The 138,376-nt window shown below is 47.8% G+C and overlaps 8 protein-coding genes and 1 long non-coding RNA gene across 28 annotated transcripts; 6 read left to right on the top strand and 3 right to left on the bottom strand.

The window, feature by feature from the left end:
• Positions 1-19,470: 19,470 nt before the first annotated feature.
• On the top strand, positions 19,471-44,266 carry SEMA4B (semaphorin 4B). Of its 3 annotated transcripts, none has more exons than XM_027089136.1 (15): positions 25,059-27,412; positions 27,542-27,603; positions 34,039-34,202; positions 34,365-34,427; positions 36,016-36,114; positions 36,757-36,868; positions 37,150-37,263; positions 37,404-37,555; positions 38,443-38,624; positions 38,748-38,898; positions 39,960-40,170; positions 40,271-40,386; positions 40,610-40,776; positions 42,228-42,313; positions 42,584-44,266. In XM_027089136.1, exons 6-15 carry the CDS (start codon positions 36,760-36,762, stop codon positions 43,324-43,326), a joined length of 2,031 nt encoding a protein of 676 aa, XP_026944937.1. In that variant the 5' UTR covers positions 25,059-27,412; positions 27,542-27,603; positions 34,039-34,202; positions 34,365-34,427; positions 36,016-36,114; positions 36,757-36,759; the 3' UTR covers positions 43,327-44,266. The 3 variants fall into 3 exon arrangements, with proteins under 3 accessions (XP_026944935.1, XP_026944937.1, XP_026944936.1); XM_027089135.1 differs by having other exon boundaries at positions 27,539-27,603; XM_027089134.1 differs by lacking the exons at positions 25,059-27,412; positions 27,542-27,603 and adding an exon at positions 19,471-19,823.
• Positions 44,267-44,851: 585 nt separating this feature from the next.
• CIB1 (calcium and integrin binding 1) lies at positions 44,852-48,108 on the bottom strand. The gene is made up of 7 exons (XM_027089151.1): positions 47,900-48,108; positions 47,721-47,755; positions 46,557-46,665; positions 45,790-45,940; positions 45,535-45,653; positions 45,359-45,447; positions 44,852-45,114 (listed from the first exon to the last, which is right to left on the bottom strand). Exons 1-7 carry the CDS (start codon positions 47,948-47,950, stop codon positions 45,093-45,095), a joined length of 576 nt encoding a protein of 191 aa, XP_026944952.1. The 5' UTR covers positions 47,951-48,108; the 3' UTR covers positions 44,852-45,092.
• An 89-nt stretch (positions 48,109-48,197) lies between these two features.
• GDPGP1 (GDP-D-glucose phosphorylase 1) lies at positions 48,198-64,219 on the top strand. 11 transcript variants are annotated; one of them, XM_027089139.1, is made up of 5 exons: positions 48,198-48,653; positions 48,893-49,007; positions 50,229-50,377; positions 61,716-61,772; positions 62,865-64,219. In XM_027089139.1, the coding sequence occupies exon 5, from the start codon at positions 62,874-62,876 to the stop codon at positions 64,029-64,031; it is 1,158 nt and encodes a 385-aa protein (XP_026944940.1). In that variant the 5' UTR covers positions 48,198-48,653; positions 48,893-49,007; positions 50,229-50,377; positions 61,716-61,772; positions 62,865-62,873; the 3' UTR covers positions 64,032-64,219. The 11 variants fall into 11 exon arrangements, with proteins under 11 accessions (XP_026944940.1, XP_026944948.1, XP_026944942.1 ...); XM_027089147.1 differs by lacking the exon at positions 50,229-50,377 and having other exon boundaries at positions 48,893-48,971; positions 62,927-64,219; XM_027089141.1 differs by lacking the exon at positions 50,229-50,377 and having other exon boundaries at positions 48,893-48,971.
• Positions 50,178-58,271, bottom strand: LOC113610784 (inhibitor of growth protein 1-like). Its single transcript, XM_027089184.1, is given in 2 exon segments — positions 50,178-50,744; positions 58,250-58,271. Coding segments are annotated over 2 exon segments (330 nt in total). The 3' UTR covers positions 50,178-50,436.
• Positions 64,220-67,447: 3,228 nt separating the features above from the next.
• On the top strand, positions 67,448-73,612 carry TTLL13 (tubulin tyrosine ligase like 13). Of its 3 annotated transcripts, none has more exons than XM_027089154.1 (5): positions 67,448-67,684; positions 68,801-68,919; positions 72,283-72,368; positions 72,781-72,889; positions 73,380-73,612. In XM_027089154.1, exons 2-5 carry the CDS (start codon positions 68,818-68,820, stop codon positions 73,590-73,592), a joined length of 510 nt encoding a protein of 169 aa, XP_026944955.1. In that variant the 5' UTR covers positions 67,448-67,684; positions 68,801-68,817; the 3' UTR covers positions 73,593-73,612. The 3 variants fall into 3 exon arrangements, with proteins under 3 accessions (XP_026944955.1, XP_026944953.1, XP_026944956.1); XM_027089152.1 differs by lacking the exon at positions 67,448-67,684 and adding an exon at positions 67,771-68,660; XM_027089155.1 differs by lacking the exon at positions 67,448-67,684 and having other exon boundaries at positions 67,771-68,919; positions 73,476-73,612.
• On the bottom strand, positions 67,628-71,743 carry LOC113610762 (uncharacterized). Its single transcript, XR_003429207.1, has 2 exons — positions 71,695-71,743; positions 67,628-67,779 (listed from the first exon to the last, which is right to left on the bottom strand). It is a non-coding gene; the product is annotated as an uncharacterized LOC113610762 (long non-coding RNA).
• Positions 73,613-73,640: 28 nt separating the features above from the next.
• On the top strand, positions 73,641-81,458 carry NGRN (neugrin, neurite outgrowth associated). 2 transcript variants are annotated; one of them, XM_027089149.1, is made up of 3 exons: positions 73,641-75,176; positions 75,572-75,682; positions 80,364-81,458. In XM_027089149.1, the coding sequence occupies exons 1-3, from the start codon at positions 75,013-75,015 to the stop codon at positions 80,974-80,976; spliced, it is 888 nt and encodes a 295-aa protein (XP_026944950.1). In that variant the 5' UTR covers positions 73,641-75,012; the 3' UTR covers positions 80,977-81,458. The 2 variants fall into 2 exon arrangements, with proteins under 2 accessions (XP_026944950.1, XP_026944951.1); XM_027089150.1 differs by lacking the exon at positions 75,572-75,682 and having other exon boundaries at positions 74,902-75,176.
• Positions 81,459-85,754: 4,296 nt separating this feature from the next.
• On the top strand, positions 85,755-105,154 carry VPS33B (VPS33B late endosome and lysosome associated). The gene is made up of 23 exons (XM_027089107.1): positions 85,755-86,218; positions 89,674-89,754; positions 90,137-90,198; positions 91,656-91,705; positions 91,901-91,968; positions 96,823-96,868; positions 97,942-98,036; positions 98,334-98,438; positions 98,839-98,935; positions 99,160-99,237; positions 99,582-99,655; positions 99,957-100,043; positions 100,203-100,293; positions 100,507-100,581; positions 100,830-100,894; positions 101,015-101,069; positions 101,984-102,030; positions 102,620-102,752; positions 103,374-103,447; positions 103,939-104,040; positions 104,195-104,270; positions 104,373-104,489; positions 104,784-105,154. Exons 1-23 carry the CDS (start codon positions 86,123-86,125, stop codon positions 104,861-104,863), a joined length of 1,854 nt encoding a protein of 617 aa, XP_026944908.1. The 5' UTR covers positions 85,755-86,122; the 3' UTR covers positions 104,864-105,154.
• A 3,357-nt stretch (positions 105,155-108,511) lies between these two features.
• PRC1 (protein regulator of cytokinesis 1) lies at positions 108,512-137,773 on the top strand. Of its 5 annotated transcripts, XM_027089308.1 has the most exons (15): positions 108,569-108,722; positions 120,631-120,763; positions 121,121-121,243; positions 122,697-122,930; positions 123,009-123,179; positions 124,397-124,546; positions 124,852-124,999; positions 125,803-125,939; positions 128,238-128,333; positions 129,405-129,551; positions 129,771-129,881; positions 132,953-133,063; positions 134,511-134,687; positions 135,016-135,063; positions 136,599-137,771. In XM_027089308.1, the coding sequence occupies exons 1-15, from the start codon at positions 108,712-108,714 to the stop codon at positions 136,668-136,670; spliced, it is 1,869 nt and encodes a 622-aa protein (XP_026945109.1). In that variant the 5' UTR covers positions 108,569-108,711; the 3' UTR covers positions 136,671-137,771. The 5 variants fall into 5 exon arrangements, with proteins under 5 accessions (XP_026945110.1, XP_026945111.1, XP_026945108.1 ...); XM_027089309.1 differs by lacking the exon at positions 135,016-135,063 and having other exon boundaries at positions 108,512-108,722; positions 136,599-137,773; XM_027089307.1 differs by lacking the exon at positions 136,599-137,771 and having other exon boundaries at positions 108,567-108,722; positions 135,016-136,569.
• The last annotated feature ends 603 nt before the right edge of the window (positions 137,774-138,376 follow it).

The raw sequence follows: 138,376 nt of genomic DNA, 5'->3' as shown, positions 1-138,376 counted from the left end.
TTTTGGACGGCTCGGGTGGGTACCCCCAACCCCCATGTTGTTCAAGGGTAATATTTTTTTTAAGTGGGAGAGACTTGGGCATGTTTAAAAGCTTTTAGGAGTAAACCAGTGGAGAGGGAGGGAGTGGGGAGGAAGTACAGTGAGGGGATAGACAGAGGAGGAGCAGTTCCTACAGTGTAGGTTTCTCAGCTTCGAATGCAAGCTGGCATCACCTGGGGAGCTTAGAAAATGCTGACGTCTGGGCCCTCCCCTAGAGGCTCTGATTCAAATGATCTGCAGGTGCAGCCAGCTTCCCCAAGTGACTCCAATGTGCAGCCATGGGTGGGGAGGGGGGGCGGGGAACCTCTACTGTGCTGGAAAAAAGTCTAGGAAGTGGAGGGCGATGAGCAGGGTCTGTTGGTGCCCAGGAGGGTCCCACATTCTGGAAGGTCCTCACATTTAGACATATGATGTTATTACCAAATGTATTTGTACCTATAGCCATTGTATTTGTGTGGGTATGTTAAAAAGCACTAATTTGTTGTGTTGAAACATTTAAAATAACTGCATTGGTTGTAACCTGGTTTTGGCATGTTCTCTACCTAGCACAAGACTACCACCCTTTTCCTGAAAGTTGCCTGGGTCTCTCTCAATGCAATTAGGAAAAAGATAAGGGAGACCCCATCCGATGACTTCTATTCTGTTATGTGAAGTAAAGGGAGGGTGTTGGAAGCTTGGGGAGAAGGTTGAAGAGGGTTGCTACAGAGAATGGTACACAGAGGTGACCACAGAAATGAGTAGGACAGCCAGGTGGTGGTGAGGGTCCATCTGGTGACCTGGACTTTGCAGTGGAACCTTCTGCCCTGAGTGGCGCTCCCCAGCCACTGCTCAGGAAGAAGCACTGAGAAGGTGGATCACAGAGCTCATCCATGGCTTTTGCCAGACAGTGAATATATAGCAGCAACAGAGTTTAGGGAACTGAGACAATAACGCTGTTGGAATGGTGAATCGTGGAATCTAAGTTGGGTAAGGAGGGAATGAAGGAAGGGGAAGGAGAAGTGGGATGGATCAGGAGAAGGTAGAGTTGCTGGTGAGGTCCAAGAAGGGTCAGAGGGAGTCTGTTAAACCAGAAAGCTGGAAGGAAAAGAGACTGTGCCAGAGAGAGGGATGCCTGAACTGAGGACCTTGGAAATGGAGCCAATTACTGGCAGTAAATGGGAGTGGTGGCTGAGGTGAGTGGGGGAGGGCACTGGAGATCTGAGAAACCAGATTTAGGACGTGTCTTCCACGTGGATGCTGAAGTCATTAAGGACAATGACAGGACTTTAGGTGAAGAGAAGGATGGGGAGCCACATGCCAAAGTCTCCAGTGACTACAGGGGAGTGGCCAGGAGGTGGGTGGACAACCTCAGGGCATTTACCAGAGGATGGAAGAGTGTGGTTCAGGAGAGGCATGGGGATATGATCATGAAATGTGTGGATGGAGCCTCACGTCCCAGGAGACCTGGGAGAGGTAGGGGAGGGGTGCAGGGTGGAGGACAGCCAAGAAGTGCAGGGTATTATGGGAGATGCCAGTGAGGTAGAGAAAAAACTCAATGAGGTAAAGTTTTTAAGAATATGGCAGTTGTGCTCAAAGTTAGCTTTCTCCACCTGCAGCAGTGGCATCATCTCATCACTTGGGAACTTATTAGATATGTAAATTTTGGGGTCCCACCTGAATCAGCTGGGTGGGGCCCAGAAATCTGTGCTTTAAAAAAAAATTTTATTGAAGTATAGTTGATTTACAATGTTGTGTTAATTTCTTCTGTACAGCAAAGTGACTCGGTTATACACATATATACACTCTTTTTTTATATTCTTTTGCATTATGGTTTATCATAGGATACTGAATATAGTTCCCTGTGCTATACAGTAGGACCTTGTTGTTTATCCATCATATACATAATAGTTTGCATCTGCTAATCCCAAACTCCCAATCCTTCCCTCCCCCACCCCCCTTCCCCCTTAGCAACCACAAGTCTGTTTTCTATGTCTGTGAGTCTGCTTCTGTTTCATAGATATGTTCATTTGTGTCGTATTTTAGATTCCATATATAAGTGACATCATATGGTATTTGTCTTTCTCTTTCTGACTTCATTTAGTATGATAATCTCTAGGTCCATCCATGTTGCTTCAAATAGCATTATTTCATTCTTCATATCTTCATATCTTCATTCTTCAAATAGCATTATTTCATTCTTTTTTATGGTTGAGCAATATTCATATATATATATTATATATATATATATCCACATCTTTTTTATCCATCTGTCAATGGACATTTAGGTTATTTCTATGTCTTGACTCTTGTAAATAGTGCTGCTATGAACATAAGGGTGCATGTGTCTCTTCAAATATAGCTTTGTCTGAGTATATGCCCAAGAGTGGGAAGCAATCTGTGCTTTTAACAAGCTTTTTGGTGATTTTTATACATGCTCAAGTTTGAGACCCACAGGAATATGGTATTGGGAAAAGTAATTCACTTTATGGCAAAAAAACACCTGAATCTCATGAAATCTATCATCACATGAAAAAGTGGACTCCATATGGATTAAAGACCTAAATGTGTCCAAAAAACTATGAAGTTAATAATGTAGGGCTTCCCTGGTGGCGCAGTGGATGAGAATCTGCCTGCCAATGCAGGGGACATGGGTTCGATCCCTGGTCTGGGAGGATCCCACATGCCGCGGAGGAACTAAGCCCGTGAGCCACAACTACTGAGCCCACATGCCTAGAGCCTGTGCTCTGCAACAAGAGAAGCCACCGCAAGGAGAAGCCCGCGAACCGAAATGAGGAGTAGCCCCCGCTTACTGCAACTAGAGAAACCCCGCGTACAGCAACGAATACCCAACACAGCCAAAAATAAATAAATAAATATTTTTTAAATTTAAAAAAAATAATGTAAAATGTTAAAGAATATCTTTGTGACCTTGGGGCAGGAATTAACTTTTTTTTTTTTTAAATAAATTTATTTATTTATTTTTGGCTGTGTTGGGTCTTTGTTGCTGCTTGCAGGCTTTCTCTAGTTGTGGTGAGCCGGGGCTACTCTTCGTTGTGGTGTGCGGGCTTGCAGTGGCTTCTCTTGTTGCAGAGCACGAGCTCTAGGCATGTGGGCTTCAGTAGTTGTGGTGCACAGGCTTAGTTGCTCTGCGGCATGTGGGATCTTCCCGGACCAGGGCTCGAACCCGCGTCCCCTGACATTGGCAGGCGGATTCTTAACCACTGCGCCACCAGGGAAGCCCCACAATACATCTTGCAAGAAGGCATATGAACAAAAGCATATATTAAACACCTTAAAATGGTAGCCCGTGCGGGGAGGGGTGGAAGGAAGTGGAAAGATAAAAGGAAATGAACAGCCACATTAATCAGGGACCCTGTGCAGACCATGGTGATAACATGCTGTGAACTGAGAAGGTGATTAACTCAAGCCTCTCTGCACCTGAGGTCCCACAGCCAGGAAAGGAGGTGGGTGGAGGGGGATCAATAATGTTAAAGATAAGGCCTTTTTTCAGTACATTAAAGATGTTTCTCTTTTTTTCAATAAAAGGCTGGAAAAAGGTTGGAGGAGGAGGACAGGCAGGAAAAGGAGGTGGGCAGAAAGGGCAGAAAAAAGAGGAGAGAGAAGAAAGAAAAGATGATGGAGAGAGAGAAGGGGGGGCAGGTCGTGGACGTGGACGGCATTCTTTCCTGGGGTCTCTGGGCTGGACTGGAGACGGAAAGGGTCAGGGTTGCCTAAAGCCCTCTGGAGCTCTGAGGCCCCACGGCGGGGCCTATATTTCAGAAGCTCCTCTGAACAACCCGGGCTCAGCAGGACACAACGCGCTCCGTGTGCAGGAAACTGAGCAGTGCTGATTTTTGCATATCTTCCTGTCTCCCCCACCAATCCAGTAGTGTGTGGAAGGCAGAGTTAATAAAGTGATTGGACTATTTTTAAAGCCATTTGCACAAATAAAGTGCACCACCTTAGGTGTAAACACAGCGACCACTAATTGGAGACTGTGAGTAGGAAGGAAGAATACAAAGAACAAAAGGTAATGAAGAAGTATGTAAAGGCTTATTGATAAGGATGCTCGTCTGGACATTATTTATGATAATGAAAAATTAGTAAAATAAGTTAAATGTCCAATAGTAGAGACTTGGTTAAAAATGTATGCCACATTCATACAATAGAATACACTAAAAATGAAGGTATGAGAGAATTTTTGATGTTAAGGAAAAATGTCTGTGATATATTGCTGTCCTAGGGAAAAGTCACAAAGAGTATGCACTGAATACTCTTTTTTTCTAAAAAATGTAAATGTTTAACTGCGTAGAAAGGAGACAGGAGTATCTTCACCAAAATATTAACAGCAGTAGACTTAAGATCATGCACTTTACAGGCATGTAAATTGTATCTCAAAAAAAAGTTTTAGAAAATATTAACACTAGTGGTCTCTGGGTAGGGTGATATTTTTCATTGTGTTTATGAAAAAACTTTATGGTAGTAAATATGTGTTCACTTTTGTAGACAGACAACAGAATAGCCACTTCTTTCTATGTGTGGGAGAGCATTCTGTGGGGAGTCTGGCAGTCCCTTACCCCACTCTGTCTAGAGGAGAGGCAGCAGAGAAATGGCGGGCACTTAAGCCTAGCCTGGCCTGGGAAAAAAGGCACTTGGCCTCTGTTTTCACCAGCCCCTTGACCAGCCAGCTCTGGCCAGCTCAGCCACTTACACGGCCAGAGCTGGTTGTTTCAGGAACTGCCCTAAGAGCTGCTGTTGCTTTCCTGGAAGATAGGAGAGCCAGGAGGCAAGGGCTGGAGAGGGATGAGCCAAGGTCACTTGATAAACGCTAGACACTATTTACAACCATATCTCTCACCCCTCCCGCACATCTCCTCGTCTCGTTTCACTCCCACAGCGCGGCCCGTGGCAGGTTAAGGGATGCGGTGGGCAGCATTCCCTGTGGGCAGAGACATGGGTGGTTTCGTGGCGGGTGGCTCTGCGGTTCGCCTCTCCCTTGCCTCTTACTGTAAACAATGCTACCATTATTGAGAGCTGACCATGTGCCAGGTGTGTGCCTACATAATTGCAATTTCTCACAACCCTGTGAGGTCCCTACTGTTCTGAGGCGTACTTTCCAGATGAAGAACTCGAGGCTCAGAGAGGTTAAGAAACTCACCCTAGGTAACACAGCCAGGCGGGTGGTAGTAGATTGGTGTCAGTAAATTGGCTTTACTATGCATGCGCAGGTAAGGGGAACCAAGTTTGGTTAAGCAATAGATCTAGTGTAACAACCCGGCCCTCCGGATTCCAGCTAGCGAGATTGCCCCCTGCGGGGCCTAAGTCAGGCCAGGCAGAGGCTCCCAAGGTCAGGGAGGGGGCGGCCCCATAGGCCCCACGGCCTAAGGGAGCCGCCGAGCCGTCGCGGGGACAAGTCCCGACTGGGACTAGTAGCGAGCCTAGTGTCGCCATCAACGCCCGGGGGCAGAGGCGGGGGACTGCTGGACAGCGGGCGAGGCCCGGAGGGCGCCTCTGGACAATTCCATCAACACGGGCGGGGCGGGGCTTGGCGGCAGCCCTGCATTTCCGGGGACGCAGCGCCGGACCGAGGGTATTCGCGGGGACATCCCGGGTCCCCAGGGAGTCGGGCCGGCCTGGAAGCAGGGACGAGTCTGGGGACACCCCGAGAAGAAGGGCTGCGCCGCCGCGCAGAGGTGACCCTGTCGTGGGCGGTGGTTGCGCGCGGGCCGTGACACTCAGGTAGGCGCAGGGAACAGGAAGGTCGGGAGCCGCGGCCCCGGGAGGAGGCGGAGGGAGCGGAGGCAACCCCGAGGCAGCCGCCGCCCCTGCCCCTCACTTCCCGCCTGGCCCCTCTCCCAAGAGGGCGCCACCTGCACGCTCTGTTGGGCACCGGCGCCCGCCACTGAGGGAGCCTGTTGTCATGGCAGCGCAGAAGGCCGGGCCCACGTTCCCATGGCCACCCGGGGCCTCTGAGCCAAACCTGCAGCTGAGAGGCAGTAATCCTGGCCCTGGAGGGAGATCATTTGGAATTTGGGAAAGGCCTTGGCCCCTCCTCGGAATGGTCTGGGTTTGACCTCTGAGTTAGGCTCTTTGTCATAGCTTCTACTCTCTGAGCGACAAAGTGGACATAGGGGTTAGGAGGGAAAGGAAGTTGGGGTCCTGGAAATGAGGCTGCTCTAGTGGCCTCCCTGGAGCCATTCTGGTCTGGCAAAAAGACTCAGGGGCCCTGGGTCACCTGGGTAAGGTCGTCAACCTCTGCTCACATCTCCTCACCTGTAATGTGAGTATGCCATTTGGTTTATGAGTCACAGGTTTCTTGTAAGGGTCGAATGCCGTAAGGACAGGGAAGCACACAATCAAAAAAAATTTTTTTTCCCCTGTAGATGGTTTAGCACTGGAAGAGATATAGAAATCCAGCCGGACCCACCCCTTATTACCATAGGAGAAAATGGATCCAGAGAAGTTAAATTACTTCCCAAGATGACAGTGAGTTGGGAAGGTCAGGATTTGAACCTAGTCTCCTGACTTCCAGGCTGTGACTCTTTCCTCCGGTGGTTATTATTACTGAAGCTCAGGGAAATCTGTGGTATTTCTCCTTGCAACCCGGGGCTCAAACTTTTGGTGACAGGTGATCTAAAGATATGGACACTGGCAGCAGGTGAACCAAAGATGGGAAATGGAGGCTGGCACCTTGAGGAGAGCCGAAAGAGCCTCTCTCCCTGGTGCATAGGTCCTATGCCTTGGGGCTCTTGCTTTTATCTGACAGGATTGCCCTAAATTAATCCCCAGGAGCCAAGCATTCAACAGCTTTCCTATATACCATCTCTTCTGAAGCCAACAAATCTGTTGAGACTGTGTGAGCAAGAAATCCTTTGGCTGCCCTAAAGCAGGGAAGTGGGACTTCCCACATCAGTGAGGTGCCTTTCCTTTGAAAAGGTTAAGAGCAATGTGGACAAAGAGATCCAGAAAGGAACACTTGAATGAATCATTTGGAAATGATTTGAGACAGTCAACTAGAACAGAAAACCCATTTATTCATTTAGTAAATATTTACTGGGTGCCTGCTATTCCCAAACGTTTACTGGGGCTGGAGATTAAAAACCTGAGTTAGGCAGGTCTGGTCCCTGCACTCAAGGAGCTTATGGAAGAGATGGGAAGAGAGGGATGTGATGTGTAAATGAGTATTTCACTACAGCATCATGAGTGACTTGATGGAAATCTGAGCAGAGTACCGAGGGAGCTCAGAGGAGCAACTCTGGAAATCAGTTGAAAACAGCACGATTCTAGCCTGTGAAGCCTGGGAGCACTTCTGGTGCTCTGCCAGGTTGGCCTTTTGTTGGAGACAAAGGAATAAGTGAGTGAAAGTGTCTAAAGAAATGTGGACAAGGGTGGGTATTCTCTGGAAAGAAGAGTTTGAGGAATCTTGATGAACTGGAAGCTCTGTGAAGGCAGAACCGTGTCAGTTTCCTTCAGCTTCAGTGATGCTTAGAAGGCAGCAAGTGCACAAGAACTATTTGTTGAGTGAGTGAAAGAAGGAAGGGAAGGAGGGGAGAGGGAGAGAGGGAGGAAAGAACAGCAGCTTATATTATCAAGAGGAGGATGGCTATAACTGGAGACAAAGCCCTGGTTGAAATTCTAACTATATGTAGAGCATCTACATGGTGTTCTGGATTCAGATCTAGTTTCTGGTCCTAGTCCTAACCTACCACTTATGTGACCGTAGCAAGTCCCTGGACCTCTCCATGCCCCACTTCTCATCTGTAAAGTGGGAGTATCATAATTCCTGTTTCATCCTGTTGTGAGAATTAAATAAATGACTGGTTGTAAAAAACTCAGCACAGTGGCTTGCTTATAGTAAGTGCGCAATCAATGTTAGCCTTATAAGTGTCAGCTTTGCTCTAGGTGGAATAGTTTGCCAAATAATTCATGTCAAGGTTATATAACTACTCCTAAGTGAGGTATAATTTCTTTTTACCTGATAAAGGCTAATTCTGAAAGTTCGCTTTGTCTTCAGACTAACACACCTCAAAGAAATTATTCTTTACTATTTTTTTTTCGCGGGGAGGAGGGCAACAATCTTTTTGAAATCAGTTGAAAGCTCAGATCCCTCTCATCAGAAGTGGCGTATCATTCTTGGGGTTCACAACTCACTGAAGCCGACCCTGGTGGTTAAGGGGCTCCCTGCTCAGTTCCACTGCTCACAGGCTGTAAGGAAAGAGCTAAGGCTCTTAGATAAAGAGTTTGAGAGGAGCAAGGCAGGTCTGCTCCCTTTCAGGGGGCTTGTGGGGTCCCTGTGGACTGGGTGGGTCAGGCCCCAGGTCCAGGCCCCTTAGAGCCCCCTCCTTTGCTAGAGCCAAGCTGGGCCCGCTCAGAGCCTCGTGGCATCCTCCAGCCTGACACTCAGCACGTAAATGGTGCTGTCAGGCGTCCCAGGAATCTCGGGCCTAGGTAGCTGGTATGTAAGATCCCTGTCCAAGCATGGATCTTTGGTGCCTCCCTCACATTGGCTTTCTGTGAGCGTTGTCTCCTGGTGCCATTGCTTTAGGGTGGCAAGTGGGCACATCACCAAGGTAATGCATTCCTCCCTCCATCCTATCAAAGCAGTCTTCGGAGCCACAGGGAATCAATGGAACCCACCTGTTCAGTCCCCCACCTGATGGCCTCACCTGTCTAGGCCCACTCTCCACAGGCAGTGCTGGAACCAAGAGCAAGGCGCTCTGTCTGGGAGAAAGAGTTGTAGCCACCAGGTAACCTAAGGTGACTGGGAAACTGCAGAAGTCAGAGAGCCCCTCTTCTTTGGGAGGGGAGAGCCTTGGTCCTCTGGAAAGGAAGCTTAGTTCCCTGGGGTGGAGGAAGGGCCTTGGCTGGGTCTTCTTTCCCTTCATGTAGCAATGGCCAGGGGTCTAGGGCTCAGAGTAGGATTTACGGAAGAAGAACTTGGGGGCAAACGGAGAGGTAGATTCCTGGTTTCTTGAGATGTTGGGAATGGAGGGGCCTCAGGTCTGATAAGCCAAACTAGAAACCAGACTGTGTCCTAGACCCTTATGCTTCTCGCTCCCCATCCTTACCTGGCCTAGAACATCTACCTCCCACCTGTGAGTGGCTGCAGTGGTTTCAGGGGAAAGAGAGTCTCTGAGCATTAATTGTGCCCCTGCGGGATGACAGTTGCCAAGCATCAGCCAGGCCAGTTACCCAGGGTCTCCAGGCCCCTTTGGGGAGCAGGCCTGCGGGCACAGGCAGACAGGCCCTCCTGAACTTGTCTTGGGAGCAGGGACATGACAGTGGCAACTTTGTGTTCTACCGTGTCGAGGCAGGGGCAGGCTGAACCCTGCTGGTTGCACCACAGCCCTGTGGGGTAGGGGGAATCCCCTCCCAGGGAGTGGCCAGCTCAGGCCCCGACAGGCCCCAGCAGGGGTGGCGCTGGGGAGAGCGGCAGGCTCTTCACCACAGCGGGCACACCCGGGGCCTGGGCTGGGCAGGCCGGTTCCTTCTCCCTGTAAGAGTTGCAGCCTCAGCTCTAGGTTTGTAGGAGGCGGCTGAACCTGAGCGGAGAGCCCAGAAGGGGGTCCTCTGGGTTGGGCATCTAAGATGGTCATGGCCACTTTTAGGTAATGAGGTGAACCGATAATATAATGTGCGTTCACCACAGGCCAGTGCTGCCAGTCACCTTATGTGCACTGTCTCATCAGCTCTCCTAACAGCCCAGGCAGTACTGTTAGCGTTCCCATCTTACAGATGAAGAAACTGAGGCTCGGAGAGATCGTGTGGCTTGCTCACAGTCCCCAGAATAATGGATGGTGCTGAGATTATCCTTATGGAAGAACTGGTGTGTTCTTCCCCTGGATTTTTTTTTTTTTTTTTAGTTTTTGGCCACACCCCACGGCATGTGGGATCTTAGTTCCCCCCCCGACCAGGGATCGAACCTGCACCTCCTGCATTGGAAGGCAGAGTCTTAACCACTGGACTGCCGGAGAGGTCCCCATCCCTGGATTCTAATCACTTGGAAGAGCAAGCAACAGAAGGGACCAGTGGAGGGGCGTGCGGTTTGGGGAACAGAGATGAGGCCATTTACATTTATTGCCAGACTCTGGTTAAAAGCCACCTGTGAGATTTGAAGGCAGTGTTCGTGCTGGCCCTGTGAATGCCCTCTGCTGCAGAGGGCACTGCCCCAGGGAAGCTCCCAGCACCCCCCACCCTGGGATCTGGAACTCATTGGCTGACTTAAAAGCACACACAGGGTGGGCCAGCTGGTGTCACTTCCTCATCAAAATGTATTGATGCTGCAGCCAAGCCCCGGAGGAGGAGACAGCAGCAGTGTGCCCAGCCAGTGCAGGTGGGGAGCTGCAGCTGCAGGTTGGCATGAGAGGAGGGCTCCGGGCTACGAGGGGACGGTGGCAGGGGGCCAAGGCCCTGGGAGCTGGGCCTTAGCCAGTGCGTGTCTTCAAGGCCTTACTGGGCAGCCTGCCAGCCAGAACCCGGGGATGGGAGGAGCTTGAGTGCTACTCCAGGAGGGGGCGGGTGGGACCCTGGGTTCAAGCTCCGCTGGGCTTGGCAGGAGGCCCCTCCTCCACGGCCAGCAAACAAAGCAAAGCCATGGCCTCCAGAGTAGAATTGTGGGGGTTGGAGAGCCAGGCTCCCCTGGGTGGGAATGAGAGCGGGCAGGCCCGGCTGGGGGCAGCCTGGCAGGAGCCATGCGTACCCAAGGACAGGGCTGGCCTTCACCTGGGCAGAGGCTGTACCTATAGATGATCAATGAGTATTGATGGCTTGAGAGGCTGACTGTGGTCTGGACTGACCATTCCACTGCCAGCACTTGCCCTGAGCCTCCGCTGCCTGTTTCCTTTGCGCTGAGCAGTTTAGTAGGGCAGTGGACTCGTGTGTTCATTTGCTTTATATTTTTAGCCGTGCTTCCCTTTATTTTCTTTCTCTTGTAGACTTTCATATTTCTCTTCACTTTCTCCCCCTTGTATAGCTAGTCTCACTTTCTTCTTTCACCTGATTCTACAGGTGAGGTGTTGTTTGTTTGCTTTTTTTACCTTTCAGTCTCTAGAGTCCCCCCCCCCGCCACCGGCATGATAACAGGTATAAGGTATACGTTTACACATAGGGAAATGGACAGATCTTAAGTGTACAGCTCGAGAAATTTTAATATTTGTATACACTTGGGAAACCAACATCCAGCTCAAGATATGGAGGGGCTTCCCTGGTAGCACAGTGGTTGAGCGTCTGCCTGCCGATGCAAGGGACACAGGTTCGTGCCCTGGTCCGGGAAGATCCCACATGCCACGGAGCAGCTGGGCCTGTGAGCCATGGCCGCTGAGCCTGCGCGTCCGGAGCCTGTGCTCCGCAACGGGAGAGGCCACAACAGTGAGAGGCCCGCGTACTGCTAAAAAAAAAAAAAAAAAAAAAAAAGATATGGAATATTCTTGTCATCCCTAAAGTTTCCTTGTCTGCCTGTGAGGCATGTGGCCCTGTTTTGTTTGGCTTCTTTGCATGTACTCCTATGTGCGTTTTACCTCTCATTCTTGCATTTTTATCTTTCTTATGTGTGTGTTTGTGTGTACATGAGAGACAGAACGTCAGAGAGAGAGAGAGAGAGAGAGAGAGAGAGAAGGAAGGAGGGTGAGGATGGATGGGCAAAGGCTGTGTAAGTGTAGACAGAGAAAGGGCCAGACTTGATGCCTGCATCTTGCTGGCTGGGGGCAGAGAGGAAGTGTTGCTTTTCTCTTCGTCTCTTTTTTTGAATTTTATTTTATTTATTTTTTATACAACAGGTTCTTATTAGTTATCTGTTTTATACATATTAGTGTATATATGTCAATCCCAATCTCCCAATTCATCCCACCACCACCACCCCCGGCACTTTCCCCCCTTGGTGTCCATACGTTTGTTCTCTACATCTGTGTCTCTATTTCTGCCCTGCAAACCGGTTCATCTGTACCATTTTTCTAGGTTCCATATATGTGCATTAATATATGATATTTGTTTTTCTCTTTCTGACTTACTTCACTCTGTATGACAGTCTTTAGATACATCCACGTCTCTACAAATGACCCAATTTCATTCCTTCTTATGGCTGAGTAATATTCCATTGTATATATGTACCACATCTTCTTTATCCATTCGTCTGTCGATGGGCATTTAGGTTGCTTCCATGACCTGGCTATTTTAAATAGTACTACAATGAACATTGGGGTGCATGTGTCTTTTTGAATTATGGTTTTCTCTGGGTATATGCCCAGTAGTGGGATTGCTGGGTCATATGGTAATTCTATTTTTAGTTTTTTAAGGAACCTCCATACTGTTCTCCATAGTGGCTGCATCAATTTACATTCCCACCAACAGTGCAAGAGGGTTCCCTTTTCTCCACACCCTCTCCAGCATTTGTTGTTTGTAGATTTTCTGATGATGCCTATTCTAACTGGTGTGAGGTGATACCTCATTGTAGTTTTGATTTGCATTTCTCTAATAATTAGTGATGTTGAGCAGCTTTTCATGTGCTTCTTGGCCATCTGTATGTCTTCTTTGGAGAAATGTCTATTTAGGTCTTCTGCCTATTTTTTGATTGGTTTGTTTGTTTTTTTTGATATTGAGCTGCATGAGCTGTTTATATATTTTGGAAATTAATCCTTTGTCCGTTGATTTGTTTGCAAATATTTTCTCCCATTCTGAGGGCTGTCTTTTCATCTTATTTGTAGTTTTCTTTGCTTTGCAAAAGATTTTAAGTTTCATTAGGTCCCATTTGTTTATTTTTGTTTTTATTTCCATTACTCTAGGAGGTGAATCAAAAAAGATCTTGCTGTGATTTATGTTAAAGAGTGCTCTTCCTATGTTTTCCTCTAAGAGTTTTATAGTGTCTGGTCTTAGATTTAGGTCTCTAGTCCATTTTGAGTTTATTTTTGTGTATCGTGTTAGGGAGTGTTCTAATTTCATTCTTTTACATGTAGCTGTCAGTTTTCCCAGCACCACTTACTGAAGAGACTGTCTTTTCTCCATTGTATATTCTTGCCTCCTTTGTCATAGATTAGTTGACCATAGGTGTGTGGGTTTATCTCTGGGCTTTCTATCCTGTTCCATTGATCTATATTTCTGTTTTTGTGCCAGTACCATATTGTCTTAATTACTGTAGCTTTGTAGTATAGTCTGAAGTCAGAGAGTCTGATTCCTCCAGCTCCGTTTTTTTCCCTCAAGACTGCTTTGGCTATTTGGGGTCTTTTGTGTCTCCATACAAATTTTAAGATTTTTTGTTCTAGCTCCATAAAAAATGCCACTGGTAATTTGATATGGATTGCATTGAATCTGTAGATTGCTTTGGGTAGTATAGTCATTTTCACAATATTGATTTTTCCAATCCAAGAACATGATATATCTCTCCATCTGCTTGTGTTATCTTTGATTTCTTTCATCAGTGTCTTATAGTTTTCTGAGTACAAGTCTTTTACCTCCTTAGGTAGGTTTATTCCTAGGTATTTTATTCTTTTTGTTGCAATGGTGAATGGGATTGTTTCCTTAATTTCCCTTTCTGATCTTTCATTGTTAGTGTATAGGAATGCAAGAGATTTCTGTGCATTAATTTTGTATCCTGCAACTTTACCAAATTCATTGATTAGCTCTAGTAGTTTTCTGGTGGCATCTTTAGGATTCTCTATGTATAGTATCATGTCATCTGCAAACAGTGACAGTTTTACTTCTTCTTTTCCAATTTGTATTCCTTTTATTTCTTTTTCTTCTCTGATTGCCATGGCTAGGACTTCCAAAACTATGTTGAATAATAGTGGTGAGAGTGGACATCCTTGTCTTGTTCCTGATCTTAGAGGTTTCAGTTTTTCACCATTGAGAATGATGTTGGCTGTAGGTTTGTCATATATGGCCTTTATTATGTTGAGGTAGGTTCCCTCTATGCCTAATTTCTGGAGAGTTTTTATCATAAATGGGTGTTGAATTTTGTCAAAAGCTTTTTCTGCATCTTTTTATACTCTTTCCAGGCCACCCCCTGAGCTCTTTATAAACACCGGCATTCTGGCTGAGAAAGACTTGCCTACAACCCAGAGTGGCACAGAGGAGCAGGAGACACAGTGTTGGCTTGGGAACCACTCTTTAGCCCACGGGAAGTCAGCTCAAATGAGGTTTTTCTCTGTCGTCCTCCTGTTTTTTCCGCTCTGGGGAGAACAAATTAGCACACTGACGGAAGACAGTGGAGCCCACAAGGCCTGAGGCCACCATGCTGGGGGCATGGGATAGAGGGCTCATCTCCAGGCCAACAGTTGGGTCCCTCATTTTGTCTGCCCTGTGGAGATCCTGCTTGAGTGCCATGCTAGGCAGTGGGGTTTCCAAAGACAAGATCCATTACTGTCCTCAAGGGGCCTGCCACTGAGTTGGCATAAGACACACTTGAAGCATCTGAGCAGCCATGAGCAGGATATAATTAACCACCAGGCGAGTCTACATCAGCCCCTGCCTCCTCTCCTCAGAGAGGAGCATAGCAGTCAGACAACCCATGTGTTGCCAAGACACTAGGGCAAACCAGGCTTGCTGTGGCTTGAGAAGCTACCTGACATGGAGATTCAGGCACTCAACAAATTCTAATTGACCACATGCCACTATCAGGCCCTGTTCTAGGTAAGAGCTGTAAGCAGAAGATAGAAGGAAATGCTATGGGTAGTACCCTGATTTCAATAAGATTTCTTGCAATTTTTTTCATATTATTGTTATTTTTTTTTTTTTGGCTGTGCTATGCGGCTTGTGGGATTTTAGTTCCCCAACCAGGGATTGAACCCGGGCCCTCAGCAGTGAGAGCATGGAGTCCTAACCACTGGACCACCAGGGGATTCCCTCGTATTATTATTATGGATAATATGAAGAAATGTGGGCCGAATGGTACAGTAAGGAGGATACATAGCTAATTGTTCAACCTACAAAGGGTATTGATCAGTTTCAGCCCGGATGGAGGTTTCCAGCGTGCTCTGTTTTTGGCCCTGTCTCACTCAGTTCCCCCCCGCCCCGCAAATTTACAAAACACTGATATAAAAACACCCATAACTTTCTATATTAACCAACTGTTAAAACTTTGCCATAGTAGCACTCACACTCTTTTTTTTTTTTAATTTTTATTTATTTATTTTGGCTGTGTTGGATCTTCGTTGCTGTGCGCGGGCTTTCTCTAGTTGCAGCGAGCGGGGTCTACTCTTCGTTGTGGTGCGCGGGCTTCTCATTGCAGTGGCTTCTCTTGTTATGGAGCACGGGCTCTAGGCAGGCGGGCTTCAGTAGTTGCAGCACGCAGGCTCAGTAGTTGTGGCTTGTGGGCTCTAGAGCGCAGGCTCAGTAGTTGTGGCACACGGGCTTAGTTGCTCCGTGGCATGTGGGATCTTCCCGGACCAGGGCTTGAACCCGTGTCCCCTGCATTGGCAGGTGGATTCTTAACCACTGCACCACCAGGGAAGTCCCCACACTCTTTCTTTCTAATACACACAAAGAACATGCTTGTTTTGGCTGAATCATTTGAAAGTAACTTGTAGACATTGTGATATTGCACGTCTACAGACCTCAGCAGGCATCTCCAAAGAACAATGACATTCTCCTAAGAACACAATACCATTATTATAACTTAAGAAAATGAACAATAATGCCATAATATCATCAAATACACAGTGTGTGTTAAAATTTTCCCAATTGCTCTATGGCTTTTTTTTTTCTTCAGAATTCAAACAAGGTTCACATATTGCATTTGATTATCATGTCTTTTTAGTTTCCTAACCTAAAACAGTTCCCCTGTCCTTTTTGTCTTTTCATCAGTTTGATCTTTTTGAAGAGTCCAGGTTATTTGTCTTGTAGAATGCTGGATGTATCTGATTGTGTCCTCATTATTAGATCTGGGTTAGACACTTTTGCTACAATGGTTGATGAGTTGTATATTTCTTATTGCTTCCTATCAGGAGGTAAATGATATCAGGTAGTCCCACTACCAGTGATATTACTTTTGGCCACTTGATTAAGATGGTGTCCGCTGGGGGGAAAAAAAAGAAAAAGATGGTGGCCACCAGAGTGCTCCCTTAGAGAAACATTTTCTCACTGGTAATTAGTAAAAGTCATCTGTGGGACAGATTTTGAGACCTTGTTAATATAGTTTCCTAAAAATCTGCCACCCAAACGTTTAGCATCCACTGATTATCCCTGTTCGAATCTCGATTTTCTAAGTCTACCATTTCTTCTACATTTATCCGGCAGCACTCTTCTACAGAGAAAAGCATCCTTTCTAGACCTTCTCTTTCTCTGTCTGTGCTTCGCCGAGTTTTACTGTGGACTAATGGATTGTTTTATTTTGATGCATTAGAATCCATTACTTCCTTATGCTTTCTGCTGCTCAAATTGTCCCAAGTTTGGTCATCCAGCTGGCCCTATATCCTTTGGACATGACCCCATTAGTCTTTAGTCACTTCCTTGTTTCCCGGCCCAACACAACATCCCAGACTCACCTTGTACTTTCCCTTTCATTTCTCCAGGGAGTCCTGGAACCTTTTATTGGAGAGTAATATTTAGAAACCAAGAAGTGGGTGCTAGGTCTGCTCACCTAATATTTTTATCAATGATTTTAATACAAGGTCAAGAATGCTTATCAGATTTATAGATGACTCAAAACTGGGAGAGGAAGCCTAATGTATAATAGAATCAATATTCAAAATGACCTCACTAGGATGAAATCTGGGCCAGAACCAATAGATTTAACGGAGATCAATACAAAGTCTTGTGCTTAGGTTGAAAAAGTTAATTGCATAATTTCCGGTTTGGGGGAATCCTAGACCAAAGTCGATATCAAAAAGCAGCTCTGGGGCTTCCCTAGTGGCGCAGTGGTTGGGAGTCCGCCTGCCGATGCAGGGGACACGGGTTCGTGCCCCAGTCCGGGAAGATCCCGCATGCCGCGGAGCGGCTGGGCCTGTGAGCCATGGCCGCTGGGCCTGCACGTCCGGAGCCTGTGCTCCGCGGCGGGAGAGGCCACAACAGTGAGAGGCCCGCATACCGCAAAAAAAAAAAAAAAAAAAAAGTAGCTCTGGTTGTTTGTTGACATGTACCAGCAGTATTCCATGACTCTCAGGCTGCATTCATTCATTCATTTGTTCAGCCAATACTTACTGGGGGCCTACCATATGCCAGGCACTGTTCTAGAGGCTAGGGATGTGTTAGTTCCCTTCTCAGTCAACATTCTTGGGGGTGAGAAGGTGGGTAGGCAGTTCAGACAATAAAGAAAAACCACAACAAATAAATCATATAGTGTTTTAGATGATGAGCGCTTTGAAGAAACATCTCAGGGCAAGGGGAATATTGGGGGAAGTTCTGATTCTTCAAGGTTGTCTTTGAGGAAAGATTTGACAGAAACAAGGGACTCAGTCAGTTTCTGGGAAGAGTGCTCCAGGCAGAGAGAGTAGCCAGGGCAAAGGTCCTAATACAAGAGTGTTCACAAGTGTGCCTGGGGTAGAGTGAATGGGGGAAGAGCAGTGGATGATGCAATGGTGGTAGGGGTGAGGTAGCCTAGGGCCTTGCAGACCACTGTAAGGAACCACTGGAGGGTTTTGAGCAGAGGAGTGCCATGACTTGACTTTGGTTTTGAAAAACTCCCTCTGGCTGCAGAGTTGAGAAAAGATTGTAAGGGGCGCAAGGGTGGAAGAAAGGAGACCAGTTAGGCCGCCCTTGCAGCACCCAGGAGAGGGCAGTAACTGGGCCCCCAGGAGGTGGTAAGTGATCAGACTGTAGATTTGCTAGTGGACTGGATGTGAGGAGCAAGTGAGAAGAAAGGAATTAAGGTTTTTAACCTGAGCAATTTAAAGATGGACTTGCCATTAAATGAGATGGGAAAGGCTCACACAGATGGAGCATGTTTTGGGGAGGGAGAAGGGAGAGATCAGGAGCTTGGTTTGAGACCATGTTGAATTTAAGATACCTGTCAGAAAAGAGAGCCTGGTAGAAATGTTGAGGCCAGTTGGAGTTTAGGACAGAGGTCCTAGCTACAGACAGAAACATGGACATCACTGGCTAAAGATGGATTGACACCATTAATAGCAGCAAAGTGTCCCAGGCCTGGGCAATGCTGGAACTACAAGTAGCTGGTGCTGCCCACGTCCCATGTGGAATTCTGTGTCCAGGGCTGGGAGCCCCTGTAAAAGGGGTACTGCTGGCCTGGACCATAGCCATAGAAGGGTATTGGGATGGTGGAGGTACAGAAATCATGGAAGCTTGCTGTGCATGAGGAGACCTGGGACCACGTGAGCACTGTGCCCACCCCCTGAGGGCCACCCTGTGGGAGGCCCTGGGAATAGGGTGAGAGCAAAAGGTGCCAGCTCTGAGAAGGCTAATTTTGGCTGGGGGTGAAGAGCCATTGCGGCTAATTCCTGGAGGAACTGTCCCCACTGCCATGGAAATGACTGGCAGAGGTTTTCAAAGTCCTTTTGACTTGAACTACAGGAAGAATTACACTTTACTGTGATCCTGTGCACACTTAGGAAAAGTTGAAACAAGTTTCCTAAAGCTTACTTATCGATAATTTCTATGGTCATTGCACTTTGGTATTTTCCATTCTATTTCTTTTTTAATGCTGATAGGGATCCACTAAATTGACTTCAGGATCCACTAAGGGATCCAGTCTGCAGTTTGAAACCCCTGGTCTCAGCACGACTGAACTCCACCCCTGGGTATTCACACTGCAGGAGGATTGAGGGTGGGTGCCTCTGGAATTCCAGCCTTAGGGAGTACTTTCCCCTGCCAGGCTACGTGCAGGTTGTGGAGAAGGTCCACCTCCTTGGCAGTACATTAAGTCCTATTATCCCACTTAAGCTAATCTTGCCCGGATCCCCCATCCGAGGTTTGGCTTCGTGCGGACAGAATTCCAAGCGTGGATGACCCCGCAGGGTACCTAGATTAAGTGTTAAGCCTCTAAGTGAACACTCAAGACCTAAGGTGGAATGACCCCTGCAGAAATTAGGTGCAGAAGCAACTAGCCCCGGAGTCTACCAGCTCGGCGGAGTTCATTTGGTTACGGACAGTGGGTGCCAGGAGCATTACGGGGGGACGTGGGGGGGGGCGGCAGGGATAAAGGGAGAAGACACGGGAGCGCAGTGTAGAGACCCAAACGTTTTCCCAAACGAACGCGCTGAGGGTCCTAGAGGAGCCGGAAGGGGCCGGGGCGGCTGTGGGAGGGTCTGAGAGGTGGGGGCGGGGAACTAGGGGTCTGCTTTCCTCCGTGCCCCCGCGCTCCCGCGGACTCGGCTGGTACTGATCCCCGGGCTTGGCCCCCTCCGGACGCGCACCAAGCTAGGTGCACCCAGCTGGCGCCCCTTGAGCCTCCAGCGCCCAGGAAGGAGGAAGGGGGAAGGGGTGGGTCGGGCACGAGCTGAGCAGGGAGAGGCTGGACTAACCGCCCAACTTCCTCCTTCAGCCCCTCCCTCCCGCACTCGCGGGCGAGCTTCGACCGAACGGAGCTAGTGGAAGACCGCGGAGCAGCTGGGGGCGGAGGGGCCAGGGTTCGCAGCAGCCCACGTGACCCCATTTCCCACCCGGTTCCAGCCCCCAGGTCCGGAGGCGGGGGCCCGGCGACCGACTCCCGGCCGGACTTCGCGGTGGGGCCGCCGCCCGCGAGTCCTATAGAGCCACCTGAGCCGGAGCCCGGAGGACGCAGTCGCTCCTCGCTGTCCGAGTCCCGCGCGCCGCGATGGGCCGGGGGAGCCGGCCGCCGCCGCCTTTGCTGCTGCTGATGCTACTGCTACTGCTACCGCCGTCTCCGATTCGGGCGCTCGCCCCTCGGATCAGTCTGCCTCTGGGTGAGTGCTGGGGCGACCCCGCGGGGGACGCGGGCTGGGGTCTGGGGGAGGGGAGGCGGCCGGAGAGGTGCCTCGCGCGGAGGTTGTGGTGACAAAGGAGGGAGGGAGGGAGGGGGTCTGTCGGAGGCTTGGGGTCCATTAGGACCCCTCCTCCTTTCAGAACGCTCCTGGGAAGGAGGGAGAGGAGAGGGGAGCTGTGGGGCCGCGGGCCCCTTTCTTCCATTCTTTTTAATGGACAGGGAGGGGATCTCTCGCCCGCTCTGTCGCCCCGGCTCGCCCCTTGGTAGGGCGCCCTTTCGGCGGTGGCGCCCCCCCTCGTTCCCCACCCCCGGTGCTGGCTGCCCGCTGGTCCGCCTGCCCATCTGCTTGTCTTTGATGCTGACCAGAGCCAGCCGCGGTGCCCCCACCCCCGCCCCCGAGGGCGGCGCGGAGTGGAGGGGGCCTTGGTTGCCGTCCCATAAACACTGGGGTCTGGTATTACAGCAAGTCGCAGCAGGACTCGGGAACCGCGGCGGGGCGGGTGCCCCATTCTCCCTCCGCCTCTTCATCCTGGTGGGCCAGCGCAGCCCGCCCCCACCGCGCAGGCTTGGTGGGATCCCCCCAGGGCCTGGGAGCGACCATACTAGGGATGGGGGCAGCTCTGGGCTCCGAGACTTCCAGGCCCTGGGAAGGACTGCTTCTCAGAGTCACCCTGGAGTACCATCCTCATTGGCCACGTCCCTCGCCTGGTGCTCACGTCTGCTTCTCTGGCCCCCTCCCTTCCAGCCCTCCACTCTCCCCTCTCCTTACCAACCCCCCCACCCCCGCCACTTTCATCTCGTTGCTTTTCCAAGTCTTTGAAATCAGAGGGACCTGGATTCCAGTCCCATTTCTGCTACTGGGCAAGTGAGCCCCTTTTCCCTGTGCCCTAGTTTCCTCATCTGTAAAATGGGCACTGTCATAGGTATTTTGCAAGGCTATCTTAGAGATTTCATGAAACCAGGTGTATTACTAGGCAACATATATAGATGCCCAATAATGTTTCTCCAAGCCCTTTAACTTGGTTGTCACACTGAATGAATTAGAATAAAGGATGTATAAATTAGTGTTTACAGACTAAAATTGTACCAGCCTTCCTTCTCTTTACAGCATCCCACTTCTAAAAGCATTTCATTTACAAAAGGAAGGAGTAGCAGAATCAGTACTTAAATTAAGTCAGGGCCACTAGGGAAATCCCTACCTGAAATATTGCAGGATAATACTGAGAAGATGGCCTGGGTTCAAATCCTGCCTCAGCCACTAGGTAACCCTGTGACCTTGAGCAAGCTACTTAACCTCTCTGGGCCTTGATTTCCTCATCTGTAAAATAGGGATAATGATGGCACCCACCTCAAAGTTGTGAAGGTTAAATCATTTTCTGTTTGAAAAGTGCTTAGGGCAGGGCTTGATACGTAGAACCCGCTTAATAAGTGTTAACTATCATCATTGCTATGTGTTAAGCACAGGCTTCATTTTGGCATATCCTGCCCAGAGCTGGGGTTTGTTAGTTTGACCACAGCCCCTTGGGTGCTCCAGCTGGGTAAGTGAAGATAACAGGTGTATCCAGACCCAGGCCTGCTGCCTCGCTACTCTTTCTGTTGTGGCCACCACTCCCTTTGCCCTTAGACCCTCTCAGCTCTGCAAGAAGGTGAGGTGAGGGAGGAACAAAGGCTCTGATGGACTCTACTTCTGGCCCTGGGAAAGCTGGACTGGTTCACGGGGCCATGTCAACTGTAGCAGGTATTGTGTCCAACTCTGAAGCTGGCTGGGGACCACTCATAGTATGAATGAAAGACAGAAGGGGGAGCTGTGCGGAGGAACTGAGAGGACCTGCTTCCTGAGAGCAGCTAGAACACTTGGTCATTACTACCCACTGCCCTGAAACCTGGCCCACTTCCACGTATTCAGCACCATGGCCTGGCCGTAGTACAGGCTACTGTCACACACTAGCACCCCTTGCACAGGTCAGGTGGTGCTATGGTCTGGATGTCTGTGTACCCCCAAAATTCATATGTTAAAATCCTAACCCCCCAAAAGACTAAGACACTCAGGCTCACCTGTGAGAACCCACAGATGCACACATTTAGTTTATGGCACAGAGGTGCCCAGTTGAGGGGTGGAGGGCCTGAAATGCAGTTTATACTCTGCTTTCCAAGCTGTGGAGCCTAGAGAAAAAGACCTTCCGCTCTCTTCTTGAGGCTGGGACTACCCAGAGGGGACTTCTTTTTCTAGTTCCACCAAAGCCCTGGCATCGTTTAGCAGCACCCCAGCCCCTGAACTCGTGAGCATGTATCCACACTTTGCTGAGCTGCACTGCGCTGCACCCAGAGTGCTCGCCTCCCTGGCCTCCCTCCAGGACCTTGATCCCCGCTGCCCCCATCCCATCTACATGCAGGTCCTCCCAGCCGGCTGGGAGCCGCAGAGGGGGATCCCCGGTGACTGAGCAGGCACACCCTCTGAGCATGGCCTGAGGCGGTTTCCTACCTCATCCCTGGGGGCTCATCAGATGTTCCTGGCAGTGTGCCCATACCGGGCAAGCCCATGGTGACCATGGGATGCTGGGCTTGAAGCCCCAGGCCTCTCCCTCACAGAACAGGGAGAGAGGCATGGAACGGAGAACACACCCCGCTTCCTGCCACCTGCCCTCCTGTACTGAATTCCCACCCAGGCTCTCCAGGGGCCCGGATGCCTAGGGAGAATGGCCTGTGTCTGTGGTTTAAAACAAAATCCTTGGAAGTAGAGCATCCGGTTTGCATCTGAGGTCCTTCGTGTGGAACCCTCATTACTGTTGATCAGCAGCAGATTCCTGGGGCCATGAGGAGGGGGTGCCCCACTTGTGGTCTCACCCAGTGGACAGGAGTGGGAGGAGGACTGGGGGCTCCAGGGTCAGCTAGGCAAGCAGTGGCCTTAAGAGGAGGTTTCTTGTCTCTGTGAAAGGGGCGCTTCAAAGAAGCATGTGGAATTTTGGTTCTGTTGCATCGGAGACTGTGCAGTGAGGACAGAGGCCTTGCAGTGGTCAGGAGCAGGAGAGACGCGGAGTGGAAGCAGTGGGCCTGGGCATGCCGTGCCTTCCAGCCTGGCCGTGCGGGCGGAAACCAGACAGCCTGCTGCTGTGCTCATGATAGTCATGTCGGATCCCCTTATTTGGGCAATTAAAAGGAGTTACTAATTACCCCCTGCCCCAGAAGTGCCTGGCTGGAAGACTCTGTACACAGTGTTTCCAAACTAGACTGAATATAAATCCCTGGGCCTGCAAACCGCAGTCAACAAAACCCCATTGAGCAGAGAGAAGAGCGCCTTGGCCTGAATCAGCTGCTTGTCCTCTGACCTGGAGCGGGCACCCAGGGTCATGGCTGCCCTGAGAAGCCCCATGCAAGCCAATTTCGAAGTCTTTTCCTGGCTGGTTACCGGCCTCCCTCCTTGATGTGGCCTCAGCTTGACATGAGCATTTGTCTTCAGCTCTGTCCCGTGGGCTGGCATCTTCATGGCCCTTCAGCGCAGAGCTGTAACCGTGGTGCTAACAGACGGCTCACCGCACAACCTGGGGCAAGTGCCCACCTCCTCCAAGCCCATTTTCACATTGGGAGTAATAGCAGGATCCATCTCTTGGTCCTGAGAGGATTACGTGAAATAATGTGTGTAAAGTGTTTGGCCCGGGTGCTACGTCCCCAGTAAAAGGTAGTGGCTACTCTTCTTTGTGGTGGAAATTCCCTGCCCGCCTTGCTGGGTGAGGTTATTTGCATCAATTGGGTAGATACTGGTGAGTGCTGGCTGTATACAGGCCCTCTGCTAGGTGCTAAGACCTTCTGGCCAGGGAATGAAGTGGTGCAGACCCCACCCCCTAACCTGGGGTAGGAGACCAAGCAAGTCGCCCGAGGGCTGACTGGAGGCCATCGTCAGGGGTCCTGCTTAATTTAGTCCACTTTTCAGGTGCTCCTGGTTCAGCTCTTTCAAAGTCCTCCTCTGCCCCGAGAACCTCCTCTGCCTGGGGCTGGACCGCACCTCTGCCTCCTCCATGTCCCTGGTTGCCTCCACTCTGCCCTCTTCATAACCCACATGTCGCTGGGTGTTGAAATGCCTGTGTGCCAGCCCAGCAAAGCTCTGAGCTTGCACAACTTTTGGGGCATAGCTGGATACACCTGCACGTTCCTCTCCTAGACAGGGGAGACAGAGAGGATGGCACGGGGCCTGGAGAAAAAGCTGGACTCAGGTCATGTCCATCACGCCTTCCTTTGTCCCCTTTCTTAGGGCCTGTGGCCCCACTCCCCCATCCCTGGGTGCTCAGGATCGGAGGCCTCTGATGTGGTCCTCCGTGTGGGTCGAGGGGGAAGAGGAGTGAGAGTATGTGAGACTCTCATGGTCTGGGCTGGCCTGACCTCAGGAGCTCCTGCTGCTGCTTTTTCCTAGCCAGCACCCCCGCCCCTCCCCCTGCCTCTCCTCTTCCTTGCATTCTAACCTCCCTGTCCTGGCAGTGCTCCCCCGAGTCCAGGATGGAAAGTAGAGCCCTGTGCGGTCCCCCTGGTCACTCTTCAGCCACCCACCACTCTTGTGTGACCGTCTCCACTATGGGGCAGGAACCAGCCCTTAGGTGGCACAGCTGGCGTCCTTATGTTTGTGTTCCACCATCCAGCACCTAGAAGAAGGTAGAAGGTAAGGTAGCAGGTATAGGGCTACTGTGGGCACCAGGCTTTTAGTATATTATTTCCACTTACATAGTAGATGGAATTATCCCCATTTTACAGTTAAGGTAGCTGAGGTTCAGAGAAGAGAAGTATCTTGTCCACGTCACACAGTTCTGCCTTGCAAGCCTGCGACCTGACCTGTTCTCCGTGGGACTTGTTTGGTCTGCACTCATGGGTCCATCTGAGAAGCCCATCCTGACAGCTTAGTGGAGTTCAGAGAGGTGGGGGGCCTGAGGTGAGGGGGTTTCAGTGGGGATAATAGACAGTAGACAGAAACCTCTCATTTTATCTTCAATTCTTTTTTAAATTTTATTTATTTATTTATTTTTGGCTGTGTTGGGTCTTCATTGCTGTGCGCAGGCTTTCTCTAGTTGTAGTGAGCAGGCACTACTCTTTCGTTGTGGTGCGCGGGTTTCTCATTGCGGTGGCTTCTCTTGTTGCAGAGCATGGGCTCTAGGGGTACGGGCTTCAGTAGTTGTGGCACGTGGGCTTAGCAGTTGTGGCTCATGGGCTTAGTTGCTCTGCGGCATGTGGGATCTTCCCGGACCAGGGCTCAAACCCGTGTCCCCTGCATTGGCAGGTGGATTCCCAACTGCTGCACCACCAGGGAAGCCCCGTATCTTTAATTCTAAAGAGGGGCCAAGTGAACTGACTTGCTGCCTCCCTCTTAGCCTCCCCTTGCCCATCCTCTGAGAGAGGTGTTAACTGGAAGAGGGAAGAAAACCACCCGGGAAGGAGCACCCAATGTGTGCTGGGTGCTGGCCTGGGGTATGGAGGTGCTATTGTTTCATCTCGTACAGATGAGGGACCCGAGGCTCTGAGAAGAGAACTCATATTGTCAGGGCCGTGCAGCTAGAAGTTTCGGGGCAAAGCCTTAGACCACAAGCTCTCTGCCTCAAGAATCACGTTCTTTCCATGAGAACATCTGGCTCCTGCTTCACCTGTGAAATGTACAAAAGCAGTGAAATGACCCAGCTCAGCCTTTGAATAATTGATAGGTTATGTATTTCCATCTGGTAAAGAAATCTATTGAGGTCACTCCTTGGATGGGACAAGGGATCCAGCTAAGGCCCTGATGGCACAGCCATGGTCGGAAATAGGGCAGACCCGGCAGACTTGGCCAGGAGCGCGGTGCACCAGAGACTGGGGCAGACAGACGTTTGCAAACGGGGGAGCAACAGGCCAGAGCCAGCATGGAGATATATTTTGTTTGGCATCCAAGTGTTTTAGAAAATTTTTAATTAGTAACCAATGTTTAAAACTCAGGAAATTTTCTATAAAAATCCAGGTTTCCAGTTCTTCTGAAGACCTGATGAGGCTTAGCCCTCATTGCATTGAGTAGCAATGGTCTGCGAGGAAGCAGCAGCTACCCCTTCAGAGGGGCTCCTGCCTGTAGGAGGCTCCACCCCCACCTGCCCTTGTCCCCTTCCCTGTACAAGTGGGCTTCCGAGGTGGTCAGGGGCTGGGGGTTTACTCAGAGCAAGGATGAGGAGTGGGGGTGGGGTGGGCGGCATGGGTAGGACCAATCCTAATTGTTGGTGGCCCCCTAACCCTGGAAGCTTGGCATTTCCACATGCTGTGTTTATTTGGTCTTCCCAGCAACCCTGCGAGGGCTCCCTCCCAGAAATGGCAGGTATCTTGTCTAACTGGTCAGTGATAATACTCAGGACTCACACACAGACCTTGTGACTCTCCTTTCCGGTCCCTGTGGCCTCTCCCGTCTCCCTGCAGCACTTTCAGCTGTCACACTTCCATCTAGACCCTGGGATTCCGGGACTGAGCTCTGGGGAGGGGACAGGGCAGGGGCCATGCTTCTCAGACACACTCTCGCGATCGTGAGGCTTCAGGACCTCTGGACTGCCCCCTTTGAATCTGGTGTCAGTCCCTGGACCAGAGCACCCTGAATTGGGACTTGGGACACTCTTAGTCATTCATTCAATCAACAAATGTTTATTGAACAACTCCTTGGAACTCCCCTGGCCAGATGATACAAATATGGGCTGCAAATAATAAGACAGTTTTGATCCTCAAGGATCAAAACTTGGTGAGGGAGACAGGCATCTGAGGCCCATCATTGTCAAATAATGTGGCCAGTGCACTGCGAGAGGTGTGAGCAGGAGATGATGGGTGCACAGGGAAGGGGCTCTCGCCCAGCTGGGGATTCAGGAAGGCCTCCTGGAGGAGGTGATACCGAGCTGAGTCTCAAAGGATGAGTAGGAGTTAGTCAAAAGGAAGAGCATTCTGGGCAGGGAGACTGCCTGGGCAAAGACTGGCAAGGAGAAATAGGACCTTGAGTCAAAGTTCACTCCTTTAAAATGGGAGGGGGATGTGGCAAGGGCTGGCGAGTCAGGGGCTGGGACATAGGGACACGGGACCGTGACAGTCCCCAGAAAGCCCTCTGACCTCTGTAGCACCTGGGCTGGGGGCAGGGGCCAGATGGGAGGCTGCTGCAGTGGCTCGGGTGAGAGAGGGCAGTGGCCCGGTTCAGGCCCAAGGTAGCGGGGATGGTGAGGGGAATAGATTTGAACAGTATTGAGGAGGGAGTCTTGGCAGGTTTTGAGCATGGATTAGATGTCCACGGTGAGGGAGAGGGAGATAGAAAGTGCGACTCACAGGTTCCCAGCCCGCTGAGCTGTGCCACCCAAAGATGCAAGATCCCAAGCCGAGGAGTGGTCTGGAAGTGGGCAGTGGAGGCGGTGCCCGTGGAGGGCCTCCTGCATAGTGGGGTCTGGCATACTGGAGGACGACCTGCATACTGGAGGATGAAGAGGTTTGGGGGTTGCCAGCATCCAGGACATTGAAGCGATGGGCATGGATGTGTGGCCCGAGGGCCAAGGGCCGACCCCAGTGAACAAGAACATTCAAGAGCGAGGCCTGGAGAGGCTGAAGGTGATTAATAATACAGACTCTGGAGCTGGTGACCCAGGTTCAAATCCCAGCTTCACCGCTCTTCCTAACTGGGTAACTGAGGGCAAGTCATTTCACGTGTGCCTCGGTTCTCTCGCCCGAAAAAAGCAGATGGTAATTCCTACCTGACAACCTGGCCAGAAGTACGTGCACCAGCCCAGTTAAAGTGCTGAGTAAGTGCTACAGCGCATCAGCTCCTGGAGGGATGGAGGCCTGGGGGGAGTGTGAAGGAGACCAGTGTGGCAGACCCCCAGAGGAGAGGGGACCCCCGCCAGGCCGTGCCCCTCGGCGTCTGGGGTTTGGCAGCGAGGCGATGCCTGGGCCCTGGCGAGTATGGGCCTGGTTCAGGCCTGATCCCCAGGCAGGGAGTGAGTGGGAGGTAAGGGACGGAGATGGCGCTGGGTGGCTCTTCTCCTCAGGAGTTTGGCTGAGAAGGGAGGAGGGAGGCACACACATTTCTAGGATAGATATCGAGGGAAAATAAAATACTTTGAGAGGCAGAGGTTGATGACACAGGATTCAGTTTCTGAGGAGATGGAGGATGGGAAGTTGAGGTTGTTTATGCCTGATGGCCCCAGTTTCCTTGGAAAAGGGGGGCCTCTGAGAGGAGGAAGATGGGGGTAGAGGCTTCAGGAGAGAGGGGATGGCCAGCCCCGGGGCAGAGGGCCGGAGGAGCTGACCTTAGTCCTTGGGGGGCGGGTGGGGGTCAGGCTTCCAAGGTGATGGCGGCTCATGACAGGTCCTGGGTTAAGACTCTGTTGTCCAGATGGACACAAGGGGAGTGTCTGTGAGGGGTGGGGGCCACCGGGTGATTCTGGCAGGAGCACTTGGCCAGCTCACCTGGGGTGGTAGCAGCAGCCAGCTGGGAAGCGGGCTTTCCCGAGCGTGCATGCCCCAGGAACACAGGACGTTTCTAGGCTGGGTTCCCTTGATTTCTTGCCTCTTTCTTGGTTACCTCAGTCCATGGGGAGCACTTGTGGCACACAGTCCCCTTCCCCTATCAAGAGTGACCCTTGCCTGGCTGGGGTCTCTACCCTGGCATTGGCCTGTTGACAGCAGTTTGGCGTGCCGCTTCCAGCCCGTCTGGCCGCCCTGCCCTGACACTGGGCGGTGGGGAAGGAGGACGCGCAAACAGGTCGGCGGCATCCAGGTGGATGGCTGCCTTGCCCTAGTTTGCTGCTGAGTCAGCGCTTCTGTCCTGGAGGTGGTGCTTCTGCTGGCGCAAGTGGGTCCAAGGGTCCTGTGTGACTCCCTGGGGAAGAGGTGCTCCAACAGAGCCTTGGGAGGCTCTCAGGGATTTGTCCAGGGCCCAGACCCCTCTCTGGGGACCTTGTGATTCAAGCCGAGGGGCAGCTAGCTGCCCACCATGCCCCACCCCCGTTCCCACTGGGGGCACCTTCCAGGCCCTGACCCCGCAGGGAAGCTGGTGTCTTCTGGCCTAGTCCTGCTGGGGCCTGTGGGCGGCGGGCTGTTAAGGCCAGGTCAGCGTCAGCTGGGGTGCCCCCGGAGCCACAGTGGAGGGAAAGGTGGGGCGGGGCTCTGAGTCACGGCCCTGCTGCAGCGCCTGGTTGGCAGGGTGGGGACCGCCCGGGGCGGGGATGGTGCTGAGCCGTGTTTGCATCTCACCCCAGAGAGCTCCACGCTTCCGGCTGAGTCACAGGCCAGGGGAGAATCTCTAGATGAGGCTGGGGGCTGAGTTGTTCCCGCATCACTTCCTGCTGAGAGCCCAGGCCCTGAGGGTGTGGGAGTGGGGCTCTGCAGGTAGCTCTGACCCTCTCCGAGGGTGAGGGCGGGCGAGGCCCAGGGTGGAGAGGGCTCAAGGCCTTGAGGTGGGACAGCCCCAGGCCTGCCGCCATCCTGCCTTCTTGGAGCCCTGGAGAAGCCACTGGCTCGGGCCTGCCCAGGCTAGATGGGACGGCTTCATCCCACCTGGGAGAACTGGCCACAGCTTCAGACAGCCCGGCTTTCTCTGCACTGGACTAGCCTGCTGGGTAGAGGGTGTGGAGGATGTCTGAGCAGCACAGGTAGCCCAGGAGACCGCACAAGATACTCTCTTTCCACACAGAGAGCAGGGTGGACACTAAGACTGACCCCGAGGTGGGCCAGCACTCACCGAGCTGAGTGCACAAACACCTCCTTTTAGTCGCCTCTGCAGATAGTACCCCAGAGCGAACACACAAGCATGGACAAGCCCTGTGGTAGGGTGTACACGCACACAAACACACACACGGGCAAGCTGAGGCAGGAACCCCACTCAGAACACCGCCAAGCAGGGACCACCTCTCACACACCACATGGGCCCATGACACCGGCCCGTGTCTGAGCTGTTGCTCTCTGCTTGGCTGTGAGCCCCTCATGTGACCAGACGCAGGCCTAGGTTAGAATGGCCCAGGACGAGTTTGTTAGCCATGAGGAACAGGGAGGCCCAGCTCTTCAAAGCAACCCTGTTTCTCTGGCAGCTCTCGCTGGGCTGGATTTTCCTGCAGGGCTTTTTGGTTTTGTTTTTGATCCACTCAAGTGTTGATCGTGTGCCAGATACTGTGCCAACACTGGGGTAACGTGTGCGAAGTTGTTTTGAGTAAAGCTCCCAGTAAATGTGGGTTCTTATTATGCATGTTATTATTTACATATATAATCTCATTTCTTTTTGTAACAATCCTCTGAGGCGAGGTGGTATTATCCTCATTTTACAGATAAGGAAATTGAGGCTCCAAGATGTTAAGTGGCTTGTCCTGGTAGCAAACGGACAGTAAGTGACAGAGGCAGGATTTGAACCCAGGTCTCTGTGCTTCTAATCTCTGTCGCACTGAGACTCCCAGGTGGTAAGCCATCCCCACTGACCGGCCCTGGTGAAGTCCACAGGGCAAGAGGGATTGTGGAGGGCCAGGCCTTCAGGACACCATGGCTTTGAGTCTGAGAGACTCAGGGCAGAGGGGTGAAGAGGCAGCATCCCCAGGATGGGAGTGCGTGGTGTGAGGGGCCCCTCGCCCGTTCCTCCCAGGCGTTTTCTGTCCCTTGGCTGTTTCATTGACTGGACTCCCAGCGTGACAGGAGGAGGTGTGGGGGCCTCTTGAGCAGCTGGCTTCTTCGGAGAGCTGGGCTGGACCAGGGCTGGGCAGCTGGCGCCCTGGCTGGCCCTCCAACCTGGCTGTGCTCTGTCTGCATGACCCTTGGCAAGTCTCCCCACCCCCCCAGGCCTGAGTGAGTCTGAGCTGCCACCTGGACTGAAGCTTATCTCTGACCTTTGGCATTTCTGTATCTGGACAGATTCCAAGAGCAGCCTCCTGCCCAGACTTACGAGACCTGCCTGGGTAGAAATGCCCCTCCTCCGTAGGCAGATAAGCATGGGCATATGTGAGCCAGCCTTGCTGTCAGGAGCCTGGAGGGCTGCAAAAGATGAGGAGGGACTGCGGTAGCCATTTGCCCTGGTCTAACTGACTCCTTGTGAGCCTGCTGGGGGTTTTATTTTCATTATCCCCATGATGCATATGAGAAAACTACAGTTCGGTGAGATGACGTCCACACTGCTCTACAAAGGACCTACCTACACGGTGCTTCTCAAAGTGTGCTCCTTGGGCCTCCAACTTCAGAATCCCCAGGGAGCTCATAAAATTGCATGTTCTCAGGCTCCATCCCAAGCCAGCAGCGTCAGAGTCTCCAGGGGCAGGTTGTGGATCTGGAGTTTAGATCTTCCAGGTGCTTTTGCTGCATCTTGCAGTTTGCGGACCAGGAGTCCAGGGAGGAGACCTCCTGAGCCGGCCTTTGTGTACGTTGCTTAATGACTCTGAGCTTCAGTTTCTTCATTTGTAACCTGGAGATAGCAGCAGTTCCTACCTCACAGGATCATCGTGGGCACCCAGGGAGTTAATATCTGCAACATGTTTACCCAACACCTTCCTGTGGTGGCCAACGGGAGGGGTCTCTTTCGGGGGGGGGCGGTTCTTCCCGGACCAGAATGCAAAATGGTCAGGTTGCTCGTTCCAGAAGGCTGACCAGCTCATCAGCACAAAGTACAAGCAACGTAACTGGGCCCCAATTACGTGTTGGGAAACTTTCTGGTTGGGAAAAGTAGGGGGTTAGTGCTGGAAACTTTCCTTGGGCCTCCCAGTATATAGAGCGCTGATAGGAAGTGGTGAGGAGTTGGGAATTTGAGGCTAAAGACCTGGAGTCTAGTGTGATTCTGGACTTAAGTGTTCAAAGAGAGGCCTTAACTTCTCCAGACCACAGCTGCCCTATGTGGTTTCAGTAACAGAGTTCAGGTTCCGGACATTAGGCTGGACTTTGCCCTGTGAACTCCCAGTGCAGTCCCTGTTTCGGCTCTGGTTCTAGAGTGACAAGCCACCTAGCTTCAGGTTCCCTGTAGGTTCCTGCACTGGTACCTTGTGATACTACCCTCCCTCATCAGGAAGGGAACAGCTTTGGAAACTCCGTCATTCCTGTTTGCTGGTGGGATGTCCCAGTATATGTGCTAGGAAGTCCTACCGAAGGGCTTCCTTCACCATTAGCAACCAGGTAAAAAGCTTGGCTTCTCCAGAAAGGCTGGTATGTGTTCTTCCTCTTGAATAATGAGGACAAGTTAACCTGATTTCCGTTTTCTCTTTGACCACTGGGAGGCTCAGCACTAAATGTGGAGCCCATCTCTGGTAGCTGTGTGAGGACCTTATGACCTGCTTATGTGAAATCTGTCCTTCGTTTCTGGATTAGATGTTTTCTTCAGATGTGTTTTTTCCTCCACTCCTGATTTTAGTGTTTATATTTTACTACCTTCTTTTCTTTGTGTTTCCTTGCCCTTTGTGGAACCAGGCTGGGGGTATGTAAAAACACTCACCATGTAAACACACAGGAAGCTGTCTTCTCAGCTGCTTTGTTGGCATGTTGCATTTTTTGCTTCCTCAGCTTCGTGAAGCTGTTTGTCTGCGTGGTTGCAATCCACTGGTCAGTTAGGAGATGCCTGGGGTTGGGTAGGGTGGCTGCTTTTTGCTTGTTTTTCTTTTCTTATCAGCTGCTTTGAATTTTTAAAATAATTTCTCTCCAAATCCATTAGTCACTGAAAGCACAGATAGTATCGTGGTGGATAGATGTGTGTGTTTATTTTTGTCTTCTTCTTCCTTTTCTTCTAATTTATTTCTTTAGCATTGCACAAGTATAACCTGTAGAATCCAAAAATGATAACAAGTGCAAAGCGAAAAAAATTACCTATAATTCCACCAGGGATACCACTTTCCAGCATTTTGTGATTCACCCTTCTGGATTTTTTTCTATGTTTATATTTTTCCCACAAACAAATAGACTCTAACTATGCATACTCTTTTATAACCTTCATTTTCATTTAATGAAAGATACTTGAAATTTATATTAAAGATAGATGCACATAATTTTTTTTTTTAAGCACAGAAGGACTTATTGTGAAAAGCAGTAACTGCCTCAGTCTTCCCCAGCCCCAGGCCTGGGTAAAAGGGGCAATTTTAATCATTTAGACTTCTTGTTATACAGTGGTTTCCTCCACTTAAGTAAAATGCTTATCCCACGATTTCTTGGCTTATCTGATTTACTGACTTGCTGCTGAGAAAAATAAAGCTTTCCATCAGTTCCATCACCCTTCCCCACTTCCTGCAAACATTTTCTGCCACTGTATTTGGCTACCTTTGCAATTTAAAATAAGATACTTAAGGACTTCCCTGGTGGTCCAGTGGTTGAGACTCCCATCTTCCACTGCAGGGGGCGCAGGTTCGATCCCTGGTCAGGGAACTAAGATCCCACATGCGGCGGGCGGGGGGGGGGGGGGGGGGGGGGGGGAGGGTGGTGGTGGAAAAATAAAATTAAATAATATACTTAAGCCTCAGTGTCTTGTTCCACTAACCACGGACAGTCTCTTGTGGCCCTCATTGCTCTCAGAGGAAGATATGGAGCCTCGACTTTTTCCTTGACTCCCCTGGCCCCCAGCATCACAATGCCTGTCTGTTGTACATTCAATGTAACATTTACATTCTGTTTAATAACCATAAATCTTCCATGAGTGACTGCGAGGCAGTATAGTTGAAGACCAGCGCCCCATGTTTGCATTCCTCTGTAAATCAGCCCACAGGAGTGGGCTGTACTTACAAGTCCTTCTCTTTGGGTCTAACGCCACTCAAAGGAGAATGTTAAATATACTTTCCTTATATTCCGTCAGGTGCTCAAAATCCATTACTTCATATTTTAGTTCGCTTCATATTTTGACCATGCTTTTTTACATAACTCTGTTTGCTTGTTGGTCTGGAGTCTCTAATACAATAGCATTTTACCAGCTGCGTAGTATTCCAGCAAAGGAAGTATTTGGGTTTATTTTCACCCAGTCCCCTGTGGTTGGACATTTAGGTTGTTTCAATTTTTCATTAACGTGAATGGTGCTATAATTGATGTTCTTTTACGTTCATCATTGTGCCTTTGTCTCGTACATAATGTTTGAGGGTTCGGGAATGCTGCTCCCCTTAAATCCGATCGCCTTGTCCCCAGCCCCATGCCACCCACTGCTTTGCTGATCTACCTTCAATCAGATCGGCGCATTCTAGAGGTTGGTATGGGAGGGGGGGCCCCCAGGTAATGTCCATCGATCGTCCTCTCCCCAGGCTCTGAAAAGCGGTCACTGCTCAGATTTGAAGTGGATCACATCTCCAACTATACAGCCCTCCTGCTGAGCAGGGATGGCAGGACTCTATACGTGGGTGCTCGAGAGGCCCTCTTTGCACTCAACAGCAGCGTCAGCTTCCTGCCAGGCGGGGGGTACCAGGAGGTGAGATGATGCCCGGGGATGGCTAGCCTGGGTGGAGGATGCCAGTGGGGAAGATGGAACTCCTGGGTCCGAGGATGATGCAAACGGGAAAGGAGGAAGGAAAAGAGGGGCATATCCTTCGTTCCCGCTTGCACACTTGCCTTCCCCTTTGTAATTCCCCAGCTGCCGTGGAGCGCAGATGCAGAGAGGAAACAGCAGTGCAGCTTCAAGGGCAAGGACCCACAGGTGAGCTAGCACCTGGAGGTGACCTGGGCTGAAGGAGGGATGGAGGGTGGTAGATCTGGGCCCGGGATGGAGGCAGGAGGTGGGAGCAGATGCAGCGAGCTGTGGTAGAAAGGGCATAGGCTTCTGAGATGGCCAGACCTGGGTTTGAGTCTCAGCTTACACTTACTGTGTCTGTGACATTGGACAAGTAAGTAGATTTGCCTCTCTGAGCCTTGGTAAAATGGGGATAATGATGCCTGTCTCACTGGACTTACCGTGAGGATTCAATGAGCTAATAGGTATAAGGCACCTGGCACATAATAAGTGCCAAATAAACATCAGCTTCCAGCATGAGCAGTGATTGGGTGGGGGTGGGAGTCTCCTTCTGAGGGTGGTGCCTAATGTAGCAGGTCTGACATAATCCTGGCTTGGTTTTGGCCAGACCACTGGGTAGGAGCCAGGCCAGCCTGGGGTTCTCTGGGAGGACTCCCCACCATTCCCAGAGGCCTTCCTGGTCCTGAGTGCAGCAGATGGCAGTTAAGGTGAAGGCAGAAGAGCACCGGACTTGGGGTCAACACACAGGTTCAAGTCCAGACCACCCCTGATTTCTTTTATTCAGCAGAAATGTATTAAGCACTTGCTCTGTGCCCAGGTGCTTTTAGACACTGGTTATTATATCATTGTGAAAAAGAAGGTCAGGTTTAAGAGGTGGTCAGGTTACACTTCATTTAAAAAGTGATATTTGAGCCGAGATTACTTGGCTCAAATGAGGTGAGGGAGTTGACATGGGGGAGGAACAGGACTGTAGATTTCACTCTGAGTGAGGTATGTGGGGAACCACTGGCTGGCTGAGCAGGGCAGTGACATGGTCTGGCGTGCGTTTGCAAAAGGTCACTCTGGCCGCGGCGGTGGAGAGCGGCCTCGTTGGGGCGAGGACAGAGGGAGGGAGACCAGTGAGGGGCAAGAGGCGATGGTGCCCGGACCAGGGTTGGACCAATAAAGGGAGTGAGGAACGGTCGGATCCCGGAAGTATTTTGAAGATGGGGCCACCAGGATTTCCTGATGGAAGGACCGGGGTGGTGGGTATCAGAGAGTCGAAGCTGGCCATGAGGCTCTGGGCCTGAGGAGCTGAGAAGGCGGAGTAGCCGTCAGTGCAAGGGGGCAGGTCCCAGAGGAGAGAGTTTTGTGGGGAACAATCAGAAGCTCAGTAGACACACTGTTAGAGCTGTTAGACACGCTCGCGGAGGCGATCCACAAGTCTGGGGCCCAGGATTCAGGGCTGCGTGTTTCCTCCTGTTCTGGGCGTAGCTGCCTCACCAGGTGGGGCCGAGACAGCTCAAAAGGGAGGGATTCTGTGCCTTCACCCCAAACTGAAGAGAAGTTTCCCAATCACGGAACTACGTGAGGCCCAAGGTCCCCTCCTGTGCACACGCTCCGTGGTCCTCCATCTGCTTTGCCCCACGAGGCTCCTGGAGTCTCGTTTACTCCAGGATTTGAGTACTGGGGAGCAGAGGCCTCACCCCCAGGCCTGGCCTTGCGTCCCGTGGGGAGGGCTCGGCGGTGCCCCCTGGTGGCTTGCTTGGGCCTGACATCCTCCTCCCTCCTCCAGCGGGACTGTCAAAACTACATCAAGATCCTCCTGCCACTCAACAGCAGCCACCTGTTCACCTGTGGCACCGCGGCCTTCAGCCCCGTGTGCACCTACGTTGTGAGTGCCCCTCCTCACCCCGGGCTCGCCTGCGGCTGGCCTGGGAACTGCCTGTCTTTGTGCCCCAGGGAGCTGGTCTCTAGCACTGACCCCTGCTAAAGGGCAGGGCCCAGGGGGAGGCTTCTTGACAGCAGTGGGCCCCGAGAGCCCTGAGGCCCAGCCCCAGCCCTGATGGCCAGGTTGCCCTGCAGGGGGCGGCGGGGGGTGGGATTCCCCAGGCACAAAAGTGCTGGCTGACCCACAGTCACGCCCTCTTGCTTCCTCCAGCTCTTTCCCCTGCTCTCACTCAGTTCCCGCCAGGCCACCTTGTCTACCCTCCTCAACACACGCATACCCTTTACGCACACCTTCGTAAAGGGTGGCATTTTGAGGCTTTGGAGCAACCAGCTTTGGAGTCAGACATACCTGAGTTTAAATCGTCGCTGCCCTTTCCTGGCTCACATTGCGTTTCTAAGCCTCCTCTCCTCTCTGTTACGTGGGGCAACAGTGCCCACCACGTCAGGTCCTGGTGAGACGGTGCTGGGACTGTGCCCGGGGTGCCCGTCAGACCCCTCCCTTCTCTCCAGCACACCTCCCTATTCTCCCGCCGAGCCCGCTCACTCCCTGGCGTGCCCCTGAGCTCTCCCATCTGCTCCCCTGCAGAACATGGAGAACTTTACCCTGGCACAGGACGTGGTGGGGAACATCCTCCTGGAAGATGGCAAGGGCCGTTGTCCCTTTGACCCCAATTTCAAGTCCACGGCCCTGGTGGTGGGTGAGTGTTGGGGGTCAGGGGGGCAGGATGGGCTCATTGAGGCTCCACGTGAGGGTGGGCAGGGGAGCAGGGTGGGCCCCAGGTCTGAGCTGGTGGGTCCATGCCACACCGATTCCCAGCGGGTGCGGCGACCCTGGGCTGCCCTCGGGTTGGCTTTTCTTAGTTCCTACTCCCTCCTCTGTCCTCCTCAAACAAGAAGGGCAGCACTCGTGTCACTCCGGGCCTTGAGCGGGAAGGGGCTGTGCTGAGGGCTCATTCCCATGGGCATGTCCTCTTGGCAGATGGCGAGCTGTACACTGGAACAGTCAGCAGCTTCCAGGGGAATGACCCAGCCATCTCACGGAGCCAAAGCCTCCGCCCCACCAAGACTGAGAGCTCCCTCAACTGGCTACAAGGTGAAGTCCTCTTGCCCCACCCAGTGGGCTGTCACGGGGCCTCAGGGAGGGGGCCCTGTCCACCCAGCAGGGCCTGAGAACAGAGTCTCGCCTGTCTGGGATCCCTGGGCTGACTCTGTGCTCCCCACTGGCCCCCACAGACCCAGCGTTTGTGGCCTCAGCCTACATTCCCGAGAGCCTGGGCAGCCTGCAAGGGGACGATGACAAGATCTACTTCTTCTTCAGCGAGACTGGTCAGGAGTTTGAGTTCTTTGAGAACACCATTGTGTCCCGCATTGCCCGTGTCTGCAAGGTGAGCAGGCCGGGCCATCCCAGAGACCCCGAAGGCTCCTCGGGTATAGAACCAGAAGGCCCCGCACCTGTGGCCTTCTCCTGTCCTCCAGGAGGAACGGCTTGGCTACTGGCTTTTCTCTCTCTCCTTTTCAGTTAAAATGTCTCTGTTTTTCCTTATTTATTTTAAAAAACATGAAAACGTAGAAAAGTACACACGAAAATCACTTACAAGATAAGAGGCACCGTGGTATCGTGATTAAGAGCAAAGACTCTAGAGCCAGGCTGCCTGGGTTCAAACCCTGCAGGCCGTGTGATCTTGGGCAGTTTCCTTACTGAGAAATCAGTTCGTTTCCTTCTCTGTTCAGTGGAAATCATAACAAAACTCCCTCAGGGTTGTTAACGATCTGTGTAGGGCTTTTAGAGATGTGGTGAGCAACCACTTGTTGTCGACTATTGGTGTTATAATCCCACCATCCTACCACAAGAAGTTAGAGTGTTCCTTGCTATTTTTTTTTTTGGCACATGTGTAAGTACATACATATTTATATTATTTAAAACCATGTACAAACAAGAGTTACACTGTAATGTGATTCTTTAGCTCCCCTTTTTGCTCAGTGGTGAATCGTGACATCTTTCCACGTTTGTAGATAGACTCCCCTTCGTCCTTTTCCCTGGTGTCCCACAGTAAGGAAAGCGCTGTCATTTACTTAGCTAGCCTCCCGGTGAGGGGACCTGACGGCTGCCACCTCAAGTCTTCTTGATGTGAAATGGACTCAGGCCTGGCTTTGGGTCTGTCTGGCTCTTCCTGGCGTCTGTCTCAGCCACCGTTGGGGAGGGGGCAGCGAGGAGCACCAAGTGTCCCACCCCTGCTCGTGCCTAAGCCCTGACCCTCTCTCCCTCTCCCAGGGTGATGAGGGGGGCGAGCGGGTCCTGCAGCAGCGCTGGACGTCCTTCCTGAAGGCCCAGCTGCTGTGCTTGCGGCCTGACGATGGCTTCCCGTTCAACGTACTGCAAGACGTCTTCACGCTGAGCCCCAGCCCCCAGGAATGGGGTGACACCCTCTTCTACGGGGTCTTCACATCCCAGTGGTAGGGCCCCCAGGACCTAGCTGGGAACGGGGTTGGGGGGATGAGTTGGGGGCGGGATTGGGCCCCGCTGGCCTCATTGTGAGCCCCAGGGCTGCTGGGCTAATCTGGCCACTTCCTTGGTAGGCACAGGGGGACCACAGAAGGTTCTGCCATCTGTGTCTTCACCATGAAGGACGTGCAGAGGGCCTTCAATGGCCTCTACAAGGAGGTGAACCGCGAGACGCAGCAGTGGTACACCGTGACCCACCTGGTGCCTTCGCCCCGGCCCGGTGCGGTGAGTGCTGCCCCTGTGCTGGGAGGATGGGTCCCCAACTGTGCTGGGATCACTTGCTTTCTCTGAGTTTGTTTTCTCACCTTGAAAGTGGGGACGAAGCCCAGGCCTGCTTGTCTTTCTGAGTTAGATGTGACCATGAATGTCGGGGTGGCTTCAAACCTGCTTTAGGCCAGGCAGGGGTGTCCCCCATCAGGACACTGACTGCACGTGCCTCTCCCCAGCTCTGCCATGAGCTCCTTATTTATTTATTGAGTGACAGGCCATGGGGAAATAGTCCTTTCTTCTTTCCTTCCAGCCTCATGGGCTCCCCACAAAGCAGACCTTGAGACAAGGATGTGAGTGCCAGCAGTTTTTAGGGGAGGTAATCCCAGGAAGAAGCAGGAGGGGACAGGATTGTGGGAGGAGGGGGCGGAGCTAAGAAAGTGTGTGTCACTGAGCTGCTACTGCTGTGGGCACCTGGAGCTCGTTCCCTGGGGCCCTGGGAGGCTGCGTGGAGCACATCTCAGCATTGTCCCACTGGGGTGTTTGTCACCAACTCCTGTGCAGTTGAGGGTCACTCCAGGGTATTAATTCCTGGGGCTTTTACAGAGAATGACCTGGGGCAGAGAGAATCAGGAAGTGCCCCTGGCAATATGGGAAACTAATTGCAGGCACCCTCATGCCCCTATACTAGGAAGCCTTGGTCAGCCAGGGCGTCCTGAGAGAGCACTGCCAAAAGGATGCTACAGGAGCAGGAAGTGTGGTCATGCTTCTTGAGGCTTGCGGAAGGGGGTGGGGGAAGGGTGGGCAGGAAGGAGAGATGGTTGGTGGGCAGAGAGGGGGAGACCCTGGCAGCTGGGGCCCTTGGGCACCCCACACCCTGGGCTTTGCCCTTAGGCCTGTAGATCAGTGCGCTGGCTTCGCAGAACTGGAGTGCTGTGCTGTGGCTTCCAAGGGCGGGGCAGGTACCCCTGCTGTTCACTGGGGAGATAGGGCCGGCAGTCCCAGTGGGATTTGCAGGACCCACATCCTGCTTGCTGCCCTGAGTGCCACTCGCCTCAAGCCACCGCCTTCTCCTTCAGTGCATCACCAACAGCACCCGGGAAAGGAAGATCAGCTCGTCCCTGCAGCTCCCCGACCGTGTGCTGAACTTCCTCAAGGACCACTTCCTGATGGATGGGCAGGTCCGCAGCCGCCTGTTACTCCTGCAGCCCCAGGCCCGCTACCAGCGTGTGGCTGTCCACCGCGTCCCTGGCCTGCAGCGCACCTACGACGTCCTCTTCCTAGGCACTAGTGAGTGCCCACAGTAGGGCAGGCTCAGAGTCAACGGGGCTAGCTTTTGGGACATGGGCCTCAGGCTCTGTGCAGGGCCTGAGTGCTGTCCATGTTGCAGGTGACGGCTGGCTGCACAAGGCGGTGAGCGTGGGCCCCGGGGTGCATATCATCGAGGAGCTCCAGATCTTCTCATCAGGACAGCCTGTGCAGAACCTGCTCCTGGATGCCGACAGGGTGAGCAGAGGAGGAGTCCGGGCAGCGTGCTTGGGGTACCCGACCCCTGCCCCAGCCAGATGGAGAGATCCAGGCTTCTGGCATAAGCTCTCAGAATGTGGGGGCCCGGGAGCATGAGAGGAGGCCCCCTGTCGGTGGCTTTTGTGTGCACTCCAGCCGGGTGCAGCTCTGGGTGGTGGCCCTGGCTGCCTGTGCCTGCTTCTCATCCCCCGTGCCTGTGCAGGGACTGCTGTATGGTGCCTCACACTCGGGTGTGGTCCAGGTGCCCGTGGCCAACTGCAGCCTGTACCAGAGCTGCGGGGACTGCCTCCTGGCCCGGGACCCCTACTGCGCTTGGAGCGGCTCCAGCTGCAAGCACGTCAGCCTTTACCGGCCTGCGATGGCCTCCAGGTGAGAGCTCCTGAAGGCCCCACCCACTTGTCCAACCCTATGCACTAGGCCTCCGAGTGCCTTCCCTAGGCCCTCTGTGGAATCACCACACAGCCTCATTTGTGTCCACTGTCTGGGAATAATTATTAATCAGCTCCCCTTCTGACTCTCATCAAGTGTTGTAGTTCAAACGATAAATTATGTTTGCCTTACCCATCTGTAAAGCAGAGACAAGATTTGGTAAAGTATGAAATATCAGAGCTATGAAAAGCTTTGCAGGAGAATGTCGATTGGCATGTGAATATAGTTAAGGAACAAAAAAATAAGGGCTACATTACAGTCCCATTAAGGGAATTCCCTGGCGGTCCAGTAGTTAGGACTCTGCGCTTCCACTGCAGTGGTCACAGGTTCGATCCCTGATTGGGGAACTCAGGTCCTGCAAGTGGTGCGGCCAAAAACCAACCAACCCATTAAAAACTGTTTTCAAAATCACTTATTTAGATTTAAAATTTTCATATAGAAAAAAATAGAGATAAATAAAATTAAAACTACCCTAATCCTACCACCTAGAGAGACTTACAGTGAGATTTTAATATATATCCCCCCAGATTTTTCTACATATGTGTAAAATAAACAAAAATACACATATTTTAAGTAAACATGGGATCTGTCCTATTTGTAGTGTACATACTTCACTCAAGGGGATACCCGGTTCCAGTTTTATATTTCAAAACACCGTGTATGCGTATACATATGTACACCTGAAGGCACGCTCAAAAAAATGCTGCCTGCCATTCTCGCTGGATGGTTGATTGTGACTTTTATAATGTTTTTAGCCTTTGTGCTTTTTTTCCAGTTTTCTAAAAACAAATCAATGCATGTGCATTGCTTTAAAAGAGACAGGTATATACATACAGATAGAGCTGTCCTTCCAGACTTTTTCTAAGAGCTCAACTCAACTGCTTTTGTAATTCAGGGAAGTATTACAGTACCTTTTTTTTTTTTTTAAATATTTATTTACTTGGCTGCACCGGGTCTCAGTTGCAGTACACAGGATCTTTCGTTGCGGCACAGGGGCTTTTCTCTAGTTGTGGCACACAGGCTCTAGAGCACGTGGGCTTAGTTGCCGCGCGGCTGTGGAATCTTAGTTCCCCGACAGGGATCGAACTCACATCCCCTGTGTTGGAAAGTGGATTCTTTACCACTGGCCCACCAGGGAAGTCCCTACAGTAACTTTTAACTGAAGTAAATACTGTGTAGACAGAGGAGATGCCGGCACAAACCCTGCGGGGTGGGGAATCCACCCAGGGAAGCCGCCTGCCTTTCACCCCCGCTTTGGGCCTGGTGGTCCCTGAGCCCTTCCCCAGGCCCACACCTGCAGGGCTGCGTGAGGGCATGTGCTGCACAGAGGGTGGGCAGATGCGATCTTGTGGGGGTTCCTGGCCCATCCCAGACTCTTCTTTGGTCCTCAGGCCATGGATCCAGGACATCGAGGGGGCCAATGCCAGGGAACTCTGCAACACTTCCTCGTCCAAGGCCCGGAGTTTTGTACCAAGAGGTAAGGTGCCCCATCAGGGTGGAGGAGATGTGGGGGGTCTAGAAGGTTAGAAGGCTCCTGCAGCCACTGCTGTGTGTTAATGCCTTTCCTCACTTCCTCACCCCTTTGGCCCTGCAAGCAGGACCCTGGAAAGTGAGACCCCCAGTCCCCGAAGTCCCCAGAGTTGTTGTTACAGCAGGAGGACCATAGCGCAGAGGGAGGTGGGTGAGCCTGGGGCTACCGTGGACATCAGCCCCCCTTTACCCGGGACTGTGCCTCCTTTGCCTGCAGGTGAGAAGCATTGTGAGCCAGTCCAGTTCCAGCCCCACACAGTGAACACTTTGGCCTGCCCCCTCCTCTCCAACTTGGCAACCCGGCTCTGGCTGCACAACGGGGTCCCCATTAATGCCTCGGCCTCCTGCCGCGTGCTGTCCACCGGGGACCTGCTGCTGGTGGGCAGGCAGCAGGAGCTGGGGGAGTTCCAGTGCTGGTCACTGGAGGAGGGCTTCCGGCAGCTGGAGGCCAGCTACTGCCCAAAGGTGGTGGAGGACGCAGTGGCAGACCGAGCAGACCAGAGTGGCAGCGTGCCCGTCATCATCAGCACGTCTCGGGTGAGCGCGCCGGCCGGGGGCAGGGCCAGCTGGGGTGCAGAGAAGTCCTACTGGACCGAGTTCCTAGTGATGTGCGCGCTGTTCGTGTTCGCCATGGTGCTCTTCATTTTATTCTTCCTCTACCGGCACCGGGGTGGCATGAAAGTCTTCCTGAAGCAGGGGGAGTGTGCCAGCGTACACCCCAAGATGCACCCAGTGGTACTGCCACCTGAGACCCGGCCGCTCAATGGCGTGGGCCCCCCTAATACCCCACTCGACCACCGAGGCTACCAGGCTCTGTCGGACAGCTCCCCAGGGCCCCGGGTCTTCACAGAGTCAGAGAAGAGGCCGCTCAGTATCCAGGACAGCTTCGTGGAGGTGTCCCCGGTGTGTCCCCGGCCCCGGGTCCGCCTGGGCTCTGAAATCCGGGACTCTGTGGTGTGAGAGCAAACTTCTAGAGGCAGCCTCCCTCTAGGGGCCAGGAGTGCTCAGAGAGGATCGGCTGGACCCCTGCTCCTCGTGGAACACAGCCGCGGTGCCCAGCCCTCGGGAGCGATGGAGCCAGCTTGCCTGGTGTCAAGCAACAAGGCCCCTCCACCCCAGATGGCCACAGCCCCACAGGGCCTGGCTGAAGATCGGGGCCTGCCCGGGTGGGCAGAACAGTGCTCCTTATGAAACTGAGCCCTTTGTTTCAAAACAGTTGAAAATGTGAAACAAGAGAAAACAGTGAGAGAACACAGAATGCCATGCACACGGCCGGCCCAGTCTCCAGACTGGGAGGGCTCATCCAAAGTGGTTGTTGGAGACAGAGTTGGACATCCCACACCAACTGGCCTCTTCCACCTTCCGCCTTATCCTACTGCCACAGGCTGCCCCTTCTCACGGCAGAGCCAGGGGCCAGCTCGGGCTCCAGTGGGTCCAGCCTCGCCGGCTGGCCAAGTTGTTGCAGCCATCATCCTGTCACCTCAGGGACCGGAGGGCCACACTGGCACCAGAGCCCTCACGACGCCCTGGGCTCAGACCCACCTCCTGGACCTTTCCGGCCTGTATCAGGCTGCGGCCACATGAGAGAGACAGAGGGCAGTGTGAGCCCAGGAGAGAGTATATGACAATGTACACCTTCCCTCGGAATTCCAGGAAGACTGTTGCCTGCCTTCCTCCATCCCAGCCTGCAAACCTGTGTCCCTTTTCCCCACACCTGCCCTGGCCTCCTCTTCAAAACCAGTCCCCAGTTCACCCCTACACCTTGCAGCCTCCACTCTAAGGGATGTTGATACTGCCCAGCACAGGGGCCCTGAGTTTATGTGGGTTTTGTATTCTTTTTAATAAAATGCACTTTACTTTTTTTTTTTAATAAAATCTAAAGAATTGAAATTGAATCATGCCCCTTCCAAAAAGCAAAGGACTGTTGCATTTTGAGGCTGGTATAGTTCTTTGAGTTCTGGGAGGTTCTAGGCCTCCTCTTTCAGGTGCTAGTGGGCCAGACCCAGCCCAGCCTGGCCAACCACACCTCCCAGCAGAGCCAGGTTCTTAAAGTGGGGAGTTCAACCAACACACTGATGGGCGGGGGAGGGGATTTGTTCACTTTACTTCAGTCCCTTTACTTTGCATCCCCAGTTCAGTTCAGGGATGGGGCACAGGGGACAAGGTCTTGAGTTTTCTTGTTTTAACTTGAAAAGAATTTTTATCTTTAAAATGATCATACAGTAAAACTAACTTTTTTCTTTTAGTACACAGTTCTGCAAGTTTTAACACATGTATAAAATCATGTAACCACCACCACAAATCAGGATACAGAAGAGTTCCACCCCTCATGTTACCCTTCATACTCACACCCTCACGAGGGGTGGGAAGCGCGGGGTACAGCCTGACTTCCTGCTGTCCGCTTTAGATCCTTATTCCCAGTGTGACCAAAGGCTCCTAGAAGTCCACTCCTTCCTCATGCCAGCGTTTCTAGTGTCACACAAAGGCCCAAAACTTCTAAACCTTTATTATTGACTAGCAGAAACACAAACAGCGATGACAGTGACAGTGAGAAGGGGAGAAGCCTTGACATGGAGGACCCTCCCCTGTCCCAAGCAAGACTGCGCAGTGCCACCTCCAGGCTGGGCCAGCTTGGCCGGCCCTGGCAACACAGGGGTAACCTTGGCCGTGGCTCAGCAGTGGAAAGTTTCTTCGACAGGGTGCTGGGACACACGCTGTGGCTCCTGTCACAGGACAATCTTAAAGGAGCTGAACAAAAGAAGAATGCATTGGGTTTTCTGCTGGCAGAGGAAGGTAGGGACTAAACCCAAACTTCCCTACCTCTCCCCTAAGACCCTTTGGAATGGGCTGTGTCCCATATCTGTGAGTCCCCTCTAGAAGAAGAGCTACTCTACTACATTCAGAGGAAGCAGGAGGCTTTCTCTAACCCCAGGTACCGCCTCCCATAATAACGTCGCAGACTCAGTGCAACAAATGAGCACCACAGTCATACCTGGCAAAGTCTGGTGAGCGGGAGATGACATGCTGGAATTCAGAAAGATTGATGGTCCCATCCCTATCAATGTCAGACTCTTCTAGGATCTGGGAAAGGGAAAGCTTCAGGCCAAAGCCCAACCCTTCCCTCCTGCTCCCCGGCCCGGCCCAGCCGAGCCCGGCCCCGTTGCTCACATTGTCGATGAGCTGCTTCATCTCTGAGGCACTGAGCCGTGTGTCCTCCCCCTCTCCCGTGAGGCAGTTCACGAGCTGGCTCAGGTCTTCTCTGTTCAAGGTTCCGTCATCATCAAAATCTAGAAAGCAGACGCAGGAAGCCAGAAAGGACGTGGTCAGGATGAGCTCCAAGCTCCTGACCCCCAGCTCCCAAGCAGTACCCCCACGAAGACCATGTTGGAAGGGGTGGTGTTCCACCCGGCCCCTGGTTCTTACCGAAGATGCGGAAGGCATAGTGGGACTTGATGTCTGGGGTGGCTGTGTCACTGAATACACTGAGGAGGTCCAAGAAGTCCTCAAAGCTCAGGCTGTCTCTGGTTGGGGAAGTGGAGAAGACCCTGCAGATTCGCTCCTTGAAGGGGTTGGCCTAGGCAAGAAAGCCCTCTATGAATGCCACAGGATGCAGCCCAAGTCACACACTCAAACCCCACTGGGAAACTGGAGGGAACAGTTCAGGCTCTCGAGGGGAGAACGATCAGTGCTTTGGGGCCAGCATGGAGCTCAGGAGGACCAATGACCCAGCTGGGGATGGCTTCCCAGGAGTCAGAGCTTAACCCAAAGGCAGGCCTGGGAGGACAGAAGGAAGAGGAAGGCATCCTAAGCAAAGAGGACAAGATGGGCTGGTTATTTTAAAACACAAAACATTTCACTGAGCACTTACCGTGTTACAGGCACTAGGCCAGGCACTTTGCATAGCAATTTTCACAGCAGCCCTATGGAGAGCAATCAGCCTCTGGAACAGGGTTTCTCAAGCTTTAATAAGGTAATTCAACTCCTCTTAAAGGATAAAACTTGTTTGAACCTCCAAGAATATGTCTGAGAATCCCAGGTTGCACAACACCCTTCTATATAATTCCCTTGGATGATTTTGGTAAAGCCCTAGCCCCCAGGAAATCAGGGCTAAAAAGGGAAAAGACTAGAATGGGGACCAGTGACCACATGATCTCAAAAGGAGTAGCAGAGGGAGGCTGGGGGGCTGGCACCTTGAGCTCTGGAAGGCTGAGGATCTGCTCCAAGGACACTCGTGCCTGCAGTGACTCCTCCACACTCCGGTGCTCCTGGGGAAGAAGCTCACAAAACCGCCTGTGGGCTCTGGCAGAAGGAGGGGAACCTGTTGTTGTCCCTTCCTGAGTGTATTACATCCCCACTCCTTGCCTTGCTACCCATTATAAACCAGGTGAGGAGCTAAGCCACACACACAGTATGTCTGAGTCTCAGGCATAAGCCAAGAGGAGATGTATCACAAGACAATATAGGCTGGGAGTCCATTCTTGCAATGGGTATTGACTGTGGGCCCACTGTGTCCCAGGCACTGGGCCCTGGTTCTAGACCTCCTGAGGGACAGAGAGGTCTGGGAAGGAGCCAGAAGTTGGCCCTGAAGAACAAATGAAAAGAGCTGAACTGAAATCTCATTCTCATTTCATTTCAGGAATCTCCTGCTGCTCCTCAAAGCAGCTACCCTGAACTATCTCCTCCTTAGGCACCATCTCATTCCCACTGGGATTACTTTTGCCCAGAGAAGCTCAGTAATCTTCTCACTCAAGTGCCCTGGCCACATAAAGCTTGCCCACGGCTAGGAAGGGGGTTCCAGTCCCAGTTCAAATTCTCCTACTCAGTCTTAGGCAAATTATCAAACTGTTTCATTGTCCCCATACCTCCGTCGTGAGGGTTAAATTAGGTAATGTAGACAACCTCGTAGCACAGCCTGGCACATGGCAAGTGCTCAATAAGCGTTAACGGTTACTGTATTATTCAGGTAAAGGAGGAGCCAGGCTCCCCAAGTAGGTAAAGCAGCCCAGAACTACAGCAGCCCCTGCCGGACTGGAGCAGGAACTTCGGTTATGCAGAAGCCAGTAGGCGAGGTCAAAGAGCGCCCAACTTTGGCTGGAAGCTGCGAGGTGACTCCACGGTGCACAGCTGCGGCCGCCGGCGCCAGCGGGGAGGTCGTGCCGGGAAGAGGGCACAGCCTAGCGCCCAGGGCCCTGCACTCCAGTTCCAGGGCTCAGCTCCTGACCTCGGGCAGGCCCCTGCCGCTCCCTCTGGCGGGGCCTCAGTTTGCCCACCTGTAAGACAGAGCCTCCCCCCGCCCCCCACCCCCGAAATCGTCCCTAGAAGATCCCGGAGGTGAGGTTCGAGACAGCACTTACAGGAGGATCTCCTGTTTGGTCAGGAACGTCAAGTCCTGGAAGGCAAAACAAGACAGGGGGTCAGCGGGCGGCCCGGGGCCAGAGGCCGCGGCCGCTGCCCTGCCGCCGCTCGGGGACGCCCCCAACCGCCCGAGCGCAGGGCCGCGCGCAAACTCCCTGGGAACTGGCGTCTCACGCACCTGGTACTCGACCAGCAGCTCCTTGGACAGGCGACTGCCCGAGCCCCCCATTGCCGCGCCGCGCGTACTGCTCCGCCAACTCCTCTCGGGACGCCGGTAACTTTCTCACTTCCGCCCTCGGGCCGCGTCACTGCCCAGTCCCCGCGGCAACCGCTCCTGCGGCTACCGCCCCCAGGCCCGCCCCCTCCTTTAAAGTTCCCAGGCGCTCCCCGCCCGGTTCAGCCAGCTGGATCCCGGCTCTAGGCAGTTCCCGGCGAGCTGGAGGCGGGGCCCGCGGCGGGGCCGGACGTTCCAGGGCGGAGCCCAGGCCGCACGACCCCGCCTCCTGGATGGGCGGGACGGGCCGCGCCGCGTGCCTGCGTGCAGCTTGCGCAGGCGTTAAGGGTGCCACGACCTCGCTATGGCCCCGGCAGGATTTCGGGGGAAGGCGAGCGTGTTCGCCTCACCTGCATTGCGTGGCGGCGGGGACGGGGCGGCTTTGTGTGGAGACCGGTAAGGGGCATTAGGGAAGTGTTTGGAGCAAGGGTAACCGAGAAACCTTGTGACTCGCTGAGTGGCCCGAGGCGGTCGGCTGCCCCTCTGCCCAACGAGGACTCTTCCACTCAGACGTTACCACCGAGCACCTGCCGTACGTGTTGCAACCCTCATACCACCTCTCCAGAAATAACCATAACCTTTCTGCCTACTGAGGCCGTTTACTGAGGGCCCACTGAAGCGCTCTGCATAGCTTCAGTTCTTACAACAGTTCTGCAAGGTAAGTTACCGTTTTACAAATTTGGAAATGCAGAGGCTCAGGGGAGTTCAGTGACTTGTCTAGACTCGGTCATTTACAAAGCCGTCTCTCCAGTCTAAGGCTCTTTTCAAGAATCCGCCCTGCTGTACTCATTCCAGCCTACATGCTGTCCTCTGACCCCACCCTGCGTCCAGACTGCATGCTGGGGGAGGCAGGGATCGAAGCTGACCTGTTTGCTCTTGTCCCCTCTCAACTCCTAGGACAATGCTTGACACATGGTAGGCTCTCAATATTTATTGGATGCATGCATGAATGAATTAACCTACACTGTTCCAAAAGGTGAGGATCACAAGCTACTGCGTGGAGGAGGTGGAGGTGCGGTTAATTTTTTTTCCCACATCTTTAATGGAGTATAATTGCTTTACATTGTTGTGTTAGTTGCTGCTGTATAACAAAGTGAATCAGCTATACGTATACATATATCCCCATATCCCCTCCCTCTTGCGTCTCCCTCCCACCCTCCCTATCCCACTCCTCTAGGTGGTCACAAAACACCGAGCTGATCTCCCTGTGCGATGCGGCTGCTTCCCACTAGCTATCTGTTTTACATTTGGTAGTGCATATATGTCCATGCCACTCTCTCACTTCGTCCCATCTTACCCTTCCCCCTCCCCGTGTCCTCAAGTCCATTCTTTACGTTTATGTCTTTATTCCTGTCCTGCCCCTAGGTTCTTCAGAACCATTTTTTTTTAAGATTCTATATATATGTATCAGCATATGGTATTTGTTTTTCTCTTTCTGACTTACTTCACTCTGATAAAAGACTCTTAAGTCCACCCACCTCACTACAAATAACTCAATTTCGTTTCTTTTTATGGGTGAGTAATATTCCATTGTGTATATGTGCCCATCTTTTTTTTTAATTTATTGATTTTTTTATTTTTGGCTGCATTGGCTCCTTTGTTGCTGTGCACGGGCTTTCTCTAGTGGTGGCGAGCGGGGGCTACTCTTCGTTGTGGTGCGCGGGCTTCTCACTGTGGTGGCTTCTCTTGTTGCGGAGCACGGGCTCTAGGTGCACGGGCTTCAGTAGTTGTGCCACGTGGGCTCAGTAGCTGTGGCTCGTGGGCTCTAGAGCGCAGGCTCAGTAGTTGTGACGCACAAGCTTAGTTGCTCTGTGGCATGTGGGATCTTCCCAGACCAGGGCATGAACCCATGTCCCCTGCATTGGCAGGCGGACTCCTAACCACTGTGCCACCAGGGAAGCCCATGCCACATCTTCTTTATCCATTCATCCATCAATGGACACTTAGGTTGCTTTCCATGTCGTGGCTATTGTAAATAGTGCTGCAGTGAACATTGTGGTACATGACTCCTTTTGAATTATGGTTCTCTCAGTATTTGCCCAGTAGTGGGATTGCTGGGTCATATGGTAGTTCTATTTAGTTTTTTAAGGAACCTCCATACTGTTCTCCATAGTGGCTGTATCAATTTACATTCCCACCAGCAGTGCAAGAGGGTTCCCTTTTCTCCACACCCTCTCCAGCATTTATTGTTTGTTTGTTTGTTTGTTTTTTTAATTCAAAACTATATTTGCAGTTTCTAAAATGCTGATCCATAGACCACTCTCTCGTTACACACGTGCACCAATGGAGAAGCAAAGAGAACCCTGGTCATCCCACGAGAGGAACAGCTCCTCATCCAACAGTCTTCAGAAGGCTACACGTGCAGTCCCTGCGCCCGTCCAGGTGGCGATGCAGTAAATACACAGCTCGCCCTGCTCGCCTCGGTCCAGCCAGGCCCGCCACTAGCTGTTGTAGGCCCACTCCTTTTTGGACTTCTCCAGGACCTTGTCCATGGTCTTCTCGTTCTCCCCTCAATATTTGGGGCAGTACCACTTGCCCTTGGGTTTATGGTTCAGCCCCACGCAGGAGAAGTGGAACCACTCGATGGGGCACTCGTCATTGTCACAGCCGATCATCTCTCCATAGGAGACCTGATTGCACAGACAGTACGTGGGCTCGTTCAGGTCAATGGGAAGGTCCGCAGGGGATGCTTCCCTCTCGGCTTTGGCCTTGGAGCGTTTCTTCTTCTTGGAGGCCTTCGCCGCCTTCTCTGTAGATTTTTTGATGATGGCCATTCTGACCCGTGTGAGGTGATACCTCATTGTAGTTAGATTTGCATTTCTCTAATGATTAGTGATATTGAGCATCCTTTCATGTGTTTGTTGGCAATCTGTATATCTTCTTTGGAGAAATGTCTGTTTAGGTCTTCTGCCCATTTTTGCATTGGGTTGTTTGTTTTTTTGATACTGAGCTGCATGAGCTGCTTGTATATTTTGGAGATTAATCCTTTGTCAGTTGCTTCACTTGCAAATATTTTCTCCCATTCGGAGGGCTGTCTTTTTGTCTTGTTTAAGGTTTCCCTTGCTGTGCATAAGCTTTTAAGTTTCATTAGGTTTCATATGTTTATTTTTGTTTTTACTTCCATTTCTCTAGGGGATGGGTCAAAAAGGATCTTGCTATGATTTATGTCATAGAGTGTTCTGCCTGTATTTTCCCCTAAGAGTTTGATAGTGTCTGGCCTTATAGTTAGGTCTTTAATCTACTTGAGGTTATTTTTGTGTATGGTGTTAGGAAGTGTTCTAATTTCATTCTTTTACATGTAGTTGTCCAGTGTTCCCAGGACCACTTATTGAAGAGACTGTCTTTTCTCCATTGTATATTCTTGCCTCCTTTATCAAAGATAAGGTGACCATATGTGCATGAGTTTATCTCTGGGCTTTCTATCCTGTTCCATTCTGTCCTTTCTATCCTGTTCCTGTTCTATCCTGTTCCATTGATCTATATTTTTGTTTTTGTGCCAGTACCATACTGTCTTGATTACTGTAGCTTTGTAGTATAATCTGAAGTCAGGGACCCTGATTCCTCCAGCTCCATTTTTCTTTCTCAAGATTGCTTTGGCTTTTCAGGGTCTTTTGTGTTTCCATACAAATTGTGAAATTTTTTGTTCTAGTTCTGTGAAAAATGCCATTGATAGTTTGATAGGGATTGCATTGAATCTGTAGATTGCTTTGGGTAGTAGAGCCATTTTCACAGTGTTGATTTGTCCAATCCAAGAACATGGTATATCTCTCCATCTGTTTGTGTCATCTTTAATTTCTCTCATCAGTGTCTTATAATTTTCTGCATACAGGTCTTTTGTCTCCTTAGGTAGGTTTATTCCTAGGTATTTTATTCTTTTTGTTGCAGTGGTAAATGGGAGTGTTTACTTAATTTCTCTTTCTATCTTTTGTTGTTAATGTATAGGAATGCAAGAGATTTCTGTGCATTAATTTTGTATCCTGCCACTTTACCAAATTCATTGATTAGCTCTAGTAGTTTTCTGGTAGCATCTTAAGGATTCTCTATGTAGAGTATCATGTCATCTGCAAACAGTGACAGTTTTACTTTTTCTTTTCCAATTTGTATTCCTTTTATTTCTTTTTCTTCTCTGATTGCTGTGGCTAAAACTTCCAAAACTATGTTGAATACTAGTAGTGAGAGTGGGCAACCTTGTCTTGTTCCTGATCTTAGTGAAAATGGTTTCAGTTTTTCACCATTGAGAACAATGTTGGCTGTGCGTTTGTCATATATGGCCTTTATTATGTTGAGGTAAGTTCCCTCTGTGCCTACTTTCTGGAGAGTTTTTATCATAAATGGGTATTGAATTTTGTCAATAGCTTTTTCTGCATCTGTTGAGATTATCATATGATTTTTATCCTTCAGTTTATTAATATGGTGTATCACATTGATTGATTTGCGTATATTGAAGAATCCTTGCATTCCTGGGATAAACCCCACTTGATCATGGTGTATGATCCTTTTAATGTACTGCTGGATTCTGTTTGCTAGTATTTTGTTGAGGATTTTTGCATCTGTGTTCACCAGTGATATTGACCTGTAGTTTTCTTTTTTTGTGACATCTTTGTCTGGTTTTGGTACTAGGGTGATGGTGGCCTCGTAGAATGAGTTTGGGAGTGTTCCTCCCTTTGCTATACTTTGGAAGAGTTTTAGAAGGATAAGTGTTAGCTCTTCTCTATATGTTTGATAGAATTCACCTGTGAATCCATCCGGTCCTGCACTTTTGTTTGTTGGAAAATTTTTAATCACAGTCTCAATTTCAGTGCTTGTGATCGGTCTGTTTATATTTTCTATTTCTTCCTGGTTCACTCTTGGAAGGTTGTGCTTTTCTAAGAATTTGTCCATTTCTTCCAGGTTGTCCATTTTATTGGCATATATAGTTGCTTGTAGTGATCTCTCATGATCCTTTGTATTTCTGCAGTGTCAGTTGTTACTTCTCCTTTTTCATTTCTAATTCTGTTGATTTGAGTCTTCTCCCTTTTTTTCTTGATGAGTCTGGCTAATGGTTTATCATTTTTGTTTATCTTCTCAAAGAACCAGCTTTTACTTTCATTGATCTTTGCTGTCATTTCCTTTATTTCTTTTTCCTTTATTTCTGATCTGATCTTTATGATTTCTTTCCTTTTGCTAACTTTGGTGGGTTTTTTGTTCTTCTTTCTCTAATTGCTTTAGGTGTAAGGTTAGGTTGTTTATTTGAGATTTTTCTTGTTTCTTGAGGTAGGATTGTATTGCTGTAAACTTCCCTCTTAAAACTGCTTTTGCTGCATCCCATAGGTTTTGGGTTGTCATGTTTCCATTGTCATTTGTTTCTAGGTATTTTTTTATTTCCTCTGATTTCTTCAGTGATTTCTTGGTTATTTAGTATTGTTTAGCCTCCATGTGTTTGTATTTTTTACAGATCTTTTCCTGTAATTGATATCTAGTCTCATAGCGTTGTGGTCAGAAAAGATACTTGATACAATTTCAATTTTCTTAAATTTACCAAGGCTTCATTTGTGACCCAAAATATGGTCTATCCTGGAGAATGTTCCATGAGCACTTGAGAAAAATGTGTATTCTGTTGTTTTTGGATGGAATGTCCTATAAATATCAATTAAGTCCATCTTGTTTAATGTATCATTTAAAGCTTGTGTTTCCTTATTTATTTTCATTTTGACTGATGTGTCCATTGGTGAAAGTGGGGTGTTAAAGTCCCCTACTATTTTTGTGTTACTGTCAATTTCCCCTTTTATGGCTGTTAGATTTGCCTTATGTATTGAGGTGCTCCTATGTTGGGTGCGTAAATATTTACAATTGTTATATCTTCTTCTTGGATTGATCCCTTGATCATTATGTAGTGTCCTTCTTTGTCTCTTGTAATAGTCTTTATTTTAAAGTCTGTTTTGTCTAATATGAGAATTGCTACTCCAGCTTTCTTTTGATTTCCATTTGCATGGAATATCTTTTTCCATTCCCTCACTTTCAGTCTGTATGTGTCCCTGGGTCTGAAGTGGGTCTCTTGTAGACAGCATATGTACGGGTCTTATTTTTGTATCCATTCAGCCAGTCTGTGTCTTTTGGTTGGAGCATTTAATCCATTTACATTTAAGGTAATTATCTATATGTATGTTCCTATTACCATTTTCTCAATTGTTTTGGGTTTGTTATTGTAGGTCTTTTCCTTCTCTTGTGTTTCCTGCCTAGAGAAGTTCCTTTAGCATTTGTTGTAAAGCTGGTTTGGTGGTGCTGAATTCTCTTACCTTTTGCTTGTCTGTAAAGGTTTTTTTTTGGGTTCGCGGGCCTGTCACCGTTGTGGCCTCTCCCGTTGTGGAGCACAGGCTCCGAACGCGCAGGCTCAGCGGCCATGGCTCACGGGTCCAGCTGCTCCGCGGCATGTGGGATCTTCCCAGACCGGGGCACGAACCCACGTCCCCACGTCCCCTGCATCAGCAGGTGGACTCTCAACCACTGCGCCACCAGGGAAGCCCAGTGTAAAGGTTTTAATTTCTCTGTCGAATCTGAATGAGATCCTTGCTGGGTAGAGTAATCTTGGTTGTAGGTTTTTCCCTTTCATCACTTTAAATATGTCCTGCCACTCCCTTCTGGCTTGCAGAGTTTCTGCTAAAAGATCAGCTGTTAACTTTATGGAGATTCCCTTCTGTTAGTTGTTGCTTTTCCCTTGCTGCTTTTAATATTTTTTCTTTGTGTTTAATTTTTGATAGTTTGATTTATATGTGTCTTGGAATGTTTCTCCTTGGATTTATCCTGTATGGGACTCTCTGCGCTTCCTGGACTTGATTGACTCTTTCCTTTCCCATATTAGGGACGTTTTCAACTATAATCTCTTCAGATATTTTCTCAGACCCTTTCTTTTTCTCTTCTTCTTCTGGGACCCCTATAATTCTAACGTTGGTGCGTTTAATGTTGTCCCAGAGGTCTCTGAGACTGTCCTCAATTCTTTTCATTCTTTTTTCTTTATTCTGCTCTGTGGTAGTTATTTCCACTATTTTATCTTCCAGGTCACTTATCCGTTCTTCTGCCTCAGTTATTCTGCTATTGATTCCTTGTAGAGAATTTTTTATTTCATTTTTTGTGGTGTTCATCATTGTTTGTGTGCTCTTTAGTTCTTCTAGATCCTTGTTAAATGTTTCTTGTATTATCTCCATTCTGTTTCCAAGATTTTGGATCATCTTTACTATCATGACTCTGAATTCTTTTTCAGGTAAATTGCCTGTTTCCTCTTCATTTGTTTGGTCTGGTGGGTTTTTGCCTTGCTCCTTCATCTGCTGCGTATTTCTCTGTCTTTTCATTTTGCTTAACTTACTGTGTTTAGGTCTCCTTTTCGCAGGTTGCATGTTCGTAGTTCCTGTTGTTTTTGGTGTCTGCCCGCAGTGGGTAAGGTTGGTTCAGTGGGTTGTGTAGGCTTCCTTGTGGGGGGGACTGGTGGATGAGGTTGGATCTCGTCCTTCTGGTGAGCAGGACCATGTCCAGTGTTGTGTTTTGGGGTGTCTGTGAACTTAGTATGATTTTAGGTAGCCTCTCTGCTAATGGGTGGGGTTGTGTTCCTGTCTAGTTGTTTGGCATGGGGTGTCCAGCACTGGAACTTGCTAGTCGTTCAGTGGATCTGGGTGTTAGTGTTGAGATGAAGTTCTCTGGGAGAGCTCTCACCGATTGATATTACATGGGGCCAGGAGGTCTCTGGTGGTCTAGTGTCCCGAACTCGGCTCTCCCACCTCAGAGGCTCCGGCCTGGTAGCCGGCCGGAGCACCAAGACCCTTTCCACCACATGGCCAGGTACGTGGGGAGTTTTTTGCCTTTTGGGAAGTCTGAGGTCTTCTGGCAGCATTCAGTAGGTGTTCTGTAGGAGTTGTTCCACATGTAGATGTACTTTTTTTTTTTTTTTCGGTATGCGGGCCTCTCACTGTTGTGGCCTCTCCCATTGCGGAGCACAGGCTCCGGACGCGCAGGCTCAGTGGCCATGGCTCACGGGCCCAGCCGCTCTGCGGCATGTGGGATCTTCCCGGACCGGGGCACGAACCCGTATCCCCTGCATCGGCAGGCAGACTCTCAACCACCGCGCCACCAGGGAAGCCCTAGATGTACTTTTGATGTATTTGTGGGGATGAAGGTGATCTCCATGTCTTACTCCTCCACCTTCTTGAAGGTACTCTCTGATCCATGTCTGAAGCTTCCAGTTCTGAAGCTTTGACAGCATTTCCTTCCCTCCATTCACAGCCACGTTTCTCTGCTAGCCTATTGTTGGCAGGAGCCATTTCCTCACAAGCTAGTGGACTGAGCAGGTCACTTCCTCACTGCTTGTTGGCTGGAAGTCTCAATCAATTCTTTGCCATTTGAGTCTTTCCATAAGGTACCTTACACGGCAGGTGGCTTCCATGTATATATGTCTCTGCAGATTCTCTCCCTGGTAGGCTGGTCTCACACCAGCGTTCGCTGCCAGTCATGGAACTTCCAGAAGCTGAGGAGGCATGCTCCGAGGTTAATTATTTTTTATTGTTGTTTGTTTTCAGCTTTAATGAGGTATAATTTTTTTAATACAAATTTATTTATTTATTTATTTTTGGTTGCCTTGGGTCTTCATTGCAGTGCACGGGCTTCTCATTGTGGTGGCTTCTCTTGTTGCAGAGCTCGGGCTCTAGGCATGTGGGCCTCAGTAATTGTGGCTCATGGGCTCTAGAGCGCAGGCTCAGTAGTTGTGGCGCACAGGCTTCGTTGCTCCACGGCATGTGGGATGTTCCCGGACCAGGGCTCGAACCCGTGTCCCCTGCATTGGCAGGTGGATTCTTAACCACTGCGCCACCAGGGAAGTCCATAAATTATTAAATAGTTATTCTGAGTCATCCAGCAGTCCCTGGTAAGTCTGGTTAGCATATTGTCCTTCCTGTGCCCGATCAACCCTTGACACAGTGATAAAACTGAGTGGCTGATTTAAAAATAACTCGTAGTGCTATTTTTAAACAAAACAATTATTTTGTTTCTTGGTTGGATCTTTCAAAGGTTTGTTCATTGATCATTTTTTTATTAAAATACCCTCCCTTGGATTTGTGAATTCTAACTTTTTTTTGTTTTCCAAGACATTTCATTCCCTGCTTGTAATATTATTTCCCTCTTCCTCTTTTCCTTGAGACATTACATAGGATGGCCACACAGGGTTTGTCTGACGCGGTGATATTTGTTGTTTGATGTTTGAGACCTAAATGAGCCAGGCATGTGAAGAATACCTGGGAGGAGGGTATTTTAGGCTGAGAGAACATAAATCACCAAGGCCCTGAGCAGGAGCAAGTTTAGGAAGAGTGAGCAGCAGAGTAGGCCAAGGGAAGAGTGGTCTGGGAGGAGGTGAGAGGGGGAGGCACCGCTAAGCCTTGAGAGCCCGGAGGCCATGGTGAGGAAATGGACTTTGTTCTAGGGGCTCAAGGTCACATCCCTAGTGAATGGAAGAGCCAGAATTCAAACACCTTGTCAGCCTCCAAAACCACATCTCTCACCTTCCTGCCAGGATGATACTGACTACACAGGCTTGTTGTGAGGGTCACCTGAGTGCACTTGGAAAGCCCCCAACCCATGCCTCGCACAACATAGACATGCGAACAGTGTGCCCTTTCTCCTGGTTTTCCTATGTAGGTTCAGTCCTGTTGTGTGGTCACTATGATTTGTCACTTTCAAGTATTCCTCTTTATTCCTAGGTATTGTTTTTGCCTCCTAGTTCACTTGAATATAAATACAACCATACCCACTTTCTTTTTTTTTTTTTTCTTTTTGCGGTACGCGGGCCTCTCACTGCTGTGGCCTCTCCTGCTGCGGAGCACAGACTCCTGACGCACAGGCTCAGCGGCCATGGCTCACGGGCCTAGCCGCTCCGCGGCATGTGGGATCTTCCCGGACCGGGGCACGAACCCACGTCCCCTGCATCGGCAGGCGGACTCTCAACCACTGCACCATCAGGGAAGCCCCATACCCACCTTCTATTGATTCTATTGACTGATATGTCTTTACTCATATTTTTAGCCTTTTGGTATCATCTTGGCCCTAGGTCCTTGGTCCTAGCCCCTGGCTTTTAATGTTACTCCAAATTTGTATCTAGCCCAGACCTTACCCTTAACCTCCAGGTTTGACTGTCCTACTGCCTACACCACTTTTCTTAGATGCCCAGGCTGCATCTCAGAGTCAATAATCAAAACTGAACTCTTGGTCTCTCCCTTCCTCTGGTCAACCTATTCTCACCGCACCTCCCCAGCATCTCCATCTCTGTAAATGCCACTGCAGTGCCTAGTTCCTGATGCCGAGTCACTCCCAGCTCTTCCTTTTCTGTCAGTCCCCATAGTCAGCCTGTCAGCAGGCCCTGTTGGTTCAGCCTTCAAAACATGATCCATATCCCCAGCTCCTTTGTCTCTGTTGCCATCTGTGTTGTCCAGTCGCCCTCACTGCTCACCTGGCCACCAGAGTGGCCTCCAAAGTGATCTCTGCTTCCCCTTTGCTCCCCTACAATCTATTTTCCACAAAACAGTTAGAAAAAAGTTTATAAAATACCAGACGATCCTTATGCTTAGAACCTGCCAGTGATTTCTTACTCTGTTTAGAATAAAATCCAAGTTCCTGACCATGATGCATAAGGCCCTGCAGCTAATCTGGCCCCTGCCTTCCTCTCCAGCCTCATGGCGGGGGTCCCGTCCCTTGGTCGGCCATACCTCAGTAACACTACCTCCTTTCTGTTCCTTGAACAGGCCACCCACCTGCCCTGCGAGACTTATGGCCTTGGACTTACAATTCCCTTTGCTTAGGGTACACACAGTTTCCTTTGCTTAGAGTACACTTTCCTCAGCTCTTCATTGTAGGCCTCTTCTCATCCTTCCTGTCTTAGTTCAGCTGTCATTTCAGAGGGCCCTGCCCCGCCCTCTTGTAGAAGTGGGATGCCCTGATCCCACCCCTTAGTCACCCTCTGTTGTATCACTTGTTTATTTCCCACAAAATGCTATCACCACGGGTAGTTAATATTTTCCTTTTGCTTATCATCTGACTCCACCCCGGGATGTAAGCTCCGTAAGGATATGTGTGGACTTTGTTCTCTTTATTTGCTACAATTTCCCCATTGCCTCATACACAGCAGTTACTTCATAACTACTTGGGTTTTGTGGCTCAGCTGAACGTGGAGCAGGGTGCACAGAAGAGGTGGCCCCAGAGTATCAACAGTGGGGATGACGTAGGCATTGATTCTGAATGAATGAACGAGTGAATGAGAGAGTAAGTGAATACTTAGGTTTAGCTCATCAAATGGTTGGATTTCTTAAATCTATTTTGAGACCCACTTAAATTTTTTCAAGTTGTGGTAAAATATATATAACATGGGGCTTCCCTGGTGGCGCAGTGGTTGAGAGTCCGCCTGCCGATGCAGGGGACACAGGTTCGTGCCCCGGTCCGGGAGGATCCCACATGCTGCGGGGCGGCTGAGCCCATGAGCCATGGCCGCTGAGCCTGTGCGTCTGGAGCCTGTGCTCCGCAATGGGAGAGGCCACAACAGTGAGAGACCTGCGTACCACACACACACAAAAAATACATAACATGAAATTTACCATCTTGATATTTTAAAAGTTGTAATTAAAAAACATGTAGCAGGGGCTTCCCTGGTGGCACAGTGGTTGAGAGTCCGCCTGCCGATGCAGGGGACACGGGTTCGTGCCCCGGTCCGGGAGGATCCCACATTCCGCGGAGCGGCTGGGCCCATGAGCCATGGCCGCTGAGCCTGCGCGTCCAGAGCCTGTGCTCCGCAACGGGAGAGGCCACAACAGTGAGAGGCCCACGTACCGCAGAAAAAAAAAAAGAAAAAAACAAACACGTATCAGGGCTTCCCTGGTGGCGCAGTGGTTTAGAATCTGACTGCCAATGCAGGGGACACAGGTTCGAGCCCTGGTGTGGGAAGGTCCCACATGCCGCAGAGCAAGTAGGCCCATGAGCCACAACTACTGAGCCTGCGCGTCTGGAGCCTGTGCTCTGCAACAAGAGAGGCCACAACAGTGAGGCCCGCGCACCGCAATGAAGAGTGGCCCCCACTGGCCGCAACTAGAGAAAGCCCTCACACAGAAAACGAAGACCCAACACAGCCAAAAATAAATTAATTAATTAATTTTAAAAAATTCCTCCGTAAAAATACCACTAAGCTTTAAAAAAATAAAAATAAAATAAATAAAAAACACGTAGCATAGGGACTTCCCTGGTGGCGCAGTGGTTAAGAATCTGCCTGCCAATGCAGGGGACACGGGTTTGAGCCCTGGTCTGGGAAGATCCCACATGCCGCGGAGCAACTAAGCCCATGCGCCACAACTACTGAGCCTGTGATCTAGAGCCCGTGAGCCACAACTACTGAAGCCCGTGTGCCACAACTACTGAAGCCCGCTCACCTAGAGTCCATGCTCGTCAACAAGAGAAGCCATTGCAGTGAGAAGCCCGTGCACCACAATGAAGAGTAGCCCCCGCCCACCGCAACTAGAGAAAGCCCGTGCGCACCAACAAAGACCCAACGCAGCCAAATATAAATAAATAAATTTATTTATTTATTTAAAAAAATATGGCAGTCTTCAAAAGTTAAAAAAAAAAACACATAGCATAAAATTTAACACCTTAACCATTTCTGAGTGTATAGTTCAGTAGTGTTAAATATATTCACATTGTTTGGTAGCCAATCTCCAGACCTCTTTCCTTCTTGCAAAACTGAAACTCTATGCCCATTAAACAACAAACAATTCCTCATTTTCTCCTCCCGCCAGCCCTTGGGAACCACCATTCTACTTTCTGTCTCTATGAATTTGAGCACTTTAGGTCTCTTATATAAGTGGACTCACAATATTTGTCCTTTGGTGACTGGCTTATTTCACTTAGCATAATGTCCTGAAGGTCCATCCGTGTTGTAACATATGTCAGCATTTCGTGCTTTTTAAGGCTGAGTAACATTCCATTGTCTGTATATACTGCATCTTGTTTATCCATTTATCTATCGATGGATACTTAAGTTGCTTCCACCTTTTGGCTATTGTGAATAATGCTGCTATGAAAGTGGGTGTACAGATATCTCTTTTTGAGACCCTGCTTTTGGTTCTTTTGGATATATACCCAGAAGTGGGATTGCTGGATCATATAGTAGTTCTATTTTTAATTTTTTGAGGAGCTGCTGTACTGTTTTCCATAGCAGCTGCATCACTTTACATTCCCACCAGCAGTGCACAAGGGTTCCAATTTCTCCATATCCTTGCCAACACATGTTATTTTCTGTTTTTGATAGTAGCCATCCTAAAGGATGTAAAGTGGTATCTTACTGTGATTTTGATTTGCATTTCCCTAATTAGTGATGTTGAGCAGCTTTTCATGTGCTTGTTGGACATTTGTGTATCTTTGGAGAAATGTCTTGGGCTCACTTTCAATAGAATAATTAAAGATTTTATGTTTTATTGTCAATATTATGCTTCGCTCGAGTTTAAAAAAATTTTTTTTATTGTGGTAAAAAACGCATAAGATTTACCACCTTAACCATTTCTAAGTGTGCAATTCAGTAGTGTTAAGTATATTCCCATCGTTGTGCCGCCAGTCTCTAGAACTTTTTCATCTTACAAAACTGAAACTCTATACTCATTAAACTCAGCTTGACTTTTAATATGTTGTTTTGTATGTTCTTTGTTTTTTCTGTTTTACTAATATGAAGTTTCTGGACCAGCAGAGCTGAGGGTACCCAAACTTGTACTGAGGCAACTCTACTGAGGTAAGCTTCATTCTGAAGTCCCATCTGGGCCAACAGCAGGTCATCTCCCTGACACTTCTGGGTCCACAGGGCTCCAGGGGCCCAGTGGGAGATGAAGACAGGCACCTATACTTCTGCCTTAAAGGATTGGCCTAGGGCACTTATGATGGGCCATCCTCACCCAAATGGTTCTATGTATGGCCATTTGGAATCACTACACAACAGTGGAAAAGCTGTTGCCACGGAGTGGTCAGCTTTGAAACCTTGGCCATTCTCATGCACTGGAACACTGGTGCAGTTTTCTGGAGGGCAGTTTGACACACTGTCAAAAGCCTGAGCCATGAGCCCCCTCTGACCAGTGGTCTACTAAGATTTTATTTTAAAGGAAAATAAAAACATCTGCAAAGATAGATACACAGGATGTTCATCACAACATTGTATATAATAGTATGAAATTGGCAGCAACCTAAATATACAGCAGTTAAAGATTTGTTAAAAAATTAAGATCCGGGACTTCCCTGTGGTCCAGTGGTTAAGACTCCGCACTCCCAATGCAGGGGGCACAGGTTTGATCCCTGGTTGGGGAACTAAGATCCTAGATGCCACATGGCACAGGCAAAAAAAAAAAAGTCAAGGTCCACCTGCATATGAAAATGAGGCTAAATGTAAATTGTGATTTTTTCCCTGGGCACTGGAATAAGGGTTGTAATTTATCTTTATTTTTTTAATCCATTAAGAAAGTTTACTCAATATATATAATTTTTAGAAAGAGAATTTGATTTATATTTTTAATTCAGTAAAAATGTATGCTAATCTGCAGGTGATAATTATGAGTGATTTCTGTGTTTTCAGAATATTTTACCAGAGGCATATATTACTTTTGTAATCAGAGCAAAAAGTAAAGGTTATTTGAAAATAAAAATAGGAGAGTTCCCTGGTGGCCTAGTGGTTAGAATTTGGGGCTTTCACTGCCATGGCCCAGGTTCAGCCCCTGGTCAGGGAACTGATATCCCGCCAGCTGCGTGGCACGGCCAAATAAATAAATAAATAATAAAAATAAAATCTTTGGAAATGGGATAGCATCATGTATTTTTCACCTTATGATTGTTTCAGGTCAGCCCCATGGCTATTCCACATGGTTCAAATGAAACTTCCTATTTGCTACCTCCAAACAGTGAGGACTGGGGAGGGCACGGCATTCCTGACTTTGTCTATGGGCAGAAGGAACTCGTGCCAGAAGGGATTCAGTGGCCAAGGAGCGGACCCAGCCTTCTGGACACACTGCCACTGTCTCGCTTTGACTCTGCCCTCTGCTTGGCCTGGAGGCAGCGGATGGAGCTGGGGCTGTTCCGCTACTGTCTGGGGGAGCTGCAGACCCAAACCCTTCCTGGTGCCGTGGGTTTTGTTGCTCAGCTGAATGTGGAGCGAGGTGTGCAAAGAAGGAGCCCCCAGAACATCAGGAGCGTGAGGCAGGCGTTTGACCCTGAACAGTTTAACTTCAACCAGATCCGGCCAGGAGAAGTCCTCTTCCGCTTGCACCGGGAGGCCGATCTCCCCAGTGCTCTCCAGCAAGACGACATCCTCGTGGTGATCAATGTCAGCCCCTTGGAGTGGGGCCACGTGCTGCTGGTGCCCGAGCCCACCCGAGGGCTCCCCCAGCGCCTGCTGCCAGGGGCACTGCAGGCCGGGGTTGAAGCTGTGCTGCTGAGCTCACACCCAGGCTTCCGAGTCGGCTTCAACAGCCTGGGTGGCCTGGCCTCAGTGAACCACCTCCACCTGCATGGCTATTACTTGGCCCACAGACTGCCCGTGGAGGGGGCCCCAAGCAAACCCCTGGATCCTGGGGGCCGTCTGCATCTGCTCCAGGACCTCCCAGCTCCTGGCTTCCTCTTTCACACAAGCGGGCCAGGGCCCGACTTTGAAGCCTTGATAAGCAGGGTATGTCGGGCCACTGACTATCTGGCTGACCACGAGATTGCACATAACTTGTTTGTGACCCGGGGGGCTCCACCTGGAAAGACATCATCTTCCTCAGCCCTCACGGGGGTCCGAGTAATTCTTTGGGCCCGGAAGTCCAGCTTTGGGATAAAGGAAGGCGAGGCCTTCAATGTTGCCCTCTGTGAGCTGGCCGGGCACCTCCCTGTCAAAACGTCCCAGGACTTCAGCAGCCTGACAGAGGCGGCGGCTCTGGCCATCATCCGAGACTGTCTGCTGCCCCCAGCCCAGGCGGGAGAGGTGCAGGCAGCACTGGTGGCCTTGATAGCCAAGGAGGAGCAGTAATCCTTCCAGAAGTATTTATTTTGTAACCGATCTAAGTCTCTTTCCGGAAAGCTGTTCATCATGATCATGTGGGCACTTTCATGAATGCCTTCTCACCTGTCGCAGCCTAAGGGGAGGGATAAAGAATTGGTAAGTGGTCTCTTTAAGGAGGAGGATACCTTGGAATAAATCGAATGAATGAGCCCTCATGGATGTATCTGCTGCTTTTCACCTTTCTTCTTAGATAAGCCCCAGGGATGTCAAGCCTATTGTTAAGAAGGGAGTGTATGCAAGAGTTAACACACTCCTGACTCCTATATGCCAACTTTTCTCTTCCTTTCTTATCAAATCTTAGCAAAGTGATAGTTTATCACTTCCTCTGTTCTTGCCTCTCTGCCTGTTCTCCCTTTGCCCACCACTGAGTTGTATTTCTTCATCCTGCCCCTACATATGTCCCCTCCATCCATATGCCCTATTTATAGCACATTCTTCGCCTACCTGGCCACCTTGAATTTTCCTTCAGCCCCAAAGCTGAGTTGAGTGTTCTTCACATACATCATTTCATGTGAAAACAAGGTGTCCTCACAACTTGAAAGTTGCAGGTCCTCTTAATACCCCCATTTAACAGACGAAGATATGGAGGCTGACAGAGGTTTAGTAATTTGTCCAAGGTCAGATGGCTCAAAAGTAGTGGAGTCAGGACTGCAACGCAGGCAATCAGACACCTGAAGCTGAGCTGGGGCTGTGCCTGTGTGACTGCCATGTTAATAAAGTCTCATTGAGATGAAGCAGAATATGCATCACAACCCATTTCATAAGAAAATCAGTTTGACATTTAAATTCCTATAAACAGTTTTTGGTCACCCTCATGTTTTGGGCACATTGCAGTAATTTCAGCTTAATGCCTCTTTGTGCAAGCCTTTGCAAATATGGGCTCCAATAACATCACTTTATTTTGCTCGCTCACTCTCTGAAGGGAGTGCAGATGACCATTAGAGTAAAGTGGACTTTGTGTGTCGAAGGTGATGAGTCCAAATACCAGGATTTCCCCAGTTTTTCCTTAGGATTAATGTTCAGAGGAAAGCCTTCTCTGGCCCCAAATAAGTTTTTCCACAAAAAGTAAAAGTCAAATAGGTTTTCTTTGTGGTGGTACTTCTTAGCCATGAATACTTTGTGAATCGTCCAGAAGGGGATTTATGGAAGCTTTTTCTGAGCTTGAATATGGAACACTTAGGAGACCCTTTGTATCCAGAGCCCTGGGCTTTGAGCACAGTAGGTAAGTAAGAAGGGACAATCCAGCTCAGGGCCTCTCCACCGCTTTGCTTGCTTTTTGTTTGTTTTATTTTTTGATGGAAGGTCTTTTGTACTAAGGGGTTTTGGACTTGATCTAATGGGAAACCTTGAAGAGTTTTAAATTGGGGAGTAACAAATATGCATTTTAGGGCGAATACTTAAGCTGCAGTGGATGGATGGATGGATGAAGGAAGGAAGGAAAAATAGAATAAGGGAATCCAATTAAGAGGCTGCTTAATGGTGGCAATTCAGGCAAGAAATGATGGTTCAGGTACTAGAACAGTGCCTGGAACGTTAAATATCTGTTAAATATGTGCCTGGAACGTTAAATATTTCCATTGGTGCAGAAGCCCCATGGCCAGGGGCTTCTGCACCAATGGAAATATTCTCCTCTTGGGTCTCTGGAGCTTCTGTTATCTGAAGGAAGTGTTTGCTGGCCACATCCTATCTCAATATATGCTGCTTGCCTGGAAGCAAGCTCAGCTGGTCCCTCCAGGGCACGTGAACCTATCTTAGGGGGAAGACTGGGAGCTTCAGAGCCAACAGTAGAGCCAGCTGAATGATCCAGCCTTCTAAGCAGCTTAGCCTAGCGCTCCACATCCATTAAGAGTCAGTGTGGGGTGAGAAGTGGAGTCAGAAAGAGTGAGAAAATTGTGCGTCCTGAAAGGCAAGGGACTCCAAAGCATTTCAAGGAGGGGGTAATAGAGTATCATACACTGAAGGGAGGTCAAGAAATCTATGAATCGGAAAATGTACATGTCTTTTTAGAGGAGCGAAATTTTTTAAGTGTCCTTTAGATTTAAGCACATGGGATAATCTTAAAGTGACAAATTGGGCGGAGTTTGGTGGAGGTGGCAATCAGAGGTAAAGCGGTTGGACATCAGGAAAAGATGGCGAGAGTAAAGGAGCAGTCTGATGAGCACCTCCAGGGCACGTGTGATAATCACGGCCGTCCCTCCCAAGTGCTGGGACTGCTCGAGACATGGTTACTAATGGTTACTAATTACTTGGATAATTGGGGCTTCTCGTCCCGAACACTGCGTTGGCCAAATTCCGGGAGCTTGGCCCGCGGATTCAGGAAAGGGTCAGGAAAGGGGGTGGGGCTCGTGCGAACTGGCGTGAAAGCGGAAGGACTAGAAGTCCTATCACGCATCGGGTCAGTTGCCGCAAGAGTCCGCCCTCCAGTGCCAGGCGCTCGATTGCGCTTCCTACGGCAGCCCAGGGGCAAACGTCTCAGGCACCCGCCCGATATGGCCTCTGCTGGCGCCAAAGTGGGTGTGGTTCTCGGAAAGGCCCCGCCCCCAGAACGCTTCTCCAATGGGGGCCGCCCTCGTGTCCATGGCGACGGCGGCGGCGGCAGCCTGCTTGCTTAAGGCGGCGCAGCCGGGATCTCCAAGATAGGTGTGAACCCCGGGTGCAGGGGGGAGCGGGCCCCCCTCGCGATCGCCGGGGATAGCCATTCCCGTGGAACAAGGAGGCGGTCCCGGAGGCCCAGCAACGCCCGGGAAGGAGCGAGAGCCGGCCGAAGGGCGGTCGTGAGCGACCAGCTGAGTCCAGCACCAGGCCGATAGGGGCGGACCCGGCAGCCCCTCCGCTCTCGGAACCTGCGGTGGGCATTGTCCGCCGGGGGCTTCCCCTCCGCTGTCAGAGCCCAGGGGGTCTTGGCCATTGGGTGCCTGGCCCCAGTGTGTCTGTATGGAGAAACTGAATCATGGGACAGGGAAAAGGCTGGCCTAGGCGACCTTTGGTCTTCAGCTCTATTTTTCAAAGTGAAGGCCCCCCCAGCACCTCCAGCTATCCCCCATTACATTCAAGAACAAAAAAGCTATGGTCATGGTCCCTGCCAGCTCAGTTCAGCTCCTGCATGCACCCCAGAGTATTGTATGGAGTGATCTTGGATAATTGGGGCTTGTCAGCGAATCTAACATCTCATAGGCATTCCACGGACCCCATTACCTATTTGGAAACATCCCATGCTGTAGTGGGACTGCTCTGTTCTGAAGGAGCAGCAACATTCCCTTATAACACCATGAAGGTCCTTGGGTGGATTCCTGCCGTCCTTCCTGGGCCTGGAGGGAGGTCATATACATTTCACTCCCACCCCTCTCTCCTCAGAATCTAAGAGGATGGAGCCAAGTACCTGTAAGACCAGCGAATCAGAGGAAAACTATGGTGAAGAAGAGGAATCCGAGGAGTGTGTTAAAGGGGAAACTACCATCCCTTCTAACCCTTCTCAGCAGGCACTCTCAAAGGCTGACTAATGCATTTAGGAATGGAGTTCCTTTATCCATTGTAGCCAAGAAAATACCAAAGAAAATCATAACCCCAGCTGACCCAGATGAATTAGAAGTTGGGAGGAGAAAGAGAAGGTGGAAACACAGGTAACCGTTCCCTGGACCCCCTCACTTGCCCAGCTCCAGAGAGTAACCCTCTGCCCTTCAGCAGTCGGGCTGGGATCCAAAGTCTTCCCTTTAGCCTAGGAAAGAGAACAGGAAATACAGGAGGTCATTAGCCTTTTTGTACAACAAAAACAAAATTCAGAATCACTTTGGCTGGCTTAGTTTAGAATTTCAGCACGTTTATATCATCCTGGTCTTTCCTTTAAGTGGCTTCTAAAGAAAATGAATTGCACTGTTAATCTGTTGGGTGTCTCTTCTTCTGGATGCCTGCCAGCCCAGGGTCCTTCTCTCCTTCTGCCTGATTTCTGCTATTCCTCCATTCCAGACCCCTGGCCATCAATCTGACCAACTGCAAGTATGAGAGTGGTAAGCACCCAGCTCGTCACTCACACCACTGGGCATGAGAGGACATTTAGGGCTGCGGCTTTCACTCTGGAGGTGGTCCCCTCAATCTGCTCCCAGCCCCTGGATCTTGTTAGGCTGGCCTATAACCTGTACTGAGCCTCCTGGCTCAGCTACCAGTAGCTGACACATCACTGTTCCAGTTAGTCTCAGCAGTAGAGTAGGAATCTCCAGTTAGCTAACAAGAGAAAAAATGACAAAAATCACCATCCCTCCCCCGACCCTGCCCCAGATTTTACCAGAGATGAGATGAGACCAGGTTAAAACTGTTTTTTCAAGGTAACTTTTGAGGTGGCTTCAGCAATTAAGAAAAAAGAAAAATCGCCAGCTAGGTTAGTCATTTCTTCCTCCCCTCATCCCCACTGGCATCTACGGGTGCCCCAAAGTGTGAGGCGCCAGTGTGACCCCTTCCGAGGGTCAGCTCTGCAGGCCAGAAACCATCCTAATTGAGAGGACTGACAGGAACAGAGATCCAGTCTATAGTTTTCTGTCAAATTTTGGAAGGACCCTGACAGCCTCATGAACTTGGAATTGTCGCAATGGTAACTAAACTGAGGTAAGCAGAGCTGAGGTAGGAACTACCTCCTTCTTCATTCCCACTCTCTGGTCAGGTCTGTTCCTTACCCAACCCAGCTGCAGTCCCAAGGTTTGCTGCCAGTGCCCAGGCTGGCTCCACTGACCTCCCTCTCTCCACAGTGCGTCGGGCAGCCCAAATGTGTGGCCTGAAGGAGGTGGGGGAGGACAAAGAGTGGACTGTGTACTGGACAGACTGCTCTGTCTCACTGGAACGCATCATGGACATGAAGAGGTTTCAGGTACAACCTCCAGACCCAAGATCCTAAAGGAACTATGCCCCAGAATGACTACTCCTACCCTTGCACCCAGGCACCCGAGGCTGCCACTCTTGGTGGCTATACCCCTATGCAGAGCAGGAAAGGCCATGGCCAGGGGCTTCTGCACCAATGGGAATATTCTCCTCTTGGGTCTCTGGAGCTTCTATTATCTGAAGGAAGTGTCTGCTGGCCACATCCTATCTCCATATATGCTGCTTGCCTGGAAGCAAGCTCAGCTGGTCCCTCCAGGGCAGGTGAGCCTATCTTAGGGGGAAGACTGGGAGCTTCAGAGTTAACAGTAGAGCCAGCTGAATGATCCAGCCTTCTAAGCAGCTTAGCCTAGCACTCCACATCCATTAAGAGTCAGTGTGGGGTCCTGCATGGCAGCAAGAAAGTCAGGAAAGATAGACCAGGGTCCACAAGAAGATATTATTTCTTTTTCTTTTCTAAATTAATTTATTAATTTATTTTTGGCTGCACTGGGTCTCTGTTTCTTTGCCCCTTGGAGGGAGGGGGGCTGGGGGGACTACTTTACATTGCGGTTGCGTGGGCTTCTCATTGCGGTGGCTTCTCTTGCAGCAGAGCATGGGCTCTAGAGCGCAGGCTCAGTAGTTGTGGCGCACGGGCTTAGTTGCTCCGCCACATGTGGGATCTTCCCCGACCAGGGCTTGAACCCGTGTCCCCTGCACTGGCAGGCGGATTCTTAACCACTGCGCCACCAGGGAAGCCCCAGATATTACTTCTTCATGGTATTTTTGTTATCCTCTAATTGGGTCTTTGTGGCGGTTAGCAAACAAAAGTGTCTGTAGGCTTATTTTGAGAGAAGGCAAGCAGGGAGCTGAGACTATCACCTATCCCATGAATTATGGGAGAAGAGGGAGAGCAGGAGTGAGAGCGAGAGTGAGAGACTGCTAGAAGCGCTCAAAAAGCCCCTAAGAAGGGGCATGCAGAGAGCAGTTGTGAGATGAGGGTAACGATAACAGCATTTACTGAGGTCGGACACTGTTAAGTGCTTTTACATTCTCACCTCATTAAATCCTTAAAAAGATACCCTTATGTGTTTTTTTGTTTTGTTTTGTTTTCTTGGCTTCGGCCACAGCTTGTGGGATCTTAGTTGCCCGACCAGGGATCGAACCCGTGCCCCCTGCAGTGAAAGCACCAAGTCCTAACCACTGGACCGCCAGGCAATTCCCAAAAGATACCCTTATATTAAGGACACTGAGGCTCAGAAATACTCAGTTCACACAGCTCATGGGGGGGAAAAGCAGAGAGCACTGAACCTTCCAGCCCTGAGGGCCAGAGCAGCGGGGCGGGGGCTTCCAGCAGGCCACCCTGGCAATGCCTTGCCCTCTGAGAGTGCCACTGCTGTGCATTCCCTGGGGCTGCTCCTTAGTTTCCTTTCTCTTTGGGGAAATGTTTTCTCATTTGCTTTGTGTTATTCCGCACCAGTTATTCCTATAGGGCTAGTCCCCGGTAGTCTGAGGGATGTTATAAGGTGGCTAGAAGGCCCAAAGTCCTGGCTAGCCCTTCTCACCGACCCTCATTTGCTAACCTTGCTGTGTATGTGTGTTTTGCGGAGAGGCCAAGCAGCAGTTTCCCACCTGCCTTAGGGAGCCTTCCTTTTCTCCCTTGGGGACTAGGTGCAGTGTTTACCTCCACTGTGACTTCTCCCTTGACCTCCCCAGTCCTTTTCCACTGCTATCTGGAATGTTCAGGCCCCAGGAACTGCCCCTTACTCTGGGCGATAGTATAACCAACTGGCTCTGTTTCAGAAAGTCAACCACTTCCCTGGCATGACAGAAATCTGCCACAAAGATCTGCTGGCTCAGAACCTCAGCCGCATGCAGAAACTCTATCCTACTGAGTGTAACATCTTCCCGTGCATCTGGTGCCTCCCTGCAGAGTGAGTGAGCCTGGCTCCCCAGGTTGAGATTCTGGGGGAGGAAAGGGTTCGCCATCTCAGTTCCCACCAGACTCTGGCTCTGGGACCTAGAATGTCTCAGGGGGATGGAAGTAAAAGGGAAGTTTTAACTGAAAAGAGAAGGTTAGGGCTTCCCTGGTGGCGCAGTGGTTGAGAGTCCGCCTACCGATGCAGGGGACACGGCTTCGTGCCCCGGTCCGGGAAGATCCCAAATGCCGCAGAGCAGCTGGGCCCGTGAGCCATGGCCGCTGAGCCTGCGCGTCTGGAGCCTGTGCGTCCAGAGCCTGTGCTCCGCAAAGGGAGAGGCCACAACAGTGAGAGGCCCGCGTACCGCAAAAAAAAAACAACAGTAACTACCTTATATGGTTACTGTGAAAAAAAAATTTTTTTTGGTTACTGTGAAAATTAAATGAGTTATTATGTATTTGAAGTGCTTACAACAATTTATGGTACATAGTAAGTACTTCAAAAGTACAGTCGGCCCTCCCTCCATATCTGCAGATGTGGAACCCGTGGATATGGAGGGCTGACACCATTTTATACAATGGACTTGAGCATCTGTGGAGTTTGGTATCCATGGGGGGTGGGGGTCCTGGATCCAATCTCCTGCAGATACTGAGTGAACACTGTATTATTACTTTTCCCTGGTGGGTTTGCATGCTCTCAGCCCTTCCTCATTGATGGCTTCAAGTTTGACATGCGAATGTATGTCCTGATCACATCCTGTGAGCCTCTTCGGATCTCCATGTATGAGGAGGGCCTGGCCGCCTTTACCACCATGCCCTACGTGGAGCCCAGCCACAGCAACCTGATAAGAGGCCAGCTGGGGAACTTACCTGGCAGTCCAGTGTTTAAGACTTCACCTTCCAATGCAGGGGGTATGGATTCGATCCCTGGTTGGGGAGCTAAGATCCCACATGCCTCCTGGCCAGAAAACCAAAATATAAAACAGAAGCAATATTGTAACAAATTCAATAGAGACTTTAAAAGATGGTCCACATAAAAAAAAAATTCTTTAGAAAAAAAAAACCTTAAAAAAAAAAAAAAAAAAAAAGGCCAGCCAGCAGCACTAGGGTGCAGGGCAGCACCCTCTTCTCTTCCACTGACACGAGTGCTGAGGTTCTGTGGAGAAACCAGGTAGAGGGGCTTGTCACACAGCTAGCTCGTCACACATGAACAAGGAGTGAAGCCTGGAGCACCTTGGCACTTGGCTGGAAGGACAGCATTTAGGGGGTGCTGACTGCAGAAAAGCCATGCCTGCAGGAAGGGCACACCCCTTCCCCAGGAGCTTACAGGACAGTCCTCTGTGAAGAGGGACAGGAGATGAGCCATCCAGGGGTGGGGTAGGTAATCAGAAGGCAACGAATGGCTGGAGAGAAGAACTGCATGGAAGTAGCCTGATCACAGGGCCACTCTCTTCCCAGGATGATATCTGCATGCACCTGACCAACTATGCCGTCAACAGACACAATGAGAATTTTGTCCGGGATGATGCTGTGGGCAGTAAGAGGTATGCCCTACTCTGTTTTCTCCTCTTTTTCTGCCCTTTAGCCCCACAGTCTCAGCAGAGCTGAGTTGGCCCTTGGGAGGTTGAGCTGGCTCAACCCTTATAGACCCCTGTCTTGTGCCTGACCACCAAGTGCAGTCCCAAACCCCACCCTATAATTAAACCCTGCTCCAAGCTGGCGGCAACCCCTCAAAGCACAAGGAACCTAGGCATGGAATTAGGATTAGTGTTAGGGAGCTTCCTGTCTGCAGCCTGGCCCCACTGATCTTCCTCTGAGCACTGGGCCTCACAGGAAGCTGTCAACACTCAACGCCTGGCTATGAGAGCACAGCTACGACCCCCGAGAGCTGTGGGGAGATATTGAGGACATCATCATCAAAGCCATCATCTCAGCACATTCTGTTCTTTGCCACAGCTACCGAACCTGTTTTCCCCAGTATCTGAGTGGAGGTACATGTGCCTGTTTTGAGATCCTTGGTTTTGACATCTTGCTGGACCACAAGCGGAAGCCCTGGCTGCTGGAGGTGAGGATTATCTCCTGGGCTTTGCAAAACCATGGTCCACCCCTGAACAGGACACCTGGGATAGGAGTGTACTCAAGTGGTGGAACACAGAATGGGGGATGCAGAGGCACTGGGGTAGATAGGATCTAGCAGAAGGTGTAAGACATTTGCACTTTTGACCTGCTAAATCCAGTCTTGGTGGTCTCTGGTCTCCACCGTAGGAACTCAGGTTTTGGATCCCAAAAGTTCCTCATGTAAGCCTTGCCTTTAAGGACACTATCGCTATAGAGTCAGGCTGTCTGATTTGCTCTCACCAGCCTATACACTGGAGGGATCTCTGTGGCAGAGTCCTGTGGTCTTGGAAGTCAGAACATCCAGCTTCCTTGGCTGAGGCCACAAAGGGGGGGCACTGGAGGCGGATGTCTCTCCTAGAACCTCCAGCTGGGCCTGCAAGAATCATGACCTGCTCAGGTGGTCTAGGAAGGGGATGGATAATGACTCCTCCCGGCAGGTAAACCACTCTCCAAGCTTCACCACCGACTCACAACTTGATCGAGAAGTGAAGGATGCACTTCTCTGTGATACCATGACCCTTGTCAACCTCCAGGGCTGTGACAAAAGAAAGGTGACAGAAGAGGATAAGTGGCGAGTCAAGGAGCGGCTTTTCCAGTGCCACCAACAGCCAAGAGAAGCCAGGGGCCTCAGGTGTTTGACGTGTGTTTAGTTGTGTAGCTTACCTTATTACTTTCCTGAGAGTAAAAGTCCTTCTCTAGATGGAGAAGGCAGTCTGGGGTTGATTAGCTATTAAAAACATTTTTTTTTGCATCGATAATACACCACATATCATAGATAAGTGATGCATTATCTATGCAAATTCCAAAGACACAGTGAATAGTCTCTCTCCTACCCTCCTCCTCCAGCTACTCAGTTTTCCTCCCTGGAGCCAATCAATGTTCCCTGGGTCATGTGTATACTTTCACAAACATTTAATGCACATATATACATGTATTTATATAAATTGTTTTCTCCCTTTACCCAGACAATAGCATAACTTTCACACTGTCTGTATCCTACTTACCAATGCATTTTACAGCTATTTATGCATTTTATAGCTATTTCCTATTAGCATGTAAGGAACTTTATGGGGTTTGTTCTTTTTTTTTTTTTTTTATTTTCAACAAAGCTCCTCTAGAAACCATTACCTAAGAAGGCTTATAATTATGAAACAGAGAAAACAGTTTAGTCATTCAATAATAGGTTATTGTTTAAATCAGTATTGTTTACCCACTGTTGTTTTAATTGTAAGATGGGTTACAAACATGGTAATGTGTTGCTGATACTCAATTATAATTTGTTAATAATAAAAATGACTTGAGTAGAGTGAGTATTATTCCTGTAATAGTATCACTCTTCACCACTTGCATTGTGATATGCAGGCCAGTGTGTATCTGATTTGCCATGATATCCTGAGGACCTGGCACACAGTAGGCACTCAAATGTCTGTGTGAATGAAGGTGAAGTATAACTGTAAATACCCTAGGTATTCCCATGAGACTGGACTGTGCACATGTCTTTCAATGAGGAAAAAAGGTTGAAAACTACTGGACTTAAAAAACAACAGTACAATCATAGAATCAGAATACTAGGCAGCCATTTAAAAATGTTATATGATCCCATTTTCATCTAAAACAAAGAAGGAAGGAAAGGAAGGAATAAAGAAAGAACAAGGTAATGAGTGGCAAAGCCAGCGTTCAAACTCAGTAAGTCCTGCCCTAGAGTCCATGCTCATAGCCAATATGCTTATTTCACAGTAAGATTAGAGGTTTTTATCTTCTTTTTGCTCTTCTAAATTTTCTGTAATTAACAGATACTACTCTATAATCAGAAACCTAAAAGACTATGATAACTTGGAGTGCTAGTTTACAAGTGTACACCATTGCACTTAAGATGAAAACCAGAAGCCTGCTCTGTAATTACAACGGGTGAGGGCGGGTGGCAAAGCAGTTCAAGCCCAGAAGTCACGCCCTCAGACGGAAGCGGAAAAAACGCACCAGCCCCTCAGCTTCCCGCCCAATTCCGGTCCCGCCCCCTGGCTTCAGGAGCTACCCTGTGGCGGGGGTGGTGGAGGGCTTTTTCTCGTCGACATGGCGGTTTCTCTGAACTGCTTGCTAGGCGGGGGTGTCCGTGCCGCGGTCGCTCGCTGTGGGTTTGCTACCCGGGGCGTGGCGATCCCGGGATCTGTCGGCCGTGAGCCGGACCCCGATTCCGACTGGGAGCCGGAGGAGCGGGAGCTGCAGGAGGTGGAGAGGTACCGGCTCCTTCCCGGGCCCTCAGCCTGAAGCAGGGCCTCGGGCCTGGGCGCCCCAGGCCGCGCCCCCTTGGCGCCGGGCGTCCTGCGGCGGTACTTATTTCTCACCCGTTGTCAGGGGCACAGGGGCAGCTGTTAGCTCCTTTGGGACCACGAGTCCCTTCACCAAGGACGTATTTCATCACCCGTTTAAAGAATTCGGCAACAGCTTATGGGCTGTTGTTGTTCTTGGTGTTAGATTTCTGGGGCGGTGTTCAGAGCAGGTCTAGGCTGACAGACATGGCCAGGTTGTCCTTGCAAAGAGAAGCGGGCTGGGCGCTCTGACTTAGCCCAGGGCTCTCAAACCACCCATCTGGCTTCCACGCATGGCTTCTGCCATTGGTTCTCTCTCCCAGCGCCCTGAAACGACAGAGAAAAGCTATCCGGTTCCAGAAAATTCGGAAGCAAATGGAGGCGCCAGGTTCCCCGCCCAGGACCCTGACGTGGGAAGCCATGGAGCAGATCCGGTAAGACTGTTGGCAGTTAGGATCTGCTGTGATGAGAAGTGAAGGATACTGGGGCTTAGAACTTAGAACGTTGTTTTTGTATTTTTTGCTTTTTATCTTCCAAGATTTCTAACAGAAAAGTCAAGTAATAAGATAAACGTCGATGAGCTCGCCATCTAGATGTAATAGTTTTTAACGTTATGACACGGTTCGTTTTTTGCCGAAATTTTAAAATAGTAAGTTACAGGCGTCGCAACATTTAACCCGTATATAGTAAGTAGATCATGACGTTCTTGATCTAGGACCAGGGATGGAGCTTCCATGGTTACGTTGCTCTGAAGAGAGGAACCGTATCTTAGAAAAGAGATCCTTTTTTAAATTTTAAGGTTTTTGTTTTGAATAGATAATACATATGGCTCAAAATGAGAACAGTATAACAGGGCATACGCATTGAGAGGTGTTAATCCCCCCTAGTCTCCTATGGATACTATTTTTAATAGGTTTTTGGGTCATTTTCTAGGTTTCTTTATGCAAATAGAAGCAAGCACGTATGAATACAGAATTTTTTTTTCACTTCTATAATCACAAACAGTAGAATACTAGAAATGCTGTTCTGTACTTTGCTTTGTTCGCTTAATATATTCTGAAGCTCTTTTCACTTCCCAAGAGAGAGCTCCTCATTCTTTTCTGTAGATGCTTAGTAAACTGTAGTTTATTTTACCAGTCTTTTATGCTGGGCACTTGAATTGTTTCCACTCACTTGCTGTAACAAATAGTGCTCCAGTGCATAACTTTGTATACTCTAAATATCTGCCAGAAATATTTACACTTACATAAATGTATGTGTTACATACCTTCCTAGAAGTAGGGTTGCTACTGAACCGAAGGGCAAATGGACTTGCATTTTGATAAATATTGCTAAATAGTCCTTTGTAGGTCATGTTCCTTTTTCCATTCCCATCAGAATAACTCTGGAATTGAGACTTAGAATAAAGGGGGTTTTATAGAGCTGATCAAGATTTTATGAGCCTGTAGCAGCTTTCTCCTGTCAGCTTCCTCTCCTATCTTGAACACCAGCCTTTTCAACCCTTCCATCTTCCCACCTGTCACCTCCCCTTTTGTGATCAATAAATATCCTTCTATTTCAGAGAAAAAACAGGCTATTAGGTAAGAACTGTTTAAAGCTTCTTGGTCTCCTCCTTACCTTCCACTCTCAATCTTGTACTCTGTTCACACCTCTGGGGAAGTGGTAGTCCTTCACTTGTCTAGGACCAGTCCTCTGGGTGCTCTAGGTCAAATCCCTACCTAATTTCTCAGGGACCTACACCTGTCAACTTAAGGTTGTCCATGTTGTGTGCCGATCTCAGTCTGTCAATAACCAGTGTTGTGGCTGAGCCAGCCCTTGTGGTTCTTAAGACTGCAAGATGCCCTTCAGCAATAACCATCAGAAAACTGCCGGGTGGGGGGGGGGGGGGGGAGGGTTATTATTTACAGGACCTGGAAATTATATGGCACACCTGAGGCCACACAGCAAGGTCATGGGTAGAGAGAGGTGCAAGGGCCTGGGGTTCTTTTATTGGGGTTGAGGGTGGGGGCCTAGGGTTTTGAGGGCTCACTCTTTATTGGTGAATTTAACAGGAATTTAAAAATTTTTTTAAAATTTCATTTTAAATTATTTATTTATTTTGGCTGTGCCAGGTCTTTGTTGCGGCATGCGGGATCTTTAGTTGCAGCATGCAGGGTCTTTTTTTTTTAAGTTGCGGCACACGGGATCTTTAGTTGCCTCATGCAAACTCTTAGTTGCAGCATGTGGGATCTAGTTCCTGACCAGGGATCAAACCCGGGCCCCCTGCATTGGGAGCATGGAGTCTTAGCCACTGGACCACCAGGGAAGTTCCTTAAGAGGAATTTAAAGCGCAAGAAGAAAAAAAGCAAGTGGCCCAAGTGGTTAGTTATTGAAGCCAACCATAATCTCTAAAACAAACGCGCCTCAATGGAGGGGTGGGGGGAAGCCTGGCTTTTTATCTAGTTGTGTGGCTGGCAGTGTGTTTATTGGAGATAGCCATCTTCGAAGTGCATACCTTGGCAAGCAAAGCTTAAGTCAGTCACTTGGGTTACAAAGAAAAGGAAACCCAACTGTCAAGGCTATACTACACTCCCTCCTCCTTTAGTTCCCTGCTGGCTCCCTGGCTCCCTACCCTCATTTTTGTTTGTTTCATCACAACAATGAAACTATTATCCACAAATCTACCAGTGACTTCCTCAGTGCTAGGCATAACTGACACTCAAGGCTTTAGTGTGACTAACATTTCTGCAGCATTTGACCTTGTCTGCATTCTTGAAATTCTCCCTTGACCCAGGCTACCACTCACTTCTATTTCTAGGACTGGTTTCGGTTTCCTCTGTGGGCTCCCCGTCTTCCTCCTGTATCTTAATTATTGTAGTTTTTAGAGTTGTGTCCTTGGTCATTTATCTCACTCTGAATATTTCCCTGCCTAATGCCAGCCACTTGCATGGCTTCAGCCACTCCTGCTATTGGCTTATGACTTCCAGATCTATCATGTCCAGTCCATGTTTTTCTTCTGAACCCTATATAGTCAGCTGTGCACTAGATATCGCTGTTTGGCTGTCACACAGGTTCCTTAAACTCAACATGTACAAAATAGAATTCATCATTATTCCCTGACAATTTCATTCTGCTCCTATTTTTGCTATAACCCCGAATGGTTCCATCAATCACCCACTCTAAAGATACTGAATCTTGGGACTTCCCTGGTGGCACAGTGGTTGGGAGTCCACCTGCCAATGCAGGGGACGCAGGTTCAAGCCCTGGTCCAGGAGGATCCCACATGCCGCAGAGCAACAAAGCCTGTGTGCCACAAATGTCGAGCCTGCGCTCTAGAGCCTGTGAGCCACAACTGCTGAGCCCGCATGCCACAGCTACTGAAGCTCCACGTTCCTGGAGCCTGTGCTCTGCAACAAGAGGGGCCACCACAATGAGAGGCCCGCGCACTGCAATAAGGAGTGGCCTCGCTCGCCGCAACTAAAGAAAGCCTGTGCAGCAACAAAGACCCAGCACAGCCAAAAATAAATAAATAAATAAATTAACTAAAAAAAAAAAAAAAGATGCTGAATCTCAGCCTATTTATTCGCCCAGTATTTAGTTCCTTACCAAGTGTAACCACTTGGCCTTCCTAAAATATTCCTCAAGTCTCTTTCCTCCTCTGCTCTCATTGCCACTGTCTCGGTTCAGACTGCCTGGATTACTGTGACAGCCTCTTGCCTGATCTTTCCATCTCTAGTCTTGCACTGAGAAACTACTGTTACTGAACTAGATTCATTTGTCTGATGTACAGCAAGCCATTGCTGAGACCCTGAGGTTTGCAGCAGAGAAAGGGTTTATTCATAGGCAGCCAAGCAAGGAGATGGGAGAACAAGTGTCAAATCTGCCTCCTTGAAGAAAGAGTTTTAGGATATTTATGGGGTAAAGAAGCAGGGTGGTCTGAGGCTTTGGGAAAGGTGATTAAATGTTAGAAAAAGGTGAAGTAATTGGTGCTCTGAGTTACCTGGTTCTTCATGGGATGCATGTTCAGAAAATGGTGGGCAGCATTAGCATGATCTGAGGATGGAGTTTTTGGCCCTTGACATTGAAAGGTCACCCATTGGACACTTGTACAGGCCCAGCTGAATGGTCAGTGGTCTCAACTAGTTTGAACTGGGCAAAACTAGCCCCATGTTCCTGAACAACAACTTAAGCAACTGTTACCAGAGTGACCCATGGTCAGAGGTTTTATCTATAGGGGGCAGTTAAAGGAGTCTTGTGATACATTGTCTAGGCTATGTGAAGCTTGGAGGCTATGCAGTTTGCCTGAACAATTAAAGCAAGCTTGGTCAGTAAAGGCAGGTTACAGGTTATTATTCATTAAGCAGGTTATAGTTCAGGGAATCTAATTGACGACTGCCCTCTTTCACTACCACTGGATTGAGCTTCAAACTGAAAATTTGCTCATGGCATTCTGCTCCTTAAACGCCGTCCTTGGTTCACTGTTGCGTTGGAATGGGCTCCGGAATCCCTGAGCGTGACATGACCCTGCTCCTGCCGCCCCGTCACACAGACTGAGCTGTTACCAGCAAAGGTGATGTGCTTCTTCGTGTTCCACCTGCTGCTCACTCTACCATCAGTACCTTTGACCTTTTCTTCCTCTCCTCCCCTCTGCCAGCTTATGACAACTTCTCATCTTTTCAGACCAGCTCTAGCATGGACTTCCTGAAGCCATTCCTGGGCCACCCCGCAAATGTGGTGATAGCCTGTCCCTGCCTCTCCCTCCTCGGTGCTCTCACAGCATCCTCTGCTGGGATATTTCTCATAGTGTTTTTGTATGTTACTGTATCTGTCTCCACCACCAGACTGTATGTTCTTTGAAGGGAAAGACAGTCATCATGCATCCCCAGGATCTAACTGGGGCCTGCCGTGCAGTGAGAGAGGAATTCAGTTGATATGAAATGAAATGACTAAGAGTAGTTGGGTGTCGCTGTTAGCACACAGGAATGGACCGCAGCCATTTAGTAGCAGAAGATAAACACTGCGTTTGCAGTTTTTCCAAGCCCTCTTCTTGTCATGTATTTATCACTAGTATTATCAGTTAACTGTTCTGATAGGAGACTTCTTCACAGATTGAAAACCTGCTTCTTTTTTTCATAGGTATTTACACAGGGAATTTGCAGAGTCCTGGTCAGTTCCCAGATTGGCTGAAGGCTTTGATGTCAGCACTGATGTGATCCGAAGGGTTTTAAAAAGCAAGTTTGTGCCCACATTGGAGCAGAAACTGAAGCAGGATCAAAAAGTCCTTAAGAAAATTGGGCTTGCCCGCTCACTCCAGCAGCTCCCAGGCTCTGGGGATACCTCAGCACCGCTTTCTGCAAGCCATTCTGTATCAGGCTCTTTGCCGATGCCAGGGGATGAAGCCTCATCCAAAGGCCATGGTCACAGCACAGCTTTGAAAGTGACAGAATTGAACACTCACAGAACAAATACACCAAGGAGACAGAAGGAAAGGAATAAAGGAATCCAGGGCCTGGAGGAGGAGAAGAGCTTTGTGCCTGTTGCTGCAGCCCCAGGTCATCCGAGAGAGCTGCAGAAGTTCACCAGTGACTGTGGAGGCACCAGAGGAACTGACAGTGATGGATTGCCAAGTGACAAGAAGCTGGCAGAGTTGAAGGCAGGGGAGCCAGGTGACCAGAACTTTAGCAACAAAGTCGTGCAGAGGGGACGAGAGTTCTTTGACAGCAATGGGAACTTCCTGTACAGAATTTGAGCTGGAGCCTGGCTTGTGGAAATGCCACATGAAACACAGCTGGGCAAGTATATTTGGTTCTGCCTGGATTTCTGTGTGTGGATTAACCACCTTGGAATGGAGGGTAGTGATGAGCCTGGAATGTGGGATGAAAGAGCTTCTTGGATTTGAACCTGACAAAGGGCAGAGAACCTCACAGGGTAGTTCTTTGTGGGAGCAGGGTGAGTGACTGGGTAGATTCCAGCCTCCTGGAGCACTGCTCCTCCTGTGACCCACGTGGATCTTCAGGACTCAGCCTTCTTGCTTGGGCTCTCTGTATGTTGAAACCAGCCTGTATTGCATGTGTTGTTACAAGTTTCTGTGATACTTCCAGTATGTTTGGGAGGAAATTAAAAGTTTGTCTTCTCACCTCATTTACTTCTTGATTAATGAATACTAACAGTTCTGGAACTGCTTAGTCAGTTATCTTCATTATGTGCAAAATAAAGTAAAATGTAGCAGTCTGTGTTGATTGATGCTGTCTGGGATTGGGAGGGTTTACCTGTGAGGGGAAGGGAAGAGGCAAAGGGTCCCTTGTCTAAATATTGGGAGAGAGATGGGGCCAGAGGAATCCCTAATAAAGGGCTCTGTGCCTGTCAGCCCTGCTCAGTGATGGACTTTGACAGCCAAAAACTGGACATTAGGCCTTCCCTAAACACCCAGTCTAAAGCAGCTCCTCTTTTAGTTGCTAGGGCTCTAAAACAAAATGGGGCTGTGGGGATTTGACCAAACAAAAAATGCAAAGCAGGCAAAGCCTTTCAGGCTCTCAACGTAACCTCCAGCCACTTCCAAAAGCTTAAGTAGTATCTTATTTTACAGCTTTAATCAGATTTTTACAAGGGTGTTATGATTTAGGCAAGAATAGATAATAGATCCCTTTTACAAATATGGCCTTGGGACTTCCCTGGTGGCGCAGTGGTTAAGACTCCGCGCTCCCAATGCAGGGGGCCAGGGGTTCCATCCCTGGTCAGGGAACTAGATCCCACATGCATGCCACAACTAAGGAGCCGGCGAGCCACAACTAAGACCCGGTGCAAACCAAATAAATAAATGAAAGTAAATAAATACATGAAAAAAAACCCAAATATGGTCTCAAAGGTTTTTGGATATGCCCAAGGTCACATAGCTGCAAGTGAGTGACAGCAGTGGGACTTGAACCCAGGTCTGATTCCTAATTCAAGGTTTCTAAAATTCCAGGAATCTATCACTGCCTGGCATAATTTCTGTTAATTCACTGATTCTTTTAGAATACTTTATTAATATCAGAAAGTGATTATCAAAAGACAAATGGAGACATATTCAAGCAACATAGAGTCCAATGACAGTTCTCAACAATGTCTCATTTTAACAATTTACCAGCAAAAATTGGCTACTCAGAATTTAAATACATGCAGGATGTTTTTCTAATGAAAACATTGATATTCCAACCGTCACTGACAGCCTGGTCATGTGTCTTGTTGCTATTGCAAATGTCATTCATGGCATTTATATCACTGATTACTGTTAACTTGAGCATCTGTTCAGTAGAAATGGGCAAGGCCCTATCACATGCCAGTCAAAGTTAGGGAATCCAGCTTCTGGTAATAGAGCAGTGGACAGATAAGGCCCTTGTTCTCACTGCTTTGTCACTATTATGTAACTTATAATAAAAACGTCAATATAATTATGATTTTTAAAAGGGTAATTTGCCATTAGAACCTTAGAGGAGGGACTTCCCTGGTGGTGCAGTGGTTAAGAATCTGCCTGCCAATGCAGGGGCCACGGGATCGATCCCTGGTCCTGGAAGATCCCACACAAGCCGCAGAGCAACTAAGCCCATGCAGCACAACGACTGAGCCCACGCATCGCAACTACTGAGCCCGCGTGCCTAGAGCCCGTGCTCCGCAACGAGAGAACCCACTGCAATGAGAAGCCTGCGCACCGCAATGCAGAGTAGCCCGCGCTCACTGCAACTAAAGAAAGCCTGCGTGCAGCAACGAAGACCCAATGCAGCCAAAAATAAATAAATTTATTTAAAAAAAAATAACTTAGAGGAGCAAGATGCTATTTGACTGCTTAAATATGCATTTCTAACTCCTGCAAATCATTTGTGTCCTTTCCCCAGGGGACTATGAAATATTAGAAGCTTTTATTGCTAGCTTGGATATGTTTTCCATTTACCTCATCCACCACCATCCTAATGCTCGCTAGCTTAAATCTTTTGTTTCCATTCTTGTAAATGCTAATCTAAGGCTTTTGCACTTACTAGTTCTTTGTCCCCAGATTTTCACTTGGCTGGGTCCTTGCCATTCAGGCCTCAGGTCAAATGTTACTTTCACAGGCCTTTTCACCCTAGTCTAAAACAGCTCTCTTCATGTTCTATCACCACACCCTGTTTAATTTTCCCTAGTATTTGAAATGTATTACTAATGCATTATTTGTCATCACCCACCTTGCCCCATTAGAAGGTAGATCCCATAAGGGTAGGAGACGTGTATGTGTTCATTGCTGTAGTTCCACTCCCAACATAGATTTCTTTCTTCCTCCCTTTTCTTTTTCGTCTGTGCCATGCAGCAGGCGGGATCTTAGTTCCCCGACCAGGGATCGAACCTGTGTCCCCTGTAGTGGAAGTGCAGACTCTTAACCACCGTACCGTCAGGGAATTCCCCCAACATAGATTTCAATATTGGTTGAGTGAATGAAGAAATGGCTGGGAAACCTTACACCAATCAGCCAATCCACAATGGCAGAAAGCCCGGCCTTTTACCTTTGCCAGCCTGTGCATCCAGATCTCAGCCAAGAAGGCCTAAACTTCCTGCAGGTTGACCTGTTCCTGCTCTACGCTGACTGTGTGTCTCAGATCCTAACCCACTGTCATTGAGGTGTTTGGGGAAATTGTCCCTTCTCCCCGGCCCCCCACTGCCCCATCCCAAGCAGGGAGGCTGGACAGGCGAATGGGGACTCACTCAGCCTGTGTTCCATTGGGTGGGGGTCATAGGACTCCATGGTGCCCTATCCCCAGGCAGTCCTGTTTCATGACACAACGAAGGACTTTGACATCACACTGGATGAGGTGGAGATTTGGGGGTGCAGGTGTAGCATCTGGTGGAGGAGGCAACAGATAACAAGACTGCTCAAGCTGGAATAAAAGCAACTGTGGGTGAAATGGGCACCTCACAGCAACTTGGGGCCAAACTCAAGAAGCTGGCAAACTGTACGACAGAAGGGACTTAAATCCCTGCAAACTGGAGGGTGTATATGTCACTCATCTGTGAAGGGCAGCTTCTACCTTTCTGTGCAGCTGAGATTTGATCTAAGGGGAGGGGGTGAGAGGAAGCTCAGTAAAAAATACTAAACAAGCTCTTGAAGCCCAGTGTGAGCATAAAAGTTTTGGGTTTTTTTTTTTTTGCTTAATCTTCTATTATAGAAGTTTTCAAACATTCGAAAGTAGAATATTGTAGTGCAATGAACCCCTGTGTACCCATCACCCAGCTTCAACATTTAACAAATGGCCAATCTTTCTTCATTGCCCCACAGCTCCCTTTGGCTTATTTTAAAGCAAATCCCAGACATCATATTATTTCATCTGTAAGTACTTCAGTCTGTGTCTCAAAGAGATAGGGGCTCCTTTTTAACATAGACATATAAGCCATTACTATACCTTGAAAGTTTTAGGAATTCCTTATTATCAGCTAATATCCTAATAATATTCTGGTTGATTTCTTTGAATTAGGATCCAAACAAAGTCCACACATTGCAATATTGCATTGTGTTGTTATGTCCCAGAAGTCTTTTATTCTAAAGTAGTTTCCCCTTCCACTTTCTTCTCATTGTCATTTGACAGTTATTTGACCCATATAATTTTCTGCTTTTTAGACATGGTTGATTTTATCCTTGTGATGTCTTTTATCGTGTTTCCACTACCCTCTGTATTTCCTATGAACTGGTAATTAGATCCTGAGGCTTGATCAGGTTTAACATGTGCTTCCCATGCATCTCACCAGGAGATGATGATGTGATGTCACGATTGATTAGTGAGTTCAGGTATTGTCAGCCGGATCTGTCCATTATAATGTCTCTCATAAGCTTTTTTTTTTAACAAGGTAAATATAGATCTTTACCATCACCCCTGAAAATTCTCTAATTTTCTTCCCAATTTTCATCCCCAAAGTCAATCACTTTTCTGAAATTTTTCACTATAGTTTTTCCTGTTCGAGAACCTGATATAAATGGCATACAGATGCCACTCTCGTGCCTGGCTTCTTTCATTTATTCAGTTATTTTTATTGTATGAATATGCCACAGTTTATTTCCCCATTTTCCCACGAAGTGCATTAATGAGCCAAAACTCCGTATTGAAAGGTCACAGCTGGCGAGACTTGGCTTCCATTGGCTACTAACGCGTTCCTCTTCTCTCCCCTCACACCCGCCCCGCATCTCCACGCGTCTGGCCTCCCGCAGTTCGGAAGCGAGAGAGCTCCCAGCCTGCAGCTAAATTTGTGGAGTAGATTTGATTGACAGCCCACATCCTCAGTGATCAATGCCCTCCGGATTCCGAGTTGGTTTCGCCGATTTCACCAAGTTCTGAAAATCGAGCAAGTGCCCATCGCTTGCTTGGGTGAGCTAGGAGAATTGGGTGTACCCTTCAAAGTTAGTTTAAGGTATAATTCTTTTATCACAGGAACACTCGCCTCTGGTCAGGAATGAAACTGAACCTTGACGCATTGCCGCTCGTTTTCAAATGTCCCTTCCAGGACGCCGTCCTTTTCCGGATACGCTGAGCGTGGGTAGAGTGCACGGGACTTCCGGGAGGTCTAGGAAGTCGTCCCTCTCTTTGGCAGGAGGCGGGTACCTCTGCAGGTGTAGACCCAGGTCCTGCGGACCGGCAGAGTGGACCGGGAGGGGTGGGGTGGGACAAAGTGGCTGCAAGCCTGAGGCGAGGTCCCCCGAGGCTGCGGCTGTCCGGCCAGGAGGTGGCCATTCATTCCTCCATTGTGGCTGAGGAGCGAGGGCCCCTTCGGGGGCTCTTTCGAAGTCCGTGCCCTTACCTGAAGGAGAGCCATCCTGCGCTTACCCTGGGGTGCTGCCGGCCTTCTCAGAGCGGAGGGCGTCCCCCTTCTTCCACCCTGCGGCCCAGGTGACCGCTGCCATGGCTTTTCCCCATCGTCCGGATGCCCCAGAGCTGCCTGACTTCTCCATGCTCAAGAGGCTGGCCCGAGACCAGCTCATCTATCTGCTGGAGCAGGTCAGTGCCTGCCACGCTGGGGGCCTTACTGTATCAGCAGCACTCACTGGATGCATAGTTCTTTCTTACTGAGCTCCCTTGGTCTTGCTCTTGGCCCTTGGTATTGTCCTTGGAGCTTCAGTGGCAGGTCCAAAATGAAGCACTCAGGGAGGGAAACTTGGGACGATCTGGCCAGAGAGTTAATCGAAATCCCCCCTCCCCCCCCTTTTTTTCATACAGACAAGGGAGACACCACTAGTGCCAAGCATCACTGGGGATGGAAAGATGGTTAAGACAACTTTGTCCTTAGGGTTCTTACGTTCCAGTGGGAGCAGTATGAAACACAAATTACCACACACAGGGTATCATGTGGTGAACGAGTGATAGCTAGGGTGCCTGAAACAATCATTTGTAGCTGGAGTGATCTAGGAGTTTCAAAGGGCTGGAGTGTGAAGATGAGCGTATTTTCCTTGGAGATGGGAGAGGATGTTCCGTGCAGATGGACTGGTAGGAGCAAAGTTGAGGAACCAGGGAAGGACAGGCACGTAATACAGAGAAGAGAGGGATGAGAAGTTACACAATAGGCATTAGGCAGCTACTGAAAAATTTTCCCCAATATGTGACATGAAACAATACTTGAAGATGATTCTAATAGCCATTGTGAAGTTGGATAAATGGGCAAAACAAGAAGGCCAGTGAGGAGACCATAGATCAGACTGAAGTAATAAAGGCCCACACAAAATTAGTGGCAGTGGAAATGAAAGGAATTGATGGGTTTTTTTTGAGTCAAAGACTCAAAGGCATTGATTGGTCGTAAAGGTTAAGGGAGAAGCAAAGCTGAGTTTGACATTTTTAACTTGAGCTAATAAAGTAATGCTATTACTGTAATTTTAATGGATTACATATATAGGCTTTTGTTTAATGTTCATATTCCCCACTAGATTTGATGGTCCTTGAGGACAGGGACATACCTATTTTGTTCCACATGTATACCTAGTGAGTACCTAGCTTAGAGTCAGGCACTTAGCATGTGCTTAATAAATATTTGTTGCATGAACATTGAATAGAAATGAGAAAAAGAATTAGAAAGAGGAACAGTTTTGGTGGGGGAAGTTGATTAGTTTGGGTTTGGATAGGATGAAGTTAAGATGCTAGGAGGAAATACTGCTTGTAACATCAGAAGATAGAAAGGTAGAATTGCAGCTAGGGTAAAGATGGAGACTTGGGAGAACCTCAGGGGATGTGGGACCATATTTTATTTCTCTGTAATATGTCCTGTAGTGGTAGCACAATGATTGGCACATGAAAGACACCCAACAGATGTCTGAGGAATTGAAAAGAGATGCTAGTTAGAACCACTAGTTCTGGTGAGATCCCCATGAAAGAGAGTAAATGAGACCAAGGATAGAAACTTGTAAATAGAATGACCTGAGGAAGAGCTGCCCACAAGGATGACTTAACGTGGCCAGAGTGGATTTCTGTGCAGTAATGTCCTCTTCAAACTAACTTCCTCTGACTTAATTCTTATTAATGGGCACTGCTATTCAGGCTTGAAACCTCAGAATCATCTTTGACTCTTCTTCCCTCCTCACACTTAACTAAACCAGTTGCTGAGTCCTGTGGATATTTATTTCCTTACACCTGACTTTTTTTTTTGCGGTACGCGGGCCTCTCACTGTTGTGGCCTCTCCCGTTGCGGAGCACAGGCTCCAGATGCGCAGGCTCAGCGGCCATGGCTCACGGGCCCAGCCGCTCCACGGCATGTGGGATCTTCCCAGACCGGGCACGAACCCGTGTCCCCTGCATCGGCAGGCGGACTCTCAACCACTGCGCCACCAGGGAAGCCCTATACCTGACTTTTTAAATGGTGATTATAAAATAACACTAACAAATTCTAGAAAATGCAGAAGATAAAGTGTAAAGAAAAAAAAAATCACTTACAACCCTACTATCAGATACAAGCACTGTTAACACTGTTAATTTTTTTCCAGTATTTTTAAAAATTCGATTACACGTTCCAGTATCTCTTCATAAACCTATTTTTGTTCACATCACCACCAGCCTAAATCCGGTCCTCATTCATTACCACAGGCTTGGGCTGCTTGTTTGTCTTTTGTTTTCTTGCCAAACCCCGCGGCATGCCGCGCATCCCCGACCAGGGATCGAACCCTCACCCCCTGCAGTGGAAGCGCAGAGTCTTAACCACTGGACCGCCAGGGAAGTCCTTGGGCTGCTTGGACTGTTGCATTAACCACATAAATGTAGTCCTTATCTCTAGTTTCTCATGTCTCCAATCCATTTTACCCACAGTTCCCAGATTTACCTAATGAAAATTCCCAGCTGATTGGATGCTTCAGTGTACAAAAGCTTTCTATTTTTCCTTGTTCCATAGAGGATCAACACCAAACTCCCTAACTTGGCATTTGGGACCCTTCATGCTCTAATTCCTGTCAAAGATTTCTGTCTTGTTTCACACCATTCCCCTACATCAAGATTTCTCGACCTTGGTGCCATGGACATTTTGGGCTGCTTAATTCTTTGTGGTGGGACTGTCCTGTGCATTGTAGGATATTTAGCAGCATCCCTAACCTCTACCCACTAGATGCCCGTAACACCCCCTGCCCCAAGGTGGACAATCCAAAATGTCTCCAGACTTTACCAAATGTCCCCTGGGGGGCAAAATCAGCCCTGGTTGAGGACCACTGCCTTACCTATCAGGCAAACTGAATCGCTTGTTCTGCCCTTACCATTCAGCCTGTTCTCTTTCCCTGGCCTTTGCTAGATTGCCATCTCAATCTATCACTGCCAACATCCTACCCATTTGTCAAAGCCTAGTTGAGAGGAAGCTTTCAACGACTTCCCCCTCTCTTCTGCTCAGTGTGACCTCTCCTTCCTCTGGACAGATGAAAGGGCAGCATCAGGAGTGATGAAGCGGGAACCAGAAGACAGGGATTTGGCGTGAGAGAGTGGGTGTGAGGGTGAGGACTGTCCTGGGTTAAGTTTTCCGCCTTGAACATAGGTTATTTTTGTAATTAGAAGAAAAATGCCATTTAAAGAGATATTTGGCAGTTAGTTGAGGGGCTGGAGGATACACGGTGTGGTTTTGTTTTGTTTGGCTTCGTTCAGCAGGAAATCGATTGGGTTATCAGGAGACAGTGGAAGAGGTGGTGGAGTAGAGGAGCAATGATGTAGAACAAGGTCACAGGCGAGCCGGAGGGTTGAGTGACAAGGACTTAACCTTAGAAAGAACGTGAAATATCTTTCCACTGGTACAGAAAATGAGAAGACAAAATAGGTGAATATGTAGAGAAATGTCAGCTGTGGATATAGGCAATAAATAAGGTGCTGGGGTAGATGAGGTCTAGTGCCCTTCCAACTCAGAGACTGTGCTTCTATTAAATGGATGGCTGGATGAGCTGTCAGCCAAGGGAGCTCGTGTGACCTGAGAGTAACCCAAGATACTGTGTCTCCTTCAGCTTCCAGGAAAAAAGGACTTGTTCATTGAGGCAGATCTCATGAGCCCGTTGGATCGAATCGCCAATGTCTCCATCCTAAAGGTACCTGCCCCTTTCCCCACGTGGATCAGGCCCTTCTTTCCTATTAAGCAGTTTTTCTTTTGATGAACAGTATATATTACTGAAGAGTGACTACCCTTATAGGGTAAATAGGGGATGGCAGAGTTACAGTAAATAGGGGATGGCAGAGTTACGGTGACAAGGGGGGATTGATACTCTTTGTATTGTTTTTGAATTGTTTTATTTTGGGGTTTTCTATTGACAGTTTGAGGAAGGTTCAGTGGGATGGTTGTCAGGGAGGTACTTAGACTGCTAGAATTAGTATAAATAGGAGGGAGCCCTTCCAGAAGACCCCTGTCATTGTATCGGGCTTTGGGTTTCCAAGCACACTTATATCCATTGTTTTGTTGGATTCTCTCTGTAGCAACATGAAGTAGACAAGCTGTACAAAGTGGAGAACAAGCCAGCCTTCAGCTCCAGTGAACAGTGAGTGTCTGGGAGACTCTGTCTCGGCTCCAAGCTGGAGGAGGTCCCTACACATTGGCCTTTGATTGGTCCTTGGCCGAGATCTAGCACCATGATGTTTGTGACATGGTTTGCTTCCCTCCTCTTTTACAAATTCATCCTTAGGTTGTGCTTTAGCCTCTTAATTGGTCTCCCTTTCTGCGGTTTCTCCCTCCCTTGTCCTCATCTCTCTTTAACCCAACCTACCATCTCTAACCAGATTGATTAATCTTTCAAAAATATTTTCATTGGGCTCTCCTGAAGAACCTTCAAGGCTTCCCTTACTTACCGAGTGAGGTCCTCATTGTTCGTCATAGATTCCAAGGCTGCCTCCAGGGAGGCCTCTCACCCCCTTTCCAGCCTGGTCTCTTTCATGTCCCCACTATTCAGCTCGCACTTTTGCGTGCTCCCAGGCTCTGCACACGTACCTCCGTGTTTTTGGCCACTCCACCCACTCTGCCTGAAATTCTCTCCTCTCCTCACTGTTCTTGCGACAAATATCCAGCCTTCAGAATCCAGCCCCACCTCCTCCACGCAGCTCTCAGTTGCCATTCCAGGGTGATTTTCTCCTCCTCTAGATTTGCATGGGGTTCAGTGTTTGTCCTGTTCACCTGGTACACAGTCACATCCTGCCTGTTGTCTGGTGTTTGTTTTTATTTTTAATACTTCTCAACTTAAGTAATGTACACCCTCCCTTAGAGGAAATAATTCTCCTAGATACATGGAGAATACATCCATGAACCCCAGTTTGAAGAACACTATTTTATATACTTTCTTGTATTGTTTTTTAACACTTGATTGTTAATATACTCCATACATATGTGCATCTTATTTTGCCCAATAGACTGTAAATTATTTGAGAGCAGGAACTCCTGGGTCCACCATAAGGCCAATAAGTGCCCCCAACCCACCATGATATACCTGTTTTATCGAGGGGAGTCTTGTGTGTGTGTGTGTGTGTGTGTGTGTGTGTGTGTGTGTGTGTGTGTGTTTAAACTCTTAATTATATACTCATATTTTTTAAAAAAACTTATTTGGTTGCACCAGGTCTTAGTTGCGGGAGGTGGGCTTCTTAGTTGCAGCAGGCGGGCTCCTTAGCTGCGGCTCCAGGGCTCCTTAGTTTTGGCTCGCTGGCTCCTTAGTTGTGGCATGCTAACTCTTAGTTGTAGCATGCATGTGGGATCTAGTTCCCTGACCAGGGATTGAACCTGGGCCCCCTGCATTGGGAGCGCAGAGTCTTATCCACTGCGCCACCAGGGAAGTCCTGGGTCCTGTGTGTTTGGTATGTGGTGAGCCAAAAGAGCTGGCAGGGCTTTGGCTGGGGTGAGAACTGTAGCAAATGGTGAAAGAGTTGGCATTGTTTAAGTTTTTTCTAAGCTGCTATCACCAACTTCATGATTTTTCTTCACTGAGGTTTTTTTCCCCCTTCTCTCCCATAGATTATGCTTCTTGGTCAGACCTCGCATCAAGAATATGCGGTACATTGCCAGTGAGTGTGCCATGGTGTTCATTATAACTAAGACCTGGGAAAGGGTGGGAAGGCCTAAGGACCCTGACCATAAGAACCCTTTAATAAGAAAAGAATTGTTTGGGTAGGCCATACTCCTCCTAGAGGCTCTCTGCTTCCTTGCTTCTAGTCTAACAAAGGTCCATGGCTTTTGACTTGCATCCTTTCTGTCTGTAGATCTTGTCAATGCTGACAAAATGGCTGGCCGAACTCGAAAATACAAAGTGATCTTCAGTCCTCAGAAGGTGAGTTTGGACCCTGGTGGAAATGACATCGGGTAGAACAGGATTGGGGACTAGGAAGGGGTAAGGGGCCAACACTATATAGCTGTATCTCCCTCAAAGCAAATTATAGGTGACTGAGCAAAATACCTGTCACCGTCTTTTTATTAAGGTAGCAGAGAGTCTGTCATCAAATTGCCCCGAATATAGATTGTACAGTTGTGAGAGATGTCCTCTACATAGATTTCTTTAAGTGAAAAGATTGACATTTTTGAAGTAGAACCTGCTATGTATCCCTTCTAACACCAATTCCTATATAGTAATGGTGCACAATGTTATGGCTTTTCAATGACTTTCTCCCTATATCCCTTTAATAACAAACACAATAAATCTTCACCCCCCCCGCCCCATGCTCATCGAAGGCATGTGGCTGGGCTGCCCTTGGGTTATCAGAACCATACCAGTGTACTTTGGAAGAGGTTTTTCTTACACAGGGTGCAGTAAAATGGTCTCTAAGGTTGGAGCAGCTGAGGGAACTGAAGCCCACAGTCACATAGTGAATTAACATAGCCAGGCTAGGTTTCTTCCATCTTTACCTCAATAATTGCAGTAAGTGTTAGGTGATCTGTCATAGTATCTCCGTTTCTCAGTTCTGTCAAGCTCCCCTGTCATCCCCACATCAACGGGGTGCATTGTAGGTACATCCGCAACCTGATTGATTGGGAGGAATGATGTACCAGGTCTATACATTGCCCGTCGTAGGACTATACAGTTATACCAAGTAGTGCATGCCACACTTAGAGCAGGTACAAATTAAAGTTGAAAGGACAGGGATTTATTCCTTTGCAATTTTCCCAAGAAAATTCTAAAGAAAATAGAAGCAGTAGGTAAGACTAAAGACACTGAAGCCAAACTGTCTGGCTGTGAATCCATGCTTTAGCACCTATTACCTGTGTGATCTTGGATAAGTTACTTAACTGCTCTGTGTCTCAGTTTTCTCATCTATAAAATGGAGTTGATAATAGTACTTATCTCTTTTAAATGAGGTGACTTTCAGTTTCTATTAAGAAGTCTAGAGGAATCATAGGCTTATATTGTTTTCTCATCATTTAAAAGGAATAAGAGGAAAGAACCAATGATCTTCCTTTGAAGATCATTTGAAGATTGATAGCACAGTCTTACAGCTATTAATCCTGTTTAGGAATACAAATATATCAAGTGTAGCATTATTACCAGGGCAAGAAAATTATTGAGTAAAATAACCGATCAGAATTAGAGGTTACTTTTGAATGTTATTAAAGGAGCTATAGCAGTAATCTCTAGTTTTTGGAGTCTTACAAAACGCTGTTTTTCAAATTATACTTCCAAGGACAGATTTGTTTAAACAGGGAATAGAACAAATTGGTAACAGTTTCAAATAATGCTACAAGCCTCCATATCACACAGAAAAAAGAAAATTGATATTTTTATGAATTTTTTTCTTTCTAACACCCTATCTAATCAAATTTTTTGACCTAATTTTCCATTACAGGACAGTGTCTTCCTTAGTTGCTGTAGGGAAGAGGAATTTTCTCTCTCTTCCTGAGACTCCCTTTGTTAATTATGAAGATTGGCAGTTTTCAAACTGGGCTATGGAGTTCCATTAGTTAGCATTAAAAGTAGCCCTGTAGGGACTTCCCTGGTAGTGCAGTGGTTAAGAATCCACCTGCCAATGCAGGGGACACGGGTTCGAGTCCTGATTCGGGAAGATCCCACATGCTGTGGAGCAGCTAAGCCCGTGCACCACAACTACTGAGCCTGCGTTCTAGAGCCCGTGAGCCAAAACTACTGAAGCCCGCGTGATACAGGTACTGAAGCCCAGGCGCCTAGAGCCCATGCTTCACAACAAGAGAAGCCACCACAATGAGAATCCTGCGCACCGCAATGAAGAGTAGCCATTGCTCTCCACAACTAGAGAAAGCCTGTGCACAGCAACGAAGACCCAACACAGCCAAAAATAAATTAATAAAATTAATTAATTAATTTAAAAAAAATTTAAAAAAAAAGTAGCCCTGTAGGATTTCAGTTTTACTGACATAAATGAATGAGGGATGAATAGGACTCTTCTGTGTAACCATAAAATAAGGAGCACATAGCATTAATCTTCCACACCTCATAGAATTATGAGGATCAAGAGAGGTAATGCTTTTATTTTTTATTTATTTACTTTTCAATTTTTGTTTTGACTGCGTTGGGTCTTCATTGCTCCATGCTGGCTTTCTCTACTTATGGCAAGCGGGGGCTACTCTTCATTTCAGCGCTCGGGCTTCTCATTGTGGTGGCTTCTAGTTGCGGAGCACAGGCTCTAGGCGTGCAGGCTTCAGTAGTTGTGGCACACAGGTTCAGTAGTTGTGGCTCTCGGGCTCTAGAGCACAGGCTCAGTAGTTGTGGCACACAGGCTTAGTTGCTCCACGGCATGTGGGATCTTCTTGGACCAGGGATTGAACCCGTGTCCCTTGCATTGGCAGGCGGATCCTTAACCACTGCACCACCAGGGAAGTCCCTCTTTAAAAAAAATGTTTATTTATTTAGTTGGCTGCTCCGGGTCTTAGTTGCAGCATGCAGGATCTTTAGTTGCAGCCTGTGGGGTCTTAGTTGGGGCATGCATGTAGGATCCAGTTCCCCGACCAGGGCTTGAACCCGGGCCCCCTGCATTGGGAGCACAGAGTCTCAACCACTGGACCTCCAGGGGAGTCCCGATGGCACAGTCTTACAGCTATTTATCCTGTTTAGGAATACAAGTACATCAAGTATAACATTATTACTAGGGCAAGAAAATTATTGTGTAAAATAACCAATCAAAATTACAGGATACTTTTGAATGTTATTAAAAGAGCTATAGCAGTAATTTCTAGTTTTTGGAGTCTTACAAGAACCTTTTTTTTCAAATTATACTTCCAAGGACAGACTTGTTTAAATAGGGAATAGAACAAGTTGGTAACAGTTTCAAATAATGCTACAAGCCTCTATATCACACAGAAAAAGAAAATTGATATTTTCATGAATTTTTTCTTTCTAACACCCTATCTGATCAAATCCTTTGACCTAATTTTCCATCATAGGATGATGCCTTCCTTAGTAGCTGTAGGGAAGAGGAAATCTGTCTCTCGTCCTGAGACTTCCTTTGTTAACTATGAAGATTGGCAGTTTTCAAACTGGGCTATGGAATTCAATTAGTTAGCATTAAAAGTAGGTCCATAGGGACTTCCCTGGTGGTCCAGTGGTTAAGACTCCTTGCTTCCCCTGCAGGGAACGCAGGTTCGATCCCTGGTTGGGGAACTAAGATCCCCATGAGCCACGCAGCATGGCCAAAAAAACATAAAATAAAAAATAGAAAATAATTTACAAAAAATAAAAAAGGAGGACAAGTCACTGGCCTTTCCCCATCTAAGAGCGGAGGCTCACCTGTGTTCTTGGCCCCATCCCTGCCTGCTTTCTCCACTCTCTTGCTTCATCAAGTAGACTCTTATATCTTCAACCATATTTATCCCTTCTAAACAGTTCTCTGTCCTCATCTCTTGTCCCTGACAGCGACTCTCCCTTAATTTGTGGCCAGACTGAAGAATTATCTGCTGCCACTGCTTCTGCTTCCCCACGTCCACCTTCACCTTTTTTTTTTTTTTTTTTTTTTTTTTGCGGTACACGGGCCTCTCACTGTTGTGGCCTCTCCCGTTGCGGAGCACAGGCTCCGGACGCGCAGGCTCAGTGGCCATGGCTCATGGGCCCAGCCGCTCCGCGGCATGTGGGATCTTCCCGGACCGGGGCACGAACCCGTGTCCCCTGCATCAGCAGGCGGACTCTCAACCACTGTGCCACCAGGGAAGCCCCCACCTTCACCTTTTAATCTAGTCGCCTAAGATCTCCATTGTCAAATCCAGTGATGTCTATGTCATGCTCTTCCTCCTTAACTTCTCTGGCATTTGAGACTGTTGCCCATTCTTCCTTGAAACTCTGCCTTTAGAGGTGCTATTTAGGGATGCTGTTTTCTCCTAGTCTCACCTCTCTATGTATTCTTTCTCGGTCTTCTCTGCCCGGTCTTGGACTGTGCACCCTTTTAATTTTGGTTCCCTAGAGTCCTGTCCTAAGCTCTCTTCTCTCTGTATGTTCTTTTGGACAAGCTATCCACTTTAAGTGCAGTGTATGTGCCTTTAGCCCCCAAGGCTGTCTGTCCAGACCTCCCTCGGTGTCTGCAGAGGTCCCATGGACATGTCCTAACCAGAACTCCATCCCTGCTCTCTCCACACCATTGCTTTTTACCTACACCTGCTCCTCCTCCTCTGTTTCTATAGCACTGTCATGCCCTGCTTCCCGTCGCTGCTGGCAGGACCCACCCTTCCCTGACAGCTGAATACTTTCTCCTTTGTAAAGCTTTTCTAGTCAATCAGGGAGAAAAAAAGCAGTTGACTTAATAAGTGAATGAAATGGCTGAAGAGGAAACAAAGCGTTGGGCCAGTGATTCCAGCGGTCCTTTCTAGATCTAAGAGTCTGGGTTCTTCTGTCTTTTTCACTGGGTTCAATAAGTGTGGTCCTTGGGCTTCCCTGGTGGAGCAGTGGTTGGGAGTCCACCTGCCGATGCAGGGGACATGGGTTCGTGCCCCGGTCCGGGAGGATCCCACATGCCGCAGAGCGGCTGGACCTGTGAGCCATGGCCGTTGAGCCTGCGTGTCCGGAGCCTGTGCTCCGCAACGGGACAGGCCACGACAGTGGGAGGACCGCGTACCGCAAAAAAAAAAAAAAAAAAAGAATAAGTGTGGTCCTCATCAGTGACCACAGAGGAACTCCAGAGAAATGGAAAGAATGGAGAAGGGGGTTACTAATCAGCTTCCCTTTCTCTTTCAGTTTTATGCGTGTGAGATGGTGCTTGAGGAAGAGGGCATCTATGGAGGTGAGAGGAGACGGATATGAGTGGAGAGGGGGAGGACGTGTGGAAGAAGGCCGTGATGGTTGTTCCCCGTACCCATCTCCTCCTTTTCCCTGCCTTATTCCTGTTGGCCTGGCAGGAGGAGAGGGTACTGAGAATGGGAAGGAAGACCCCAAATTAGAATACTAGTGGGGCTATAGTTGAAAATCACCGATGCTCTCTTCTTACCTCCCAAGACTCCCACAAGCAAAACTCGTGCCTTCCCTCCTGTGTGCATTCCTCACTCCATCCTCCGTGCATCACAAACCTGGTCGCCATCCTCCCTACTGGAAATCCTGCAGTGGCTCAGAATAAAGCCCAGGATCCTCAGCATGGCCTCCTGTGCCTCTACAGTCTGGCCCCTTCCTGGCCCTTTAGCCTCCTCACGTGCCACTCCTCTCCTGACTCACTACCCTCCAGCCATGGGGACTTCACACACCAGTTCTTGTTGCCTAGAATGTTCCTCACCCTACAGCTTTTTGCCTACCCAAATCATACTCAAATTCTAAGCCAAATGTCTCTTCTTTAGGGAAGTCTTTCCTGTGCCTGTAGTTGGGGTTAGATCCCTGAAATATTTGTGCTCATAGGTTGCTGTTTTACTCCTTTGGAGCATATAACTGTAGTTAGATTTGTCTGGTGTGTACTCTCTCACTACCTTGTCAGCTCCAGAAGTCAGGAGCACGTCCATTCTGTTTACCACCATGTCCCCAGTATTTAGCCTAGCACCATACATATGTGGCTCTCCATCAGTATCTGTCCAATAATGCATAAATGAAGGAGTGTTTCATCAGCACTTTTGGTCCGCACTCTAATGAAAACACACCACTGAGATCCCACTGTATTACAGGCTGTTACGTACATGTCTCCTTTCCTTATCAGCCTGTGAGCCCCTTCCGGGCAGAGATTGTATCTTATTCACCTCTGAGCATCCCATGCTCAGTGCAGTACCTGGCGTGTGGCAGGCACTCAGGAGTTTTTGCACGGCTGTAGTGGAGCTTCCCTCTTAATGTGGAGCCATGTGCCTTCGGCAGGGAGGCTGATGCTGTCTGTACCCACAGATGTGAGCTGTGATGAATGGGCCTTCTCTTTGTTGCCTCTTGATGTGGATCTGTTGAGCATGGAACTACCAGAATTTTTCAGAGACTACTTCCTGGTAAATGCAGGGCCCTTGGGTCTTGGCATCAAGGAGTCGGGACAGACATGGGGTCCTGTGGGCTAGAAATATGGATTCAACCTTCATCCAACTCATAATTTATCATGAGTGATAGTAATTTGGAGACGGAATACCACTGCTTGAGGTTCATGGGGCTTCCATTGGGGCCAATGAAAATGGACTTTTGCAAGCGTTGCCCAGACCCTGCCTTTCTGCCTAGGGCTTCTAGGCCTATCCACTTTCCAGATGGATCTGTCGGGTTGATCCATATCTTTGTGGTCCATGTGGTCCCTGCAGGAAGGAGATCAGTGTTGGATCAACACTGTGGCACAGGCCTTGCACCTCCTCAGCACGCTCTATGGACCCTTCCCTAACTGCTATGGAATTGGCAGATGTGCTAAGGTGAGCAGTTCTGTGTCCTGATAGCCCCTATTCACTTGTTTTCTAACCACCAAGGATTGTTCATGGGCATCTGGGATGTGAGGTATATTCTTTACCTTGCTTTCATTGCTCCAGAGTACGTCCCCAGAGGGGAGAACTCGTGTGGCTAAGAGAATGGCAAGGGCCCAGGACCTCTAGGTAGCATCCCTAAATCTTTGGGGGCGGAGAGACTCCTTCACTGGTGTGGGGCAGGATGGGGAGGGGTAGGAACAGGTGGGAGTAGCAGAGGTAATATTGTTAATAATTAGCTCCTCTCTTGGGGTTAAGGAGAAGGATCACATGGAAAGGGGTTGGGTTCTGTAGGTGTGGGGCTGCACAAGGGACCTGGACATAAGATTGTGAATGTCTTGGGCCCTGACAGATGTCACATGAATTGTGGAGGAAACTGGAAGAGGAGGAGAATGGTGAAACCAAGGGCCGAAGGCCAGAAATTGGACATGTCTTTCTCCTGGACAGAGGTGAAGTATGCTCAGCACTCCTCTCATCTGTCGACCCTAGAAGATACGGGAATATGGGAAACATGGTGGCACAGCTGGGATCCTCAAGTTGAGGCTGTGAATGCCAGCGTTGACTGGGGGCGTGGGCACTTGGGCCCCACGGAAGGCACTTGAGCGGATACTGAGCAAACTGGGTGGGAGGCTGCATCGGGGAAGACCCTCACGGTCGGGGATCTCGGTTTCAGACGTGGACTTTGTGACGGCACTTTGCTCCCAGGTGGTTTACGAGGGTCTGGTGGATGACACCTTCCGCGTCAAGTGTGGTAAGTGGCATCTTAGCGAGACGGAGGGGTCCTCAGCTCCTGGAGCTTCCCACGGTGAGGGTGCAGGACTTGTGGGAAAGACCCAGGCTTGGAGTGAACTGCTGCCTTCCAGATAGTTTGGGGGAACGTTTAAATCTTTATTTCTTTTTTTTGGGCGACACTCCGTGGGGGATCTTAGTTCCCTGACCAGGGATGGAACCTGGGCCCCTGGCATTGGAAGCTCAGAGTCCTAACCACTGGACCACTAGGGAAGTCCCTGGGGGACCTTTAATGGCAGTTCCGGAAAGAAAGGGGAAGGAAGGACTCATCAGAGATCCTCAGAGCTGTTTCCTCTGCTCTCAAAGGGAGTGTCGACTTTGGCCCAGAAGTCACATCCTCTGACAAGAGTCTGAAGGTGCTGCTCAACGCCGAGGACAAGGTGAGCACATGGGTGCCGGCAGAGGATTTCCCCAGGGCCACTGCCACCATGAGGCTGTGGGCCCCGGCACTGGGAGGAGAGGCCGAGTCCCCAGGACAGAGGGGCACCCAGCCAGTTAAGAGCACAACCCAGAGCACACAGCAGGGATTTGACATGTCCTTACTGATACCAGCTCAGCTTTCTTTGTACTTCTGCTAGAATAGCTGAGCACTCTCCCTGTGCCGTTGTTACCCTGATGAGGCAGGAAGGAACGAGGTATGTGTCTGTATAGTAATTTGTTCCTGTCTCATCCTCCTTGCAGGTGTTTAATGAGATTCGTAACGAGCACTTCTCCAATGTCTTTGGCTTCTTGAGCCAGAAGGCCCGGAACCTGCAGGCCCAGTATGACGTGAGGCTCCCAGCCCGGGTCCTCTGTTTCCTCAGTGGCTCCCCAGGCTGATGCCCTTTGGCTCCCCTTCTGATGCTACAGTGGGTGGGAACTGAGGGAGGGTAGTGTTTGCTCACATCTGAGGGCAGAGGGGCTGACCTCATGGGAATGTCCCCACAGCGCCGGAGAGGCATGGACATAAAGCAGATGAAGAACTTCGTGTCCCAGGAGCTCAAGGGACTGAAGCAGGAGCACCGCCTGCTGAGTCTCCGTAGGTTTCAGCTTGAGGGTAGGGCAAGGGGAACCCTGCAGAGGAGATCTGGGAGGAGATCCCTGTTCATTTGGAAAATAGTGCTCTTCTTTGGTCTAAAGTGTGAAGAAGTGCTCCTGCACTTTGCCTTAAGAGGTCCTTATTCTTCTGGACAATAAAGAGGCATTCTTCCAGAACCAGGATATGTCAGCTCCCCTTTTGTCCTGTCTGCAGATATCGGGGCCTGTGAATCCATCATGAAGAAGAAAACCAAGCAGGACTTCCAGGAGCTCATCAAGACTGAGCATGGTGACTTGGCTACTTCTCCTGCTTCTGCTTCCGTGGCTCCCAGTCCCAGCCCGCCCTGAAAAGATGCTCTCTGGCTCTTTCCAGCTGACGCTGGCTGTGTGGAATGTTGGTTCCTGCTAGAAGCCCTGGGGGCCCCTTAACCCACCCCAAGGATGAAGAAAGAGATGGGGAGACAAGACGCCCATTAGCATAGATGGCAACAGCTGAGCAGCTCCCCCAGTAACAGGCTCTCCTCTGATTATTTGCAGCGCTGCTGGAGGGCTTCAGCATCCGTGAGAGCACCAACTACATTGAAGAGCACATAGACCGGCAGGTGAGGCGGGAAGGGGGGAGATATTGGGAACAGCGTTTAGAGGTGGGGCTCAAGCGGAAGCAAGAGGAGAGAGCGTGTGTTATGAAACTTGAATTCTCCTTGACTCTTTCTTCTGTGCAGGTGTCACCCATAGAAAGCCTTCGCCTCATGTGCCTTTTGTCCATCACTGAGAACGGTGAGCCCCAGGGACCAAAGACGCCAGATTGAAAAGCTGTACCTTAGGGATAGTTCCCTGTAATCTCGTGGATTCTTTCCCCTGTAAAATAAAGCAGCTTTTGTTTTGGGTGAAACATCCCCAGGTCATAAGGTAATTTATTGTTCCAGCCCTAAACAGGACCACATCCACCCTCCCCAACGCCCCCGGTACACGGCCTGTCCCATCGTAGGATTGCAAAGGGTAGAGCCGAACGGCATTTCTCTCATCATTCCATCTGGCCTCCTACCCGCAACAAGATTTCATAATCAAGATACAGTCCAGGAAAAACCAATTTCATAAACATTTTAAAAGCTCAGATTCTGCAACCTTTCATGGCAACTTGTTTTGAATGTTGAAGTCTTCCAGTTGGCAAATATTCTTTAAGGTTGCTTTCTACCCAAAGACGTTATTTGCTTATTCTAAATCCCCTTTATTGTAGTTGGAAGTCCATTTCTTCTTACCTCTGTGGAGAAAAACATCTAAGGCTGCACTTTGGGAACTCATTTGAACACTTTTCCTATTCCCCACTAGCTGTTGAGCAGTTCCCCAGAAAACTGGCCCATAGCCAGAGAGAAATGCACGGGAAGGCCCTTGTCCTCCCTCCTGGCACATCCCACCCCACACTACGTATTAGATTAGCTTTTGTTTTGGTGTCCCTTCCTCGGGGCTCTTCCTTGGAACTCTCAGATCCAGGCTATATCTTTCAAAAAGCAAGCTTAAATTTAGGAGTCAATTTAGAATCAGCTGCATAGGATGCAAGGTTAACGTTATGTACTGACTCCTTCCTTCTGACTAGGGTTTTTTTTTGGTGGGGGGACGAGGGTTGGTTTGTTGGTTTGTACACTTTAGGGCACCTCAACTGGCTCATGAACCTTTATCTTCCTTACCCTCAGGTTTGATCCCCAAGGATTACCGATCCCTGAAAACCCAGTATCTGCAGGTAAGGCCAGGAGACTGTGTTCTTGAGGGAACTTGGTGGAGGGAGGTCATTGGACATTTTCGAAAGAGGCAAAAGAAGAAATGGTCCCTTTCCTGTCCCCATCACCCTCCTGTTCCCATGCAGCCTCCCTCTCAGAGGTTGTGGGGATGGTCACCTTTCAGCACGCAGAGACCCTTCCCACTACCCTTGTTTCACTCTCCTCCCCTCTTATGTGGCCAATGCGGGGGGAATTTGAACAATTCAGCTGTTGGACCCAGTGGTGAGTTCTTATTCCTGGATTCTCCCTTTATTTAGCACCTTGCGAGGCGTCAATACACCTTTCCTTCCAGGTCCTTCTCAAGTCCTACCTCCTCTGTGAAGCCTTCCCCACCTCCTTACATCGACAGCTTTCTGTGCTCTTTAATTGTTCCGTGCTGCTTTTATTCTTTGTTTGGCATTTGGTGATTTCTGATATGAAAATCTTCCCCACAAACAAGTGTGCGCTGCTCAGGACACAGAGCACATAATCCTCTCCCCCACCTCTATATCACCTAACAGTGCTAGGCCCTTGGTGAACGCTCGGTAGAGAGCTGAATTGCATTTTCTTCAGAGCTATGGCCCCGAGCACCTGCTAACCTTCTCCAATCTGCGGCGAGCTGGGCTCCTAACGGAGCAGGCCCCGGGGGACACCCTCACAGCTGTGGAGAGTAAAGTGAGCAAGCTGGTGACGGACAAGGCTGCAGGTGAGCAGGGAGTACAGGTAACCCCTTTCACCCTCCTCGGCTGTTGTTGCCTGTTCTCTCAATAGGCAGAGCACCCTGGTGGGGAGAGAATGAGCTGGGGAAGGAGAAAGTGATTCCTTACTGTTACTGTCCTTACTGCCACTACTTCTGCTTGTAAGAGCAGCTTCCAGTTATTGAACACTGACGTGCTAAGCCTTTTAGATACACTTTCTCATTTAATCCTCGCAAAGTTTCCGTGTGGTAAGTTTTATTATCTCCATTTTACACATGAGGAAACCGAGGCTTAGGGAGGTTAAGTGACTTCTTCAGGGCCCCTTAGTAAGTCAGATTTAACTCCAAAGGCCGTACACTTAACCAGTAAACTAGGATCACCCTGTAGATTGCATTTAGTTGAGGGCTGGTACCCTGTAGGAGGAGGAAGACTGCGGGTGGGAGAAGGGTGGTGATTGTCTTAATCAGTTCCAGGGAACTGTAGGTGAACGGCTTTGAAGGGGATCTTCAGATGTGATAGGTCCTGCTATTTGAGAAGAGGGGGTCCTGTCATTTCCTGAGTGGTATCACCTGTGGCAGCATCATTAATCCATAAACCTTAGATGAAACCAGCGCAGATTTCTTTCCCAGGAAAGATTACTGATGCCTTCAGTTCTCTGGCCAAGAGGAGCAATTTCCGCGCCATCAGCAAGAAGCTGAATTTGGTATGTAGAACAGGTGTGGACAAGGGAGGCAGTGGGGTCAGTCCTTTGTGAAGTACTTTGAACCCACAAAAACCTCTCTGTCATTTTGTTTTTATAAAGATCCTTTTGTGTGGTAGCATTATAGCATGAGCTTAATAATGAGACAAGACACAAAGGTTCATTCATTTAATGAACACGTAACTCACACCTACCAATGTCAGAGAATACACTAAGTGCCGCTTCAGTGACAGACATGTCCCATGTCGCTGAAGGGTCAGAAGGGGTCCCTCTTTCCAGCGAGCATGGAAACTCATTCAAGAGAATCAGCAGGCACTGAACAGCTTTCATCTTTGGTTATGGATTCTTTTTTTTTTTTCCCCCAAGGCTATTGCTGGTTCTTACTTTAGTTGAAGTAAGAACTGTTCTTAGGGGTATGCCACTTTTCTCTGACCCTGTAAAGGACTGGAGGGCTGAGTGGTCACTTGCCTCATACAGTCCCCTTTGCCCTCTAGATCCCACGTGTGGATGGCGAGTATGATCTGAAAGTGCCACGTGACATGGCGTATGTGTTCAGTGGTGCTTACGTGCCCCTCAGCTGCCGAATCATCGAGCAGGTGAGAACGAGTGGCTCGCTCCTGTTCATATTTCATGCTCTCTGCTTTCTCTTAGTCCCTGGCCTGGCCCAACTTTTAACTGCCTGAGTGACTAGCAAGAAATGTGACAGTCTGGCTGCTGCTAGACTTGAAACTAGCGCTTGTGCCTTCCCAGGTGCTGGAGCGGCAAAGCTGGCAGGGCCTGGATGAAGTCGTGCGGCTTCTCAACTGCAGTGAGCTGGCATTCACAGGTGCGTGGCCTTGCCCAGTGGGGGCGGGGTGAAACGAGAGGAGGGCCGGATGCATCATCCAGTAGTGCCGGTGAAGAGCTGAGTCTGGTCTGGTCTTTGCAGACATGACCAAGGAAGACAAGGCTTCCAGTGAGTCCCTGCGCCTCATCTTGGTGGTGTTCTTGGGTGGTTGCACATTCTCTGAGATCTCAGCCCTCCGGTTCCTGGGCAGAGAGAAAGGTGAGATCAGGCTTCCGTGGGATCTGGGGAACAAAGGGCAGCCCTCAGGAAGGCTTCTTTACTGGCCTCTGGGTACCACTTGCTGCCATCTTGCTGTGGGCTGAATAGCAGGAAGCCCAGTTCCACCAAGCATGGCAAGTTGCTGTGCCCCGGAGCATGGCACGGACGCATCTATGACTATAAACTGGTGCTCTGACCCACCCAGGGCCGTGGAACTGGAGGGGCTTTACATGGCTGGTGTTAGGGGCTTAAATCTGCCCTCAGTCATGTATGGTGTTGCTTTTGACTCCTTAGGGTACAGGTTCATTTTTCTGACGACAGCAGTCACCAACAGCGTTCGCCTTATGGAGGCCATGAGTGAGGTGAAAGCCTGAACTTTTCCCGGCCAGTGTTGATGTCTCCCTGGACATGTTCCGCAGTGGGAAGCAGGAGTTTGAACCCAGCTGCTAATAAAATGTCTACCAACTATGCTCCTAACAGCTGGGGAGCAGGGAACTTATTTGAATTTAGAGAACATATCTGAGGAGAGAGTTCACTTCCTGCCCCCAGGATATTTCTTTTTTGTTTATGAAGTACAGCCCATGCTGATGAGATAAAGAGGAAGAGGATCTTTTGCTAAATCCTGTTTGAGTATCATTGTAAATAAACCCTCTACTCTCAATGTATCAATATTATGTTTAGTTCTAGACAGGCACTTCCACGTTTACTGGTGAAGCAGAGGGGGCTTTACATAGGGGCTTCGTGTATTCTACGGCCTGGACTGGGTAGTAGCTCTGGGCCTGGTCTGGTTCTTCCTTGAAACTTGCACTGTACTGGACTTTCCTCAACGATAAAATGAGGATTAGTTAGATGATCAGTACCAGTTAGATGATTGCACCCTTCCAATTCTAAAATTCTGTGAGTCATTACACTTTAGAAAAAATGAGCTTGCTATGGTTTTAACTTAAGGAGTCGCTTGAATTTTAAGCCTTTTGTTTCTTATTGCAGAATGAAAGATTATGTCCCTTGTTAGAGCAATTTCAGGCATTGGCAAACTGTGCTCCTATAAAGGTTACCAGTGCCCTCCTAAGTGCTGATTCTAGTGACCTTTCTTTCCCCTTACCCTTTAAAAATTGTGAACACTAACCACATCTATTAGTGGTCGTCTTCTAAGTTGATCTCACTGATGATCCCCTTTACCTTCTTGTAATTCTCATATTTAGCTTCCATGACACACTTCTTTGTCCTCCTGCATTCTCCTAGGCTGCACTTCCATCTCCTTTGGTTCCTCTCTCTGTGTATCCTCCTTTGTTGCATCTCCTGTCTCTGTCCTTTATTGTTATCCATCCCAAACTTTTGTCTCACTGCTGAGATTCACGCGATTATTTACAACCTGGTCGTTCCATGGGCAGTTCACACTCAGCATGTCTAAAATAAACTCTCACACTGAACCTCGTGTCCCCACTTGGGATCCCTAAATCTGCTCCTCTTCCTCTGTTTCCTTAATTGACATCCTCATCATCTACCCAAGTTTTGTTCATGCAAGAAATTATATCCTTGGGACTTCCCTGGTGGTCCAGTGGTTAAGACTCCGTGCTCCCAATGCAGGGGACCCGAGTTCAATCCCTGGTCAGGGAACTGGATCCCACATGCATGCCACAACTGAGAGTTCGAATGCCACAACTAAAGATCCCACATGCGGCAACAAAGATCCCACGTGCTGCTACTAAGACCCAGTGCAGCCAAATAAATAAATAAAATTTTAAAAATTAAAAGAAAAAAAAGAAATTATATCTTTGACCTCAGATTTTTTTCTTTTTATCCCCCACATTCAGCTGGTCCCCTTACCCATTATTTCTAAATGCTTCTGGTTCATCTTCTCACCATCCCCATGGCAGAGGTACTTGTTTTTGGCCTGGGCTTTTGCAAAACTGTCCCTCCCAAGCTCTGCCTCCTATCTGTTGCCCAATCCACAGTGCTGCCATGTCTTTTTTTTTTTTAATTGGGGTATAGTTGTTTTACAATGTTGTCTTAGTTTCTACTGTACAGCGGAGTTCCCTGTGCTATACATCAGGTTCTTATTAGTTGCCTATTTTATACATATTAGTGTATATATGTCAGTCCCGATCTCTCAATTCATCCCACCCTCGGTGTCCATACGTTTTTTCTCTACATCTGTGTCTCTATTTCTGCCTTGCATGCCACTTCTTAAAATAAAGATCCAAACCTGTGGTGTTGGATCATCAAAAGTATTCTTTCCATAGGAGAATGATAATGCTGTGAGTGCAAATTCCAAGGAAAATGCAGTACCTCAAGTATCCAGCTAGAATCTTGACAGTGCTACGTCAAGCTAGTGTGCAAGATCAAAGACACTGCTGACAGGGCTGTTAGTTTGTAGAAAGAATATTTGGCAGTCAGAAAAAGTTCTATGCCCAAATGAATAAACAGTGGCAGTGCATTCTAGAACAGTGCTGTTCACTAGAAATATAAAATGGTCCTTTTTAATACACATTACAGAGTGTTTTACGTGCTGAGCATATGCTCTGAATTGTTATCTTCCAACGGTTCTATGATCGTTGACCGTGGGATCTTTGTTAGCTTCAGAATTACAGTGTAAAGCACATTATAGCAAAATCGTCTTATGTCTGGATACTTACAACCGTGGCCCTGGAAACCTGTCTGAAGATCACAAGTTTTTGAAGCTTTCTGGAAAACTCTCAGGTTAATCAACCAAGAGCGCAAGTAAATTTAAAAAGTGGTGCCTGCAGGCCACGTACTAGTGGTGCAGATGTTTGGCACGCACTGCTCATGAGTTAAAGGATGTTGAAAGCACCAATGAAGTTTTTCCGAAAGTGAGAAAAACACGGTCCGGAAGGTGAAGCAAACAGGCATCCTTTACTTTTCCTTCATGGAAAAGACAAATGAAGAGAATTCACAGAAGTTACAGTTGACCAATACACATGGGGAAAATGTGCAATTTCAGCTATAATCAAGCAAGTATGAATCAAACAAGGAAATGCCACTTTGCCTAGCAAAGTGGTTTTAAAGGACAGTAGTACTCCATACTGCTGAGGGTGAGGAGGGTACTCTTCCTTGGTGGTGAGGGCAAATTAATAAATACAGCCTGTCTGGAGAGGGAGCATAAAGTAATTACACTTCTAGGAACCAACCCTAAGAAAACAATGCAAAATGCCAAGTTTTAGGTATGAAGACATTTATTTGTACAAAGTACAACCTAAATATCCATCGATGGCAAAGTAGTTGAATTATGAATCTACACACCAATATATTACACAACCATGAAAAAAGGAAAAAGTGATATATAAGCATTAAGGCATGTAGCAAGGATACAAAAGTACTTTGTCGATTTTGACTTTTTCAATTTTTATATAACAATTATATAAATCCAGGTAATTTGAAAGAAAACCACGATCCAGGTAATTTCCATTCATTTACCAGTCGTTACTTGGGCAAGTCACTCAGACCTTTTTGAGACAGTTCCCTTTGTAGAATGGCGATAATACCTAGCGGGATGGTTGGGGAGATTAAATGGGATCACTCGTCTAGAAAGGTACCAGGCCGGTGAGCAGGGTTCAGGGTCCGTCCCTTCCCTTTCCCTTTAGGTCATGGTTTCCTACATCTGGGTAAACTGCTCGGTCCCCAGCCTTGCTGCCTGCAGCCTTGCTGCAAGGGAAACAAATTACGGCGCCAGGCTTTTCTGTTAATCCCTCTCATGTCACCTCTCCGGCTGAGGGCGGCAAGGCCGTTTACGCGCCACGCCGGGGAGATCCGGACACCGGGCGGTCTCTGGGCGGCGACGTGCACTTCGAATCAAAACCGCGCCGGGGCGGGGCGGAACTCCGAGCAGGTCGCCGTCTCGCAAGGTTTGGACGTCCCCTCCCGGCTACAGCAAAGCGAGGCAAGAGAGCCGCGCGCACGCGCACACAGCGATCCGGTCTCCCGCCGGCGCGCGAGCGCTTCCCACGCCCAGTGCGCGAGTCCCCGCCCCTAGCCACGGCGCGCCGGGGGGGGGGCGAGGCGGGGCTTCGCGAGGAGCCACGGGACGCAGCACCAATCGCGGCGCTCCTCCGCCTCAGGGTTCGGTTTGAAATTCTGCGCAGGCCTAACGGCTCGCGGAACGGCTACCGGGAGTGAGACCGCCGGTGCTTGCGGGTGGTTGCTGCGCTCGGGCCCGCGTGGAGAGGGTCGGGGCCTCGACGCCCGCTCGCTTGGAGCGTCCACCATGAGGAGAAGGTGCGGGTTGTGGGGGAGTCGAGGGGGCGTGGGAGGGATCGGTGCCGGTGCCGGTCCCGGGTGCGGGGCGGTGGTGGGGCTGGGCGGAGTCCGAAAGGCCGCCTTAGGCCGTGGGCCGGGGTGTCTCGTTAACCGGCGCCCGAGTGAGGCTGGAAGAAGCCAGCCACGGTTGGGAAGTGGCGAGCCGGTGCACGGGCCGCGGGCCCTTGGCGGGGTGGAGGCCAGACCTGACGCGCGCCTTCCCCGGGGCCGCGGGCTCCCGCAGGCCCCGACGCCCGGGTGCGGGCCGAGCGCAGGTGCCCGGGAGAAGCGGCGGGAGGCCAGGCGGGCCCGCGGCGCACCCGGTGCGGGGCGGTCAGAGCTGGCGTCCGCGAGCCCCACCCTCTCCGCCAGCAAAGCGTCTCAGGTGCTGCTGCTTGGCACCGACGGCTTGTTCTAAGTCCTGAGTCTTTTATGGTCAGTGTTTCTAGTTTTTCTTTAAATAAAGACGTGCAGTTTTTAGTTTATCGTTGCTTTTCGATGTATCTGGGTTGCAGTGTTAACACTTTACTTGAATTGGAAAGATAGCTTGGTTTTCTTGCAAGTTGAAAAACTCCGATAAAGGAATTTTTTTCCCGTCGTTTTAACAACCTCTCAGGCAGTGCTGGGAAAGGAGTGTCCGAATTGAAATTGGGACCAGACGCACCACACTGCCACCTACCAGCCTGTGACTTTGGGCAAAAATGTTGAATGTCAGTTTGCTCATCTCTAAAATAAAAATAATGCTCGTGCATAGGACTTTTGTGTTAAAAGCGATGCAGATGTTAACCTTATTTTCTATAAGTAGTGGGTGAAGCATTGTGATGATTCATTATTAAATAATTTATAGTTATTAGTCAAACTGATTGATGTATGGCTTTGTAAGTTTCCTCTTTCCATGATTACTAATTCCGACCGTTCTTTTTCAAATGCTTGCCCTCGTGAGAATGGGAATGTAGTACAAATCACTGGTACCATTGGAAAAACAGATCTCAGGTGTAAGGTTGTGGATTACAAATATCTTATATAAAAGACAGCACATTTAAGCTGCTGTGCGTTTCAGCTAATGACGCATTTTGAGGACTAGTAAAATTTTAAATGACATTTTACAGGAAACTCTTACTCCAAGTCCATTAACAGTTTTTGGATTGTTCAGGCATCTACTGCTTTCAAGAAAGTAAATGAAGAGGGAGGAAAAGTTATCAATTAACTTTGGTTCCAGGCTGACAGATATAATTAGGCTTTAAAAGAGCAACTGGAATTACTCTACTAACAAAACTAGACTTTCAGGTAATCTGGATTTCAGGTATTCATATTTAGAGAGGACTGTGGGGCTTCCCTGGTGGCGCAGTGGTTGGGAGTCCGCCTGCCGATGCAGGGGACGCGGGTTCGTGCCCCGGGTCGGGAGGATCCCGCGTGCCGCGGAGCGGCTGGGCCCGTGGGCCATGGCCGCTGGGCCTGCGCGTCCGGAGCCTGTGCTCCGCAGCGGGAGAGGCCGCAGCAGTGAGAGGCCCGCGTATCGCAAAAAAAAAATAAATAAAATAAATAAATAAATAGAGAGGACTGTGAGAAGTATGCCTGAGGAACATGATTACCAGAATGGTCACTGAATTGACTATTGGCTATCGATTTCTGAAGCAGGTTGTACAGAGGAGCTTAACAAAGCTTCTCTGGAGGGCTATTTAGGAAAAAATAGGACAGTGTATCAGTAGAATGCTGCCAGAAGGTAGGAAATCATTTAGAGGGTCATTTGGGATATCTTCCAGTCTAGTGACTTAAGTTCAAGAGACTGGAAAAATTGGCCCCCTTTTCAACCTCTGTATTCTTGGGTGTTATTCTTGTAAGCACCCTCAGTTTTTCAGTGATGTATTAAGAAAAAAGTCTCAAGTTTGCACCTTTTAGGGGATTACCTGAAACCGTTTAGAAAGGCACTACATAATTGTACCATGATGATTATTTTTGTAACATTTTTTATGCTTTTATTTTTAAAGTCTTATTGAAATTTACAATGTTGTGTTTAATGTATGCTGTACAGCAAAGTGATTCAGTTATACACATATATATTCTTTTTTTGTGTGGTACGCGGGCCTCCTACTGCCGTGGCCTCTCCCTTCAGGGAGCACAGGCTCCGGATGTGCAGGCTCAGCGGCCATGGCTCACGGGCCCAGCTGCTCCGCGGCATGTGGGATCTTCCCAGACCGGGGCACGAACCCGTGTCCCCTGCATCGGCAGGCAGACTCTCAACCACTGCACCACCAGGGAAGCCCCTATTCTTTTTTTTAAACACTATTTTATTTATTATTATTTTTAAATTTTATTTATTCATTTATTTTTGGCTGTGTTGGGTCCTCGTTGCTTCGCGTGGGCTTTCTCTAGTTGTGGCGAGCGGGGGCTACTCTTTTATTGTGGTGCGTGGGCTTCTCATGGTGGTGTCTTCTCGTTGTGGAGCACGGCTGCAGGCCCACAGGCTTCAGTAGTTGCGGCTCACGGGCTTTAGAGCGCAGGCTCAGTAGTTGTGGCGTACCGGCTTAGTTGCTCTGTGGCATGTGGGATCTTCCCAGACCAGGGATCGAACCCGTGTCCCCTGCATTGGCAGGCGGATTCTTAACCACTGCACCACCAGGGAAGCCCCACATCTTCTTTTTCCATTCATCTGTCAATGGACATTTAGGTTGTTTCCATGTCTTGGCTATTGTAAGTAGTGCTGCTGTGAACATCGGGGTGCGTGTATTTTTTCAAATTATAGTTAGTCTGGGTGTATGCCCCAGGAGTGGAATTGCTGGATCATATGGCAACTCTGTTTTTAGTTTTTTGAGGAACCTCCACACTGTTTTCCATAGTGGCTGTACCAACTTACATTCCCACCAATAGTGTAGGAGGTTTCCCTTTTCTCCACACCCTCTCCAGCATTTGTTATTTGTAGACTTTTTATGATGGCCATTCTGACCAATGTGAGGTGGTACCTCACTGTAGTTTTGATTTGCATTTCTCTAATAATTAGTGATGTTGAGCATCTTTTCACGTGCCTGCTGGCCATCTGTATGTCTTCTTTGGAGAAATATCTATTAAGATCTTCTGCCCAGTTTTCGATTGGGTTGTTTGGTTTTTTTGTTGTTGAATTGTATGAGCTGTTGGTATATTTTGGAGATGAAGCCCTTACCTGTCGTATCGTTTGCAAATGTTTTCTCCCATTCTGTAGGTTGTCTTTTCATTTTTTATGGTTTCCTTTGCTGTGCAACAGCCTGTAGGTTTGATTAGGTCCCATTTGTTTATTTTTGTTTTTATTTCTATTGCCTTGGGAGACTGACCTAAGAAAACAGTGGTACGATTTATGTAGGTGAATGTTTTGCTTATGTTCTCATCTAGGAGTTTTATGGTGTCATGACTTATATTTAAGTCTTTAAGCCATTTTGAGTTTATTTTTGTGTGTGGTGTGATGGTGTGTTCTAACTTCATTGATTTACATGCAGCTGTCCAGCTTTCCTAACACTGCTTGCTGAAGAGACTGTCTTTTCCCCATTGTGTATTCTTGCCTCCTTTGTCAAAGATTAATTGTCCATAGGTGTATGGGTTTATCTCTGGGCACTGTATTCTGTTCCATTTATCCAAATGTCTGTTTTTTTGCCAGTACCATGCTGTTTTGATTACTGTAGCTTTGTAGTATTGTCTGAAGTCTGGGAGGGTTATGCCTCCTGCTTTGTTCTTTTTCCTCAGGATTGCTTTGGCAATTCTGGGTCTTTTATGGTTCCACATAAATTTTAGGATTATTTGTTCTATTTCTGTGAAAAATGTCCTGGATAATTTGATAGGGATCACATTAGATCTGTAGATTGAGTAGTATACCATGATAATTATTATTCACAGTGACTGCACTCAGGTGTTGTAAGATCATACAGCTTTTTTGAAACATCTTTATTCAAAAATTCTTCTTGAATGTTTATTATATATAAGACACCATTCTAAGTGTTGGGGATTCAGCAGTGAACACAACTGACATCCTTGCCCTTTAGAGGTTACATTTTAATAACAAAATAAAAAGGTAATAAGCAAATTTTACATTAAATGGTAATAAGTGCTATGGAGAGAAATCAAGCAGAGAAAGGGGATAAGTACTGAAGGTGTGGGAAAGGGGAGTTGCAGTGTTAAAGAGATTGGTCAGGAAAGGCCTCCCTGAGAAGGTGATCTTTGAGAAAAGATCTAAAGGCGGCAAGGGGCAAGCCATGGGACACCTAGGGGAAGACAGTCTAGGTTGAGGGAATAGCAAATGCCAGTGCCTGAGGTAGGATAGTGCCCGGTGGGTTCCCGAAAGAGCAAGGAGTCCAGTGTGACTGGAGTAGATTAAAGGGCTCTGGAGGCCTTTATAAAGGCAGAAGCTTCTCCTCTAAGATAAGGAATCACTGGAGGATTTTGAGGGCATGGAGGCTTGTGGCTTCTGTGCACACAATAAGCATAAGGAGGCCAAGGCAGAAGCAGGGAGACCAGTTAAAAGACCAGGGTAGTGGTACAGATGAAGAGATGATAGTGGTGACCTGGACCAGGGAGGTAAAGGCAGAAGTGGGGAGGGGTGAGATTCTGGCTGTCTTTTTTTTTCCTTCCCCTTAATATTTATTTAGGCCGCACCAGATCTTAATTGCGGCACACGGGATCTTTAGTTGTGACACGCGAACTCTTAGTTGCAGCATGCGTGTGGGATCTAGATCCCTAACCAGGGATCGAACCCAGCCCCTCTGCACTGGGAGCGTGGAGTCTTATTCACTGTACCACCAGGGAAGTCTTCTGAAAGTAAGGGTAATGGCAGGGATGTAAGAAAGAGGTGTCAGAATGATATAAGAATTAAACTCGTATAATTGGAATGTTGTGAAGAGTTTTTTAATTCTTTGAAAATTTTCCTGTCTTCCAAAATATATAAACAGCTCATGCAGCTCAATATTAAAAAAACAACCCAGTCAAAAAATGGGCAGAAGACCTAAATAGACATTTCTCCAAAGAAGACATACAGATGGCCAAGAGGCACATGAAAAGCTGCTCAACAGGGCTTCCCTGGTGGCGCAGTGGTTGAGAGTCCGCCTGCCGATGCAGGGGACACAGGTTCGTGCCCCAGTCCGGGAAGATCCCACGTGCCGCGGAGCGGCTGGACCCGTGAGCCATGGCCGCTGAGCCTGCGCGTACGGAGCCTGTGCTCCACAATGGTGAGAGGCCTGCGTACTGCAAAATAAAAAAAAAAAGCTGCTCAACATCACTAATTATTACAGAAATACAAATCAAAACTACAATGAGGTATCACCTCACACCAGTTAGAATGGGCATCATCAGAAAATCTACAAACAGCAAATGCTGGAGAGGGTGTGGAGAAAAGGGAACTCTTGCACTGTTGGTGGGAATGTAAATTGATGCAGCCACTATGGAGAATAGTATCGAGGTTCCTTAAAAAACTAAAAATAGAATTACCATATGACCCAGCAATCCCACTACTGGGCATACACCCAGAGAAAACCATAATTCAGAAAGAAACATGCACCCCAATGTTCATTGCAGTACTATTTAAAATAGCCAGGTCACGGAAGCAACCTAAATGCCCATCGACAGACGAATGGATAAAGAAGATGTGGTACATATATACAATGGAATATTACTCAGCCATAAAAAGGAACGAAATTGGGTCATTTGTAGAGACGTGGATGTATCTAGAGACTGTCATACAGAGTGAAGTAAGTCAGAAAGAGAAAAACAAATATCATATATTAATGCATATATATGGAACCTAGAAAAATGGTACAGATGAACCGGTTTGCAGGGCAGAAATAGAGACACAGATGTAGAGAACAAACGTATGGACACCAAGGGGGGAAAGCGGCAGGGGTGGGGTAGGGTGGTGGGATGAATTGGGAGATTGGGATTGACATGTATACACTAATATGTATCAAACAGATAACTAATAAGATAGATAACTAATAACTGCTGTATAAAAAATAAATAAAATTCAAAAAAAAAGAAAATTATATTGTCATGAGAACTGCTTCTAGAATATTTGGTAATTCCAAACACTTGTTAAAGTAATCAGCTCCAAGGGAGGGTTAACTTTTTCATTGTTACAAATTGTGTTTAGGCCCATCTGCTGGAGTTTAGCAGTCCATCTGCTGTATAGGTGTTTGTTTTGGTTTTAATTGAATTTGAGATCTATGAATTTTATCCCAATTTCATGTCATTTTATTTTGTAGAAGTAATTTGACTAAATGAATTAGCAATCATATCTGTTTTTCAAGTAAGTCACAAATTTCACAACTTCCTATTATGTGCCAGATTTTTTAAAATAACAGCTTTATTGAGATATAATCCTCATACTATACAATTCATCTATTTAACATGTCACAATTTAATATTTTTAGTATATTCAGAGTTGTGCAACTATCACTGCAGTCAGTTAACATTTTTATCATCCGTTTAAAAGCGTTCAGTCCCCTTTTCCCACCCACCTCCCTCCCCTGAATCCCAGCCCTAGGCAACTGCTAATCCACTTCTTTCTCTATAGATTTGCCTATTCTGGATATTTCACATAAATGGAATCATGTTATGTTCTCTTTTGTGACTGGCTTCTTTCACTTGGCATGTTTTCAAGGTTTATTGTCAAATATTATTCCATTGTATAGGTATATATTTACCTGTTCATTAGTTGATGGCCATTTGGGTTGTTTACACTGTCTTAGTTGTGGCATACGGGCTCCTTAGTTGCAGCTTGCTGGCTCCTTAGTTGCAGCAGGTGGGCTTCTTAGTTGTAGCATGAGAACTCTTAGTTGTGGCATGCATGCGGGATCTAGTTCCCTGACCAGGGATTCAACCTGGGCCCCCTGCTTTGGGAGCATGGAGTCTTAACCACTGGACTGCCAGGGAAGTCCTCTTGTAGGTTATTTTATTTTATTTTATTATTTAATTTTTTAAAAAATATTTATTTGGTTGCACTGGGTCTTAGTTGTGGCACACGGGCTCCTTAGTTGCGGCTCGCTGGCTTCTTAGTTGTGGCTCACTGGCTCCTTAGTTGCAGCAGGTGGGCTCCTTAGTTGTGGCATGTGAACTCTTAGTTGTGGCATGCATGTGGGATCTAGTTCCCTGACCAGGGATTCAACCTGGGCCCCCTGCATTGGGAGCACAGAGTCTTAACCACTGCGCCACCAGGGAAGTCCCTCTTGTATAGGTTATTTTACATAAAATGCTAAAATTAGGATTTTGACTTGTGGGTTCTTTTGTCTTAAAAGTGAAGTGCAAAGGGATTATTTGTCTGAGGAAGCACTTTAGTTAAACTTGAGTTCATTGAGATTATATTAAATACCTTGATACCTGTTAACATTTCTAAAATGGAGTACAGTAAATTCTTTTTTTTTTTTTTTAATAATTATTTTTGGCTGCACCGGGGTCTTATTTGCGGCATGCACGTGGGATCTAGTTCCCTGACCAGGGATCAAACCCGGGCCCCCTGCACTGGGAGTGCCAAGTCTTACCCACTGGACCACCAGGGAAGTCCCTGTAAATTCTTTTAAACACTCTTCATTATGTGGGTATTGATAATTGGCCATCTGGTATAGGCAGCTGGTATTTGTGCAGAAGCTTTTATTGAACCAGGACAGGCAACCTTTGAATTGGGATTTCTTGGCTAGAGAAATGTCTTGGATGTGAATATATTAAAACCTAAGGAGGACTTCCCTGGTGGTGCAAGGTTGGGAATCCGCCTGCCAATGCAGCGGACATGGGTTCGAGCCCTAGTCCAGGAGGATCCCACATGCTGTGGAGCAACTAAGCCCATGCACCACAACTACTGAGTCCACGTGCCACAACTACTGAGTCCACGTGCCACAACTACTGAAATCCGTGCGCCCTAGAGCCTGTGCTCCACAACAAGAGAAGCCACTGCAATGAGAAGCCTGCACATCACAACGAAGAGTAGCCCCCGCTCGCCGCAACTAGAGAAAGCCAGTGCAGCAATGAAGACCCAATGCAGCCAAAAATAACATAAATAGAGAGAGAGAGGGAGGGAGGGAGAGAGGGAGAGGGAGAGAGAGAAGGAAGGAAGGAAAGAAGGAAGGAAGGAAGGAAGAAGTGAGCAGAAAAGAAAAAAAAAAGCCTATGGAGAAAATGATGTTCTTGGAGATCTAGGCTGGTGATTCAGAACCCCTGAATATGCTGCGACAGAGAGGGGGCCAGTGAGAGCCTCTATCCTCATCATTTGCACACAAAGAGCTTCAGTGACTTGTTGGAGGCCTCCTGGCTGACTGATAGAAAAGCACATCCAGAGTTTAGTCTCTCTGGTGCCAGAGTGGTCTCTGTTATCCAGGTGTACCAAGAAAGAAGAGAAAATCTCTTATTTAAATGCTGTGTGAAGCAGACTAAGCAAACTTTTTTAAGTAAAGGTTTTTTGAGAATTCCCTGGCGGGCAGTGGTTAAGACTGCGCTTTCATTGCTGAGGGCGCAGGTTCCATCCCTGGTCGGGGAGCTAAGATCTCACAAGTTGTGCGGTGAGGCCAAAAAAAAAAAGAAAACTAAAGTTTTTTTTGAAAGATAAAATACAAGGTACACAGTTAAATTTGTGCTTCAGATAAACAGTGAATAATTTTTAAATAAACTTTTTGTAATTGAAGTATAACATATATTCAGAAATGCACACAGATCAAGTGCAAACTTGATGAATTTTCATAAAGTCAGCACACGCTGTGTAACCACCCCTCCTGTGCCCTCCAAAAGTCACCACTTCCCAGGACAATGACAACCACTATCCTGACTTCTCAAAGCAAAGCTTAGTTCTGCCTGTTTTTGACTTTGTATAATTGGAATCACGTAGTGATAGATGCTTGCTTATCTGGCTGTTTTTCCTCTTCTTCCTCAACTTTTTTTTTTTTTTTTTTTTTTTTTTTTTTTCTTTTTCCTCCCTTTTTTTTTTTTTTTTTTTTTCTTCTTTAAGATTTGAGGTATAATTTACATACAGTAAAATTGACTCATTTTACGTGTACAGTTTGAATTTTGGTCACTGTGTATAGTTATGTAATCACCATCACCATTAAGATCTAGAACCATTCTGTCACCCTAAAAATAGCTGCTGTATGCCCCTTTGCAGTTGATCCCCTGCCCTGATTCCAGGCAGTTCATTTGCTTTCTTTCATTATAGTTTTGCCTTTTCTAAAATTTCATAAGGTAGAATCATATAGTATGTAGTCTTTTTGAATTTGACCTCTTTCATTTAGCATAGATCAACATGATGTTTCTGAGATTCACCCATGTTTTTTTATTCATTGCTGTATTATTCCATGGTAGGAATGTACTGTTTCTCTATTCTGTTGATGGACATCTAGTTTGTTTCTACCTTTATGATATTATGAGTAGTGCTGCTTTGATCATTCTGGTACACACCTTTGGTACATATGTGTGCATTTCTACATATGTAGACATGGAACTGCTGGGTTCAGCTTTAGCAGATACTGCCAACAGTTTTCAAAGTGGTTGTACCAGTTCACACTCCAAGCAGTAGTATACGAAAGTTCTGGCTTTTCTGTATACTCACCAACACCTGATTATTTTTTAACTTTTAGTCATTCTATAAATTAATAGTTGTAATTTAAGATCAACAACAAGGCCACCTACTGAATGGGAGAAGATATTTGAAAATACCTGAGAAGGGGTTAATATTCCAAAATATACAGAGAACTTACACAACTCAACATTGAGAAGAACAAGCAACCTGATTAAAAAATGGGCAGAGGATCTGAATAGACATTTTTCCAAGGAAGACATACAGATAGTCAACAGGCACATGAAAAGATGCTTAACATCACTAATCAAAATGGAAATGCAAATCAAAACGACGATGAGATAATCACCTCACAACTGTCAGAATGACTATTATTAAAGACAACAGATAACGCGTATTGGTGAGGATGTGGAGAAAAGGGAACGCTTGTGCACTGTTGGTGGGGATATAAATTGGAGTAGCCACTATGGAAAACAGTATGGAGATTCCTCAAAAAATTAGAAATAGGGGCTTCCCTGGTGGCGCGGTGGCTGAGAGTCCGCCTGCTGATGCAGGGGACATGGGTTCGTGCCCCAGTCCGGGAAGATCCCACATGCCGCGGAGCGGCTGGGCCCATGAGCCATGGCCACTGAGCCTGCGCGTCCGGAGCCTATGCTCCGCAACGGGAGAGACCACAACAGTGAGAGGCCTGCATACCGCAAAAAAAAAAAAAAAAAAAAAATAGAAATAGAACTACCATATGATCTATCAATTCCACTCCTGAGTATTTATCCAAAGAAAACAAAACACTTAATTCGAAAAGATATGTGCCCCTCTATGTTCATTGCAGCATCCAAGATATGGAAGCAACCTAAGTGCCCATCAGTAGATGAATGGATAAAGAATATGTGTGTATGTTTGTGTGTGTATGTATGTATGTGTGTGTGCATGCACACACACTGGAATATTACTCAGCCATAAAAAAAGAATGAATTCTTGCCATTTGTGACAACATGGATGGACTTACAGGACATTATGCTAAGTGAAATAAGTCAGACAGAGATAGACAAATACCATGTAATTTCACTTATATGTGGAATTTAAAAAGATAAACAAATGAACAAACATAATAAAATGTAAACACAGTTATAGATACAGAGAACAAACAGGAATTTGCCAAGAGGGGTCGGGGGGTAGGGGGAGGAAAGAAATAGGTGAGGCAGATTAAGAAATACAAACTTCCAGTTACAAAATAAATGCATCACAGGTATGAAATGTACAGTGTGGGGAATATAGTCAATAACTATGTAATATCTTTGTATGGTGCCATATCGTAGCTAGACTTATTGTGATCAGTTTGAAATGTATAGAAATATCAAATCACTGTGTTCTGTAACAGGAACTAACATAGTGTTATAGGTCAGTTATATTTCAAAAACAAACAAACTCATAGAAAAAGAGATTAGAGTCTTAGGTAGAGGCTGGGGGTGGGGAATTGGATGAGGGCAGTCAAAAGGTTATAAGGAATCAGTTTTAAGATAAATAAGTACTAGGGATGTAATATAGAACATGATAAATATAATTAGCACCACTGTATTTTTAAAAATATTTATTTTATTTATTTATGGATGGCTGCGCCGGGTCTTCTTGAGGCATGCAGGATCTTTAGTTGCAGCATGTGGACTCCTAGCTGCGGCATGCACTTGGGATCTAGTTCCCTGACCTGGGCCCCCTGCACTGGGAGCGCCGAGCCTTATCCACTGGACCACCAGGGAAGTCCCAGCACCACTGTATGTTATTTATGAAAGTTGTTAAGAGAGTAAACCCTGTGAGTTCTCATCACAGGCAAAAAAATTTTTTTTCTATTTCTTTAATTTTGTACCTATATGAGATGATGGATGTTTACTAAACTTATTGTGATAATTACTTCATGATGTATGTAAATCAAATCATTATGCTGTACACCTTAAACTTATACAGTGCTATATATGTCAATTATAGCTTAGAAAAACAGGAAGGGAAAAAAATGAGTAACTAAATTGCCAGCTATTTTATAGGACCTGACATTTTTGTTTGTTTTTTCTTTAATAAAAGCATTTAAAATTCTGTATTGTACTGCCATAGGTAGAATCATTGATCAAAGTCCAGATTCTGAGTATTATTCAGAAGATTGAATTTCCACACTGAATTGATAATATGATACTGGATTTTGCTTTGCCAGTGTTTTGGTGTTTGGAGGCAGAAGGATAGGGGAGTGTTCAAGATGAGTTAAGCTGAATGCTTGTTTTCAATTTGTTTTAGCCTTGAGCCCACTGCGAAACTAGTTTGTTTAGTTTCTGTAAATACTGCTTTTAGTCTGGAGGCAGTGGCTCATGTAGCTGGTTCTCTTTTGCTTTTTAGTGAGGTGCTGGCAGAGGAGTCCATAGTATGTCTACAGAAAGCCCTGAATCACCTTCGGGAAATATGGGAATTGATTGGGATTCCAGAGGACCAGCGGTTACAAAGAACTGAGGTTGTAAAGAAGCATATCAAGGTGAGTTGAGTAATACTGATCTCTTTGTAGTGGGACAGGGGTAAGGATGTTGGTGTCTCATCTAAGATAGCATATAGAAGTGACACTAGGATGTCACAGGCTCCTCCTTGTTTTTTGTTTGTTTGTTTTGGCCGCGCCGTGCAGCATATAGGATCCTAGTTCCCCAACCAGGGATTGAACCTGTGCCCCCTGCATTGGGAGCACAGAATCTTAACCACTGGACCGCCAGGGAAGTCCTGGTTTTGTTTAAGTCCTTCCTTTAAAATTTGAAATTATGAGGGTTTTGGTGTTGTTTGTTGTTTGAGGCCAATGGGGAAAACACCCGAAACTTTTATGGGACTGTTTCATCTCTCGTAGGACCTCCTGGATATGATGATTGCTGAAGAGGAAAGCCTGAAGGAAAGGCTCATCAAAAGCATAGCCATCTGCCAAAAAGAGCTGAAAACTCTGTGCAGTGAGCTACATGTCGAGCCATTTCAGGTACATGGCAGGGTGTCAGGGGATCGATCCTGCCTGGGTCTGAGATTTAGGGAAGAACTTTGATTTGGGGCTACAGGTGGAAAGTTTCCTTGTAGGGCTGATACTGGACATGAGAAATGGGAAAAATGTGCTGCCTAGTTACTTGGTTCCAGCAAAGCAGTTTTCACTTATGTGAAGAGTTGCCCTGTTGAGAGGTGAAGCAGCTAAGTGTTGAAATGTTTTAATCAAAAACAAGCCTCTAACTATCAATTTGTAGGACACAAAAATTTTTTTGAACTCTGAGCTAGGCATAGATGGTATCATTCCATTCTTTCTTTGAAAGAAAATGAAGAGAACTACTTAGGATACAAAAGTGACTAGTGATATAAGGAAAAACCCAAAAAACCTGCCTCTGTGGATTTTTTCATACCCAAAAGCTACACATCACTGCACTAGCCAGAATGGCCACTTGAGAAGAGATGTCTCCACAGCTGGAATATCAAGAGAGCGTAGTCAAATTCAGGGCATGCCATGTTTATCTATGTACCTTGCTGAGAGGTTGCTGTCCTGTGGTCCAGCACAAATCGGACTTAAATGAGGACACCAGCAAGCATGACATGAATGACAGAGGGACCCCAAAACATATCCCTGGTTAGAACTGGTAAAAACAGTGTTGGGATCATAAAAATGAAGACAAACGTGGAGATTGGGAAGGTAATTAGAATAGATGTGGGTGCAAGGACAGCACACAGTGGCTAATGTGGTACCAATAAGGTCTCAGGTCCCTCTCCCTGTTACAGAAAGAACTGCCTGGGTATCTCAGTGGAGTCAGCCTAGGAGGAGGAGACTGTCTCTAAAGGATTAAGGCTAATTCATTTCTGGTAGCCAAGAACAGTCAGGCAGACTGTGACATCAGTAGAGCTTCCTGAAATCAACACAAATGGCATAAATATCATTGATTTTGGACAAATAGTTTCTTTAGTCTTTTTTTTTAAATTTTCAATATGAAATTGGGTGAGAAGTTAGATATACAGTGGTACATCTCCCTTAAATTATATGACAGTCCTTAGTTCACCAATGTTGAATAAAATTTATAGGACATAACTGCCACTTGTTTTTTCTCCTGCTTATCAGTTAGGAGTAGAGCAAGGAGTACTAAATTGATTTTTATTGGTTGAGTGATGTTTAGGATTATTGGGGTAAACATTTAGTTAGGAGCTAAATATACTACCCTGTAGCTAATTCAAAATAAGCTTTTCAACCAATTTTTACCTCTTGTAAAAGTGCCCTGGTACCTTTCCTTACTGGGAACCTTTGTTAGGGGACCCTCTTTGTGCCATATTCTGTTAGCTGTAAGTTGATTTATTTGTAAGTTTAACTAAAAGTCTGTCATCCTAGTCCTCTTTCGTTGTCTTCTCTTCCTTTGAAGAAATCCGCTTGGAACCTTAACACAATAGTACATTGTCTCATATAGGAAGAAGGAGAGACGACCATCTTGCAGCTAGAAAAGGATTTGCGCACTCAGGTAGAACTGATGAGAAAACAGAAAAAGGAGAGAAAACAAGAACTGAAACTACTTCAAGAACAAGATCAAGAACTGTGTGAAATTCTTTGCACGCCCCACTATGACATTGACAGCACCTCAGTTCCCAGCTTAGAAGAGCTGAGCCAGTTTAGACAACACGTGGCAACTCTGAGGGAAACAAAGGTGTGCTTACATTCATAGTTCCTAAAAGTCATTTGACTTTCCTCTAGGTATCTTGTAATCTTTTTTTTTTTTTAATAGGCATCTAGGCATGAGGAGTTCGTCAACATAAAGAGACAGATCATACTGTGTATGGAAGAATTAGAACACACACCAGACACAAGCTTTGAAAGAGATGTGGTCTGTGAAGATGAAGATGCCTTTTGTTTATCTTTGGAAAATATTGCAACACTACAGAAGTTGCTACAGCAGGTAATGTCTACTCAAATTATGGCCTGGGATCTCCATAGTATCCAGCAATCTGAGAAAACTGCAGCTTTTTCCTTTAAGATAATGAGATAGGGCTTCCCTGGTGGCCCAGTGGTTAGGAATCCACCTGCCAGTGCTGGGGACACGGGTTCGATCCCTGGTCCGGGAAGATCCTACGTACCGCGGAGCAACTGAGCCCATGCGCCACAAGTACTGAGCCTGCGCTCTAGAGCCTGCCAGCCACAACTACTGAGCCAGTGCACCTAGAGACTGTGCTCCGCAACAAGAGAAGCCACCACAATGAGAAGCGCTCGCACTGCAACGAAGAGTAGCTCCCTCTAGCCGCAACTAGAGAAAGCCTGCATGCAGCAATGAAGACCCAATGCAGCCAAATAAAAAAAGACAATAGTATTATTTGAAACACAACCTTGATTTTTTTTAAACAAAAACCTTAATTTATATATAGCTCTGAGAATGTGAAATTGAGTTTTTTTTAAAATGTTTATTTATTCATTCATTCATTTAGGCTGCGCTGGGTCTTTGTTGTGGCACGCAGGATCTTTTTTAGTTGCGGCCTGTGGATTCCTTAGTTGCAGCATGTGGACTCTTAGTTGCGGCATCCATGCGGGATCTAGTTTCCTGACCAGGGATCGAACCCTGGCCCCCTACATTGGGAGCAGGGAGTCTTACCCACTGGACCATGAGGGAAATCCCCTGAAATTGAGGTTTTTGGATGAAATAATAATAGTCATTTGAATTACCTTAGTGTTTAATTGAAATTTTTTTTTTTTTTTTTTTTTGCTGTGGGCCTCTCACTGTTGTGGCCTCTCCCGTTGCGGAGCACAGGCTCCGGACATGCAGGCTCAGCGGCCATGGCTCATGGGCCCAGCCGCTCTGCGGCATGTGGGATCTTCCTGGACCGGGGCACGAACTCATGTCCCCTGCATCGGCAGGCGGACTCTCAACCACTGTGCCACCAGGGAAGCCCCCCCCAAATTTTTTTTAATTAAAAATTTGAATCCTAATTCTTGGGGTCTGAGATCCTACCATAATGACAGCCTTACAGTTTGTTTTCAGAAGTCATGAAAACACACCTCTTCACAGTCTTGTAAAAGTGCTTCTTCTCCATGTGGGTACAGATGTGTCTCTGTAGGAGGCCAGAGGGCCAGTTTTCTCTGTGCTGCTGTCTTTGCTATAACCACTGGCTTTCCTTGCTACAGCTGGAAATGCGAAAATCACAAAACGAAGCAGTGTGTGAGGGGCTGCGTGCTCAGATACGAGAACTCTGGGATAGGTTGCAAATACCTGCAGAAGAGAGAGAAGCTGTGGCCACAGTTATGACGGGGTCAAAGGCCAAGGTCCGGAAAGCGGTAAGAAACCCAAAGGGCGCTGGGTCAGCATTTTGGTGTCAAGTCTGATGTCTTTACCAGCTTCTGCCTTGAGTGAGCCTGTTTTTAAGACAAGCGTCAGAAAAGAGTGGCAGTAGCCTGCTCATCTTTTATCTTTCGCGTATGTTTCTTAGATTTCTGGCTCCTATGATATCATCGTTATAAAGAGTGTTGACTTACCTCTGTGGTTTTGTATTGTAATTTTATTAAAAAGGGGGAAAATATTTTGCAAACCTACGTGAATATATAAGTATGACAAGCACTTTTAACAGGTCTCTTTGTTTCAGCTGCAATTAGAAGTGGATCGGTTGGAAGAACTGAAAATGCAAAACATGAAGAAAGTGATTGAGGCAATACGAGTGGAGCTGGCTCAGTACTGGGACCAGTGTTTTTATAGCCAGGAGCAGAGACAAGCTTTTGCCCCTTACTATTCTGGTTCGTACAGAAGTGTCGCTCTTCATGTGGCCTGCTCACTTGTCTTTTACAAGTGCAGACATTCACTGGGAAGTATTTCCTCTACTGAACAGACATTGCTACCTTTCCAGGCCATTCAGCATAAACTGCCACTCCTGTTCAAATAAGCATTTGCAAATGCTATTGGGAAATAAGGGATCTCTTGGTTTCTGAAGCAGAATCTCTCTGTAGCATGTAGTTGTGAAGCTCAAGTTTAGCAGGAGCTTACTCTGTGCCAGGCGCAATGTCAGACTCTTAACAGGATTATCTGACTTAATTCTCATGTCAAGAGATGAGGACACTGAGGCACATAAATGTTGAACAACTTAACCCAGAGACACACAATAGGTAAATGGCAGAGCCCACATTTGAGCCCACGAGGTATGACCCCAGGACCCAATGGAATTCTAGTCTGACCTGAACTGAATATAAAGATGAAGCTGTCTTTACTAAATTCAACATTTTTGGACATTTTCTGTGACTCGGCCCTCTGTTGGGCAGGGTGGAAAGGAAGAATATGAAAGAAACCTAAGACAAGGCAAGAGATGACAGAGTTTTGAGAATCTTAGGCCTTTTAGTCCACACCCTAGTCCCTTAGTCTCTAGTCCCACCAGGCTGATTGGGACAAACCTGGCTTTTATTATCCACAACATACACTTACTCGTGTGTCATTTTTACTGTAAGGAAGAAAATTCTGTTTCCATTTTAGGGGGATGAAGGATTAGTAAATTGGGATACTAAACACTAGAGGGATTTTTTAAAACTACTGGGCCTATATCTTGCAGAGGACTATACAGAAAATCTGCTTCAGCTCCATGATGCCGAGATTGTGCAGTTAAGAAACTACTATGAGGTTCACAAAGAACTCTTTGAAGGTGTCCAGAAGTGGGAAGAAAGCTGGAAGCTTTTCTTAGAGTTCGAGGTACTGCCTTAGTTTTTGTCTGTTTTCCTTAGATTACAGTGAAGTGTTAAGAAAGCGTCCCCTGTATAGAGTCAGAGGCCTGTTTCCTTTGCTCTTGACCAGGTTTCTAATACCATCTTTATCATTAAGTCTATAAACTACTGCTAACCCATCTGTATTTGTCAAGCTTATATGCAGAAACATGTAAGAGAAAACCCCAAAATTAATGCCTTCAATAAGGTTGAAGTTTCTTGCATAAAGGAAGTCTAAAGGTAGGCAGTGCAAGGCAGGTATGGCTATTCCACAGTCAGGGGGTCCCAGGCTTCTCCAGCTCATAGCTCCTTTACCACTAAGGGGTGGATCTTATCTTCCGGTCCAGGGTGGTTCTAGAGCTCCCACCATAGCGTTTCAGGCAGTGTGGTGGAGGAGGGAACACAGAAGGCATTGCCCCTCCACCCCCTCTAAGAGGTTTTCCCAGGCTCTTTTCACAGCACTTCTGCTTAAATGCCACACCAACTACTGGCGAGGCTGGGAGAATCACTATCGCAGATAAATTCAGGCTCTATTACTAAGGAAGGAGAGAAAAATGGATGTTGAGGCAGGCAACTAACATTCTGTACTCTTCCAACTTTTGTTATTAGAAAATTGCCTGGGTATTTGGGGCACATTTGTGTACTCTGAATTCCTTTTGTTTTGATAGACTTAGCACGAGTCGATTCCCTTAGAGCATTTTAGAGCTCAGAACTGGGACTAGGACGAGGCAAGTGAGGCACCTTGGGCACGAAGTTCAAGGAGACTCACTGTCAGGTTCATACTGGTCCTATTAGAGCTTGAACAGGCCTTTAGAGAATCCGGAGTTTAACTCCTTCAAGTTTCCAGGCAAGAAACTAGGACTCAGAAGTGGAAAAAACTGAGAGCTCACAGCTGTTTAAGAGCAAGTGTTCTAGTCCTCAGTTACCTCTTACTTCTGGTTGAAAGCAAGGAGTAATAAAAGTCAGTGAAGAGCTCAGCCATAAACAAGAATTATATTTTGCCTTTTGCAACAACATGGATGGATCTATAGGGTATTATGCTTAGTGAAATAACTCAGAGAAAGGCAAATATTGTATGATACCACTTATATGTGGAATCTAGAAAATAAAACAAACTAGTGAATATAACAAAAAAGAAACAGACTCACAGATACAGAGAACAGACTAATGGTTACCAGAGGGGAGGGAGAGGGGGGAGGGGCAATAAAGGGGTAGGGGTTTAAGAAGTACATACTATTATGTATAAAATAAATAAGCTACGAGGATATATTGTACAGCATAGAATGTAGCTAATATTTTATAATAACTATAAATGGAGTATAAACTTCAAAAATTGTGAATCACTGTGTTGTACACCTGAGACTTATACTGGAAATCAACTATACTTCAGTGTAAAAAAAAAACATGTGTGCGTGCGCGTGTGCGCGCGTGTGCGCGCGCGTGCGCGCACACACACACACACACACACACACAGAGGCAGTAAAGAGCCAAATAAGCGACCCTTGTTTACATGCTAGTATTTAAGAAAAAATAAGAAACTAATTACTATTCCTTTTAGTTATTGCTTATAATCAAGCAGTCTGGAAAGGAAATAGAATTTATCAGTTTGGCCCCCAAATTGTCAAGATTGTTTCTAAACTTTTCTGATTATCTGTCCCGTTTTTTAGTGTATTCACCTAATTTACATTTACAAATTATACACTTATATTACTGTTCTGATATACTGTATACACTGTAGAATAACAAAAAACAGAAATGTTAAAAAGAATAAGAACCCTAACATTTTACATTTTTTGTCCATTTTGTGAGGGTTAATTTAATAAAAACCAGATTATCTATAAACCCCTTAACTGAGCACATTTAAGCTGCATTGTCTCAATATGCTGGAAGTGAGTGGGTAAGTAGGGGTACCACCACCAAACCCTCTGAGTGTAGACCTCCCCCTTGTCCTTCCACATACCCCATTTCCTGTTGGTGACATCTGAACCCAGGAAGGGAGCCTTAAATTAAATGCATTAAATATTAAAGCCTGTCTTACTTTTTAGACTAAAAAGGAAACACTAGTTTTCCTGTACCCCAGTGTATGATCTTGCATATGCCTCAGAGTGTTCACACCCCACTCCCTGCCTTAGAAAGCCACGATTTCTCACTGCTAAAAGTGGATGGGAATGCAAAACTCTGAAGTCTCCCTAAAAATATGTATCTGTTTATGAGAGTGAGGATTCTTAGCAGAAGTGACTGGTCTGACTGTCCGGGGTTCATTCTAATTAAAATGTATTTTTCACAGAGAAAGGCTTCAGATCCAAGTCGATTTACAAATCGTGGAGGAAATCTTCTAAAAGAAGAAAAGCAGCGAGCCAAGCTCCAAAAGACACTCCCTAAGGTAATATTGTTACTGAAAGAGTTTTTGGTGCTTGGCTACAAAAACCTCACTTTTTGTATACCTCTTGCTTTGAATTGTTTTTCCTTAGGTAAAGGATAATAAGTATATACTGGGCCTACCTAGTACAAGCAACTGAATATCAAGTTTTATTAGCTTTTTAGGGCTGCCATAACAAAGTATCAGAGACTGGGTGGTTTAAACAACAGAAATTCACTTTCTCACAATTCTGGAGGCTCGAAGTCTGAGACCCGGGTGTCAGCAGGGCTGCTTTCTTCCGAGGCCTCTGTCCTGGCTCCAGATAGTAGTCTTCTCCCTGTGTCTGCACGTGGCCTTCCTTCTGTGTGTGTCCGTGTCCACATTTTCTTATTCGGCTACCAGTCATGTTGCATTAGGACCCACCCTGATGACCTCATTTTAACTTAATTACCTCTGTGTCCCAGTAAAGCCACATTCTGAGGTACTGGGGATTAAGACTTCAGCATATGAATTTGTCAGGGGATAATTCAGCCCGTAACCTTTTGAGAAAGTGCTTTGGACTTCATTACTATTCTCTATTTTAATAATAATAGTTAACACTTATTGAATTAAGTGCCATATACTGTTTCAAAGTACTTTCCATTTATTAATTGTCACAACATCCTTAAGAGGTTGGTATTATTAATTCCATTTTTACAGATGAGGAAACTGAGGCACTGACAACTTAAGTAACTTGCCTACCTGTTCACAGCCAGTAAGAGGTAGATTCCAGATTGGACCAGATAGTGCCGCTCTAGTGTACGCTGCGTATTTAACGTTGCTGGTCTACCCCAGTGCTGCCTCCAACTTCGGGCGCCAAAACTGTAGTGGTCAGGCTCTGGGTTCTCGCCTTTTCCCACCTTCATGTGTATTATGAATGAACCATCCCAAGACTGATTTCTGGCCGCTCCAACCTGTTCCCACGTGGGTCCAGCTACCTAAAGTCAGGCTAATGATACTTTGGGGAGGGAGGAGGCATTCTTCGGGAGAATCATTTCTTTTGGGCTTCACACCAAAAATTTGAAGTAATTAACATGTCCTTGTTTCTGGTCTCAGTTGGAAGAGGAGTTGAAAGCAAGGATTGAAATGTGGGAACAGGAGCATTCAAAGGCATTTGTGGTGAATGGGCAGAAGTTCATGGAGTATGTAACAGAACAGTGGGAGATGCACCGACTGGAGAAAGAGAGAGCCAAGCAGGAACGAGTAAGTGAACCCAGTTTGGGAGGAGGAGAAGACAGCATGAGTGAGCAGCCCAGAGTCTCTGCCAGGGCTCTAGGTTGGTTGAATAAGGAGTAGTTCATGGCAGCTCTTTTTAGCTCTGGGTGCAGAGACTTGCGCTAGATTTCTGGCCCTGCCTCTGCCCCCATCCCAGACCTGTTCTCCTTCTGGGATTTGTCACTCTTGCTTCTGACTTTCACATAGCAACTAAAGAACAAGAAGCAAACTGAGACAGAGATGCTCTATGGTAGTACTCCGCGAACACCCAACAAGCGGCGAGGACTGACACCTGGCACGCCGGGCAAAGTGCGCAAGGTAATAAACACGAGGCTGCATGAACTGCCATGTCTGAGGCATTTTTGAGGCTAGGGCTCTGTCCATCTCTTGCCTTCTGTCCTGCAGAGATGGGAAAGAATTTTTCTAGCCTTCCAGGTTGAGTCCATTTGACAGTGTGAATGCAATTCTGCAGTTCAATCCTGAGTAGGGACTTGACAGTGACAGTCAAGGGGTGGCCAGCTTTGATGAGTCCCAGATTAAACTCGGGAGCCAGCAGCTGCCAACATTTTGTAATGATGAGAACCTTCAGAGGTTCATTCTGTAATTCGAACAAGTGACCATGGCACTATGTGAAAGAAGACTTTCATGCTTGGCAAGGGGGATACCTAATACTCCTTAATCTCTAGAGCAGGAAATCAGGGAGTTCTTCCTTCCTTCTTTCTTTCTTCCTTTGTTTTTTTAAAACCGTTTCTTTAATAAATGAAGTGGAGCATTATTTTCCTTTTCCCTTGCAACTCATTATTTTATAACACATAAAATGTTTTAAAAATCACCTGTAATGTAACTCCAGGAGAACCAATGAGACTATTTGGTGTTTTTCCTGCTTCTGTAAAAAGCTTTTTAAAATAGTGTATTTTCACAAAATAGAGATCACATATAATTTTGATTTCTGCTTTTTCCCTAGTCGGTATTGGTGTGATTTTTTTTCATAGCATCAAACTTTCTTCAAATAACATGCTCATTCTTAGCTATATATTCTATTCTTTTGACATAGTGTCATTTACTAAACTAGTTCCCTATTGTTTGATATTAGGTAGTTAATTTTTTATTAGGAAAATAATGTGACGAAATTTTAAAAATATGTGTTATAAAATTTTAGAAAGGGTTGGGAAAAAAAAGGTTTGGGTTTTTTTTTTTTTGGCTCTGTTGGGTCTTTGTTGCTGTGTGTGGGCTTTCTCTAGTTGCGGTGAGCAGGGGCTACTCTTCATTGCGGTGTGCGGGCTTCTCATTGTGGTGGCTTCTCTTGTTGCAGAGCATGGGCTCTAGGCGTGCAGGCTTCAGTAGCTGCGGCACATGGGCTCAGTAGTTGTGGCACACGGGCTTAGTTGGTCTGTGGCATGTGGGATCTTCGCGGACCAGGGATTGAACCCATGTCCCCTGCATTGGCAGGCAGATCCTTAACCACTGTGCCATCAGGGAAGTCCAAAATGTTTGTTTTCATTAAAAGTTTGAGACTCTCTCTATTAGATGCTGAGAACACAAAGATTAAGTGATATGGCCCATGATCTCAAGAGTGCTGCATTCAAACATTTCTCAAGTGCTGGCTGCACTGATCATTCAGTCTGTGATACCAAAGCAGTTATAACAATTTACGCTTCCAGTGGTAGTGCCTAAGTGCTACGCTGGCTCCAATCTTTGCCAACATGTGATATTTTCAGACTTTACAATTTTTGCCCATCTGATGGGTGTGAAGTAATGTCTCATATTTTTAGTTTGCATTTTCCTAATTACTAATGAAGTTGAACCTTTTGCCATGTTCATTAGCCTTCTGGATTTCCTATTCTGAGAAGTTTTTGACAGTTTTTCTGTTGGAACATTTTGTTTCTTTCTTGCAAATTTTATAGGAATTCTTTGTATGTTCTGGATGCTATTTCCTTGTCAGTTGTGTTACAATAGCTTTTCCCAGCATTTGTGTGTGTCTTCTGTAGCTTATCTTTTTTTTTTGGTTGTGCTGGGTCTTAGTTATGGCAGGTGGGCTCCTTAGTTGTGGCATGCGAACTCTTAGTTGCGGCATGCATGTGGGATCTAGTTCCCTAACCAGGGATCGAACCCAGGCCCCCTGCATTGGTAGCTCAGAGTCTTAACCACTGCACCACCAGGGAAGTCCCTGTAGCTTGTCTTTTTACTCTTTATGGTGTTTTGTTGATGAACAAAAAGTTATTAATATCAATATAGTAAAAGTGTTTTCAACCTGTTTTTTTAATGGCTTGTAGTTGCAAATAACCTACCCAGGACCTGAGGCACACAGATATTTTCCTGTGTTGTATTTCCTAGTTTGTGTCTTGTATTTGAATAGTCTTGCTATCCCATTTAAGGTTTTTAATCCACCTAGAGTTTTTCCAATTAAAGAAAAAGCTTACAGCTTTATTGAATAAAGTAGACACATAATATTTAAAGTGTACCCGTTAATAAGCTGTAATATATGTATGCACTGTGAAACCCTCACCACAATCAAGATAATGAACATACCCATCACACCCAAAGTTTCCTTTTGCCCCTTTGTTTTCTCTTTGCTTCCCTTACCACCCATTTCCCTCCCTCCACCCATTTCCCACTAGCTCCTGGCAACTGCAGCTTTGCTCTGTTACTGTTGATTAGTTTGCATTTTCTAACATTTTATATAAATAGAATCATACAGTATGTATACTTCTGTGTCTGACTTTTTTCATCTGTTGTTGCATGTATCAGTAGGTTACCCCTTTTTATTGTTAAACAGTATTCCATTGGACGTATATACCACAGTTTGCTTATCTAGTTGCCTGTGTTGATGGATATTTGGCTTAATTCTAGTTATCTGGCTGCTACACATAAAGCTGCTATAAATATTTATATGTAAGTCTTTGTATGGGTATATGCTTTCATTTCTCTTGGGTAAATACCCAAGAATGATATGGCTGGATCTTATGATAGTTGTCTGTTTAACTTTTGGAAACAAAATGGTTGTCCCATTTTATGGAACACTGAACGCTTTTCACAGGTGTCCTCAAAGCTCTTCACCGTAAAAACTGTCTTAGACTGCTTCCCACCCTCACTCTCTGTAGTGTAGGGATGGGCTGCTAAGCACGTCATCTCACATCAATAATCTGTGTTCGGGCTTCCCTGGTGGCACAGTGGTTGAGAGTCCACCTGCCGATGCAAGGGACACGGGTTCAAACCCCGGTCCGGGAAGATCCCACATGCTGCGGAGCGGCTGGGCCCGTGAGCCATGGCCGCTGAGCCTGCGCGTCCAGAGCCTGTGCTCTGTCTGCAACGGGAGAGGCCATAACAGTGAGAGGCCCGTGTACCGCAAAAAAAAAAATAATAATAATAATCTGTGTTCTTCTCCTTAGCTGAACACTACCACTGTGTCCAATGCTACGGCCAACAGCAGCATTCGGCCTGTCTTTTCGGGGACAGTCTGCCGCTCCCCTGTGTCTCGCCTTCCACCTTCTGGCAGCAAGGTTAGTATTTAGTATGCTCTGTGTACAAGCACATCCCCGACACTGCCCCAACCTATGTACTCCGGGGACTGCTGGGAGGTGGAGAGATTGAATACTGTCCTCTGGACTGAGAAGGAACTTTGAGGCCTAAAAACAAAGCAGGCAGCTTCATAAAGTACAATTATGAAGTTTATTGTGGGTAACTTGCATACAGGCAGGATCGGGCAGACAGTGACCCAGAGGCATTTGCAGCTGCACTCAAGCGCGAAAGAGATACAGGGGGATTTAAGGGGGCCAAAGCTAAAAATAGAATCTGACTACTAGGGAGAAGCACATCTGTAGTGACAGGAACTGGGTGGTTTTCCTCCTGCCAGGGTCTCAAGACCGTTAATCATCTACATCAGCAAAAGGCATTCTTCCAGTTTTTTTTATCAGATGAAGGCAAGGGTCAAAGTTGATAGGGAACTTGTCTGGCTTGGCCTCATTCCTTGTAAGCTGAAGCTCAGTCATGCAGGAAGGGGAGGGGGTGGGACTGTAGGCCTAAGATGGAGCTGACAAAAAGGACTCAGTATGGTTCAGCCATACAGGGCCCCACCTAACTTGTTCCAGTTTCTAAGATCCCTGGATTCGGTTATCATTGAGATGCTGAAAGTTGACAGATGTAAGCTAGCTAATCTGTCAAAAACTAAATGAGAGAAGAGAATGGTCATTTTGAGCTCAGTCCGGTATCACGGGAAGCACTGGGATGTGACTGGGAAACTGAAGAGTCTCCATAGGCTCAGTTCAAAGCCTGGTCTTCAGTTGCTACTGAGCGAGGTCCTTGCATTGTGGGTTCCAGCCCAGTGACACTGGACAACTAGATGCAGATAGGTACTCTCACCCAAGGAGGGAGTGAGGAGTGCGTGCTAAAATGTGTTCAATCTTTCAGGTATTTTACAGACTATGCTCAAGATAAGGGTTCTGCAGATCATTAAGAATTTGTATGTTTTTAAACCAAAAGTAGGGACTTCCCTGGTGGTCCAGTGGTTGGGACGCCATGCTTCCAATGCAGGGGGCGTGGGTTTGATCCCTGGCTGGGGAATAAGATCCCACATGCCGCACGGCGTGGCCAAAAGATAAAAATTTTAAAAATAAAATAAGCCAGGGCTTCCCTGGTGGCGCAGTGGTTGAGAGTCCGCCTGCCGATGCAGGGGACACGGGTTCGTGCCCTGGTCCGGGAAGATCCCACATGCTGCGGAGCGGCTGGGCCCGTGAGCCATGGCCGCTGAGCCTGCGCGTCCAGAGCCTGTGCTCCGCAACGGGAGAGGCCACAACAGTGAGAGGCCCGCATACCGCAAAAAAAAAAAAACGGCCAGAAGTATAGGATTACAGACACACGAATAATATAAAGATGGTATCAGCCTTTGATAATTTGTGTATGTGGTCATTATAAGGATGATACATTGGTCGATCTTTCTTTTCTCTACAGCCAGTCACCACTTCCACCTGTTCGGGGAAAAAAACACCCCGTGGCCTCAAGCGTGGAGCCAACAAGGAGAACCTGGAGCTCAATGGCAGCATCCTCAGCGGTGGGTACCCTGCCTCGGCCCCCCCACGGCGCAACTTCAGCATTAATTCTGTTGCCAGCACCTATTCTGAGTTTGCGGTAATTCACCTTTTCTAATATCTACCAGTCCCTGGGGAGCACACAGTTGGGGCAGAGTGGGTATCTTCCCAAGGGCACCCAGGCTATTAGTTAGGACAGTTCTTTGGAGGCTGAGAATCCCTTTCCTGACTTGACCATGGCATGAGGTGGGGTGGTTTAAGGGTGGTGTATAGGAAGAAAGATGGCAGCAGCAAGCAGACATTTAACCTGGATCCTTCTGCTTAAGAAATACCACTCCCTGGCTGCAGGAGGTGAACCTTCTCATCACTGCCCTGGTGCTCTCTTGGTGGAGTTCTTGGTAATTGTCTCAATTCTTTGTTCTTAAAAGGATCCATCCCTGTTGATCCATCCCAACAGCTCCACTGTTGGGCTTCAGGTCTGTATGGCAACCCCTGCATGTCCCATGTCCCTTTTCCAGACTGATCTGTCATCTGCTGGCTTCATTCCCATCTGGGCACAGGGCTACACTAACCAATAATCTCAGCTGTACTATCATAAAACCTTTTTTTAACAAAGGAAGCAGGAATTCCTAATACGGACTTCAGAAATAATAAATATCTGGCTTAAGTTCCCAACAGACTGACTAACCTGCTGATTAACTTGTTCAGACTTGAATTGGATTCTCAGCCCCATCTAAAGTCAGGCAAAGTTTTTTTATCATGTTATTTCACAACAGAAAACTTTCACCCTCCCCAGTTGTGACATTAAAGGCCTCCAATGTGCTGCAAGGAATAGAGGCCCCACCACGTGGGGAGGGGAGCCCCAGCTGTGTGCTGCCTATGAGGTTCTTGGCCTGCGTGCTGATTACTTCCTGGAGTATATGTCTTACTAACCCCTCAGAGCTGAACTGCCACCTTTCTGTCTACTCTGAGCTAGCCAATGCTCACTTCTTTGCCTTTGCCTATTTTCTACCACATTGAGCTGCTAAAGCATATATGAGGCACTGGAAGAAAGTAATTTTTTCCCACAATGCTCTTCAGCTCCTAGTAACGTACTCCACATTTACCAACACTTAACTGCAGTGCGCTTTCCTTAACAATGTGTTCTGTCTTCCCTCAGTATCTAGCTGTTGAGAGGTAAGCCTGCCCCTCACCTTTGTGGGGGATACTGAGTTAAAGCCTAGGGCATCGACTCTCTTGCTGCAGTGATGGAGAATGTGACGGCTGCCCAAGGCTATTGTTCATTTTGAGCACTGAAGCTAGCTTTATATTCTTTTACTTTTGTCAAGTTACTTGACAGAGGTGGTTCTACCTATAGAAAGAAGGTGGGTATTTGTCACTCTGGCTAGCTGATTGCTGGACAGAGTCCAGCTTTCTCTTTTGTTTGCTCAGCCAAGCCCACTTCACCCACTTGCTGCTTACAAATATCTGTTTCTCTCTGGCTAGGCCGAGGGAGATTCTTCTGGTTTTGGTTGCTATGGCTGGTAGACTCCACCAGGCAGCACTGAAGCCAGTAGACTAACCTCTACTAACATCTGTCCTTTCTCAGTGGTCATTCCTGCTCTGTCTTCTGCTTCTATACCATGTGCTCCAGCATGAGATCAAATCACCAGCAGGTTACAAGGCCCTCAGCCCCAGGGATTGGTAGATACATGTTCTGGCCCATTGTTTCCTAAAGGGTTCAAAAGACCAAAGCTTGTTGCCTACCTAGCTTGACAACTCAGAGAGTACTTTGTGAAGTATAAGGGATTTCTCTTCTGTGAGGTTTTAATAGAATGGACTGGCTGAGGAAAGGAATCAAGGGGCATATGTGCACATGCTTAATCTGTGACTAAGGTGTTCAGAGTCCCTCCCCTTTTGTTCCTAACACAGCCTGTGCTGGGCTGTATGCTGACACTCACCTGTGCTTACAAGGGCAGGGCATGCATGAGAGGGGACAGTAATGCCACTGATGTTATTTATTTTTCAACAGCGAGAACTTTCAAAGGCTTCCAAATCTGATGCTACTTCTCGAATCCTCAATTCAACCAACATCCAGTCCTGAGAAGCCCTGATCAGTCATCCAGCTGAGGTTTCCTATGCCCTGTGCCTAATTATACAGGGGTGGCTTTAATGTTTCTTCAGTTTAGATGTGCTTGAAAGCCTGGACAGGTTCCATTACCATGGGCCTAACTTACAGAAGTGAATGAGTTACAGATGAGAGTCCATCATAAGCTTAGTACGTCCTTAAACACTTGGTTTTATTTTGACTCAAGAAATACATTAAAACATAGTTCATAGCAGTAAGTGTAAATTTTAGCATATGGAACCTAATTTCTTTCCCTACCCCGTAATTGTACTTGCTAAAGCATGATCAAGGGCTTGTTTTACTTCACCATTGTGTAGTTAAATGATTGACTATGCCCAAGCTTGGGGTATGGGACATGAAGCAGTTTTGGGCTTGTACACTTATAATTAGTAATTAACACCTTTTTTTGTTTAGGGATATTCAGTTAATGCTATAGCTTCAGTAGCCTTGCTCTCACCTAAAGGCCTGTCCCCACCACACAGGACAGCCTTCCTCCTGATGAAGATGTCTGTGTGTCAGAAGTTGGGATGGCCTGACTCACTGCCAAAGAGGTGACAGGGAGGCTGGGAGCACCTTTGTTAAATTGTGTACAGTTTTGTTATATAGGCCAGTGCTGTGGGGGTATGTGTGTGAACACACGTACTTGTCTGAACTCTTGCTTCTTCAGTTTTTCTCTGGGTCCAGTTCCCCATCCCTGTGCCTGAGTTCCTCCACCCTCTGCACTTGCCAGCCAAGTTGGGAGGCTGTTTGGATGGGTTGGGCCATTTCTGTCATGGAGATCTGGAACTTTGCACATATCAGTACTGGGAGCTGCATGCTGTAGCGTCCACGATGAGGCTCCGTCTTTACCTACCCTATGTATCAATCACTACTGTGCTCCCCAAAGCACTATTATTTATTCTCCGTCTGCCTGCACCAGCACTACTGTCAGCACAGTAAATGGTTCTTGGAAGCTTACCAGTGTGGATTTGGTCTGTGTCAGCCATGCTGTTTAGGCATACGTATAAACGTCCTGATTTTAAAATATAAATATTCTTAAAAATAAATTAAAATGTGTATACTTATATTTCAAAGATATATACTGTGGTGTGTGTTTTCGTTGTTCCCCATGTCACTTTTTGGTTGGTTTTTGTCTGTGGAAAACAGAAAAGACTAAAAGAACATGCAAGAAATTTTTAGTCAGGAGTATGATTTTCACATTCTTTTGAGTGTTTCTAAATTAAGAACATTTCTTATTCTGAGAAAAAAGGTTTTTTGAGAGGAATAAAAAGCCTAAATCCTGATGTATAAAGAGGCTGAGGGAATTCACGGACTTCCGGGAAGATGGCGGAAGAGTAAGACGCAGAGATTACCTTCCTCCCCACAGATACACCAGAAATACATCTACACGTGGAACAACAACTACAGAACACCTACTGAATGCTGGCAGAAGACCTCAGACCTCCCAAAAGGCAAGAAACCCCCCACGTACCTGGGTAGGGCAAAAGAAAAAAATAAACAGAGACAAAAGGATAGGGACAGGTCCTGCACCAGCGGGAGGGAGCTGTGAAGGAGGAAAAGTGTCCACACACTAGGAAGCCCCTTCACGGGCGGCGACTGCGGGTGGCGGAGGGGGAAAGCTTCGGTACCGCGGAGGAGAGCACAGCAACAGGGCTGCGGAGGGCAAAGCGGACAGATTCCCA

Source organism: Aethalodelphis obliquidens, unplaced genomic scaffold (assembly GCF_003676395.1).
Source record: "Aethalodelphis obliquidens isolate GAN/ISIS:26980383/991018 unplaced genomic scaffold, ASM367639v1 scaffold65, whole genome shotgun sequence".
Classification (NCBI taxonomy): Eukaryota; Metazoa; Chordata; class Mammalia; order Artiodactyla; family Delphinidae; genus Aethalodelphis; species Aethalodelphis obliquidens.
The sequence above is the reverse complement of the archived record's forward strand: the minus strand, read 5'-3'. Positions and strand labels throughout refer to the sequence as shown.

Coding starts and splice junctions, on each gene's coding strand:
- SEMA4B (XM_027089134.1), top strand. CDS start 19,715: ATGGGCCGGGGGAGCCGGCCGCCGCCGCCTTTGCTGCTGCTGATGCTA. Junction 34,203..34,364: donor CAGGCGGGGGGTACCAGGAG/GTGAGATGATGC, acceptor GTAATTCCCCAG/CTGCCGTGGAGCGCAGATGC. Junction 34,428..36,015: donor TCAAGGGCAAGGACCCACAG/GTGAGCTAGCAC, acceptor TCCCTCCTCCAG/CGGGACTGTCAAAACTACAT.
- TTLL13 (XM_027089154.1), top strand. CDS start 68,818: ATGTGTGGCCTGAAGGAGGTGGGGGAGGACAAAGAGTGGACTGTGTAC. Junction 72,369..72,780: donor GATGCTGTGGGCAGTAAGAG/GTATGCCCTACT, acceptor TCTTTGCCACAG/CTACCGAACCTGTTTTCCCC. Junction 72,890..73,379: donor GGAAGCCCTGGCTGCTGGAG/GTGAGGATTATC, acceptor TCCTCCCGGCAG/GTAAACCACTCTCCAAGCTT.
- GDPGP1 (XM_027089143.1), top strand. CDS start 62,874: ATGGCTATTCCACATGGTTCAAATGAAACTTCCTATTTGCTACCTCCA.
- VPS33B (XM_027089107.1), top strand. CDS start 86,123: ATGGCTTTTCCCCATCGTCCGGATGCCCCAGAGCTGCCTGACTTCTCC. Junction 100,895..101,014: donor AAGAGCACATAGACCGGCAG/GTGAGGCGGGAA, acceptor TCTTCTGTGCAG/GTGTCACCCATAGAAAGCCT. Junction 104,041..104,194: donor GCTGCCGAATCATCGAGCAG/GTGAGAACGAGT, acceptor GTGCCTTCCCAG/GTGCTGGAGCGGCAAAGCTG.
- NGRN (XM_027089149.1), top strand. CDS start 75,013: ATGGCGGTTTCTCTGAACTGCTTGCTAGGCGGGGGTGTCCGTGCCGCG. Junction 75,177..75,571: donor GAGCTGCAGGAGGTGGAGAG/GTACCGGCTCCT, acceptor TCTCTCTCCCAG/CGCCCTGAAACGACAGAGAA. Junction 75,683..80,363: donor GAAGCCATGGAGCAGATCCG/GTAAGACTGTTG, acceptor TTTTTTTCATAG/GTATTTACACAGGGAATTTG.
- CIB1 (XM_027089151.1), bottom strand. CDS start 47,950: ATGGGGGGCTCGGGCAGTCGCCTGTCCAAGGAGCTGCTGGTCGAGTAC. Junction 47,756..47,899: donor AGCTGCTGGTCGAGTACCAG/GTGCGTGAGACG, acceptor TTTGCCTTCCAG/GACTTGACGTTCCTGACCAA. Junction 45,448..45,534: donor TGAAGCAGCTCATCGACAAT/GTGAGCAACGGG, acceptor TCCCTTTCCCAG/ATCCTAGAAGAGTCTGACAT.
- PRC1 (XM_027089307.1), top strand. Junction 120,764..121,120: donor TTGTAAAGAAGCATATCAAG/GTGAGTTGAGTA, acceptor CATCTCTCGTAG/GACCTCCTGGATATGATGAT. Junction 129,552..129,770: donor AGAGAGCCAAGCAGGAACGA/GTAAGTGAACCC, acceptor ACTTTCACATAG/CAACTAAAGAACAAGAAGCA.